The 137,662-nt window shown below is 43.7% G+C and overlaps 17 protein-coding genes and 1 pseudogene across 25 annotated transcripts; 10 read left to right on the top strand and 8 right to left on the bottom strand.

Moving 5' to 3' along the window:
• Positions 1-3,493: 3,493 nt before the first annotated feature.
• LOC133927834 (aspartyl protease family protein At5g10770-like) lies at positions 3,494-5,447 on the bottom strand. 2 transcript variants are annotated; one of them, XM_062374220.1, is made up of 3 exons: positions 5,221-5,447; positions 4,761-5,035; positions 3,494-4,672 (listed from the first exon to the last, which is right to left on the bottom strand). In XM_062374220.1, exons 1-3 carry the CDS (start codon positions 5,408-5,410, stop codon positions 3,629-3,631), a joined length of 1,509 nt encoding a protein of 502 aa, XP_062230204.1. In that variant the 5' UTR covers positions 5,411-5,447; the 3' UTR covers positions 3,494-3,628. The 2 variants fall into 2 exon arrangements, with proteins under 2 accessions (XP_062230204.1, XP_062230205.1); XM_062374221.1 differs by having other exon boundaries at positions 3,494-4,669.
• Positions 5,448-41,849: 36,402 nt separating this feature from the next.
• On the top strand, positions 41,850-44,585 carry LOC133926133 (uncharacterized). The gene has a single exon (XM_062371913.1). It carries the CDS (start codon positions 42,057-42,059, stop codon positions 44,361-44,363), a length of 2,307 nt encoding a protein of 768 aa, XP_062227897.1. The 5' UTR covers positions 41,850-42,056; the 3' UTR covers positions 44,364-44,585.
• A 1,027-nt stretch (positions 44,586-45,612) lies between these two features.
• LOC133927832 (FCS-Like Zinc finger 3-like) lies at positions 45,613-46,358 on the bottom strand. The gene is made up of 2 exons (XM_062374219.1): positions 45,992-46,358; positions 45,613-45,915 (listed from the first exon to the last, which is right to left on the bottom strand). The coding sequence occupies exons 1-2, from the start codon at positions 46,150-46,152 to the stop codon at positions 45,720-45,722; spliced, it is 357 nt and encodes a 118-aa protein (XP_062230203.1). The 5' UTR covers positions 46,153-46,358; the 3' UTR covers positions 45,613-45,719.
• Positions 46,359-47,126: 768 nt separating this feature from the next.
• On the bottom strand, positions 47,127-50,027 carry LOC133926132 (succinate dehydrogenase subunit 8A, mitochondrial-like). Its single transcript, XM_062371912.1, has 2 exons — positions 49,736-50,027; positions 47,127-47,545 (listed from the first exon to the last, which is right to left on the bottom strand). The coding sequence occupies exons 1-2, from the start codon at positions 49,991-49,993 to the stop codon at positions 47,468-47,470; spliced, it is 336 nt and encodes a 111-aa protein (XP_062227896.1). The 5' UTR covers positions 49,994-50,027; the 3' UTR covers positions 47,127-47,467.
• Positions 50,028-53,474: 3,447 nt separating this feature from the next.
• LOC133927831 (uncharacterized) lies at positions 53,475-54,404 on the bottom strand. Its single transcript, XM_062374218.1, has 2 exons — positions 54,030-54,404; positions 53,475-53,936 (listed from the first exon to the last, which is right to left on the bottom strand). Exons 1-2 carry the CDS (start codon positions 54,132-54,134, stop codon positions 53,637-53,639), a joined length of 405 nt encoding a protein of 134 aa, XP_062230202.1. The 5' UTR covers positions 54,135-54,404; the 3' UTR covers positions 53,475-53,636.
• A 3,051-nt stretch (positions 54,405-57,455) lies between these two features.
• LOC133926129 (chaperone protein dnaJ GFA2, mitochondrial-like) lies at positions 57,456-63,044 on the top strand. The gene is made up of 17 exons (XM_062371908.1): positions 57,456-57,630; positions 57,732-57,815; positions 57,915-58,006; positions 58,475-58,558; positions 58,664-58,702; positions 58,985-59,110; positions 59,748-59,798; positions 59,874-59,961; positions 60,056-60,120; positions 60,233-60,307; positions 60,765-60,837; positions 60,940-61,028; positions 61,131-61,202; positions 61,642-61,698; positions 61,790-61,838; positions 62,485-62,551; positions 62,627-63,044. Exons 1-17 carry the CDS (start codon positions 57,507-57,509, stop codon positions 62,724-62,726), a joined length of 1,335 nt encoding a protein of 444 aa, XP_062227892.1. The 5' UTR covers positions 57,456-57,506; the 3' UTR covers positions 62,727-63,044.
• Positions 63,045-63,159: 115 nt separating this feature from the next.
• Positions 63,160-64,898, top strand: LOC133926130 (uncharacterized). 2 transcript variants are annotated; one of them, XM_062371910.1, is made up of 3 exons: positions 63,160-63,739; positions 64,253-64,780; positions 64,860-64,898. In XM_062371910.1, exons 1-2 carry the CDS (start codon positions 63,229-63,231, stop codon positions 64,774-64,776), a joined length of 1,035 nt encoding a protein of 344 aa, XP_062227894.1. In that variant the 5' UTR covers positions 63,160-63,228; the 3' UTR covers positions 64,777-64,780; positions 64,860-64,898. The 2 variants fall into 2 exon arrangements, with proteins under 2 accessions (XP_062227894.1, XP_062227893.1); XM_062371909.1 differs by having other exon boundaries at positions 63,161-63,739; positions 64,253-64,898.
• On the bottom strand, positions 64,875-67,717 carry LOC133926131 (multiple organellar RNA editing factor 2, chloroplastic-like). The gene is made up of 4 exons (XM_062371911.1): positions 67,054-67,717; positions 66,863-66,960; positions 66,696-66,761; positions 64,875-65,306 (listed from the first exon to the last, which is right to left on the bottom strand). Exons 1-4 carry the CDS (start codon positions 67,554-67,556, stop codon positions 65,164-65,166), a joined length of 810 nt encoding a protein of 269 aa, XP_062227895.1. The 5' UTR covers positions 67,557-67,717; the 3' UTR covers positions 64,875-65,163.
• A 343-nt stretch (positions 67,718-68,060) lies between these two features.
• On the bottom strand, positions 68,061-76,623 carry LOC133926128 (protein ENHANCED DISEASE RESISTANCE 2-like). 3 transcript variants are annotated; one of them, XM_062371906.1, is made up of 23 exons: positions 76,159-76,623; positions 75,267-75,341; positions 74,229-74,282; positions 73,729-73,794; positions 73,250-73,350; positions 73,114-73,172; positions 72,892-73,008; positions 72,736-72,776; positions 72,531-72,631; positions 72,359-72,454; positions 71,662-71,726; positions 71,510-71,581; positions 71,258-71,413; positions 70,872-71,101; positions 70,720-70,759; positions 70,475-70,608; positions 70,280-70,381; positions 69,587-69,631; positions 69,041-69,181; positions 68,872-68,967; positions 68,568-68,669; positions 68,350-68,471; positions 68,061-68,179 (listed from the first exon to the last, which is right to left on the bottom strand). In XM_062371906.1, the coding sequence occupies exons 1-22, from the start codon at positions 76,402-76,404 to the stop codon at positions 68,367-68,369; spliced, it is 2,244 nt and encodes a 747-aa protein (XP_062227890.1). In that variant the 5' UTR covers positions 76,405-76,623; the 3' UTR covers positions 68,061-68,179; positions 68,350-68,366. The 3 variants fall into 3 exon arrangements, with proteins under 3 accessions (XP_062227890.1, XP_062227888.1, XP_062227891.1); XM_062371904.1 differs by having other exon boundaries at positions 68,061-68,471; XM_062371907.1 differs by lacking the exons at positions 75,267-75,341; positions 76,159-76,623 and having other exon boundaries at positions 68,061-68,471; positions 73,724-73,794.
• A 4,581-nt stretch (positions 76,624-81,204) lies between these two features.
• LOC133926127 (chloroplast protein FOR GROWTH AND FERTILITY 2-like) lies at positions 81,205-83,193 on the top strand. The gene is made up of 2 exons (XM_062371903.1): positions 81,205-81,550; positions 82,247-83,193. Exons 1-2 carry the CDS (start codon positions 81,275-81,277, stop codon positions 83,078-83,080), a joined length of 1,110 nt encoding a protein of 369 aa, XP_062227887.1. The 5' UTR covers positions 81,205-81,274; the 3' UTR covers positions 83,081-83,193.
• A 2,189-nt stretch (positions 83,194-85,382) lies between these two features.
• Positions 85,383-90,449, top strand: LOC133926126 (syntaxin-43-like). 2 transcript variants are annotated; one of them, XM_062371902.1, is made up of 8 exons: positions 85,383-85,802; positions 86,317-86,590; positions 86,696-86,785; positions 86,877-86,954; positions 88,845-88,922; positions 89,038-89,103; positions 89,191-89,271; positions 89,941-90,449. In XM_062371902.1, exons 1-8 carry the CDS (start codon positions 85,609-85,611, stop codon positions 90,046-90,048), a joined length of 969 nt encoding a protein of 322 aa, XP_062227886.1. In that variant the 5' UTR covers positions 85,383-85,608; the 3' UTR covers positions 90,049-90,449. The 2 variants fall into 2 exon arrangements, with proteins under 2 accessions (XP_062227886.1, XP_062227885.1); XM_062371901.1 differs by having other exon boundaries at positions 85,385-85,802; positions 86,314-86,590.
• Positions 90,450-92,819: 2,370 nt separating this feature from the next.
• LOC133926124 (growth-regulating factor 5-like) lies at positions 92,820-95,729 on the top strand. 2 transcript variants are annotated; one of them, XM_062371900.1, is made up of 4 exons: positions 92,828-93,425; positions 93,794-94,133; positions 94,921-95,363; positions 95,450-95,729. In XM_062371900.1, the coding sequence occupies exons 1-4, from the start codon at positions 93,164-93,166 to the stop codon at positions 95,455-95,457; spliced, it is 1,053 nt and encodes a 350-aa protein (XP_062227884.1). In that variant the 5' UTR covers positions 92,828-93,163; the 3' UTR covers positions 95,458-95,729. The 2 variants fall into 2 exon arrangements, with proteins under 2 accessions (XP_062227883.1, XP_062227884.1); XM_062371899.1 differs by lacking the exon at positions 95,450-95,729 and having other exon boundaries at positions 92,820-93,425; positions 94,921-95,395.
• Positions 95,730-97,111: 1,382 nt separating this feature from the next.
• Positions 97,112-102,976, bottom strand: LOC133926123 (cyclin-dependent kinase F-4-like). 2 transcript variants are annotated; one of them, XM_062371897.1, is made up of 19 exons: positions 102,769-102,976; positions 101,626-102,032; positions 101,407-101,541; positions 101,085-101,281; positions 100,912-100,990; positions 100,738-100,806; positions 100,564-100,653; positions 100,337-100,475; positions 99,560-99,662; positions 99,427-99,479; positions 99,276-99,342; positions 98,735-98,843; positions 98,580-98,645; positions 98,409-98,477; positions 98,258-98,324; positions 98,051-98,170; positions 97,933-97,970; positions 97,771-97,852; positions 97,112-97,673 (listed from the first exon to the last, which is right to left on the bottom strand). In XM_062371897.1, exons 4-19 carry the CDS (start codon positions 101,090-101,092, stop codon positions 97,408-97,410), a joined length of 1,425 nt encoding a protein of 474 aa, XP_062227881.1. In that variant the 5' UTR covers positions 101,093-101,281; positions 101,407-101,541; positions 101,626-102,032; positions 102,769-102,976; the 3' UTR covers positions 97,112-97,407. The 2 variants fall into 2 exon arrangements, with proteins under 2 accessions (XP_062227881.1, XP_062227882.1); XM_062371898.1 differs by having other exon boundaries at positions 97,933-97,967; positions 102,769-102,975.
• Positions 102,977-106,490: 3,514 nt separating this feature from the next.
• LOC133926121 (uncharacterized) lies at positions 106,491-107,444 on the top strand. Its single transcript, XM_062371895.1, has one exon. The coding sequence runs from the start codon at positions 106,571-106,573 to the stop codon at positions 107,288-107,290; it is 720 nt and encodes a 239-aa protein (XP_062227879.1). The 5' UTR covers positions 106,491-106,570; the 3' UTR covers positions 107,291-107,444.
• A 145-nt stretch (positions 107,445-107,589) lies between these two features.
• Positions 107,590-111,405, bottom strand: LOC133926122 (protein CYCLOPS-like). The gene is made up of 11 exons (XM_062371896.1): positions 110,875-111,405; positions 110,592-110,638; positions 110,027-110,167; positions 109,890-109,938; positions 109,745-109,797; positions 109,010-109,650; positions 108,791-108,837; positions 108,663-108,708; positions 108,371-108,419; positions 108,154-108,282; positions 107,590-108,048 (listed from the first exon to the last, which is right to left on the bottom strand). The coding sequence occupies exons 1-11, from the start codon at positions 111,067-111,069 to the stop codon at positions 107,928-107,930; spliced, it is 1,518 nt and encodes a 505-aa protein (XP_062227880.1). The 5' UTR covers positions 111,070-111,405; the 3' UTR covers positions 107,590-107,927.
• Positions 111,406-113,340: 1,935 nt separating this feature from the next.
• LOC133926120 (large ribosomal subunit protein eL13y-like) lies at positions 113,341-115,585 on the top strand. Its single transcript, XM_062371894.1, has 5 exons — positions 113,341-113,431; positions 113,852-113,972; positions 114,671-114,804; positions 114,927-115,085; positions 115,173-115,585. Exons 2-5 carry the CDS (start codon positions 113,864-113,866, stop codon positions 115,395-115,397), a joined length of 627 nt encoding a protein of 208 aa, XP_062227878.1. The 5' UTR covers positions 113,341-113,431; positions 113,852-113,863; the 3' UTR covers positions 115,398-115,585.
• Positions 115,586-116,434: 849 nt separating this feature from the next.
• LOC133926119 (superoxide dismutase [Fe] 1, chloroplastic-like) lies at positions 116,435-118,969 on the top strand. 2 transcript variants are annotated; one of them, XM_062371891.1, is made up of 8 exons: positions 116,435-116,671; positions 117,088-117,306; positions 117,408-117,602; positions 117,676-117,847; positions 117,934-118,052; positions 118,138-118,164; positions 118,256-118,279; positions 118,372-118,969. In XM_062371891.1, exons 1-8 carry the CDS (start codon positions 116,498-116,500, stop codon positions 118,615-118,617), a joined length of 1,176 nt encoding a protein of 391 aa, XP_062227875.1. In that variant the 5' UTR covers positions 116,435-116,497; the 3' UTR covers positions 118,618-118,969. The 2 variants fall into 2 exon arrangements, with proteins under 2 accessions (XP_062227875.1, XP_062227876.1); XM_062371892.1 differs by having other exon boundaries at positions 116,537-116,671; positions 117,069-117,306.
• A 958-nt stretch (positions 118,970-119,927) lies between these two features.
• Positions 119,928-121,849, top strand: LOC133927496 (acyl-CoA-binding domain-containing protein 2-like; annotated as a pseudogene).
• The last annotated feature ends 15,813 nt before the right edge of the window (positions 121,850-137,662 follow it).

The following is a 137,662-nucleotide window of genomic DNA, read 5'->3' as shown; positions in this document are numbered from 1 at the left end:
GTTTTTGGGCCAGCACTGATAGTTATTTCTTTAGTAGTGCATACTCAGGAACTCCGAGCGTAGCCTTCACAGATTGTATATCTTTCGGAGTTCAGAAAGATTCCCTCTTAATGTGAGGACGATTTCCATATAGAGCACAATGAATTGATCGATGAGAATATTGCATATGATTTATTTACTACTTGTTCGTTATAAAACATACTGTATTGGATTGAGGACACGAGTACAATATGGTGGGTACCCATTACAAGGATATACTATATTTATAATAAATATATAATTATTAATTACACAGTCATCATCAACATCAATCTTTCCTAATGTTGTTTATATGGATTAAGCCATGAACGACACCAAGGTCAAATCCTTATGCAATCAGGGAGAGTAGAATTTAGGGGAAGCATAATGAAACATACAAATATTATCCATCATGTGTGGCTTATACAAACCTGCATGCAACCGACTTGTTATATCTAGAAAGAATCAATGTCATTATCCCCAGACTTAGTGTGGAATAACGCACATTGGGCCAGTGGGGGGGGAGGGGTAAATTTTTCTTCATACTCTGAATATAATGCTTGAAGGATGAGTATTTTCGTAATAATTATAGTATGAATTTGGTGCCAACAATATAACTATAAATATTATTATCATAGGAAATATAAATAATTTATTATATATATTTTGTGTCAACCATATAATTATAAAAACTGATAGCAACACCAGACATCCGTAAGAGATGCGTCCCTATCTCGTAAGGGAAGGGACTAAAAGGCTGTGCACAACATGCAAATCTCGACATGGAATACTTCATAGAAATGCTGAACTGAACTCGATCGACTCCCCGGTCCGCTGAGAGCACAGCACCCTGGCGAACGCGGTCACGCTCAGCACGCGTTACGGCGGAATCCCACGGCCCCGTTGCCGACATCGTAGAGCACCTCCATCGTCTGCTGCTGCAAGTTGCCGAGGATCCCGGGCATGCGGTCGTCGCGGTTGGGGATGAAAGCGAGGCAGTCTCTCAATCCCTTGCGCACCTGCCGATTCCAGTGCCTTCCCGACACGACCGTCTTTAGAGCCTAGCTGTCTCCCCAACGCCACCATCCTTATCTCCGGAGCCCTGCCATCCTACTCCCTGGAACCCCATCGTCCTCGTCTCCAGAGCCCCGTCGTCTCCATCCTCATCCTCATCCCCATATACCTGTGGCTCAAAAAAAACCATGGTGACAGTGGTTTTGCAAGAGATTAAAGATCAAGTTAGATATATTTTACCTGACTACAGTTATTTCAAATTGAATGTGCTTGAGTAGAATGTGGAGGATATGGCTTCAATGACTTTCGGTCTGTCGCGGTTACGATTGGTGCCACGAATTTTAGTATATAATATTGTTTCATATATTATCAAATTTTCTTTTCATATTCATGCCTTTTGCATATAGGATTTTTATTGGAGCAACAGGATACATTTGTATGTTAGCTTAGGTTCACTCTTATGTTATGTCATGGAGCGGCTGGGTTTCATAATAATTGGCCAAAAAGTCAAGAGAGTTTAAGAAGGCATGTATCATGCTTATGTGGAGGAGGTTTCGCTATTTATAAAACTGTGATGGATCTGCCCTTTCTTGCTCAAGATAGTGCGCTTGTTTATGCACTATGCCATTTGGATGAGATATATGGAGTTGATATCATAGATGTCAACTATGAAGCCTATATGATTGGACGTGCACTGTAGAATTAGGAATGAGTGCATTTGCAATATATTTAACCTATGACGTGAACTATGATAATATACGTAGACATTCATAATAGGAAGATATATACATATGGATCACAAATAATTCATTCACATTCACACATAATTATGAGTTGAATACAAATTTGAAATCGGATTTTAAATATTGTATTATTGAATTCATAATTTATTTGTGCCTACAGAAAGCCTTGTCACACTAGCCGGCACCGATAGTCTGAGTGCCAGTTCGTTCTTATAGACCGACACTGATAATCTGAGCATCAGTACTGGTTTTTTTGTTATGGACCAGTGTTGATACTCTGTGATTATTAGTGCTGAGTAATCAGTGCCGGTTCAAAAATCATCACTGATGACGTTTTTAAGTCGACACTGATGACTATTTTTTAGTAGTGATCGTCACGCTAGCTGAACCAACGAACAAACGCACACAAGAGGGTCGCACCCGACGCAAAATTAATTTTCTTTTTAGCGCGTGGGCAAGTTTGCTTGAAACAATTAAAAATACCTCAATGAGTTCGGTTTCATTTATGATTTCCCCTAAAAAATAATATCCATTTATGATGAATTTTATGCGCGGGAGGCAAAACTCAAGTTGAAGTAGACAACGTGCCGAGCTGCCAACACTAGCAAAGCCAGCAAGAGAATTTGTTCCAAAATATTTGTCCGTTGAGGAAATCATGAATATAATTATTGCAATGTTTTTACTCTCTATCTTAATTAAATGTTTGAAAGAGAAAAAATAGTTGTTTCATGTCATTAAATAGGGATATGGATGATCATTTTTCACTGACTTTGTATCGAATTACTTTGGTTAGTGCCCACGGTTGGCTATAGACAAATATAATGAGTAGCAAACAATACATACCGAATCATTTTAATTCTTTATTTCAGTGCATTCACAAAGAAAAAAAGCCTTCCCAAAGGCAGCACGAACGAAGGAACAATGTACTCTTTTCTAAGACTTTAATAGTCATATGCATGAAACATGCGTATTGATTCTTAATTGGGTTGAAGGTCTTTATGGCCTTTTCTTTTCTTTTCTTTTTTTTGAAAGGGTCTTTATGGCCTTTTCGGTTGTGAGCACCTGTTGTTGCCGCTAGACATGGCACAGATAAAATTGAAAAATATACCACAAGCGCAGGATCAGTTATAGCCGCAAGGACTAGAACAATACTGCCAGTTATACATTAGTGACGAGTATAATTACAATTTATCATTAATGTTATCAGTGATGGGTAATTTTATGACTCGTCATTAATGATATGTCATCAGTGATGGTTCATGATTCAATCCCGGTTCAAGACTATATAAGTGACGGATCGTAGAAGGATCTGTTACTAAATCGTATCTTATTTGTTTGTTTTTCACGCAGTGAGCTTGAAAAGATAAGGTAGAGAGATAGAGAGAGCGGACACGAGCCTTATCTCTTCATACAGACTTAGAAAATTTCGGATTGAGCCGAGCGAACGCGAGAGAGCCAAAATCGCATTGAATGAAAATTTCGGATCTGGACTACGGTTCACTGCCGATTCATATTAAAAACCAACAGTGATACTGTTTTTCTTACGAACCGACGGTGAAAATCATAAAATCATATATTGTCGGTTTTAATTGATCCATTAGTGATACGACGGTAAATAAGATCATTTCTGTAACAGTGCATATAATTAAAAAACTGATACCAACAGCATACACCCGTAAGAGATGCGTCCCTATCTCGTAAGGGAGGGACTAAAAGGCTGTGCACAACATGAAAATCTCGGCTTTATTTAGTAAGTTTGTCGAGACAAGGAATACTTCATAGAAATGCTGAACTGAACTCGATCGACTCCCCGGTCCGCCGAGAGCACAGCACCCTGGCGAACGCGGTCACGCTCAGCACGCGTTACGGCGGAATCCCACGGCCCCGTTGCCGACATCGTAGAGCACCTCGATCGTCTGCTGCTGCAAGTTGCCGAGGATCCCGGGCATGCGGTCGTCGCGGTTGGGGATGAAAGCGAGGCAGTCGTTGAACAGGACCGCCGACGGGTCGATCTCCACGACGGCGTTCTTGTCAAAAACCAGCGAGATTCTTGGCAGCCTGACGTTGGCGACGCCTGTAAAGTCGTAGCAGGTGTCCAGGTTCCCCTTGGGGGGCGCCGCGCGGTACATGCTCATCTTGTTCATGAACGCGGCGCGCAGCGCCTGGTACGCGGTCGGCGGCAGGCGGGTGATGACCGTGCGGGAGTCCAGCACCGAGCCGGCGGCGAACACCGCACGGGGCACATTGAGCTGCTGCCCGGCGACAGTGATGGCCTGGAGGAGCACGCGGTAGAACGTGGGCACCTGCTTATACCTGAGCATGGGCGTGACCACGTACCTGGAGGCGGCGACGCGCGGCACGCCGAGCACGAAGAACCCCTTGTAGCTCTCCGTCGGCGGGAGGCAGTAGGAGAAAGCGTTGCCGTAGGTGGAGGCGGTCTGGGATACCAGCGACTCCGGGCCGCCACCCAGGGCCATGATCCCGGCTGTCCGGCTGTCGAAGCTACCCTGCACGGCGTGGCTGCACCCGAACTGGAAGTTGCTGATGGCGTTGGTGGGGTTGAACGTGAGCAGGTCGGAGCTGTAGGTTCCCGACGAGGACGAGCCGTCGGGGTACCTGACGCGGTACTGGCACTGGTTGTTGACGCAACCGTTGGCGTAGGGTCCGAGCCGTGTGCAGGCGGGGGAGTTGCACGGGAAGGCGGCGTACGTCCCGGACCTGCTTGGGTCGTAGAAGGTGTCCGTCTGGGGGTGGCACGGCGGAACGGGGCAGGGCACGCACTGCACCCACGGCACGTCGCTGGCCGTGTCCAGCACTACCGTCTGTACAACCCCCGGCAGGCTCGACCGCCGGCCGGTCGCCGCCGGATCAATGCTCACCTGAGAGCCCTGCTCCTGCTAGATATTGCAATGGAAAATAAATCTGAGATTTGGTGGTCAGATTAACTAAGAACAAATTAAGTAAGGTACTCAAATTAATTCGTACCATGGAGCTATTTGGTAATGATTCTGAGCCCACGATGACTTGCGCAGTGGCCTGGTGGTTAATCTGGTCGCTCGCGGTCATCATCGGTGGCTTGACCGAGCCCTTGTTGTCACGGACGTCGTCCGATAGCCTCCACTGGATGTCGTCGACGCGGAGCTGGTCCTGGCGGAGCAGGTCGGCCAAGGACAACGGCTTGGCGGCCCCCGACAAGGACGGCGAGCACGGGCCTCGCGGGCGATTCAACGGTACCCAGGTGCCGTTGTCCGGTGGAATCACTGTCACCAAACGTACCGTACGTGCATTAGTTTTTCAGTTCTGCTATGTATTGCTTAATTAACTTCTTCTCACATGCACGGTGATCATCAGCAGGTTGTTGGTGAAAATTGAATCAAATCGCGGCATGCAACGATATGATAGATAGATGCAGCACAAAGAGAGGTTGGCGCGCGTACGTACGTACCCCTGTGCCCGAAGCAGGCGGCTTTTGCTTTCAGCGAGCTCATGGCTACCATCATGTAGTCGTCGTCTCCATGATCTGCTGCTGCACGGACAACTGGGGAAGAAGAACCGCCAGACAAGAGGAGAAGTAACAGTGGCGCCAGAACGAAAACCATATGGCTGGCTAGCTTTGATTCAGTTACGGTATGCATTTTGCTTTCTCGATCTACGCATGCAAAGCCGGACTGCTCGATCATGCTTTGAAGTTCTCATGGTCTCTGGTCATATATATATAGGCGGCATACAGCCAATTAATTATTAAAGCATGACCAAGGTGCCTTAATCATTAGATCATCTTCAAGGGATTCTCAGAAGGAACTGACAGATTTTATTTCCATTCAGCGCTTCAACGATTTTTCTTCAAAATTTTCGTCACGAAGTGATTTTTAAAGTCATTTTCTTTAAGAAAGGATTCTTTACGAATCCCTTCGAAGCGAAGCTGTTACATATAAGAAAAAAAATAAAGGGAATAGAAACGGAGAGGGAATCGAGAAAGGAACGAAATGAAGAAAATATGGTTGGAGATGGTCTTAAGCTCGTAAATGTAGATTTTTTTCTGATTCTTATCATTCTACTAGGAATAGCTGGTTTTATAGAAATTTTGGAGGAATTTTAACATGAGTCGAGGTTCTACGTCATGAAAAAACTTCTCTTGTGATCTTGTCTCTTCTTATTCATATGTTTTTTCTATGTTCCATCTAAACAGTTGTTCCTATAGTTTCTTACGTTTTGCACTTGCATTATATTCTTGCTAAAATATGTTTTTTTTTCTACCTATGTTTGTTTAATCCAGGATTCCAAAGAGTCCCTAAGACTATCTTGTTCATGTATCTAGTAACGCAGAGAAGGTCACAGTGTTATCCTGATTTTGTGTTTTCATCCCAGGCCGTGTAAACTTGACATCAATATCCACTACAACAGAAATAGTTATCCAAGCTGGATCATCAGTGTCGACTAGGATAGAACCGATACTGATGAAGTATCAGTGCCGATTCATACCTTCCCATGCTCGATCATCGATTGAGAAGAGTTGAACTGGCACTGAATCTTTAGTACCAATTCGTATTACGAGCTGGCACTGATACTCGATCCATACATATATGAGGACTAAGTCATAGCCTCTCAATCCCTTGCGCGCCTGTCGATTCCACTGCCTCCCCGATGCCGCCGTCCTCGAAGCCTAGCTGTCTCCCCAAAGCCGCCATTCTTGTTCCTGGAGCCCCGCCATCTCCGTCCTCGTCTCCATCACCGACGCCACCTCCCCACCTCCCCATCCTCGTCACCGATGCTACCTCCCTACTGTCCTCGTCCCCGAAGCCCAGCCGTCCCCGTCCTCGTCGTTGACGCTGCCTCCCCATCCTCGTCACCGATGCTGCCTCCACGCTGTCCTCATCCCCGTCGCCAACGCCTCCTCCCCGTCGTCCCCGACGTCGGTGAGCGTTGTCGCTCCTTTCTCCCTCCCTGTGTGCCGCTGCTCTCCGCTTGGCCAACGCATGCTCAGTCGTAGCCGCACCGCCACGCCATGGTTGTGCTGCGCAGCCCGCTGCCGACTCAGGATTCCCACGACCCCGCCGCCGAGTCCAAAACACCCTCCCCCCAAGCTCCAGGCCCGCTCCGCCCCTCCTCGGTTAGGGCCACGGTCGAGGGCTGCCGGTAGCCCGTACCCCAGGGCTAGCCTCTAGAGAAGTAAAATTTGTTGGTTTACATATGTCTTACTTTTTGTAGATACTAGGTGGATCTAACAGGTATCGTGGATTCATCCGAAACAACGTCTACATCCCGCCGCGTGGTGCCCCCCCCCCTTCTCGGGTCCTCCCGGCATATTCCTCTATGAACTCGACGCCCCGCCCTCCCTGGCACCCTCAGGGATGATCAAAATAATATATCTCGCATCTATTTTTGTTGGACAACTGATAATTGAAAAATGTGTTGTTAAAGATATACATGTATTGATGTAGATGATTACTCCTCTAGTTTGGTTAAATAGAACGATTGCTCACATAGAAAGTTGTACACAACCTATTGTGACTACCACTATATATGATAGTGGTACAAGAAAGATATCAATTAGTTTTCAAATGTCGGCAAATGAAGAATCTATCAATATTGTTGTCTCTGGCATATAATCACCTAAGATCCCTGTGGCTCAAAAAAACATGGTGGCAGCTGTTTTGCAAGAAATTGAGGATCAAGTTGGGTATATTTTACCTAACTACAACTATTTCAAATTGAAAGCGCTTGAGTAGAATGTGGAGGATGTGGCTTCAATGACTTTCAGTATGTCGCGGTACATGCATTTGACACGGTTGGTGCCACGAATTTTAGTATATAGTATTGTTTCATATATTATCAAATTTTCTCTTCATATTCATGCTTTTTGCATGTAGGATTTTTATTGGAACAACAGGATGCATTTGGATGTTAGCTTGGGTTCACTGTTACGTTATGTCATGGAGCGGCTCGTTTATGCACTACGTTATTTGGATGAGATATATGGAGTTGATATCATAGATATCACCTATGAAGACTATATGATTGGACGTGCACCGTAGAATCAGGGATAAGTGCATTTGCAATGTGTTTAACCTATGTCGTGAACTATGATAATATTTATGTGTGTATATTGATGAACTCATGATTATGTGTGGATGTGAATAAATTATTTGTGATCCATGTGCATATATCTTCCTGTGATGAATGCCTACAGATATTTGAATACAAATTTGAAATTGGATTTTGAATGTTGTATTATTGAATTCATAATTTATTTGTGCCTACAGAAGTATCAGTGCCGGCTTGTCACACTAGCCGGCACTGATAGTCTGAGTGCCGGTTCGTTCTTATGGACCGGCATTGATAATCTGTGCATCAGTGCCGGTTCTTTGTTATAGACCGGTACTGATAGTATGTGACTATCGGTGTTGAGTAATCTGTACTGGTTCAAAAACAGTCACTGATAATGTTTTTGAGCCGATATTGATAACTATTTCTACAGTAGTGATCGTCACGCTAGCTAGAACCAACGAACGAACGCACACAAGAGGGTCGCACCTGAAGCAAAATTAATTTTCTTTTTAGCGCGTGGGCAAGTTTGCTTGAAACAATTAAAAATACCTCAATGAGTTCAGTTCATTTATGATTTTCCTTAAAAAATAATATCCATTTATGATGAATTTTATGCGCGGAAGGCAAAACTCAAGTTAAAGTAGACAACGTGCCAAGCTGCCAACACTAGCAAAGCCAGCAAGAGAATTTGTTCCAAAATATTTGTCCGTTGAGAAAATCATGAATATAATGATTGCAATGTTTTTACTCTCTATCTTAATTAAATGTTTGAAAGAGAAAACACGGTTGTTTCATGTCATTAAACAGGGGTATGGATGATCATTTCTCACTGACTTTGTATCGAATTACTTCTTTGATTAGTGCCCACGGTTGGCTATGGACAAACATAATGAAACGAATAGAGTAGGAAACAATACATACCGAATCATTTTAATTCTTTATTTCCGTGCATTCACAAAGAAAAAAAAAGCCTTCCCAAAGGCAGCACGAACGAAGGAACAAAGTACTCTTTTCTAAGATTTTAATAGTCATATGCATGAAACATGCGTATTGATTCTTAATAGGGTTGAAGGTCTTTATGGCCTTTTCTTTCTTTCTTTTTTGAAAGGGTCTTTATGGCCTTTTCGGTTGTGAGCACCTGCTGTTGCCGCTAGACATGGTACAGATCAAATTGAAAAATATACCACAAGCGCAGGGATCAGTAGTAGCCGCAAGGACTAGAACAACAGTAGTAGATCTTTGTTCTTTTTAAGGCTTAATTTGGTCGAGCCTCTTGCATATATTATTTGTGTCTTGCAACTCAATTTTTTTGGGCTACCTTGTATATGGAGGGTTTTTTTTTATATATCTCCTTCACTCTCTTTATTCTGTAGTTTGAGCTGTGAATGGTTACGAACTAAGAGTCTAATAGTTGAGTTTCCGTTTCCTATTTTGGTTGTGTGATATGCTGAGATTGTAAAGTGGTTTCCTCACTGCCCAGCTCTTGTGTAAAAGCAGGGCTCAAGGCGGTCTTTCGTCTAAAGCAAATACAAAATAAGATATATGTGGAATCAAAGTACTCGCCAACATCCTTTTGTTTTGCAAGGGGTTACTGAAAAGCTAATATACGCACCTCATCTTATATCTCTCCTTATACAGAGCCCTCTAATAGGCTTTCACGTTGATGGTTTATTAGAACTCTAATTTCTCATAGATTACAATTTAAACCTACTAATGGATCCATTCTAGTTCTAACCCATTAAGTGTGTGATCCGTTAGGTTCATGTATAAACGTTCATGAGTTGGAAACCTTTTTTCTGAACTGAAATCAGTAGCGGTCCCTAGCAGGACATATTAACTTCCGAATATACATAAAGATCATATCTACTGAACATTGATATATTTACACACGGATCCCTTTGTCATCTTTGTGCTAGCTCGACTGTTCACTCAATCTTATAATGGATTATTAAACTCATGATTAACTGTTTAATCACATTGGGACGGCTGTGCATTTTCTAATCCAACCACATTGAGGGGCCTATAGATATATCTCCTGTTATCTAAGAGAGAAAATTTTTATCTTGATCGCTCACACCCCACGACATGTTTCATGTTAAACCCGAAAACTACCTTTATAACTATCCAGTTATGGGGTAGAGTTTGACAGCCTCTAAGTGTGCCATTACATAGTCTGAAAATCAATAACAATCTCAGGTCTAAAGATGCTGCATGTGCATCATTTGAGATTCAAATGATGACACATCATACAACAATCCTATCATTATCTTAACGTGGATCTATCCAACATCTTGTTCTCTAAAATACATGTTCATATTATTGATTTGATATCTCCATACATATGATCCGTAAAATATGATCATCAATCAATACATGTGTTATTATATGAATCATCATAATGGTACGAGACCAAGGATTATTTAGAATAACATCACAATTCAAACCAAGAGTTTCACGAACAAACCACGTACTTACTAATTAATGTAATTGATAGTTATCCATAGAATAACGCATTATTCAAAAGTACATAAATATAGATATGATATAATCATCTCTATTATTGCTTCTAGGGCATATTACCAACATTCTAACTGCCTCGTGACCGCCACGTAGACACTCTTTATCTGACGTGGCATGCACTTCTCGCCAGTCCACCACCTAATCAGCAAGTTAGTCCATAGAGCCGGCTCACCATGGATCACACTCAATAGCTGATCCGATCAATGAGTCTGTAGACCGAGTCCATAACACAATACCTAACCTGGTCAGCAGTTGATAAGTCAACATTGATCATTGACCATGGGCCCCACATGATAGTGTCTTATCATTTTATAAATTTCTGAAAATAATTTGAATCCAAAAAATCCTTTTTCATAGGGAATATTCTTCCATTTTTCTTTATCTAGAAATTTTGAGGCCCGTTTCTCCTCTATTCCAACTCCGATTTTGATGATTCTTTTACCTAAATTCATCTAAATTTAAGATCTATCCAACCACATCAGCGTCATAAATTTTGAAGCTCATTTAAATTTTAGTAAAAAATATTTGAATTTGAGTTGTTTTTCTTGTAGCTTACTTATTCGGGGTTGATTTGCGTATTTTAGAGGAAGAAACATTTAAGGAGAAACTCAGGGACTCGGATTATGAGGAAGGAAGAACAAGACCTTGAAAAAGGCAAGTCCTACACCCTTTGACCGTATTTTACCCAGTTTTAAGGACACAACAAGATAGAGCCAAATTTTAAGCCCTATTATTTTGCATGATTATTTTAATTAAAATAAATGTTGGAATAGTTATGATCTAGCTTGAATATATCATACCTTGATATAGATTTAATTGCTTTCCGTTGAAACCCTAGAATATCCCAACATAACTATATTGATTGTTTGGATGATTGCTTGATTACCAGAAGGCTTAGGGGTTATACTGCTCTAGTAAATAATCAAATGAATTAGTCATAATAATCATGTCATTGTGAAAAGTGTGAAATGATGTGTTTGTGTGCTTGGTGGTGTGAGTAGATTAAGAATGGTGGTGTTAATGGAACAATAAAGCTTGATTTGATGGGGGTGAGTGAGTTTGTCTTTGTTGTGTTTTTGTTGGGAGATACTTACCTCGGTCATATAAGGATCGGTTCGTTGTGATATCCTACCTAGTGGTAAGTGTCGAATAACTGTAGGGTATATACGCATAAGGAGTACATCGTGTACTGACAGGGTACATCGTACACATGCTTAACAACTTCGGATATTATGCACCCGAATCTGCGGGACCCGGAATACTCGAGGATTTCAAAAACCTATACTAGGAAGGTCTCAATCGGGTTAACCGACTCAAGTACGACTAGTATCCAAGTTAGATTCGGTTGCCTTGCCTTGGTCATCAAGACATAGGACTCCCTATAGACTACGACTGGATCCAGGGAAGTGCCAGGACCCCTATATAAGGCGGGGATACTCGACGCAACTCGACGCAAGCAGCACCAAGATCATAGCCATTAGATATAATTGGCGACTTCAACCCTAGATTAGCCTAGACCCAATCTGCTCCATTGTAATAGGTCTACCCACATTGCTTATACTCAAGACAATCCATATATAATATCTTCCACACAGGACGTAAGGTATTATTCCAGTCGGGGGCCCGAATCTGTCTACACCGTGTGCCTTGTTTCCTACTCGATCCCTGATCTTGAAGGTACCCCTATTCGATTATGAATATATTATCGGGAACTAATCTTCGATAGTTGTCACGCCAGGTAGGGGTCTTCATCTATTTTCCAGGATCGATCATGTCTCAAGTGCGCATCTGTGTTGGATTCTACGACACCAGCTTCTACGACCACTTCAAGTCAGTGGCAATCATCTTCACGTCACCTCCTGCCGGCTCTGAGATCACCTTCAGAGCTATGGCATACCGGTGGGATGATCAGGGTGGATTGATCCACACCAGTATCATCAAGTCCAGCCCATTGGATGCATACCATGAGGTGGGGCACCTCGACTGGGATCCCAAGGAGTCTAATGTTCTTCAGTTAATGGATACCGACAGCAATGGTGAAAGTTACAAGAGTGACGACAATGGCTCCATCAACGACCAGAGCAACTGGATAGATCGATTCGTGTTTATGGTTGGAGCCAACGGCACACCCGTTGAGCAGAACGTGAAAGATCTGAATGTTGTGGTAAACGAGGGTGTAGGAATCTCTGAGGATCCAGCAGCAGCGGCTACTGCCCAAGGTACCGGTGCCTCCAGAAGGTTACCTCTAGGGACGGTCACAGGGTGAGCCTTGCCTATCCCTGACATTGCCAATCATCGACGGACAGCGGAGAGTTGGGTGAACCCTGATATTCGACGTCGAATTGTCGTGAGAACGCCTATTGGTCAGGTGATGAGATCAAGGAATGAACTCCCACAAAATAGCGATCATGGAGTAACATCGGCTCGACCACAACCGAGCCTGGGTAGTGGTATTTTCAGTACTCCAGAAGCCAACGTCCAGGGTGCTCATCTGATTGGAAGAACCTTCCTCGAATTGGATTCGATAAATCCCCTAACCCCAATGGTCAACCAGCTCAATACACTACTCGATGCAGCTCAGATCCAGGCTACTCGAGTAAATAACCCTAGCAACTCTAGGCACCCAGCCAGCAAGGTGCTAGTTCGAGGAGCCACGGACGCGGACATCCCCAAGTCGAGGGATCGCAAACGGGAAGCCCGGGTGGTCGAGCTCGAGCACAGTCCTGCGGGCTAAATTGTAATTGCCCTATCTATAGGCGTAGAAACAAGGATGATCTGAGGAACCGCATCCCTCACGACAGGCACAATCTACGAAAAGTGATAGACAACCGCTGTGAGGAACGTCGTGAAGACGATCGTCATTATAATGGCCGCAGATCTCTAGGATGAGACGGTCGACGTGACTCCCTTGTCCGAAGGAACAGGCATGACAGTCCACCCCCATCTCCTCCTAAATAATTCGACGGACGCTGCAAAGCCTTCGCACCTGAGCTCCGGTTGATATGATGGCCCGAGAAGTTCAAAGCGGGTCCGATCTAGAAGTACGATAGGAAGCTCAACCCTAAGAGTGGTTACAGATCTACACCGTTGTTATTCAAGTAGCTTGTGGAGACAATGAGGTAATGGCTAATTACCTACTAACCACCCTCAAAAGCTCTAGCAAAAGTTCGAAGGGCTGGAAGTCACGCACATTCAGAGAGGCGACAACTCCACCGTCAATGAACACGCTAGGCTCGCTTCGTCTCGATCTCCAACACCTGTGGGAGTCTTCGTCGAGAAACTTCTCAAACTATCTATCTCGACAGCCTCGAGTACAGATGCTGCCCAACTCGACCAGCAACCTAGTCGGGTTAGCGAGGCAGAATCCGCAGATACGGAAGCTGCACAACTCGAACGCGACTCGACTTAGATGACCCCATTCCGAGCATATGTCGAAGGTCTAGAGATCCCTGACGATGATGCGTCTGCAGAGAAAATTGCTTGTAAGTCCAAGCTATACGCTCTGATAGACGGTAAGCTTTACCGAAAGGGGAGTAACAGAATCTTAATAAAGTGCATCACTCAGGAAGAGGGTAATAAGATATTGTTTGATATCCATGGAGGCACGTGTGGTAATCATGCATCTTACCGCATCTTGGTTGGAAAGGTTTTTCGCCAAAGATTCTATTGGCCGAGTGCCCTCCAGGATGCTTTCGAGCTGGTCAAAATGTGTGAAAGCTGCTAATTTTTCGAAAGGCAGACCACTCGACCAGCCCAAGCTTTGCAAACAATTCCTCTTTCTTGGCCTTTCTCCGTATGGGTATTGGATCGAGGCCAAACTCGTAGGAAAGATAACCGTAGAAGCGGCTAAGAAGTTCAAGAGTACCAAAATTACTCGAGACACCATCTTGTATTGGATAATTACATACAACGGTAGCCAATTGATAAGTAGAACCTTTACAGTGTTCTGTGAAGAATTTGGCATAAAAACTTGTTTCGCTTCGGTAGCTCACCCTCAAAGTAACATCTAGGTTGAGCACACCAATGGTATAGTCTTGCAGGGTATAAAAACTCAGGTCTTTGATAGGCCAAAGGCTTACTCAAAACATTGGGTGAAGGAACTTCCCTCGGTACTATGGGCTATTCGTACATCGACTAACAGAGCCACGGGTGAAACTCCTTTCTTTTTAGTCTATGGAGCAGAGGTAGTGCTCCCGACTGAACTGCAACGGATGATGTTAATCTACTCGAGGAGTATCATGATCAAGTGCCCATATGAGCGGCTAAGTACCAACAAGCATTGTGTAGATATCACAGCCAGAAAATTTCACCCAGGAAACTCATTGCTGGGGATCTCGTCCTACGCAAGGTGCGGAAACAGGCTCAACGCCACAAGTTACCACCTAAGTGGGAAGGACCCTACATAGTAGTCGAAGTCACTCAAACTAGATCAGTGCGGTTATCTACTCCAAACGGTGAAGTACTCGAAAACTCGTGGAATATCAACCAACTCTGACAGTTTCATTCATAAGATAAGGTAACTTGAAGGTAAGTTGATTACATTCAGTCAAATTACTAGTCAATTACATACTTTTTCTGCTCCTTCCGACCTGTGTGGCTAGTGCAAAGTTGACAGAAAGGATTCACCTAGCTCTTACAAATAGCGAAGGTCCTACTTTCCCTTGAATGAGTCGAGGAACCTCTTTTGCTCCTCCTTGGGGCAGCAGCTGATTGCCTTGGGAATCAGTCACCAGCCAGCATAAGGGCCAGGGAGAGTGGTCGAGGTGAAAACCCTGCCCGCGCTGGAGTTCTTGACCGACGTCGGCGATGCCGCAAGACCCTCCACACGACTCGAAGATGATCTGGCAGTTGTCGACAAAGATGACGACCGCGCTTTCTTCACCACAGAAGGCTCGGGGGCTCCATCGCTGAAGACATCATCAGTGACTTGGTCAATGATCTCATCAAGATCACCACCGTCTACATCTCCCTCTCGCGCAGCTCACATCACTGGTTCCCGTGCCTCTCACTCTGCGGCAACGACATTGAGGAAGCCGGGTGAAGGGTCGATGGTCTTCGACGGACATTCTATTCCCTTTTCTCCTATGCCTCTCACTCGATTCCTCCTCATCAGCAGAGATGATGATGACTCTTGGCAGAACCATGGTGAGAGACTTTGGGGCGAGAGATTCTACTTCTTCAGTTTCTGGACATTGCTCGGGAGACTACGGTGGAGTGGAGGCTATGGTTTCAAGTTCCACGAGTACTAATGAGCAATGCACAGGGAAGAACGAAAGGATATTGGGGTGAAAACGAACGGCTTAGGGTCCCCCTATTTATAGTAGTTGGAACAGGTCGATGGAAAGGTTTGGAGCCGTCATGATCCGATAACGACGTTTGAAATTCCGAGGTCACCTCGTGTGCGTGGTGTTCGCAGGCTGACGCATCAGGCAGAAGCCGAGATGTCACCAAGGCATTATGGCGCGTCCAATCTCCATGTAGAGGGATGTTGTGTCGAATCAAAGGTTGCGGTGAAAATGAGCACAAATGGCAGTGAGTGTTTAATGTTCACCTACCCGACTGTTCAAAGTCGTTCGATGACCATGACAAATCACAGACATATGCTCGTAGGTTTACACCTTCGAGTATGTGGTCTCAATCGAGTTAACCGACTCAAGTACGACTAGTATCCAGGTTGGATTCGATTGACTTGCCTTGGCCTACAAGACAAAGGACTCCCTATTGACTACGGCTGGATCCAGGGCAGTGCCAGCACCCCTATATAAGGCGGGGACCCAGACCCTAGGAGGGGGAGAAAGGCAGATACGCAACTCGACACAAGAAGCACCATGGTCATAGCCATTAGAGATATTCAGCAACTTCAACCCTAGATTAGTCTAGACCCAATGTGCTCTATTGTAATAGGTCTAGCCACATTGCTTGTACTCGAGACAATCCATATATAACATCATCCACTCAGGACGTAGGACATTACTCCAGTCGAGGGTCCAAACCTATCTACATCGTGTGCCTTATTTCCTGCTCGATCCATGATCTCGAAGGTACCCCTAGTCAATTACGGATATATTATCGAGAACTAATCTTTGACAACAAGACTTGACCCAATCCCTCTAGCGTAGCTCGGAACCTACTCGTAGGCTAGTAATGGCAATGGGAGCTAGAAGAAGACTCGTGCAATCTATGTGAAGTCTCGTGATCTGGCTAGAGACTCTAAGTGAGCCATGTATACATGAGCCCCTGGTTGAGTGTCCTATGGATAGATATCATGGCAATGTTGGGAGGGTACAGTGTCTTGTTACGCCAGCTCTGCCAGTTGCTAAGTTTAGAATCTGTGCATAACTTTTGGGTCAAGTGGGCAATCTTTGTAGAATGTTCAAGATTGTGGTAATAGGTAGATCTAAGTAAGTGATAGAAAACACATTTACCCCAAGAAGATTGTGTTTTCACCATTCACTTAGATGTACTACTGTCACTCGGATAGCGCAATATTGTTGTACCAAGAACTCTTTAACGTATGGTGCAATACTACAAGCCTAGATCACAAGCCAAAGAGCTCCTAGTATAGCAGCTTTGCAACATCAGTTCCTATTTGTCATTGTGGTTTCAACAAGATTGTAGTTTCAAATTAGGATCAAGCTTGAGCATGTGGATGAGTGTGCCTTGCGGGAACATTTTGCCATTCATGCACATATAAAATACTCTACCACAAACATATCTCAAGTTTGAGGCAGATTCCCATGCAGAAAAGTTCTTGATAAAGTATTTTTGCACATGTGGGTGGATTATCACTGTCGGTTCAAGGCTAGAACTGGCATTGATACTTACTATCAATGACGCTAATTCACTGCAGACTCCAAAACTGGTATTGATACCAGTTTTGAACCGGTAGTGATAGCCTGTTCTATAGTAGTGGCCTACTAGTGGATAATACCACTGCATCCTATCTTGCCTTGATTAATCTCATGACCAGAGTTTACAACAAGGGGTGTGTATAGATCTAGTACTAATAAACTGGGCGGATTTCTCTGTGTTCCTACTACTAAACCCCTAGTCGGATGAGGGTTATTTCTGTCATGGATGTTTGATGGGTGTTGATGGTTCTACCAGACTGGATTTGCTCTGGGGTTTCGCGGCTTCATAGATCTAAAGGCATGAGGTTCTACGAGGCTTGTGGTCCTATGAAATGGTGTGTCTTTGTATGTACCCCCTCCCCTCCTTTTATTGTAGGAGTAACTTGAGCATAACCTACCCGAACTCCTCCGGACGCAATCCTTCCAAACTATCAATCTCCTGGATATCTAGGAGATATTTCCCGAATAGAGGATAGCTTCCCTATTCAATACGATTACCTTCCTTATATTTTATCTCCATACCTTTCTCTATGGTGGTTACGATTTACACCAGATCGAGTAAGATACACAGGCTCATCATATATCCCTTATATATATACGGTATTTATGGAATATATAAAAATAATTATATATCCTTGTGATATGTCATATGTGAGACTCTGTTCATGCTATTGTAAATATAATCAATGTATGACTATGATGCTATTCTGCTGGAAATGTGTGTGTCAGCTATTTATCCAGGGACTGATACGAGATGCACAGTAAAACCCTAAAATGGGGGAGGGGGGGGGGGGTCGATGTGTTGTTTGTACATTTCGCCTCCTATGGTGTGTGTGGTCTCTAGAGATTGTAGAAATTATGACCTCAAAAAACAACTCCCTAACTTTTTCCACAAAATTGTAGCTACGAGATGAAGTCGATATGTTTCCTTAATAAACTAACACACCACTTATCTAGTAGAGAAAAATTCTTGTATGCCATTGAAACTTAAACTTTTGCCTTATGTACATTCCAAAATTTACGCTTCCCTTCTCTGCCACTGGATCAAATATATTATCCCTTCTATGCCACTCCCGCCCTTCTATGCCATCCAAAATATGCATCCCTCCCTTTTATGCCATCCGAAATATGCCCCTCCCTCCCACTACGTAAGAATAGCTTATTAGTAGCGGGTGATAACCCTCATTAGTGACGGATAAAATTCCCGTCACTTGTAAGTAATATGGACACATTAGTGATAGATCTGGACCCGTCACTAATAACATATATTAGTGATGGATCCTGATCCAGTCCCGTCCCTGATATGTGTTTTAAAAAACAAAAAAAGGAAATATTTTTTGGTCTAAATTTTTTTTTACACCGACCAGGCACCCGACTAGTCACAAGTCACCCGACCACGCACCCGACTAGTCACAAGTCACGCGAAATACGCGTGTGTGCGGTTGTTGAGAATCAAACCCGGGACCTGCCCCCTTGCGTGAGGCTGTCTTACCATCCACCATAAAGTGTTTGCTAATGGCAATAGGATATGTTTTCATTTTATTCCTCATTTACTGAAAATTGTTATGATTAGTTGGGCATATATATATGGTTTTAATGAAAAGGTTTTCAACTATAAAGTTGTACATATCGTCGAGTTGTACAATGTTTATATAAAGTTTGTCTCTATCATGATTCCGTATGAAAAAATTTATGTCCAATTCGTGCAGTGTTTAGTAAGACAGCCATAACTTTGCCTACGGAGTCCGATTTCGACGTTCGGCCTCTACTTTCGAAGCTAATGAGGAGGCGCATTAAAAAAAATACAGGTTTGTATCTTTCTTGACCTCAAAAAAAGGCTCGAAAGATTCTCGACATGACCTCTGAATTTTTTGTCGAAAATTGACATTCTCTAATTTTCCTGGAAACTTATAGATGAAACGTTTCATCAATCTGAGATACCAAACTCACGATAAAAATATTTGAAGTTGCAGCTTTCAACTTTGTGGCCCTGTGTGTGGCTTTTTCAACCATTACTACTAGTTTTACAGCAGATCCAGGAATTTAGTTTGCGGTCAAGTGTGTGGTTTCCTTCAACAGTCTTTAAACATTATTTTCTGCATCTAGATGGTTTCAAATAAAAAAGTGATCAACTAAAAAGTTGTAGATCTCGTCAAGAGTTATAATTTTCATATAAAGCTTGTCTTCATCCAACCCTGTATGAAAAAGTTATAATTTTTTTAAATAAACTACATTTAATCTTCAGTGACAGATTATAGCTATGACCCGTCACTAATGACTTTCACATTAGTGACAGGTCATAGTTGTCACCTGTCACTAATAAGTGGCTCTGGCAATGAGCCATCTGAGAATATATTTAGTAACTCGAAATCTAATCAGTCATTAGTACCGGGTTATAGTTATGACCCATCACTAATGACTTTTACATTAGTGACGGGTCATAGTTGTCACCTGTCACTAATGAGTGGCTCCGGCAGTGAACCGTCTGAGACTATATTTAGTAACCTGTGTCTTCTCCACCTATCACTAATGACTAGATCATTAATGATGGGCTTCGAGGTAACCCGTCACTATTATATTTAGTGATGAGTCGTTTACTCACCGTCACTAATAACCCTGATGTAGTCCCAATCCAGACCATACATAAGTGACGGGTCGTCACTAGATACGTCACTAATAGTACATTAGTGACGTGTTTTTGTTCCGTTGTCACTAATACTGTGTCACTAAAGGTGTCTCTCCCTTCTATGGCACTCCAGTGGCAGAGCAAGGATGTCATATTTGATCCGGTGACAAAGAAAGAAAGCATAAAAATTTTAGCATATAAGGCAAAAGGTTTGAGTTCTAATGACATACAAGAAATTTTCTCTATCCAGTACTCGATGAAATGACGTTCTTAGTGGGCGTGAACAGCTGATAGATGAAGATTCAGCGCACCGTGGTCTGCAGAGTAAGATGTTGGAAAGTGAGAAACACAATAGTATGTATGATTGGGAAAAGGAAAGACTATAGGTTACCCGTTTATGATTGTAGATGAGATACTAGTGTATATGAAATGCGAGTGAGAAACACGAGTGTATGATTAAAAGAAAAGGCAAAATAAGATATAAGAGTGCATGATTTGTATATGAGATCGCCATAAAGCCAAATCCTTAAAGCAGGAAAGTTTCAGAAGGCTCAACCCAACCTTTGCAGTTTTCTACTCCCCAATAAAACGGAAGGAAAAGAAAAGACTCCCGCTGTTCTCCGGTACTGTCATATGTACGGCAATGCATCTGTGAAGATCACAATCGCAAACCAAATATCTGGGAACAATGATGAGTTCCAGCGCGTTTAAAGTAAGTCAACAAACTTAAGTTGCTAATTTACACATGCAATATTCTTCCACTCACATTTTTGTAATGGTCTCTCTTCATTGGGTTGTTCCTTCCAATCGTGACACTTCTTTTTTCTTCTCCCTTTAATTCTTCTCCATCCAAAGAATTATATATATTCTTAGCGTATAACGCTCTCATCTGATCAGAATCAGTTCCTTTCTCTTTTGTAATAAAATATACGCACCACATTTAATAACATGGCATTACATTGCTGATAACCGGCCCATTCCTGATGCCTCCTCTCTTTTAATTGCTTCCTGTTGGTGCTTAATATGATCTCCTTCTGTCCTCTCTTCCATCTCGGAACATTACAAGTACTACTTCCCCATGCTTCGAAATGTCTTTGAATTCGAATGGTCACTTTCTTCACTTGAGTTTAAATCTTGATATCCATCTTTCAGATATACATAAGTGCTTTCAGTAGTAAAATCCTATACAGGCTTATGATAGGAGATGAACCCATACATGCATGTGTGGTGTCCACACATAGTGGTGTGTATATGTCCGCGTGTGTGCATGTGTATATTCCATATGATCGATAAAAAAAAAAAGTGAAGGTAAGTCAGTGAAAGGTTTCAATGCTATCTTGACATTGTTTTGTTACTCGTGAGCTTGAGATCCGTCTGAATTGGACAATCACGCTACCAAGAAGCAACAAATAAATCTAGTTATACCCGGGGTCATAATGCATTAAGGCCCCGTTTGGCTGGCTGAAACAGTTCAGATTCTCTGTTGAATCACCGAATCAGCCAGCCAAACGGGGTTGGAAGAAACGTTTTATGGTGAAACAATTCCATGAATTGCCTCAGAGTCCCGAAACAGCTCGAAGGGTGTTTCACCTGTTTCTTTGCACTAGCGACATCAACTCCCCCATGTACTTGACCGGTATTACATGAAATTACCATCGGCCCGCCCGCCCGCCACGCCACGCCCGTCAGCCGTCGTGCCCGCCGCGCCAGCCAGCCCGCCCGCTGCTCCACGTGTCGAATAGGAATGGATAAAGGAGAGAGATAAGGGTGGTTGAATGAGAATGGATAAGGGAGACATAGATACGTGTGGAAACGGATCGAATACAAATTTGATAGTATATTTTTTATATTACTATTTATATTTTAATTTGAATATTGATATAGATCTGAATATCCTAATATGAATCGGATAGTTTAAATACAAATCCTCATTCGGATATATACTCGATCAAGTTGTATACAAATATCCTACACCTAGAATTTAGTGGAATTACTGAAGTTTTAGAAATTTTGTTCAAAATTCATGTCGGAAATTTAATTTTTTATCAAATTTGACTGAAATTTGTTCTAATTTGATTGGGCCGGAATATATCAATTTCATTCACCTCTGAAATTTCTAAAACTTTAGCAAAATTTGGTTCCTTGATTGACGGATACGGATATTATCCATTTTCACATCTAAATTCAAAGCAATTCGGATATCCACATTTGAATACGAATCTCGAAAACAAATTCGGATACATCTATTTTAGTATCTATTTTATAAACGAATACAGATACAGATATCCATATTCGTGTTTTGATGTATATGAATATCGGATAATTCAGATACCTACTATCAATTTTCCACCTGAGAGAGATAAGGGGGAGATGTCAAATAAAAAACAAAAAAAATATTATTTGTAATAAAAAACTAAAAACTAAAAATAGTATATCAGCAAAAGATAAAATAATCAATTGCACGACCATCATCTCTTTCAAGAAATTGAATCCAGACAGCTAGCTAAACGGTTTTTAAGATAATTTTGATTCGTTAGAGAAACGTTTATAAGGTGAATCTAGAATCGAAATATTTCTATAAAAATCTGAATCTCTACCAAATACACCTAAATTGCCAATAGCGTACGTGCTTGAAATTTCATATACAAGGGTAACACAGGATAATCACGATTTTCATACATGTGGCGTTGTTTTCATCCTACAAATTTTAGCACGTGCTACGGGATATCTCAGGGTTCAGCCGGCGGTCACGCCTCGGCTGCCCTGACGTTGGATCCGTCCCTGAGCTCGTCGCACTTCTGCAGACCACGGTGAGGACAGCGTGGCAAGGGAGAGTGCGGTCACTCGTCTGGTCCGATGGACATGCATGATGTGCATGGGAAACGACGTCTATGCAGGTGAGGCCACGGATCGAAAGAACTTGACTTGGCTATCTCCGAGAATTAAAGAAGCGATTGAGTATCATTATTGGAACATAAAAAGAGAGAGCAATAGCTGGTCTCCATCGAAAAAACAATAGAGTAGTCAGTATCAGCTTTGGGTTAGCACCATATTCTATTCTATTCTCTTATCATAATTTTATTAAAGGGCCTTTTTTCAAAAAAGAACAAGATTCCATAAGCTTTAGGCTAGTATTATTGTTAGGCATCCCCTTTCAAAAAATGTTGTCGCAAAAGTTACTCAAATGCTAGCTATCAAGCATCAACAACTGCATCATTTTACTTTATGCTTTTGTTTAAGGGTCCCGGCCGGGATTAGCATTGGAGCACCACAATTTAATAGTATGTGCATTCATAAATAAAATAAAAGAAAAAGAAAAGAAAATGTTATCCCAGGTAGAGGCTACAGGAAGGAAGGAACCTACAGTATCTGTAGGAACGTGAACGGCGGCTAGAGAGGGTGAATAGACGCTCAATAAATTTTTTTCGAAATAGATGATCTTTTCCTATTTCTCACCCAACGCACCTCAAAACGCTCCAGCGAAAGCAAAAGAATTAGAGAGACAAAACAATAAGACTAGTTCCATGGCAACATGACTCCACAGATGGAATATGAACCATATGTTCCATTCAAGAACATTTCATGTGTCTTTGTGCAAAAAAAACTCGTAACTTTCAAAGAAACTAGAGAAGATGGACACCGGATAAAATTATCCTCCAAGATGATAGTCTAGTGGCAAGGGGACTCAAGATCTGCTCAAATACATAAGTATGTGAGTGTTTAAGCCACTAGTATCAAGAAAAATAACCCTGCAAAGGTGAAAAACTGCAGCTCAAAGAAAAGATCTCCGAGCAAGGAACCTCTCCAAGTTGATGATCTAGAGCCAAGGGTACTCAAGACCCATGAGCATACATTCGTATATGAGTTTTTATGTCTCTAGCAACAAGAAAAATGATCTCACAAGGTGCTGAAATTTCAGCTCAAAAACCAAAACGAAAATCAAAACCGAAAATCGAAAAACTTGCAAACTTGCAAAGGAACCAATAAAGGGAAACTAGAAGGAGGGGAATTCAAACATATGCAAAAACATAAACTTAATTACTCAAAGAGGTCAGCTCTATTTTAGACGGATTACAAAATTTATCTCTCAAAACTCTCACTTATTACATAGGCTAAGCACTCATACTTCTCTCCTCTAAAACCCTAACTCTAAGGCTCTCAAATGGGTGGCACAAGGGGGCTCAAGTAGCTGGTTCAAAGCTCTCTCTAGCCCTACCCCTCTATTTATAGGCCTAGAAACTTGGCCCTTAAGTTTTCTAACTTTTCCCCAAAATACTCCACTCTTGTAATGCACTCCTACATACCACCGAGGGTATTTTGGTCCATTTTTTTCTCCATTCATCGGACGGACGCGGCGCCTTCACGACTTAGCTTCGCCTCGATGCAAGCTTCGCGATGGTACCACATACTCCTCCAGTCCTCCCACGGTTTTGAGGCCAATCCGTGAAACCGTCTGCACGCTTCTCAAAGCGTGACTCACCGCCTTGCTTACACCTTAAGCAAGCGCTTCGATGTCGATGCGTGTACTTCGTCATGCAATCCTGACCGCCGACAAGTCTCTCCCGCTCCCGATCCCACGGGCCGCCTTGTCACTTGCACCGGCATCCCCTTCGCTTGACTTTGTCAACACGCCGTCTCCATCCGCCTTCAATGCTTTGCTTGACCTCCACGTGTTCAGCTAGGATCACGCTTGACTCCGCCCGGCCTCCTTGATCGTCTGGCACCAAGCACTCCACTTGGCCCCGATCATCCCGCCATCGACCGTCAAGTTGCATCCATCACCTGCACACCATAAGACAAGCAAGCACAGATCTCCAACTCCAATTCCAATTGGTCCATAATCAATATGCTCAAATAAAATCTTAAATCAATTCGAATCACATCAAAGCTCATGCAAAACCGAAGATCATCAAACCAAATAAATGACAATATCAATCACTCATCACAAGAAAACTAATGCACATTACAACTTGGTTTCTCAATCTCCCCCTTGATGAGTGCATTGACAACCCGCAAAGCACAAAGATTTTGGTTTGAAGAAATTAAAACAAGATAAGATCATCCAAGTGACCAAAAACTCGAGAAAGAGCAAAATATGTCACTTGGCATAAGAAAGGTTGCAAAAGCCCTAAGAGAGGAAAAGACAAGCTAAAAACCTCAAAGAGCAAGAAAAACTCAAAAAATCAAAACACATCCCTTTGTTGAATATTTAAGTATAATATTTTTGGGTATATTTTCTCCCCCTTTGGTAATGCAAACATCAAGGATAACAGACTATGCAAAAGATGTGCAAATAAAATGCAAGCCTACATATAGATCACAAAGCACTTGCAAGAACTAGATATGTCAAAGCACTATAAGAAGTAAACAATATAACTCAAAGGCGCACAAAATCTCGAAGTGAGTTCATATCACAAGCACCGAAAGTGAAGCAAGTTTTGATCATGTTGTTCAATTATCCAAAAGATATCACCACAAAAGCATCCGCAGTTTCATTATCAGTGCAAAGATTAGAGAAACTAGTGTTATGTCAAGTTCAAACTAGGCAACCAAGTTCAACCTGACGGGCTATGCAAACACCCACATATCAATCTAAGTTTTAGTTTGCCAACATGAAAAAAAAACATTCTTAGCACATTAAAAAAGCACAAGTTAACTTTCTCATTTGATCATTTAACTATCCTCAAGTGAGTTTTAAGCAACTATGGGTTTACTTCTTTGGAAAACCGCGTGAAGCCTTAAGCCAGCTGTCGGAGGATTAACTCCTGTTGCAGGGATCCCGAGAGACCCCTTTTTAGAGATTCGGCCGGGGGGATGATCCTGAATAAGTTCGTCAGAGAAATAAATGGGAATGAATGCAACGACCGGTGGTGGGGCTGTCGACCTAGTGCAAGAAGAAGTAAATGCACCGGAATTTAGACAGGTTCGGGCCGCACGGGGGCGTAATACCCTACTCCTGTATGGATGCTATCACTGTCCTGAGGAAGTCCCTCAAGGATGTTGCTAGTTACAAGAATGTTAGCCTAACTAAGAGCTTGAGGCTCCTTGTTCTTCGGCTGGACTTGGGCTCTGTCTTGCTATTCTTCGTCGTCGATCGGTTGATCGGTCGAGGGTCCAGAGGAGATCGCTCGCCACTTCTGTGTTGCCGGCTGCTTTAAGTATCCACCGGCCGAGTCACGCCCCGAACGGAATGGAGGGGGCTCGAGTCCCGAGATGCCATAAATGGAAATGGCGTCATCATTTCTTCTGGGCGAAGTGACCGGGGGTGGAAAATGCGTCTCACGCCCGGTCGCCCGTCACCATAAATGCCCTAGCAACGGGCGCCGTGGGGAGGACCCACCGGGCAGCCGCAGAGCAACCCGGCGTGCCCGCCCTGTCTTTTTCCCCTGCCATAGCAGTGCGGCAGACAGAACGCCTTGATCCTTACGACGTTATCCCGAGACAAGCCGGATGGCACGGGACGGGACCCGTGCAATTAATGACCCCACGCCTCTCTGCCAAAGCATGGCAGGAACTGACGCTGAGCGCGGCGGGAGCAGTTGGAGGGGACAGGCCACGCACGCTCATTAAATGCGTCCTCGGGCCTTTAACTGGTTGACACCTCACCTGCATACTCAAAGGCAAAACTAGCACAAGGGGTTGATTCATCAAAGGACACATCATATGATTCCATGATGGTGTTAGTGTCAAGATTATAAACCCTGTAAGAATGACCATGAAGAGAATACCCCAAGAAAATACCATCAAAAGAACGCGACTCGAACTTGTCAAGATTGCCACGCTTTAGAATGAAGCAACGACAACCGAAAACTATCAAATGTGAAACCTTCGGCTTCCTCCCAAAGTGCAACTCATAAGAAGTCAAATTTAAGATCGAGCACAAGAAAATCCGATTAGAGATGTAGCATGATGTGCTAATGGCCTCAGCCCAAAACTTCCTAGGAGTCCTATGCTCATCGAGCATCGTCCTAGCCATCTCCACCAAAGTCCTATTCTTTCTCTCAACCACGTCATTCTACTGAGGAACGCGTGGGGCAAAAAATTAATGTTAAATACCATGTTCAGGGCAGAAAGCATCAAAGATATAGTTCTTGAACTCGATGCCATTATCACTGCGAATTGCTTTCAATGCACCAGGAAGTTCTGTGAACAATCTCAAAGCTAAGCTCCGAAAGTGTGAAACACTTCATCCTTGCTCATAAGAAAGAAGACCCAAGAGTAGCGAGAGAAATCATCAACAATGACAAGAACATACAACTTCCCTCCCACCGAACAAACCCGAGAAGGACCAACAATGTCCATATGGAGAAGTTCTCCCGGTCGTTCAGTCATCACCAGATTGACTGGTGGGTGAGGAGCGGCAACCATCTTGCCATGCCGACAAACAGCACACACAAGGTTCTTCTCAAACTTGAGCTTGGGCAATCCTCGGATCAAGCCTAGGGCACTCAAATGAGTAAGAAAATCAAAGCTCATATACCCTAGTCTCCTATGCCACATCCAAAGCTCAGAAGAAGGTTGAGCAAGTAAACACCGAGAAAAACTAGAAGACTCAGAAAAATCAGCTCCAAAAACTCTCCCAACTCGAGAAATCTTACAAATCAAAGCGCCAGAAATATCAAGAACTCGAGAAGTATTGCGTTTGAAACGCACTTCCAAGTCTTCATCTAGCAACTGAGATACAGAGAGAAGATTGGATCCCAAATGCTCCACCAAAGCCACATCTTTGAGAGTGAAACTCTCATTCACCCTTATCATACATTTGGCTTTCACCCTTCCTTTCCGATCATCCCCGAATGTGATGTACTCGTGTCGCTTCATAGGGGTGAAGCTGGAGAACCATGATGAATATCCGGTCATGTGGCACGAACAACCGAAGTCGATGAGCCACTTGTTCTCCAAGCCTCAGCCTGCCACCTACATATGAGAAGAACAGAAGGTGGATGACTCAGTACTGGGGTTAGTCAAAAACCTCCTAGGAATCCAGTACTGGGTCATCCGCCCTGAAGCAGAAACAGTAGGTAACTCAACACCAACACGCTGGGGGCGAGTACCACGATGAGGAAAACGTGGTCCGTCAAAGTGCTGGAACTCAAAGCCTCTTACACGTGGACCAAAACCATATGAGTCATGGTAAAATCCATGCTGGGCACCACCTCTAGGAAAAAACTAAAAAGCGCTAGGAACTCGTGAGTGGAAGCGAGGAAAAGACTCATGTACACCAAAAGAGGGGCGGTACATGTCCCGGGTGCTCTATTCCCACTCATGCCACTCATCTCTCCTACGACGAAAGCAAAACCCAACCAGGTGACCATCTCTCTGGAAGTAGGTGTAGTGGTAGAGTCTCTCGGAAACTCGATTGTCAGTCAATCGGGGCTCTCTTACAGGCTCTCTCATCTTAGGTTGTGGAGCTCTCTTGGGTTGTGGTGCGGGCTTCTTCTTTGTGGGTTGTAGAATTGGTTTCTTGATGGGTTGTGGTGTGGTATTGATTTTGGACTTCTCAGCATCTAGGGTAGTAGGTGTGGTGAACACAGTCTTACCCTCTCCATTGTAAGCTACTCTCTCAAAACTCAACCCAAGAGCTAAACCCGCCTTGTCAGCACACATATTGGTCTTGGCCAAGATCAAATTCATTTTCCCTTTGCCCTCTGAACACTTCTCCACCAGAGAAAGGAGATACTCATTCTCAGTCAGAAGCTTTTGAACTTACCCTCTAACCCAGCTGAGTTTATCCTGAAAGATGGTACAGGTAGAACAATTCGGTTGCACATCCTTAGAACTCCCAGCACTCTCCAATCTAGACTCTAGCTCTTTCAGGCGCTTGCCTTTCAGATCAACATCCTTTGCAAGCAAAGGACAATTTATACAAGCACCTAAGAGAGTAAACCTAGACTCCTCCTCAAGGAGCTTCTTCTTGGCACTCTCAAGCCGACTAGCAACTTGAGCATGCACATTACGAAGCTCAGCAAGTTTAGCCATGACAATCAGGCAACTCTCACACTCCTCAACATCGGGCCTAGACCTAAGCAATGCAAGTTCAGTAGAGCCAGACTCATACTTAGGCTTAAGATCCTTAACCTCACGCACAGCTTTCTTAAGTAACCTATCTTGGCTAACGAGAGCATCATTCAAGGTATTGACTTGGATGGAAAGCTGATCGTAGGAAGGCAATACCTCAGAGGGATCCAGCTCGGGGTCGCTGTCGTCATTGTGGTCGTCCGCCATGAAGCAGAGGCCGGTGAAGTCCTTGGACTTCTTCTTGTTCTTTGTTTGCGGTTCATCCTCCTCCGAGCTATCCTCCTCGCTAGAAGAAGTGTCGATGTCGCTGAGAGCCGCCACGAACGTCCTAGAAGCCGCCTTGGTCACCTTCTTGGTCATCTTGTCGCGGTTCTTCTTGAAAAAGGGCTTCTTGTTCGTCTTCTTGTGCTTGTTGTAGTCGTGGTTGTTGTCCTACCTCTTCTTGAGCTTGGGGCAGCTCGCTTTGAAGTGGGTAGTGTCACCACACTCAAAGCAGGCACGAGAACCACCCCTCCTCCAGTCTCGGCGGTTGTTGTAGAAGCGGGTGAACTTCTTCACAATCAGCGCAAGGTCCTCATCATCCAGCGTGTCCACCTGCTCCTCCGTAACAGAAACTAAGGAAGACAAAGCAAATCCACTCGATGAAGTGTTAGCACAAGAAAAGCCAGCTGTAGACTGATTGCCACCACTAGATCCGGAAACCAACGCCATGTTCTGGGACAGGGGGTTTCCGAGATCGATTCGAGCCGCCTTGGCTATCTCGGTGGACTTGAGCTTGCTAAAGAGCTCATCACAAGTCAACGTGTTATAACTTGGAGACTCTTCAATGCTCGAGATCTTCACTTCCTATATGCTACGGTCAAGAGCATAGAGAAGCTTGATCGTTCTCTCGTGGTCAGAATAGGGCAAAACACCAGTTGATCGAATATTGCTAACAATCCCATCAAAGTGAGCAAACATCGCATCCAAAGACTCTCGGAGCCTTGCACAAATATTTGGTATTCTTGGTTGTATGTGCTTTAGCGTCTGGCCTTAATCTGATTAGTGCTTTCATTAAAGACACTCAGAGTAGACCAGATCTCCCTGGTTGTATGGAGGTGCTGAACCCTATCAAACTCATTCCGACTCAGGCTTGTGAACAAAATATTTCTGACCTTATTATTGGCCTCATACTGTTCGATCTGAACCTGAGTCGTGCGAGCAGCAGGGATCTCATAATTGGAATCAACTATTTCTCATATTGCACTTCCTTGGCTTAGAAGATAAGCCTCCATACGCACCTTCCAGTACGAAAAATCACGGCCATCAAACAGGGGAATCTTCCCACTTCTCTCCATATCGCCTACGGATCACAAAGCCGGTTAAGGTCAACAAGTGATCAAACCGGCTCTGATACCAATTGTAGGAACGAGAACGGCGACTAGAGAGGGATTGAATAGGCGCCTCAATAAAATTCTTTCGAAATAGATGACATTTTGCTATTTCTCACCCAACGCACCTCAAAACGCTCAAGCAAAAGCAAAAGAATTAGAGAGACAAAGCAATAAGACTAGTTCCATGGCAACATGACTCCACAGATGGAATATGAACCATATGTTCAATTCAAGAACATTTCATGTGTCTTTGTGCACAAAAAACTCGTAACTTTCAAAGAAACTAGAGAAGATGGACACCGGACAAAGTTATCCTCTAAGATGATAGTCTAGTGGCACGGGGACTCAAGACCCGCTCAAATACATGAGTATGTGAGTGTTTAAGCCACTAGCATCAAGAAAAATAACTCTGCAAAGGTGAAAAACTGCAGCTCAAAGAAAAGATCTCCGGGCAAGGAACCTCTCCAAGTTGATGATCTAGAGCCAAGGGTACTCAAGACCCATGAGCATACACTCGTATGTGAGTTTTTATGCCTCTAGTAACAAGAAAAATGATCTCACAAGGTGCTGAAATTTCAGCTCAAAAACCAAAACGAAAATCAAAACCGAAAATCGAAAAACTTGCAAACTTGCAAGGGAACCAATAGAGGAAAACTAGAAGGAGGGGAATTCAAACATATGCAAAAACATAAACTTAATTACTCAAAGAGGTCAGCCCTATTTCAAACGGATTACAAAGATTTATCTCTCAAAACTCTCACCTATTACATAGACTAAGCACTCATACTTCTCTCCTCTAAAACCCTAACTCTAAATCTCTCAAGTGGGTGGCACAAGGGGGCTCAAGTGGCTAGTTCAAAGCTCTCTCTAGCCCTACCCCTCTATTTATAGGCCTAGGAAACTTGGCCCTTAAGTTTCCTAGCTTTTTCACAAAATACCTCTCTCTTGTAATGCACTACTACATACCACCGAGGGTATTTTGGTCTATTTTCTTCTACATTCATCGGACGGCCACGGCGTCTTCACAACTTAGCTTTGCCTCGACGCAAGCTTCGCGATGGTGCCACATACTCCTCCGATCCTCCCACGGTTTTGAGGCCAAACAGCGAAACTGCCTGCACGCTTCTCCAAGCGTGACTCACCGCCTTGCTTACACCTTAAGCAAGCGCTTCGATGTCGACGCGTGTACTCCGTCATGCGATCCTGATCGCCGGCAAGTCTCTCCCGCTCCCGATCCCTCAGACCACCTTGTCACTTGCACCGGCATCCCCTCGCTTAACTTTGTCAACACGCCGTCTTCATCCTCCTTCAATGCTTTGCTTGACCTCCACGTGTTCAGCTAGGATCACCCTTGACTCCGCCCGACCTCCTTGAACATTTGGCACCAAGCACTCCGCTTAGCCCCGATCATCCCGCCGTCGTTCGCCAAATTGCATCCATCACCTACACACCATGAGACAAGCAAACACATATCTCTAACTTCAATTCCAATTAGTCCATAATCAATATGCTCAAATGAAATCTCAAATCAATTCAAATCACATCAAAGCTCATGCAAAGCCGAAGATCATCAAACCAAATAAATGACAATATCAATCACTCATCACAAGAAAACTAATGCACGTTACTGAAAGTGCATCTAGCCCCTATGTGTGGTTTTGGTAATTAATGACAATACCTATAGACTAGCAATGGTGTTGAGTTTGTTAGTAGGTTGTTCCATAGGTGATGCATGGATGAGAGATATGCATGAGCTCTAGGTGAATGGGGAGAATGAAAATGCTTCAAAATGAATGAGCTCCAGGTGATGCTCAGGTAAGTGATGACAATGCTTATGAACTAACAATCATATTGAGAATTGCTATTAGGTTATTCTATAGGAGATGCATAAATGATGAAGCATGGATTCTTTGAGAAATGCCATGAGTCCAAAGAATTGCATCAAAAGTCATTGAGATTTTAGTGATGCTCATAAGAAGAAGAAGAAGCTCAATAAGACTGGCAATAAGCTTAAAGGCTAAGTTACTTGTGGAGATCAAGTAACTAAAGGTATGACTTGTCAATAGAGTTTTATGTACTAACCCGTGTGTTATGTGTTTAAGAATGAGTGGGATTAGGTTCTATATGAAGATTGACAATATGCATGAAGGCTAATAAGTTAATTGTGGAGATCAAGTAACTTAAGGTATAAATGTTTTCATTTAGGTTTTATGGACTAACCCATGTGTTTTGTGCTTGAGAGTGAGTTGGGGTTAGGATTCATAAGAAGGTATAAGTTGAATTGAAATCATATATGCTAAGGGTGAAGAACAAGAGTAGACTCCATATTTGATAAAATGAATTCCTGGAAGATGTCGAATACAAAGTGGTTTTCTATGGCAAGACGGTGAAGGGCAAGCAAGACTCGGCTGTGATGGACCATCAGTGGTGAAGGGCAAGCAAATGGCTTGGCACCGAAGGACTAAGGCGGTGGTGAAGAGCGAGTAAAGGCTTTGCGCCGATGGACCGTGCGAGGCCTTGGGAAGCTATGGATGATTCACATCAATCATATGAAGAATCAAGAAGAGATGGAGTGAAGAATATATGAAAGTTGGCAACTCTCAAGGTTTAAAAGAAAGAAGCGGTACTTGAAAGTTTTTTAAAAGCTCAAAGTGGTTCAAACGAGCTTTATCTTTGAATTTTAGTATAGGTACGCCGCACTATTAAGAGGGATGCAATGTGAGCTAATTGTCGCATCTCAGTGCTCAAGAGTTCCCAACCAAACCCAAAGTGAGAGTTTCTTCTTAAGAGTCCGAAACGGAAAGTGTGGAAGTGTCCAAAATGGTTTTTGGAGTGTTCTTAATTTGATCCTATATGTTTTAGGTCATGAATTCAGTTGGGATGTGTAGCCCTTTGAATAAGCTTTCCATAGAGCCCAAAATCGTTGAAATCGGACTCTAGGATCAAAAGTTATCGCCGTTTTTCGGAGGTCAGTTGTGCTGTACTCGGAGACTCCGATAAAGACCGGATTCTCCGGTACCTGGAGTGGCCGGAGACTCCCGTGTAGGCCGGATACTCCGGTAAAGTCCAGAAAAGAGCCTAACGGCTAGTTTTTTGAAGTGGACTATTTATACCCCACTCGCCCCATCCTTTGGGGCAGCTACAAGGGCACGAAAAGAACATCCTTTAGAGCCTAAATAACCTCTCCCACTCTATTCTAGTGTGTGATTTGAGAAGAAAAGTGAGTTGGGTTGAGAGATTGGAAGATTAAGTGCAAGTGAGCTAAAATCCAATCTTGAGCACTTAAGTTCTCGGCAAGAAGTTTGTCGTCGTGTTTGTTACTCTTAGAGGTGAAGCCTCCTAGGCGGCTAAGCGTCGCCGACGAGCACCCAAGGTTGTGGGTTGCCGCGGAAGTTTGTGAAGGGCTCGATTTCGTCTCCGCAAGAGAAGAAATCAAGAGTGGATCGAGAAAAGCGGTTGAAAGAGACCCGGCTCGTTGGAGCTTCCTCAACGGATACATAGGATTCACGGTGGTGAATCCGAACTTCGGGAAACAAATCTTGTGTCTCCTCTCTTATTTCTTTACTTTTGAGTTCTTGTTCAAATCTTTATGCATATTGCTCGATCTACTTGTTTGTATGTATTTGAGTGTAGGTTCTCCGTGGATCTACTTGGAATCATCTCCGGGAACATACGACATCACTTGGTTTGAGCTAGAACTCTCTACCCATCCTTTATATTCAGTTTCGAACTCAGTTCTGTACAGAATCCGGAGAATCCAGACTACCAGAGATTCTGGACCTGTACAACCCGGAGACTCCGGTCTTTACCGGAGTATCCGGATAAACAGTAATTTCAGTTATATGAATAGTATTTTCAGCATTTTTCACTTTAAGTTTTATTGCATATCTCTCGCTAGATTAGAGTAATTTTTGTCACCTTATGATTGTAATTTTTACACTTATTTAAGGTGATTATGCACTAGTTGAGCCTAGCATATTTAGGTTTTTTATTTGTGAAAAATCCGTTAATTTATATTCCGCTGCAAGTTTAAACCAACGGTAAAAGAGGACGAATTTTTGTAAAATAACTATTCATCCCCTCTAGACGACATCATTGTCCTTTTAGTTACAATTTCTCAGTATCTTTTTTCTAAGGCTTTAATAATGATCAGTAAAGTGCGTACTGATTCTTACTTGGGCTGAAGGGTTTAGGGCCTGTTTTTGTTTGGTAGCATTTCTCGGCTCAATTTCTTTTAATAATAGAAAGGAGTTTCTAGGCACTATGTACCCTGTCCTCGGCTCAATTTGCCTTGACGAAGGTGTGTTAGTTGCTATTGATCTTAGACATGTTTGGGCCTTGTTAATTTGGTGAAGCTGCTTGCATATGTTTTTGTGTCCGACAACCTGATTATTTCTTGGCTACATGCAAACGGAGATTTTTGTTAATTATATTCCTGTTTCGCTCTCCATATGCTGTTAGTTCGAGTCGCAAACGGTTAAGAACTTTCACTCTGGTAGTTGACTTTGTCTGTTTTAATTTGTTGGAACTACTAAAGAAGAGATGGAATCAAATTAAAGTAGTACGTACTTAACAGAACTATTCTTGTTTTGCTAAGAGTTATAAGGAATGAATATATACGTTTTTGAGGGCCGAGCTCCTGCAGGTCATCAAAGTGGCCGGGCGGCGGCTCCACGTGCCCCCGTCGGTTTTCACCGCCGGCGCTTCAACCCCAGTGGTGTCGTCGATCGGCGACGTCAAGGTGCCGAGCGGGGCGCCACCGTGGAGTTCGACCGGTCGGGGATCATTCTGGAGGGCTGCCTCGCGTTCGCTTCCACCGGCGACGACGAGTCCGTGGGGATCATCGACAACGTGCAGCAGAGGACGTTCGAGGTGCTGTACGACATCGGCTGCGGGGCCGTGGGATTCCGCCGTGGCGCGTGCTGAGCCGATTGAGGGCACTCGATCGACCGTGCAACCGTACATGCAGCCATGCACATCAATGACTTAGACTTTTGTTGCTTGGACCCATATGTCATGCATGTCAGTCTCAGTAATCTAAGGCAATACGCCTTACGGGTGTGTATATGTTGATAAATTTCATTGCATACAAATTTTCAATGTACTTCTTTTCCTTCTAGGTGGTCTGCTGCTCCTGTTTTGCAAGTCCCATTTCGGTGCAAATTTCAGCAGCTGATGGTTAATCTCAGCCTATGCGCATATTTCTTTGTCTTTCTTAGACATTCCTGATACTATCACTTCTCTTGCAGGTTGTGGCGCCCGAGATTCTTCTTGGCGCCACACACTACTCCACGACGGTTGACATGTGGTCCGTGGGCCTCATTTTTGGAACGATTATTTCGATGAACTCGAAGATCCTTGGTCAATGTAATCTGCTTCAGAATTCACACCGACACATACATATGCTGATCTGGTTGTAAATGGCAGCTGAGTTGGTCACTAACCTGCCACTTTTACTCGGGGACTCCAAGCTGCAGCAGCTCCTGCACATCTTCAAGTAACATCCCCAGTGCCTTATCGACTGCTCTTTGTTCTTACGCTGAAGTTCTTAGTGGGTATCAATATTGATGATGATCCAACTTGTTTTTTGACTGCTAGGTTGCTGGGCACCCCAACTGAGCAGGTGAGGCCAAGAGTAGACAATCTCTCAAACTGGCACGTGTATGCATTCTCCATAGTTTCTGTGCCTCAATGTATTTGAATCCAATGTAAAAAATGATTTCATTATGCACACAACGATGATAGGTTGGTACTAATTTGGTTTTGCTATTGCTGCAGGGTCTTGGAACCTGCTGTGTGCAGTTGGTGATTCACTAAAGGAGGGCAACTAATTTGGCCAACTTTAGGTTATGATGCTCAAGCCATTTCTTTCAACACTGCCCTGATTTTAGTTCTTGTCACCTGTCACCGCGGCCTTTTAAGTCCAATGATGGTAGTCCTCTGAATGTGTGCGATGGCTTGAGTCAGTCAGTAAAATAATTTGTAACCTATAATAGTAACTCCTAACCTCTCATAATTGAATAGAAAACAAATTCTAATTAGTGGTTTGCTGGACAATCTTTCGAGGATAAAGATGATTATGATTGCTTGCATTTACCGTTCAGAAAGATCTCTTGTTACTTGGAGTTTTGTACTAGAGGTAAATAGATCCACTAATACTGATGTGATGTTCTCATTAGAAATAGATTTTACATGCAGTACATGTTCACAAATGAGCTAACCTAAGAATGTATTTTACCTATTACAGAGGAAAGTTCCTACTGACCTACTAAATCATTTCTGTTCAGTGGCAAACAAGTTGTTATTCCTATGGTGCAGAGCTCTGCCGCACGATGCTTCATTAGGCAATAAGTGGTTTGCTACTGGTGCAGTTAGACTTGGAGCATCGGGACTCAATCTCGTCTTCCAACTGTGCTGCTATCTGATCTCTTCAAATGCAAAGAAGTATGAGCAATGTGGAGGGAAAAACAGACTTGGAGCAGCCAGCTAACTATTGTATGAGACTTCTTAGGGTAAAGATGTGTTGGAGAAATTTTGAGAAATGGAGCTGTCGACCCAGCTGAAATGTTCCGCTTTTGCTTTCGCGTTGGTGGTGTATTGAGGAACTAGGTAGACACTGATCGAAGTGAACTGTGAAGAAATTCTAGCCATGTAATGATCGAAGTAGTTAGGCCACCTTGTCCCCGTGGTCAATTTGATTGAATTGGTTTTTTGTTCACTACATTGTCTGTTGTTAAATTCAGATTATTATTTTCCTTGGCTACAAATTTTTTATTATGTTTTAGGACTAAATCTTGTTCTGCACATTGTCTGCTCGATAAGTCTGTTTCAGATTATTGGACTTGGACACAACTCCAAAATGTGGTTATTGCATAAGTGAAGTTGCCTCCTTGACCTGTAGAATATCAATACATGGTTGCGTCCATGATAGTAGATACAGTTTTGGAAAGGCTACTGGAAGAGATATTTGATTGTGAATGTCATATGGATTTTGTTTTTGTTCATATCGTAGAATGAGGTTCATAGTATTACTTTATTTCAAACACTAAACCACCTTAATCAATACTTACATCGTCTTTTGGTTAGTGGGGTGCTTGTTTCAAGAACCAAACATCATTCATTCATTCTTTAGGTGCGCTGACTTGATTTCGATGGGTTTTAACATGGGCTGATTCGTATAATTGTTCTTCGTAGATTCATTCCATCTTGATTAATGGTGCCATAGTACAGATTTCCCTGTCCAACATTTAAGAACCTTTGTAACGCACGGGCATTGTACTAAAAGGAGTAGAAGGGAAAATGATTTATTGAAAATATTACAAAATGCATAGCAAATTGAATAGTGGTCCAAAAATTGTGAACTATTTTTTTTTTAGATTCTTATGAACATGATCTACAAAATAAAAATGTGAACCTTCATGAAAAATGTGTATTAATTTCTGTAATTGCTTAATTGTGTTCATTATTGCTTAAATCACCATTAAATCATGGTTGATCCAAAAATAGGAAACCAACTCTATTAATATTTTAAAATGGAGTACTTTGCAGGAAAAATATGGGCCATCATGTTATGGCTATTTAGTTCACTGTTCTAGCAATTCCTTGCTTGCATTTTTATTAACTTGTGAAAGTTGTACATAAAATAATAAAATGATATGGGGGTGAATCCACTTCTAAAAATCTTATTTAGTACTACACAGGAAAAATAATGGTTGGCATATAAAGGCTTTCCCTGACGTAAGTTTGTTTTAGTGCGCTCTTTTATTTAGCGGTCCTTTTGGACAGCACCTCGGTATTTCGTTTATACCGTGAGCATGTGCATTCCATTAGCCATGATCCTTTTACCTCATGTTCATAATGCAGTATACCATCTCCTTGCACAATTTTATGTCATTTGGAGCATTCTTCATAGCATTGCATGCATTTTAATTGTGCTATGTCGTCTCTCTTTTAGTGAACGATGAACCAGAGTATGACGGGGCAATTGTCAAGGAGGTTGAACCTGAGCTTGTTATTGATTGTGAAACACCTGAGCAAGGCAAGCATCTTTGCATCTTTCACCTTACTTTTATACACATTGTGGATGGTTAATTTTTCTAGTTATCGCTATTATTGTATATGCATATTTTGCGAGTCAATGTCGGGTATCGGGTAGAATCTATCTTGTTGCATGTGATCCTACCTTGATACTTTGATATTCCCTATCCTTTTAACCTGAGCACATGATCACAAACTAATGATGAATTCGGGATGATGAGTTTGCGAGGATGAGATGAGATTTGGGCGGGCAATAGGGATGGCTCGGGAAAGGAGTCTCAGATGCTATTTGTCCACTTGAATCGTTTAAACACTGATCGTTGGTGCCATTGGCTTAAACACTTTTCCGTACTTCCACATATTCTATTATGGTATGAATGAGCCGATTATCTCATGGTATATATACCGGTTGTTTGGTCCATGATCTCATGATGTGAGTGTGTGACATGTGTGGGTGTGGACTTATGAATGGGACAGGAAGCCTAGGCATGCCTCGGGGAGGAGCTAAGTGGTCCTTGGTATCATGAGGATTGTACAACCGGCCGGGGATGGGTGAGAAGAAAGGTTGTCATGGGTGCCAAGAGATCGGACTCGTGTCATGTGGGTGAAGTACTCCCTGTAGGGTGTAAAATCAATTCGAATTGTCACGTTCTCGATCATGAGCATGTTTAATATCCATTGGACATCAATCATAGAGTTTCGATGATTTTGGCTATTGTGGTTGTATGTGGGGAGATGATGAGATGGTTCCTCTATGTTGTATGATGAGTATGTCATGGTTACTTGATGGCTACAGTTATGTGTTGATGTCATGTGTGGGTAGCTAAAGGAGGTGGTTATGTTAAATGCTTACATTCGTGTTGATTAAATTGTTTTTGAATAAACAATTTAATTTGTGGCCTAACCGTGCTACTTTCATCCAAATGCATAATCCTTCGAGTCGGGACTATATATATCCTATGTGTAAGTCTTGCGAGTTCCCATGTAACTCACGATGCTATTGTTGAGTTTTTGCAGGTGAGGAAGAGCTTTTTTACGGCTTTTTCATGCCCGTCGATGCCGACGAAGGGTAAGAGTAGTTCTATACTACTTGAGGCTAATCGGGTGGTGCCTTAGGACTATATTTACCGCTGCGAAGCCTGGTCAGACCGTGGGCAGGACCCACGTGCTGAAAGTCTCCTTTCTTCTCTCCGTTTCTTCCTATTCTTTAGCTCATCATTCCTAAATGGCTTTGGGGCTTCTTAACCATTTCTAAACAATTCCCACTCATAAGCATGTGGTGGAAAATTACGTTGATTAATGACGTAACATTTTTTCAAAATATTTTTGAACACTTAAAATAAATACCAAAAACATGAATTATGACATCATGATGTGTATACATGCTTAATGGCTAGATTAGGATTTTAGGGTGTGACACTATCTTACAACATTGAACATAGAGGTTGCAAGTTTGGGCTATCTAGATTTAACCGAAAGATATGACGATGCATCTTATGGCGCACCCTACTATGGAATAGAAAAGTTGGAACACAGTGCTTTGAAATCGCCAAGTCACCGAGTGGGGTCACTATACGATATTGTGAGGTATCTTACATTGCATCGTAACATGTTGGAGAAGGTTTTGATGTTTTTAGAGATCAAGTCAAGGGCAATCACAATATGATACCGTAAGTTGTGTAGAACAGTAAAGGCTAGTTTTCTTACCATTAGAGTCTGTATCCACCATATGATACAGTGGGGTCACCGGATCATACGATGACCTAGATTTTTGCAGCACATAACAACTAGGTTTTGCTAGAGGCTGTAAATATGCCCCCACTGCTCAATTACTCCTCGCTTGTCTGGTTATTGAGTTGGAATATTTCTTAGGGTTCAGGAAAGCCTAGAACGCTGATCAAATTCCATCGCTCGAGATGGTAAAACATGGCAAGAGCTCAAATATATCAAATTGTGAGATCATGTGCTGAAAAATTGGTAAATGAATAATTGGTATAATTGTGAAATTGGCAATAAGCGCAAAGTGATTTAACATTTCGTATGTTGATATTCATGTAACGATGATGCTCATGGTAGTATAATAGTTTTATGTTTTTTATATGTGCAACATGCTCGTGTGAGTGATGTTGTACGGATTAACGGTGAGTCAAGTTTGTGAAATTTGTGCTCGGAGTTATTAGTTTTGTTCATGTGCAGGTGTCGTTCTAAGGGAAGATGTGGTCGGTGACAAGACCGGGACTAGATTCAAAGAGGAACTGAGGTCAAAAGGACATCCGTCGTGGAGGTAGTCGTGCGTGACTTGGGCTCTTGTATCGAGCGGGATATAAAAGGAGATCCGTCGGTTGGCTACTGTAGTGTGTGAACAGAGAGACCGAGAGGTGACCGCTACTTCTAGGGTTTGATGGCCGGCAACCTCTAGGTTTTGTATGGTGCTTTTGGTAGACACTTGTGACATGATTTGATCAATAAAGCTAAATCAATTAGATAGCAATTGCGTTCTACGGCTGGTTTTCCGTTCAATGAGTTCGTGCAGTTTTTCATCATCCGTAGATTGCTTACAGTTTTTAACCTAGCCATTGGATTTGAATTTCGTTTCTTTGAATATATTTGCAGTGAAGTCTAGTTTCTATCTTCAAAATTTGATCGAGTCTAGTTGGCTAGATTTGAATTAATCTGTGTTTTAGTGCAGGTTGGTCAGGGTTCAGTCAGAAAAGCTTTCGTCATATTCTGTCAATTTCGTCCATTGTTTTTTGTGTTAATTGGCATAAATTGTAACCTACGGAAGGTCTAGATCATTGATACCAAGTTTCACATCAAACGGATTCGAATTTGAGAAGTCCTCGTGATTTTTGGTTGGGTCAGTACTGCTGAAATTACTGTGGCGCGAAATTCAGGTTCTGTAGCCTCAACTGTTGAACATTGTTTCGTTTCTGCACAAGGTTGGTTTAGCGTGAGGGTGATTACCCTTGAGTATTGATAGTATTTTAATAGTCTTAGAATTACTTATCATATTGTCCTCTGCGTATTCGCTTTTAATTGTTGAAAATAGTAGCCAATCATTCACCCGCTCTGATTAGGTATTTTATGCATATTCGATCCTACACATATGATGTAAATTGCACAATAAGAATTATTTAGATATTGTAATTTTATTACTTCTTAGGAAAATTAGCAAAAAAACCCTAATGCATATCCACCATACTTGCATCAAGGCTGGTGTCCAATCATTCCCTCTCCAGATGTGTGGTAGAAAAAGCAATGAGCTTGCTGAGCATTTAATAAATTCCAAAGCAGTTTGTAGTGCAAAAACGTAACTAAAGCAGCTTCCAAAGGAGATTGCATCGTGCTCTGCGTCCTTTAATGGTAAAGAAAAGATAGTGGAATTAATAATTACAAAAGACAAAGACAGGAAAATAAACTAGCTCACGTATTCTCATGTTGCTTTGCACCCTTTGGTAAAGAAAAGATACTGGAATTAATCATGCCAAGCACTTTGATAGTTGATATATATGAAATCAAAACTTGGCATGCAAGCGATGCCATTATTCGCGGTCGACCAGTACAGTGAGCTTGCACACTAGCCCAGTACAGTGAGCTTGCACACTAGCTCGATCCTGTAGTAACTTGATACCAAAGCAAAACTTGCCATGCACGCGATGCCATTCGCCGGCGTCGATCACCGTGAGCTTGCTTGCACACCGTACTAGCTTATATATATCATGCAATGCGCTAGAGGCCGACCAAACCAGCTACCTAGCTAGAGTCTATGAAGAACTCAAGCTTGTAACTACAGTAATAGTCTAGATCGATGGGTCACCTTCACCTCAACATTAACCAGGCAAGCTTCTGCCCACAAAAACTTGAGTCGTACATTGGCAACCTGACATCATACTACACCGACAAGAGCAATGAGCCCACCATGGTGTCCGCCTCCGTCATCATGTTCGTCCTCACCGGCCTCTTCTTCATCCTCAACCTCTTCAGCAGCTTTTCTGACGTCAGCGCCATCCTCAACCCCAAAGTCCGCCTCTTCCTCTCCTCGGCGCTCTCCCTCTTCCTCCCCGTCATGTCCTACCTCTTCTCCGAGGCCAAGAACGCGGGGTACTCCACCGCGAGCGCTCGCACGGCTGACCTGTCGCTTATGGCCGGGCTGATCCTGGCATGGATGCTTCTGGTGGAGCTCCTCCGCAAGAAGGTGGACGAGATCCGCATGCGCGGGTACTCGAGCACCATCCAGCGCGCCGGCCGCGTCGCTTGGCTGGGAAGCCTTGTCTTCTTCAACATCAAGAGCGCTGGTAGGAAGGCGGTGTTCAGCATCCTTTGGATCCTTTGTGCCACCAAAGTGGTGCAGAGAATCGCCTTCACCGAGGTCGGGAAGCGTTCGTACGCCCATGGCAAGAACGCCTCGGTGCTCACCTCCTACATGGCTCAAATGCTAGAACATGGTGAGCATCGTCAAGAGCGTCGTCTGGGTAGTGCTAACGATGTGCTGAAGAGGTGCAAGTACATTGTCATGGGAGAAAAGGAATTGGTGAAGGAGGCTACTGCAGATGGCTACGAGTTGAATGAGATCACCCCTGATGATAGCATCATCACTGTTGGTAAAGTCTGGGAGCTTGCCGAGACAGATCAACGCCTCAAGAGGCTCTGCCTCTCATTTGCTCTCTTCAAGTTGCTGCGTCGAAGGTTTGAGCATCTGCCGGCGATGACGGATGAAGAAGCCCACGACTGCCGGAACCTCATCTTGAATGGCTTGTACAACAATAATGGCCAAACCAAGGAGGCGGAGGCAGTGTTCCAAGTGATGAATGATGAGGTCAACTTCCTTAGTGAGTATTATCACTCTGTCATCCCTGTCGTCTTTGCGAGCCCCTTCTTCCTCTTAACAAACTACTTTCTTCTCCCCATAGTCGTAACCGTCTTGTGCTTCATGTCCATTATTCTGTGTGGCAACGGAGATGTTAGCTATGCATTCGGTAGCCTCAGTGCAGACAACTACACCTTGCGGTCTGGAGTAGCAAAAATAGCCATATGCCTTCTAGCCAGAGCCGCCCAATCTCCCCCGGCCTTCTTTTCCATAGTAGACCTTTCTACTACTGTTTTCTTATTCATCATCTTCTTCTACGAGGAAATATGGGAATTCCTTGTTTTCCTACTCTCCAATTGGTTCATGGTATCATTGCTATGTAACTACACGGCCAAACCTCACTGGCGTGAGAGCCCCACCGTTAGTGGAGCCTTCCGTCGTCTCCTGTGCATACGGAACAAGATGAGCCATGCCAGCCTTAACCTAAAGCAGTTCTCTGTGTTGAACCTCCGTTGGCCACTCAACCTGCCATTGTTTGGCATACTCTCCTTGGCGGTAGAAGCAAAGACGGTACCGGACAGTGTGAAGGAATCCATCATGGAATGCCTGGTGGAACATGACCGCCATTCAACGCCTCTTACCAATGGCAGGTCCGTATTGGACAAGCACCACCTCTCTCAGCAGCTCTCGTGGGCATGCATGGGCGATAGTGTTGCCGAGGTCATCCTCACGTGGCACATCGCCACCAGCATCTTGGAGGTGAAGCGACCTCCTCAGAGTAAGGAGGAAGCCTGGGGCAGAACGGCGACTAGGCTGTCCAAGTACTGTGCTTACTTGATGGCCTTCCACCCGGAGCTACTGCCTGACAACCAGGAAAAGGCGGAGCGCGTCTTCGAGGACATGAAGAAGGAGTTGAAGCGCGTGATCGGGTGTCAGGCGTACTACTTCTCATCGCAGCGCGCACGGGTGGAGAAGATCATGCAAAGCGCACCGGGTGTGAATGAGAATACCACGGAAACTGCTACAGGCCAGGGTGATCAAAGCAGAGTTGTACTCAATGGTGCGAAGCTAGGAAGGTCGCTAATGGCCGAAGCTAACAAGTGGAAGGTATTAGCGGATGTGTGGACGGAGCTCATCATCTTTGTGGCGCCGTCGAACGAGGAGGACCGTGTGAAGGGGCATGAGGATGTCCTGGTGCAAGGAGGCGAGTTCGTCACCGTGGTTTGGGCGCTGACCACCCACATCGGCGTATCTAGGCCGCCGCCGACCAAGGCATCGAGGACGACCGGTGCCCAGCCGGAAGCTTGATCGAGGAGAAAACTGGCTCGTTCTGTAGAATTGTGCTTCGCTCTGCGGCTACCTTTTGGCACAATTGTTTGCATGAGTGTGTGTTTGTGTTGGCGTGCTTTGTACTGCGTAGAGACTGCCTGTTTGGTTTCCTCAGCTCCTTCCAGTGAGATCGAGGAGATATGTATGTGGTGTCTAATATTACTGTTGGTTCATTGTTTTGTGCAAATTCAACAATATTTGAATGGATATTTTGATATGTATGTGTAAATTCAACAAGATGGCAAAAATACAAACAGATCCATCGATCATCGAGGCCAGCGATGGTCGGCCGTCCGCCGAGTCATCACCAGGCGGATGGCGGCGAGGCGCCGAAACCATAGGGAGGGAGCACGCCGCCGACGCGGCGATTGCGACGGCGCCCGTGGTTGCTAAGCTACAAGTGGGCTTGTTTGGGCTCGGGAAATGGAAAGGGTCCTTCCACTAGGCGAACAAGTGGGCTTATCTAACTGGGCCGCCTCTTGGCCCATCCACCATTTCGATCCAACGGTGCCTAAGTCCTACTCTGACTTGGAGATCCTCTCTGTTTTTTAAGGGAATTCTTGGATAATGGAAAACAGACAGCCTACTTCGTTATTAAAATCCGATTACTCAACTCAAGCATGTTTGAGATGGGCGAGGATGGCGATGGTTGGTTGCGTTATGGATTCCAAGAGGCTGATCAACCGGAATGATGCTTTGGGTCTGGCCATTCAACAATTGCATTTAAACTTGGTTGCTTTCACATATCCTTCCTTCACTCGTTAATCATTTGGGTCCAAGATAGAAGTAAAATAAAGTAGTTTAAATATTTATTTTTATTCAAAATAAAAAACAAATGACTCAATCAAATACCTTTAATCCATCCACAATTTCAGATTCTGAATTTTTTGAAACTGGATACGACGGGCTACCAAAAATCCAGGATCCTAAAATTGGTACAACCTAACGTATCTACTCATGCGAGCGATGCTACGGTATATCACATCATGCACAACTCTCACAAATTAAAGTAGGGTGGTGTTGAGGATTTCCAGAGACAGGACTTCGAACCTCCCTCACGATCGAGCACGCCCGGACAGCAGATCCACCATTGTTGTCTCCGGGAGGACCTCTTGAACAGGTAAATCTCTTATCTGTCAGATTTTCGTTGGACCATGCTCCATGTAAATCGAGGATCGATGATTCGTGTGCCATCATGCATGCATCTTCTTCCGGACGGACCATCAGATCACGAAACCATCCGAGATGGCAAAAATATACACAGACCGAGCCGGATACGTACATCCTTCTCCAAAAGCTAGCTTATCTTGCACTATGTCTATATCTAGCTAGCTGCTAGCCGGACACGACGGGGGCGTGGCCAGCGAAGGTCGGCCGCCGGGCCATCGCCACCGGCGGGCTCGCGGTCGACGACGCCGGCGAGGACGTGCTGCGCAGCAGCAGGCGGTGGCGGCGCGCCGCGGCCTTGAGCGCGGCGTCCATGTCCATCTGGTCCTGCCTGCAGTCGTCGCTGCAGAACGCGGCGTCGCCCCTGCGCGCGCGCACGGTTCGTAACACTAGAGAAGTAGAGATCGCATAACCAAAGGTCCCGACTCGTATGGACATACTTGTACATGAAGATGTGGCGGTTGGAGGTGATGTTTCTCTTGCACAGGAAGCAGGCATGGAGGAAGTGATGGCGATCACCATCGCGGCCGTCGCCGGCGTTCCCCTTCCCGACGAGGAAGAACCGGGACGCCACCTTCACGTACCTGGCCTCCATCCCCATACCTTCAAGCTAGTTAGCTAGAGAGTAGTGGAGCAGAGTGATATCCAGCTGCTTGCGCTGTGCTGGGGCCTGGGGTGAGGTCTGGGCCGGGTGGACGGCGACGTGCTCGCTGTTTTATAGGTAAAGCCGGTGTTTCTCCTCAGTGGGCGCGCGGGTGGGGTGGTTGCGTGTTCCGGCGGGCGGGGCAGCCGGCAGGGTCAGGCTTGCGGACAAACTGACGGCCGCGTCTCCCACCGGTTTGTTCAGTGCAGCGGGACAAGAGACCGGCCGTGCACCGGGGACATCACCGTGCGCCGCGTTCTATTCTACGGGCGCGCGGACGAGTACGGCAGACGACGGAAACCACGGGCTGCGCGTGCTATCTTGTCGGCCTTGCAAGCTGCAAGACACACAAGATTAGTTCCTGTGCTACAGCAAATGCAACAGTTTCACCAGCAATCAGTCTTTTCCACAGCATTGGATAAAGTTGAAAGGTAACATGGCTGCTTGTCTCGGCCTTAGTCGTCCGTACGAAATGATCATGGCCCACCAGATGTGTATAATATTAGGTAAATATGTTAGATTATTCACCTTCAACCTAATCTGATAGATATAAATATATATCTATAACCTGACTCGAGAGAAGCTTACCTCGATAGCTTGATCCAACAGATATAGACTTCTTAATAGCATAAAATTATTTTTACGTGAGCAACTAATTACAATCTCAACTCTTGCATTCGCTTATATGATCTCAAATTTAACCAATCAAATAAAAATCTAGCTAAACTCGTTTAGACAGATACAACTAACTAAACACTCCTAATTTTAACAGATATAACTTCACCCACTCTACCTATAGATTCCATACGGACAAGACGCAAGCAATCAGTAGCAGTAGGTGGAACATCAGATAAAATCGTCTCATGGAAGAACACACATTGTGAATGCTACGGCTCATCATGTATGACGCACCAAATAGCACAAGGCAGATATTTACGATGTCCCAGTCAGACGCATCAACCTTTTATCCAGAATATCAAAACAAGTTGCATATCATCCAGTCCCACAAGTTGTTGAAAAACAAGCAGAGAAGCTTTGACAAACCACAGGCCAAAAGGCTTAAAGCGCTGTTCTCAATGATTTATACAGGGTGCAGATAGCAGAACAAACAGAAACCAGTGTCAATTTATTATTATGGAGCACGCTTGGCTCTGGAAAGTGAAAAGGCATTCTGAGGGATTCCATTCTTTCTAGAAGGAAACTTGTTCGATCAGAGAGGCAGACTTGTAAAATTCAAATGTTTGCTTTGTTGATATTGAGCTAGGCTTCCTCTCTAGTTTCTGATCCTTGCGGCTCTGTCCTGCTGCCTAAGCCTCTCGCCTTCACAGCAAAGATAATCATTGAATTTCTCCTGCCAACATGTGTGAGAACACGGTTATATCACAATCAAGTGTAAGAATTCAGATGATTATGAAAGCTGTTAGCATGCAAACTAAACAAGTAAAAGCCAACTACAGGCATGCAAATCATTAATTGGACACGTACGAAGTAGATGAATTCTTTAGTAATCATAAAGATGTAATCGATACAGTAAACATTCATATTTCTCTGTCCACTTGGAATGGTATACACAAAAGAGTTCCTTGAAAACATGGCACAAAATTGAGTTCTGGTTCCTTAAGAAGAACAATGCACAGAAACACTTATTTGCTCTACAAGGCATCCAAAGAACAGTTGACTGTATCAGCATTCGACCAGTTGGTTGTCAAGGAAATTAGGAAACTGACCAAGTTATTAACATATTGACATACTTAGAATACAAACAAGATTAATATAAAGCTTCACAGTAACGGAGAGTTAAGTTAATATTTAATAGCCTACATGTCTATCAAATGTTGGGACAGATCTATCCCCTGTCATTTGAAAAAAGAGGAAGAACTCAATGACATCAGATATATAACTCAGTTATGTGGCCAACTACCAACTGAACCCTACAGCTACAAAACTATCAACGCAAAAACCGTACTAATATAACTTATACGGAAAGCAAGAAAAAAGAACCAAGTATGACACAAATTCATTATCAAGACCTGACAACCAAAATATGTGTGGTGACTTACCTGACGACCTCTACAGGTAAAGCGTCAAGATGTCTACTCTCATATGCATGTTCTGAACACTTCAATAATAGCAGGCAACTATTTGGCTCCAAAATGTTTCTAGCAAATCAGAACTATTTCTTAACAATAGAATAATTACAAATGGGTGAAATTGAACCTTTCAACTAGAAAGGTGGTTACAACAGAAACTCACAGCCTAAAAGAGCTAAAATAGTGGAGAATCAAATATGACAAACTAAATAGCAACCTTGTTAAGGCACGTTTTAACTGACTACCTATGTTACTATGGATGTTTCATAACATACCCACACAATCGCATTTCATGTCCAGTAACTTATCTACTGAAAATCTATGCCATAGACTCTAGCATATTAGGTTGCCTATTCAAGTAGTTGATGATCTCTAAATACTTCAAAAGTTCCACACAGATTGGTGACTACTCAATTCAAGAGCATAATAACTAGCTTTTGCATAGTTACAAACAGGAAAACTGAGCCTTTTCGCTGGAAATGAAGATGACGGAAACTTCGGAGACTCGCCAAAAGAAAAGAAAAAACTAAACTAAATAAGTAACTAGATGAGCAACTAATCTGACAAAATAACATATGCATAAGGATTATTTCTGATATTGCAGCTATTTGGTCCCAAAACTGAAACTGGATCTCCAATTAATTCATCAAACAAGTACAAACATCTAAAAGGGAACAAAACAGCTAACAATGTAGACAGACTGTCAAGCATTAACAAATCAAGTCATTGTTTGCGATTTAGCACACAATGTCCAAATACTCTAATATCCAGAACCTTGGCCAATCTCCAGTCAAATCACTGATAAGGCCATATTGCAACCCAGTGACCAGCATCAACAATATAAGCCACACAAAATAATCCAACCTTCCATGCTACAAGCCAAAAATGATCGATCAACGCCCAATGAGCTGCTAAACCTCCTGTCAGCTATCCACTAACAACAAGCTCAGTAAACCAAGGACTTGGAGATTAACTAACAAAAAACAACAATTTCTACTATACGAGTCAAAATGAATCAAAAAGTATACTCTCGGGGCCAGATTGTGTAACAAAAACTTGCCCCAAATCCACAAAACATTGACCCGACCTGTGCAGGTACACTAATCACCCGCATCAAAGCCCACAAGTATATTCCATCTGCCTCAAATTAACATTTTGCTTTCTCTGATAGTCCTAAACTCAAGAGAAAAATACAACCCCGCAGATAATAACGCTATCACAACCAAAATCTGCCCCGACTCTAGGGTTCTCAATGGCCTCGGAACTTCAACCCCCCACCGACCCATCAACCGGATCCATGCTTTCTACCACCAATCTAGCTAGTACGAACGCAGGAGCAACCAAAACATCATACACAGATGCGACGCAGATACGGGGAAATAAAGAAATAAGGAGGCAAGGGCGATTGGGGTTGGAGTATCTATCTATCCATAGGACGGGAGCGAGGGTACCTTGCCGCCGAGGAGGAAGATCCCGGCGAGTCCCGCGGTGGCGACGCTGCCCCAGATGACCACCGTCGACGAGAGCAGCGACCAGTTGCGGTAGATCATCTTCGCTGCGTCCTTCCCCGACTCCTGTGCTCGCCTTCGCTGCCGTGGTTGGAAGGAGGAGAGGAGGGCCGGACAGGTCCTTGTAGCGAGCGAATCTGCCGAACAAACGCACGAGGCCCGTGAAGAGAAACGAGCAATCCCCACCGCTCTCAGGCCCATGGCTCGGGCAAGGGCTCCGGGAATGTTAGAGATCGCCCCGGTGGAACTGCAAATATCAAAATCCATAATTGGAAACTGCAAATATCAAAATCCATAATTGGAAACTGCAAATATCAAAATCCATAGAAGCATCATACAGCCTTAACAAAGACCAAAGGTCCAGAACTCTCTTCTTCTTTGTACCACGCTTTGGACTTTGTGTGACATGCTCAGCCGATTCTGCTTTCAGTTTGCACCGATGGATCACAAACAGAAAGATTATCCTGCTTTCAGTTTGCACTGATGGCTGGTGAACAAATAGAGAAATAGTTAGTTCTATTGAATATCTTACTATAGGTATATATGTATAAGAAATACATATATATGGATAGGGTACACGATGTCTATACTTAACAATTTTTGATATTATAGAACTAATCTACGGTACCTAATATAACCGAAAATCTATAAGGTGTATACTAGTAAGATCTCAATTGGTTACCCAACTCAAGTACGACTAGTATATCGGTTGGATCTATCCGTTTTGTCTTGGCGGACAAGATAAATGGCTTCCTATCAATTATGTTTAGATAGAAGGCGGTACATCAGCCCTTTATAAGACGGGAACCCAGTCCCCCAGAGAGAAGAAGGATGGCAAAAAAAAAGACATAAACCTCTCGACGCGAGCACCAAGATCATATGAGATACTCCGTGACTTTATCTCTAGTTTAGTTTAGATTCTATTTGCTCCCTGTAATAGGTCTAGCTTCATTGCTTGTACTTGAGAGAATATATATACATCAACATCCATACAGGATGTAAGGTGTTACTCTAATCGGATGTTCAAACATGTCTACATCGTGTCTCTTGTTTCTTACTTGATCTTTGATCAACGAAGGCAACCCCGTTATTTACGGACATATTGTCATAAATGAATCTTCGACAGTTGGCGTGTCAGGTAGGAACCTTCTTCTGCTCTTCAGGATCGATTATGTCTCGAGTATACGTCTGCACCGGATTCTCCGACGCCGGCTTCTACGACCACTTCTTGTAGGAATTCACAACAGTGTACGGCATCCGAAGAGATGTCGCCCATTGAACCACAACATCCTTGATAGCCTCGCTGGTAGAGTATTTATCCCCCTGACACACCTCATTTCGAGTGTACTCCCACGACACTTGATTTCATTCACCACTAGGTTGGAAAACTTAGAATTGTTCCAGTCTGTAGCGACATAAACATCGCCCTCATCGTCCGAGATGTCATCTTCAGGAGCTTCCTCAGACTCCCGCTCCACTTGTTCAATTAAGGGTATATTTGGTTTCTTTGCCCACTCTTGCCTACTAGCCTTACTTGGCAATGTTAGGCAAGGTAAATCTTACTAGAGGAGGAGAGACAATTCAAACCAAGCAAAAGAACCAAACATATTTGCTTGTCCTCTAACCTTGCTAGGCAAGAGTGAGCAAAGAAACCAAACATACCCTAAACCAGTGACGAGTTCCCTGTCATCTACCTCACTAGTTGGTTCCATCGGGTCGACTGAGGATCGCCCAACATCTGACTTTTTACACCTCATGTACCACTATTTTAGCACCCTCCTCCTCGTTCACATGCCTTCACCCTACAACCGCTCAATTCCCTTGTTGTATCTTCATTGCACAAGCAACATAGATGATCAACCTCTACCAATTACATCATATTCAGGTACCTTCTCCAAACCTATATTTTATTTAGCGGGAACACCTCCTAGTAAACACCATAAGTTCTACAAGTGCCTACAATGCTAATGGTAATCTCTTGTTGCTTAGTATCTATTTTGAAATCCCACATTAACTAGTTGTACAACCTTTTTCGTAGGTCTAGTTATACCCTTATCCACTGAATCAAACATCAACAGATCTACCCCTTACGGACCATAAACAATATCCCCTTCTCCATATAAAATCCTGAACTACCACTTATACGGCATATCTACCCATGATAGACAAAAAATTGTAATATTATTTCAGCTAACACAACTATATTGCTAGACTAAAACAACGTAACATAATAAAACAAATATTTAATGCTAGTCTAAAAATCTAGGTCAAACATTTGCTATAAAAAAACTAGATGTAATAACAGTGCAACTATCTCTAAGAAATCTACGTCCAACAATTACTCTACAATGCTTAAAAAACTAAATCTAATAACGGTATAACTATCTATAAACATATAAGTATAACAATTACAACTATCCCTAAAAAACTTAGGTTTAATATCACTAAATCCTAAATCTAATAGCCAACTTATGTCTAAACCTAGATCTAATGGCTAACATAATTAGTTTGTTAAAAAATACAAAGATTACTCCAAAGATGGATTTTAGCAGGACTTCGTCACTTTCCTCTCCCTCCCCTCCCCTCTCCTTTCCTCTTCTCTTCCTCTCCCTCTCTTTGTTGGGTGTCTCTATTGGCTGTCGGCTGAATGAAAATGAGAGAGTCCACCTTCCAATGAGTGACAGGTCGACGTGGCCACCTCCATGGTATTTATAACCGTTGGAATTAATATTTTGACCGTTGAAAGGTGGGGGACATCACCTAGGGTGCCAATTGGTGACCTAAGAATACCCACCGACCCTCTTTAGTTTAACCAATAATACTAATTGAATCAAAATCCTACTAGTTTTGAAAAAAAAAATATTGTTATTTGTTGAACTAAGGAGAGTCAATAGATACTCTTAGATTCACCTATATGCACTTCTACCACCACATGTCGCCCTTCTAGCCGGTAACAAAAGTGTAGTTTACAATGTTTTTAAACTGACGTCTAGCTTTACAATTTTTGGAGTTTCAAAATAAAAAAAAATCATAAGATCTAGTCGACATGGGCTGGGTTGTGTGGCAGAGTTGGGCAGACGTGAGCTGTGTTGGGCCGAGGCAGGGTGTGCGATGTCGAGTCTGTGTTCGCACAGGGCGACCTATACATAACAGGCCCCCAAGGCCTGCGGCCTCCGGCTCCGCGGCTTAGCAACCGGCCGGCGAGTCTTTTCGCTCGTCTCATTGGCCTCAACCGGCGCCACGCCGTAGGATAACCGCGCTGAGGCGGCTGCCGGTGACGGCTCCACGCTGAGGCCGGGGACAGATCGGAAGCCAGGACCATCTACGCAGCCCGTAGATGCCTCGTCGTAGCAGGCGGCACGGCTGCATCCGCATGGCTGCATCCACATGGCGCCCGGCCGGATCACAATGGTTCGTCTTTCTCCCGCCTTGCCTTTCCATGAGATTTGTTGGACGTTGAATTTGGAACTGGATATTTGAATCAAAAGTGCGGATCAATCTCGATCTTATTGACGTGTTCATTCCGGGGGAATTAACGGAACTGCATGGACGGGAGTCACTCCAATGTGCTTAATTTCAAAGGTATGGCATTGAAAATTAGGGGAAGATTTCAGCGTATGATCTATAAAGTGGATCAAATTGAGGAATAGTGGAAGGCAATCAATTTGTTCGAGATGTTCAGTAAGCCCAATAATGATGTTTATTAGGACCCCGTGGAGGAAAAAACGGGAGACATCAAGGATTACACAGTGGATCTCTCTCCCGAGCTATATATATGCCAACTCTAGAGAATTGAAGTGCACGCAAGCACATTGATCAAGCAGGAGCCAATTGACATGGACGATCAGCTCTGCGTCGGCTTCTCCTTCTCCTCCTCCTCCTCGGCATCCTTCTCCACCTCCTTGGGCTCCTCCACCATCTTGGTGGCGAACTTCTCCTCGACAAGGGCTGAGGGCTTCTCCTCCTCGACGATCTTCTCCACGACGTCCTCCTCCTTGTGCTTGGGCTCGACGATCGCCTCCGGATCAGTCACCTCAGCCTTCTGCTCAAGCTCGACGTTAGCAGGCAACTCTGCTATTGCCACCGCCGCCGGCTCCTCCTTGGCCTCCTCCACCACCTTCTCAACAACCTGATTAGCCGCAACCTATATATGCATCACATGGTTCACATTTGGATCAGTTCAAGAAAAAAACATAGTGGGCAACAATGTATACAAGTTTATGAACGCGTCATCAACCTCGGTGGGGATGGTGGTCTCGGGTGCAACCTTGGGTGTGGAGATGGGGGCCTCCTGGGGGGCCTTCCCCTCAAGCGTCTTGGGCTTAGTTGCGCAGGCACCCATGGCTGTCCCGGCTGCTGTGGCGGTTGCGGCGGCCGGGTTATTGGTTGGCGAAGGAGGAGAGGAGGTGCTGAATGTGGAGGTGGTTTGGCAATGGTGGAGATGATCCGTTTTTATAAGAGAACTTGTGGTTCTATGGGCTGATTAAATATAGATAGAGAGATGTTATCAATGGTTGGGAGGGGGCATAGGAGCTAGCCATGCACGCATGGCGGCATGGGTCATGAATAGCTTGGTTCCAAAAATAGTACACAAAAGATACCTATGGTTCTGGTTGCGTCTTACTCCTCTTCCGATTATAAATACTTGATGTTTTGATAAGATCTAATTAAAATTTTAAAATTTTGATCGTTAATAGTTTTTAAAATATTTAATTTAAAAATATAAAAATTATATGTTTAGATTTATCTTAAAAAATACTTTTATAATATTATATTTTTATTAAATATTATAACTATATTTTAATAAAAAATAGTAATCAAAGTTGCTCGTGAAAGCCTGTAAAAAATAAAAAACATCATGTGTTTTTGACCGGAGAGAGTACTACTTCAAAGCTATTGTCTTGTTGATGGTAGGAAGGAGAACATAGAAAGTGACATATATAAGTGAACGATTGGGTAAGGGAGTTGTAATATGGTGGCCAATATTAATTATACTGGCCCATGAAACAAAACACTCTTAATTTTTTTATAAAAAGGCACAGTGCATATATCTTCTCAAGCATAATCGGCACAATTAGGCAAGCAAATTAAATTTCTAATTGGAAGGCATATGATCCAACTACAATTCGGACGATTTTTTTTTAAAAAAAATCATCAATTAGTTATACGTCTACACTGGAAACAGAATCAAACTCCAAAAGTGCTCGCAGAACCTTGCAAAGCAGATGAGCAATTAAATACATAAAATGCTCTGTAGTGTGATATATCGTTCGTATGAAAATTCAATGCCAATTACAAATCATCTTGCACCCATGCACAACGTAAGAAACCAACATTATATTAGACACTGCACACACATATCTCCTCCCTCTGGAAGGAGCTGAGGAAATCAAACAAGCAAAAACTCTCCATGAATGCACGCCAAGACAAGATTCACACACACGAAAGCAGAAGAATACTGTCAAAGGTAGCAGCAGCGCAAAGCACGTAAGGAAGCCCCATGCACACACAGGCCTGTGCTTTCTCAAGCTATTTCTATATGACCACCTGTCGTCGACGTCGTTGATTTGTTGGTCGGCGGCCTAGATACGCCGATGTGGGTGGCTAAAGCCCAGAGCACGGTGATGAACTCGCCTCCTTGCATGAGGGCATCCTCGTGCCCCATCACACGCTCCTCCTCGCTCGACGGCGCCACAAAGATGACGAGCTCCGTCCACACATCCGCTAATACCTTCCACTTGTTAGCTTCGGCCATTAGCGACGTTCCTAGCTCTACGCCGTCTTGTACAACTTTGCTTTGATCCCTCTGGCCTGCAGCTTCAGCTTGATTTTCTGATCTCCGGCCTGTGGTCTTCTCGTCCATCATCTTCTCCACCCGTGCGCGCTGCGATGAGAGGTAGTACCCTCGACACCCAATCATGCGCTTCAACTCCTCCTTCATGTCCTCGAAGACGAGCTCCGCCTTGTCCGGGTTGTCAGGCAGTAGCTCCGGGTGGAAGGCCACCAAGTAAGCACAGTACTTGGACAGCCTAGTCGCCGTTGTGCTCCAGGTTGCTTCCTCCTTATTCTGAGTCTGAGGAGGTCGCTTCACCTCCAAGATGCTGGTGGCGATGTGCCACGTGAGGATGACCTCGGCAACACTGTCGCTCTTGCATGCCCCCAAGAGACGATCGTCAAAAAGGTTGTTCCTCCGCAGTGCAGACTTGCCGTTGGTAAGAGGAGTATAATTGGCAGTACCACGTTCATGTTCCACCAACTCTGTTTGGTAGTCCATGATGCTTTCCTTCACACCGTTTGGCACCAACTCTGTCTTCACCGCCAAGCTGGAAACTTGGTTTTCTTGCATAGATAAATTAACAAGATAGCTCTACAAAGCATCCTTACAAGGATTTTCATAAAATATCAATTAGGTTTCTCTCTTCTACTCTCTCTCTCTAGATAGAATTCTCTAGATCAAAAGCCGCCTCTACCTCTCTAGATCAAAAGCTGCCTCTACAAGCGTATTTCTCTTTCTAAACCTAAACCTTATGCTCTCCTCTGGATCTTGATGCTTTCCCTGGCTGTGACCCCTTCTTTTTATAGCCTCTCAAGCCAACTATGGCTTAAAATCAAGAGATACAAGTTTAAACTAGCTCGGATCGTGCCCGGTAGTCAGACAACATCTCCTGGCAAATAGACCACCAGCCCTATGGTTAGGCCACCAACCTCTAACGGAGGCATCTCTAGCCTTGTTGTCTCCTGCAGTAAGAACGACCACTGGTGGTCAAACTACCCAGCGTGAACGTAACATTTTCTAGTCAGACCGCCTCCTACGATCCAACTAACTTTTTAATGATCAGATCACCTGTCTGGAGGTTAGACTCCTGATAGAGTTTGCCGACACCACTTTCAGCTACATGTTCCAATGGTCAGACCACCACTTGCGACCAGACCATCATGCATTCAGTCAAACCATTGACTCCACGCACACCTCCAACACATGTTGCCTCTGTATGCATTGTTCTCTATCCCAAACATCTTACATGACCTCCTTAATCATTAGAACCTCAGTTCATTCCTAAACATAGTTTAGGTCCCATCATAGACCATGTTTGTCATCAAGAAACACATGCATATGAACAAACAAGAAAAAACATATGAGCACAAGTTCTTTCCAAGTTGACTTAAGATCAGTCCACACAACATCACTCACATAAGTACATTGCATCCACGTGAAAACCACAACTACGCTTCCAAGCGTACCAAAACCACAACTACGCTGCCTGAAGCGTATCCAAACTACAACACATCACTATGCTACCATAAGCATATCCAATCAATATATTAGCAACGCATGCACATCAACCTATATCATCATCATAAATCACTTTGTTATGTCAATTTCATCACCAATCCAATTTTTCATCAAACATGATCTCACAATCTCCCTTTGATAAAAACATTGGCAACACCTTTTCAGGCATGGTTTTTTTTAATCAAGAAGCAATGTGAAAAACAAAATGATCAAAGACTTCTCCCCCTTTCTTCGAAAAAATAATTCTCCCTAAGAGAAATAAAAGAAGAAAAGAATAATTAACCTCCTTAAAAAAATAAAGACAAAGAAGAATATGCAAAATCTTCCAAATTCGGGCACAGACAGAAACTCCCAGGCCCACGTCCCAACGGCCCGAGAAGCGGCGTATTCCTTCCAGAACGTTCCTCCCTCGCCACAGCCATGCGGCTCTCCGGCGGCGCACGCCTCGCGCTCCTACTCGCCCGCCGCTCCCTCTCCTCCTCCTCCTACTCCGCCACCGCCGCCGCCGCCACCGCCGCCTCACACTACCCGCGCGCGCACAGAGGTGAGCCTCGCCGCTAGGTCCTTCTCCCGATTCCTCGTACCTAGCCCAGCCACCGCGCTGTCCCTCACGCGATCTCCCTCGGCTGCTCCCGTTTCGTGCAGGGATATGGACCGACGTGGCCCGCGCGGCGCAATTACGGAGTTCCCCCTTCTCATCGCCGAGCAGCGCCCACAGGTTCTTCCACGGTGAGTTGAGATAATGGGGAAAGGAGAAGGCTTGTTTGTTTCTGGTGTGGTGAGCTCGGCTGAGTCGAGTGGGTTGTTGTTGGATGCGTGGTTGCGCAGGGACCAGGCCCGTGGCGGCGAGGGACTACTATGATGTGCTCGGCGTCAGCAAGAACGCGAGCCAGGCAGAGATCAAGAAAGCGTATTATGCGGTATGGATTGGTTGGCTTGAATTGGACCTGTCATTTTGAGGGAATTAGTTGTGGTTATTGATTAATAATGATACTGCATGCTTAGGGTTTAAATTAGGTGCACCAAAGTTGTACTTATAATTCTAAGTTTAAGTACTATATCTTAAGAATGAACAAATGGTTTGTCAACTTCAGTCAGTAGATGTTCGAAGTTCCAAATGCAACATAATCGTGCTAAATGTCTGCAATGAGCACCATAAGAGTTGTGTTTACAAAGAACACCAGCATTCACCCATTTGTACCAACAATGTTGTTGATACGTGGTTAATATTTTGTTGTATCTACCTTTTGTGTACCATTGGTGTTTTCAGGGTAGGACATGCGGATATTCCATTTTCTCCATACACTACTTCATCGACAATTTCGTTTACATTCTCTGCAATCTACCTTACCATGCCATTTTTCTCTCTGTTTCCTTTCTCCTAAAAGCTTGCAAAAAAGCTTCATCCAGACACAAATAAAGGTGACGCTGATGCAGAACGAAAGTTTCAAGAGGTTCAGCGAGCTTATGAGGTACTTGAGATACTTTATTTTTATTCACTGTGGTATGGTTACCTAACTCAAGGTATACAAATAGCTTCTGTGGGTTCTGACACATAACCTCAATCTTCAATGTAGACTCTGAAGGATGAGCAAAAAAGATCACTCTATGATCAGGTAACAATTCAACCATCTTTGATGATCTACGTTTACATTTCTGCTGCCCATGTCTATCACAAATACGGTGATGAGTCGTAAGCAGCTGAACATTTGATACTTATTATTAGTTATTTTTTAACTCACGATAATTGCTGCCACTTAGAATTCAGTTTGTTGTCTGATTGACTCTTGTCCACGCTGTACATCAGGGTCGTTGTACTAACTTTTAGAGTAAGCTTAGCTGGAGTCTTGGGCAGTGATTGAATTGGCATTGGCCTCTCTTTGCTCTGATTCTTACAGGTTGGCCCGGATCAGTACGAGAAAGCTGCTGCTGGTGGAGGTGGAGCTGGCAATCCGTTTGAGGGTGGTTTTGGAAATCCGTTTGAGGATATTTTCAGTGGTGGCAGTGGTGGTGGAGTGAATGACGTATGTCATCCCTTTGTAATTGTTTTTCTTTGTATAGCCTATAGCTTCCGTGTTTTAGTTTGGTTGGTTTGCTTCTTTTTGACTTAGCATTCGTGTAAGCGGTTGGTTTGCTTCTTTAGACTTTGTTTTAGCCTATAGCTTTCGTGTCAGCACAAAATGTGTTCACCAGGAGCTACATACCATGGTTTCTATCTTCTTTTTATATGCTAGAATTTTGTCTACAATAACCAATTTGGCATCAATACTAGATGATTTGATTTGATATACATGATATATTTATATTATCTCCTAAAGCATCATGTACTGATGGGCTCTTATTTGGGAAGCGCTTTTGCATTTGTTTTGTTTCATTATTTATAGCTTGTGAAACAGACAATTTCCTGTTGGTTACATGGTTATTATATTTTTAGTTCTTGTTTCCATTGATTTATTTCATAGCTTAAGAACAGATTCTTTTATTGGGGCATTATATATTTATATTCATTGTTCTTATAAATATGTTGGTTGTTGTATTTCTACATTCTTGTTTCCATTCTTTATTCCATGCTCGATAACAGATGACTTTTAGTTGGTTCTTATATCTCAATCCACTTTCTAAGGAAACTAATTTGTTTTTTTATATATGTTTATTATGAAGTTCTTTAAGAACATTTTCAGGGACAGAGAATTTGGAGGACGCGATGTTAAGGTGTTTTCTACACTCAGTTTTATTGTACATTTAGTGCACTCCGTGAATTGCAGCTTCATGGAACCCATTTTGCAGGTTGCACTTGAAATATTGTTTATGGAAGCAGTTCAAGGATGCACCAAAACGATCAACTTTCAAACTTCTGTAACGTGTGAAACATGCAGTACGTAGATAGGATTTTATTTAATGACTGCATTTTGGTATCTAATGGTGTCTTTTGAAGTATCCTTTTGCTGACAAGAGGACTCTTTCTTCAGATGGAGCTGGTGTGCCTCCTGGAACAAAACCTGAAACATGTCTAGCTTGCAGGGGTTCAGGATTTGTTAGTTCTTCTGCCAGCACTTTGTTATCTATCTATTCAGTGGGAATGGGATATCTCTGTTTAAATATTACTAGTGCTCTTATTTGTGTACTTTTTTCTCTAACGTTGACAGATTCTCATGCAAACTGGTATCTTCAGGATGCAATCAACATGCACACAATGCGGCGGTTCTGGGAAAACTGTGAAGGTAGGATTTTCCTTTAAATATTAAATGTCAGCTGGAAGGATAAAAGCAAATTTAGTGTGGCACTGTTATAGTATCAGACCTCTTATAAATCATTATGAATGCTAACTAGTATTCTATGTTTCTAATTTGAATAATATGTCCAGGTAACCTAGAATTGCTCTTTATGATATAGTGTTGTGATCACAGAAATTGACTACCGTACAACTTCAGCACATATATTTCATTGAGGCTGATGATTCTGATGCCTGAACTACTTTTGAACTTTGCAACTTGTGATCCTATTACTCATAAATGATTAGCTACTAACTGCACCTAAAGCTAGTTCTCTCATGTCAGATAAGGAGGATAAATACTTGAGTTACCTTGTTCACTATGTACTTTCTGTATAGTGTATGTCTTCTGAATTCTGATTGATTGCAATGAGATGGTGGTAATGATTTTATTTTCATTCTTTCAGGAATTTTGCAAGACATGCAAAGGAAACAAAGTTGTGCCAGGAACGAAATCAGTTCGCCTCGATATACTGCCTGGTAGGTTTCAAGTTGTTGTAATTCCTTTTAATGGTAAGGTGGTGCCAGCATGCTCTGGTTCTGTGTCACAAAATGTACTTGCACATTATTCTGTTGGTGCAGGTTCGGATAACGACGATACCATAAAGGTGGCTAGATCAGGTGGAGCAGATCCAAGTGGCTGTCCTGGTGATCTTTATGTTACTGTCAAGGTCAGTCCTCTTCGGCTTTTCCCATTTAGTAGTTCAACTGATGATCATTGACCAATGAGTGAAGATATTTAGTTAACCTTCATAAGGCTAATCTTCTTCCAGGTTCGTGAGGATCCTGTATTCCGAAGAGAGAAAGGTGATATTCATGTTGATGCTGTCCTGAATGTGACTCAGGTAAATTGGAACATTTTCCTGCAATGGGTTATCTGCACCCTATGAATCAAGGGTACATGAGGTGCTAACCCCCTTTCTGCAGTGCTAAAATGTGAAGTCCATTTTGAGACATCTGATCAATGTGAGAACAGATTTTTGTTCATTGAAGGCAGTCCATTAGTTTCTTTATGTTCTCTCAGTTGGACAGCAAACAGTATCTCCTTACATTGATCTGACTGCCTCATGATGGAGCCCATGTGTTAGCACCAAGAAGGGACTTAGAACCTTATGTGTGTGCCCCTTAAATGAAATAACTGTGTACTAGTATCTCTGGTACAGGTTAGCCTATATCTGTGCACCAGCATCTCTACTACTGTGAAAGTTGTTGATTAAGCTACAATTATTCTCTTAGCATATTTTAGTAGCATACAGATTTTGATTACTCATATATACCTCATAGGCAATTTTGGGAGGGACAGTTCAAGTCCCAACTCTGAGCGGAGATGTTGTTCTAAAGGTATGTCTGGATCAGTTTACTTTCATTGTGCATTCTTTTAGTATGTTTACTAAGAGGTAACTTCTTCATTGGCCTGACTACCTTGTCACAGGTCAAGCCTGGTAGTCAACCTGGTCAAAAAGTAGTTCTGAGAGGAAAAGGTGATTTGCTGTATAGACTGTTTATTCTGTTCTGTAATCGTATTGTCTCTTTAATTACATTTCGTAACACAGATTGACGCTTACTTGTAATCTTTCTTTCTCATGCCTGATTTTCATAAGGTAACTGTTATTTAGTCAACTTGTCAAATGAAGTTTCAAACAGTTGGAAGCACTTGTAGGCATCCACAAAATAAAGCAATTAGGTTAAGTGAAACAGGAAAACTGAATAAGTAGCCAGGAAAGAGATAAGGGAACAGAATGTATACAAGATGAAGCATTTCGGCTAATGACTATCCGAAAGCACAAGGAAACATAATGTGATGTGACTTGTTCTTTTCTTTTGGTGAAGCAACCAAAAAAATGGACCATCACCTATCACCATTTGCAAATCTCTTTTAACTTATGCCGTAAGAAAGGAATAAACTTGAGGAAAATAACATTAGGAAAAATTAACTGGCATTCAGATGAACTCCCATTCAACTGCCATTCAAACGATGTACTAGTGCCACATCGGCTCTGTACGAACTAGTGACACTAATGGCTTTTTGGGAACTCGATACAACTGAGTCATTTCTATTTGCATATAAACCTAATATACTAAATCATTCCATTTGCATGTAAATCTAAATATTGATGTATCCTGCAGGAATCAAGACAAGAAACTCATCGTACTATGGAGATCAATATGTCCATTTCAGTGTCAACATCCCTGCGTATGCCCCCCCTCAAAATGAACTACATCTTGCACCGTTCTGTTACAGGTGAGTCTCACATACAGTTTGTTGCAGGAATTTGACACCGAGACAGCGGATGCTGATCGAGGAATTCGCAAAGGAAGAGCAAGGCGAAGACGAGAAGGATGCCAAGGCAGCTGGGGCATCAGGATAGCCGATTTTCAGAGCCATTCGTGTTCCATTAGTGCCTTAGTTGATCTTATATCAGGAGGTAGAATAGGCTGCTGCCTGAAATTCGCAGGTGCAAGAATATAGTTGGTTGCGATGGAATTTCCGTCTCAGCATATAGATCTTGGTTTCAGATTTTGTAAATGGAATAATACTACATCACCCTGACCAATGTGTGTAATCTCCTAAGCTCAATACTAGCAAGACGTGCAGGGACCCTTCTACAATTTTGTGGATCAGGGTGACATGTAAAACACACGGTACCGCTGTCAATTCATGATACACGTGGAGGTTTCGGTTTTCAGATGGACTAAAATTACAAAAGGAAGTTGCAAGTTCCTAACATGTGGGGTGTGCTGAGCAGACAGAAGGCCGGTAGATGCATTGCTGTGCTGTGCTATGCTGAGCTACAAGGATGGACAATTTCTGTGGCCCGGCACGCTTGTTTTGCAGTTTTACCTGGAAGGTCTCGTTGAGTGGTTAACATCATGGACGCTTGTTCTCCTCTCGTCTCCATAGAAAACGTAGCCTGCTCCGGCACCACCAAATGCTGTCATCGTCTCGGCAACAAAAATTTTGCCATCATCTCCAATTCCCCCAGAAAAATGTTGCTGAGGCCCGCGCTGGCGTGCTGCAAGCTCTACATCTCCGAGGCACGCAACGCGCCGGCCCTGCGGGCCATCGAGCGCGCGGCGGCGGGGCTCCGCCCGGCCGCGGTGCTCGTCAACGCGTTCGCCGACGACGCCTACAACAGGGTCGGATACACTCTCGTCTCGCGCCTCGCGGGCGCCGGTGCCGGCCCCCCTCCCCTGCAGCGCGCCGCGTTCGGCGTGGTCGCCGCCGCGCTCGAGGCCGTAGACCTGGGCTCCCACGCCGGCGCGCACCCGCGGCTCGGCGTCGTGGACCACGTCGCCTTCCACCCCTTGGCGGGGGCCCACCTCGAGGATGTCGCTGCGCTCGCCAGGGTGGTGGCGGCTGACATCGGAGACAAGCTTCGAGGTACTTGGTTCTTCTTCCCAATCATCCCAAATGTGATGCTCTTGTTTTGTGCAATGACTTAATTAGCACATTGATAAAATTCTCGGAGACATATTTCCCAAAAAAATATAGAAAAATCAAAGAACTAGAAGAATCATTCCCTCCAGTTTGTATTACTTTCCTTCAGGATTTTACCTATCATTTTGTTCATATCATTTCTGTGCGACAAACCACAAGTTTTAGTGATGAATTTGTTCATATCATCTATGTGCCATATATCTAATACTTCAATGTAATGTATACTGGTATAAAAAGTTTGGAAAATTTAAGTTCTTGCCACCGCTTCATTTACCGTTTCAGTCTTTGCCACTGATTCCGAAAACTTGTTCGGTTCTTACCACGAACCAAATAATTACAAATGCAATGGCAAAAGCCGAAACTGTAATTGAGGTTTTAGACAGGAGTAGAAGCACTACATTGCTTGGAAGAATTAGTAGATGCTTAGTGCTGATTGTGTGCATTCTGATGCTGCAGTGCCGACGTATCTGTACGGAGCAGCTCACAGCCAAGGGAGGACACTGGCCTCCATCAGGAGGCAGCTCGGGTACTTCACTCCCAACTCGCCAGGTGACCAATGGCGGGGCGCGCCGGACGCATCTTCCCTGCCCGTCGCCCCGGACGCAGGCCCCAGGACGCCGTCGAGGTCCAAGGGCGTGGTGGTCGTCGGCGCCACCGCCTGGGTGGACAACTACAACGTGCCCGTGCACACCTCCGACGTGGGTGCAGCAAAGCGGATCGCGCGGGCGGTCAGCGAGCGCGGCGGCGGGCTCGAGTCCGTGCAGGCGATGGGTCTCGCGCACGCCGAGGGCCTCACCGAGGTCGCCTGCAACCTGCTCGACCCGGCGAGGGTCGGCGCCGACCAGGTGCAGGAGAGGGTGCAGCAGCTCGCGGCCGCGCAGGGGCTCGCCGTCGGGAAGGGGTACTTCACCGACTTCTCACAGGAGAAGATCGTCGAGCTGTACCAGCAATCAGCTGAAGCTGAGGCCACCCAACTGTGACCAAGTAATTCTTGCACTGTGTTAATGTGGAATAAAAACAAGTGATGACCTGCATCATGCCGAAACTACAACACTGATTTCAGGAGCAAAAAGGAGAATTTAAGGAGCAAGGAACTATTCAAGTCTTCTTAGCCTGTAGAAAGTCGCAGTTTCGATCACGAAATGAATTTACAAGTGCAAATAGCTGTAGTAACCGTGCATTCCCAGGCCAGGTTCTTCCAATCTCTAGTAATTACAGAGCACAATACTTCCAAGTTGGGCGATCACCATTAACCAGCACCCACAAACGAAAGACTAGACTGCATAAAGTGAACATGCAACTGGAAGATTGTCCATTCAGTAGATGTTATTCTGTCCACGAAGTCCACGATCGATGGATCACCTTTCTCACCGTTGGTTGTCCCTCCTCCGTGCGTAGCGGGTCCTGTCATTGTACCTAGGCCTATCTGCTGCTCTCTGGGGCACAGGCTCGACCCTCCTTTGCCTCTCCGGAGGCCTCTGAACAATCTCCCCATTAACAAAGAGCTCAGCTGGAAAATAAAAAAGATCAAAACGCTAATATATTATTTTCAAAGAGTAACCACCCCATTGCAGACCAAATCAGAGTACAACAAGCAAACTCCAATATATTGTTAATCTATTTAAGATAATATGACACTTAAAATATCTAAATAAAGTAAATGGTCATGAATACATTGTTAATGTTTCATCTCCAATGATGCACTACTCCATTGTTGTGAAGAGCAGAACCGATAACGAGAATTGCTTGAAGTCCAATAGCATTCAAAACAAGACATTGCCAAATGACTCCCTTGCTTTGCCAAGATGGACTAAAGAATATCATGGCACAAACATATTCAAATAACTGGATTCCGTAGGATCAGAAACACAAGAGAAAAACAACAAGCCAGCAAATGAAGTGAAGCGCATGCTACAAGAGGCATAACAAGAGTCTCTTGAGACATCAAAGTAATGTTGGTTTTAATAATGATTTCACTTTTTCCATGATGAATGGAAAATGTTCATTAACAACGTATCATCCCTACTGATCTGTGCCCTATTCATTAAGGTGCAGAACCGTTAGAGAGACACTTGTTATTAGTCCATTAGCATTCATTGCAAGACATCGCCAACTAGGCTTCACCGCTTTGTCAAGATGGACTAGGAAGACGAGTTTGGTCAAGAATGGTCACCAGTTGAACTACTAAATACAAAACAGAAAAAATCTTTCAACCTGAGGTAAAAGTGTGTAGATAATGTCTCATCCCTACTGATCTGTGCCCCATTTCATTAAGGTGCAGAACCGTTAGAGAGAGACTTGTTATCAGTCCATTAGCATTCAAAGCAGAACATTGCCAACTAGGCTTCACCGCTTTGCCAAGATGGACTAGAAGCCGAATTTGGTCATAAATGGTCACCAGCTGAACTACTGAACACAAAACGGACAAAAGCCTCAAAATGATCAAGACCTTATGGGTAAAAGTGTGTAGCTAATGTCTCATCCCTACTGATCTGAACCTCATTTCATTGAGATGCAGAACCGTTAGAGAGACAATTTTATTAGTCCATTAGCATTCAAAGCAGGGCATTGCCTGAAAGGCTTCACAGCTTTGCCAAGATGGACTAGAATATCAATGTGATTAGGACCGGCCGGGCTTGAAGATACAACAGTGGAACAATGCCTCAACCCAGTGATATACACACTGTTCCATTTCATTGAGGTGGCTAACTGAGTCGGCATTCCATTCCATAGACATGGAAAGGAAACAATTCCATTGCAGGCTTCGTGGTGCTAAAAAGTGATATACTGTGAACAACGCTAAGGAAACATTCAGTGAACTAGATACTACACCCTTTTTTTTCATACAAACTAGTTGGTTCCCCATAGAAAAACCATATCGGTGGTGCAAGAAATCTACCTCCATAGTCCTTGTACTCAGGATCAACATACGAATCCGGGAGCACAAAGAGAACACCAGGGAGCCCTGCAGTACAACATAAACAACATTGCATCAGATACGTCTCAGGTGTTGAGCGGCAGGGTAAGAAACTAAGAACACATCATAACCCATAGGACAGAACAAACCTTCGAGTTTGTTGGATGTCTCCTCATCGATCTCGCACCCGAACCCGAAGTACCTCTCGCATGAGACGTTGTAGATCTTCCTCTTCGCCTCCTCCTCGCTGCAGCACAGCCAAAACGCCAGGTTGGAAAATATCACGAATCTGGAAAAGAAGGGATGCATTAATGAATCGGCGGTCGGAGAAGAGCTGTACCTTCCGAGGACCTTCGCAAGGGTTTGGATGTAGCAGTCGATCATCTGCTGCTTGCTGGCGCCCTCCCCGCCGGGCTTGTCCATCACGATGAGCCAGTGCTCGTAGTCGCAGCCCGGGAACAGCGGCGCCATCTCCGTCGGCGCGCGGTCCCCACCCCCGCCGGACCGCATCGGGGAGTACCCGTCCCCACCCGGCCGCCGCGCCATCCAGCGCGGGAAGCCGAGGCGAGAGGCCGCCACCGCGGCAGCGGCGGCCGGGCGCAGCAGCAGCTGCTGCTCAGGGGCAGCCGCCGCCGGCCCACGGCGGAGGAGCGTGGGGACCGAGAACGAGGAGGCGCGGCGGGAGAGAAGCCTCCGGGCGGCGGCGGCGGCGGCAGCGGCCATGGTGGTGCGGTAAAACCCTAGCGGGCGGCGGCAGCGGAGTGGAGCGGCGGAATGGATGCGACAAGTGTGGGAGGGTCTGGAGCGCGAATTTAAAGCTGCATGACGGGGGTTTAGGCCCATTGGGCTTTGGGCGGAGATGGGCTTGAGGTGGGCTTTTCATGGGCCTGGTTTGAAGAGTAATGAAGCCTAGTTAATTTGGCTTTTTCAGATGCAGACCACAATATCTATGTCGTTGATTGTTATTGAGATTATCTTTGCTGAAGATGTGAAATCCGAAGTGCTGCCACACTCACATATTGGGTGCACAGCGCAAACACCCTGATGCAATACAAACATCGTGCATGTTCGCTCATAAGCTCATCGAAAAGACTTCGGTACCAAAACTTAGATCATAAGCTCAATGGACAAACGAGCAACGAATACCCTCTCCAAAAAACAAAAACAAGAACAAAAAAACGAGCAACGAATGTATTGATGCTATGGTACACTGGTGAACGCACCAAATGAATCGTCTCACTGAGGTATCGTTCAAACATTAGGCTACAACACCGCTGTATCATCATTCCCTTACCAGAGAGGAGCAAAAACGAACGGAAAATCGAGCTACTGACGTCTGTGCATGAATTGTCTTCCAAACCATGTTTTATAGTCACTTTCATATCCTCATTCCCTTACCTGATATATTAATATCTACTGGATGGCAACAACTAATTGACCTTGATCTAAAAGATGGGCCAACAAGGCTGTAAAAAAGAGAAAAGAAAATGGCAAAACTGTATGAGGGCAAGGTATATGCGCTTGAAGACTGCTGCAGTATCTATCTGAACTTCACTGGTGATGCTACCAAACTGCAAAATGTTGCAGTGACCGGACAAATGGAGAGAGTATGAGGAAAGAATAAAAGAATCCGCACCACTTGATTCATTCCGCTCAGGAAGTATTATCAAGTTCAGGAACTACAGCTGTGGAGGCTTCGATGTGTGATAGCCGCGCAGCTCCTAGAAGTTGCTCCGGGAGCTCATCGTAGGTGTTTGCCTGCACGTGTAACAGTCACAAAAACGTGTATTTGGCTGAGAGATTATTTAAACTTAATGCTGTAGCCTTGAAATCAAAGATTTCAGAGGGGTTTACCTGTATAAGAAAAGCCATGTCAACTACCAATGTGGTAACAACACCAAACACCAAGCCTAGAACTCCATTTGCAACTGCTGATGAACCAATATCTACATCTACCTGCAGAAGAGTGGCTCGTGTGTTCATACGAAGCCAAAACTTTCACAAAGGATCAATTGTTCTAATGCTATAATCATAACCTCTAGAAGGATTTATTCACACACGATCAATAGAATGCTCCTTTGTGGTAAAAAAAAATAGAATCGCTTTGTTGTTCATCAACAAAAAAGAATTTGAGTTGCAACTATATTTAGTGCCTTACTTCCAAGTACTCAGGACCACGCAAATAGCTGCAATCGACAGCCTTCCCCAGTAAGCAAGGGGTGCTTCCAACGCTTTGCCGCACTATCCAAGACCCCTGAACAATTCAAGTATGCTAAAGTGTCAACGGCTAACATAAGTACTCTATATGACTTTGCACTGGAACAGACCTTTGGAACAGATGGGATAAGCTTCAATCTGCTGTTTCGAAAATCATCATCACCATCAGCAAAACGCTGCAATAGTGATCCTTTCTTCAAGGAGCTTGTGACAAAATAGAGGACCAAGCTGTAATGGCTTGATCCAGGAATCTGCAAAAGCATAGTGACTTAACCAGCATAACCTAAGTACAGAAGAAAAGCACTGATAGGATGAAAAACATGTAATTAAAGAAAAGCCAAACAGATTAATCTTTTTTCCCTGAGGGCACACGAAGATTATATTATTTAGTTATAAAAATACAACTGGCTAAAGCTACAAACCAACAACCATGCAAACAGTATGTTAATCATATGAAACTTGCACAGCAGTATACTGCACCTGCTCGTATTTCTAATGTTTATGAAACAAACCCCAATAGGCCTTCTACAAGAACAGATGCAGATTGCTGAGCAAGGAACCAACATATTTATATATCGTGGTTGCTTTGTGAGAAAAGGTGCGGCCAGGACAGAAAGAAATGGACAATGGGGGAGGAGTGTGAAAAACAAACTTACTTGTATGTTTACAAGAAAAGTGAACATCCCCTTCTCGGCAGCAACCTACATATTTTAAGGCTCGGTTAAAATCATCATGTAGCAATAGCACCGGATAAGTTAGGACAGTCCTAACCAAAGGCAAGAAATCTTCACTGCTATTCACATGCATGGTCTCTCTTCTTCTCTCCAACCTATACCTTCCATGGTAAATGACAATGTGCCATAAACGTTCAATTTCAAACTTTGCCTGATGTAATCTAACCCAGAGCCAGCTAAAAGTCTGAACGATAATTATTCAAATACAGACCCAGTATTTGTTTGTATATTGTCCAGAATTCACATGATTGGTCGGTCGTATGTAAATCATATTACATATTATCTTTTCACATGATAGAGATATTTACACATCTCATGTACTCACTACTATGCAGATTGCAGAGTACAACTAAATGAGGCACCTAAAATATATATGAAAGAAAAAGCATTAGCACAAGGTTTACTAAAACAGGGAACAGCTACATCGATGTATTTAAAGTATAATTTTGGTTGAACCAACTGTTCTCCAAGACAGAAGTATTCTATCATTCCAAGTTCTGCTTTGCAGGTTAGAGACTGGCGTCTCATGTGTCAATGTAACCATGCAAAGAAAATTACAGAAAAGGTGCACGGAAATATGAATGAACCATTAAGCAAACATAATACATTTCTTACCTGAGCTGCGCATCCTTTCCGCCTGGCAACATGATCCATACGCTTGGTATCCTTAAGCCAGTCAATCGCTACAAGCTCCATAAGGTACTTCCCTGCTGGTACCTGTAAGTCAAATGAGAACATACTAAGTCATTGATTACATGTGCTATTCTTCAAAAAGAAAAGAAACCTATTGCGTTACTTGAACGTTTAGACCTTGGATTTGTCATGTGGAAAGTTCTTGCTACGAACTTTAAAGATCTTGCTATCAGGTACTGTCCAACAGTTACGACTTTTCTCATTTGCATCCTGACGAATAATGCCCGAAAACCCAGACAAATCTATTGGATCTGAAGGATCACCAAATATGATGGCAAAGGGGTCAGGTTAAAAAATGGCCAATCACTTGGTAACTAATATGGATATCAGAATACAAGCATGGAGTTAGAAAAGAAAAGAACCTGAGCACTTAGCATCGCTGTCAGATTTGGTAGGTTCTTCCTGTGCATGAATTGCAATGAAACTTTATTGTAAAGCGAACCAACAGTAAAACTCTTTGCAAACTACAGTAGTACGAATGTTCTAAGGCATAGCTGTATAATAGGCCATTCACCTCCAAGCTAGCTTCAGGAAGTTGATAATCATCATCTTCATCTGACTCTTCATCTATCATATCTAAACCCTTGTTATCAGCTTGTCCTGAATCTGCTTGTTTGGTCTTCGAGTCAACATCTTGAAGCTTCTTATCCTTTTTCACTGAGACCGCATTGACCATATTATCCATCACCGGAATCCTTGGAACTATATGAATTTCATCCGTTTGGGAAAAGTATTCACGCAATCCTGGACATAAATGTAATTGTCAAACCATAACAGCCACGAACCCTCAGGAAAAGGGACAATGAGAGCCTTCACCATACTTTATTTGCACTTCTATCATGAATGGATAATCAAGACATCATGTAATTACAGGTTAAAATAGTTGTGTGTACTTTGTACCAGCAACACAGTTCTGCATCTGCAACAAAGAGTGGTACTGGAATGATGGAAAGTAGTTCACGCCCCATCCCTTAAGATCAATTTGCATAAGGTGTTGAACTTGAGTGCGCGGTCTCCCGTTGAGACATTTGAGAGGAGAAATCTTGAAACCTCCACCTGAAATAGTAGGATGTTAAGGAAAAAAACAAAGTTGACAAAACTTAACAAAACAAAACAAAAGGGTGGATTCCTGACAAGCAAAAGGCAAATTACTTTCGATAAAAGCCCTCACAAATCCTGGTTGGGGGCCACAGTTCTGATGTTCAGTAGATCGAAACAGCACAACTGTAAGTTCAAGCACAAAGCATCAAACAGGGCACTCTCGATGGATGAGTAACCAGAAAGGAAATCATTTTAAAAATTACCATAGCTTCCATCATCGTTGCGCCGCCAGTATCGTACATAACAAAGATCTCGGGGCCAGACCAACCTGCATGTTCACATAAGATGGAAGCATGTAACTCCAAATCTGAGGTAGTGCGGTCTGCAGTGTAATATATCAATATGACTTTTGGAATCCAATGCCTCATGGTGCTGCCACATAACAGTAGCAGGTTTCCATCCTGCCCTTTTCAATGGTAAAACTCTGACTAGAGATACCAAAGTATGCCTTCCAGGTGCCAGCATTCCAGAGCTAATCTAGAAAGTTGATTTTACATGGTACATCATAGATTTAAACTTTTTGAGAGTAATGCAAGAGGCTTAAGCAAGGATATAAACACCCACTATATGATTTCACAAGATATACCAGATACTGTAAAACATACTGAATTGTTGCATACTGCCTGGTACTGGTGCATTCAGTCACCCAGGCAGTACAAAGAATACTGGATTTGGTACTGGGTGCAGGCAATGCCAATCTGCATGTACTACAGTATACGTCTCATTCCAAAATTCTGAACTCAAATCTAAATAAATCAAAGTTTGTGTTCATAGTTATTGAGCTATCAGGGTATTCTTTCATCATCATTCTAAGAGGATGTGCAATGCAAACATCATGCGAGTTGTTAGAAAGAAGCAACAGGTGATAACTGATAGGTAACACAACAAAAATGTAGTTACATTGAACACCAGTTCAGCTGCAGTCGATGATATAGTATTGCAGTATGACCATCAACCTCTTCAACTAAACTCCCATATTGGAAGCTACAATCCCACCTACAGTGAAGAATAAAGAACACTGGGGTCAATATCCATTGAAGGACGATGAGAAAGTAAAACAGCAAACACTTACTCATATCGTGTTACATCCATACTCATTACAAGCCCAAAAATGGCTTCGCATGTGGCTTCCACAACTCCGACAGCCCTCATTGCTCGGCTACAGCTTCTTGCCTGCACATAACAAGAAACAAGTGTGGTCATTCTGTCAACATAAGCAGAGAGTTTCATCCACTGTACAACAATATATAGGCAAGACCGCAAGAGGAGCTACATACAAGGTATTCAACCTCCACAAGTTCTTCAAAGATGCGTAATCCTGCCAATGATAAAACAGGATACCCTCAGTCCCAGTATAACACCATTTTACTTGATTTCAAAGTCTCCTCTAATAGGAAGGATCAATAATTTATGTAAATGAACTGCAAACTTGCCATTCTGGCATCTAAGTAGCCGCCAGTTCTTTCTGGAGTAAGCCTGATTGGTGTCATTCTGATTTGACAGCCCAATATCAGGCTCTTTGGTCCAGTCATGTACTGAATCAGGAGGGCCTAGCAGAATAAATGACAAAGCAAGTTCCGTGGAATAGCCGTAGGTCAATATAAACTATCAAATAAGATTTATGACAATAGAAGAACTATGTAATAGAACTGTACCATTCCCTATAGTTGTCCTGCGAAGCAAGGTGGGCCGGGGCTGTTCTTCATCTTCAGGTCTGCAGTAGAATAAATAACCAGTTAACAAAAAGAAAGGACTAATATGCAATTATAAAACAAGATAAACTTCACATGCCCACTGTCATGATCAGAGAACGAAAATGGTCCTCCAAGATCCATGTCAAAGTCCAATGAAGCGAAAGCTTTACGGTTTTTAGCTGTCGTAGTATCTTGTTGCTGCACAATGAAGATCACTGACATTTAGCATAAGGGCATGTGGCATTTACAAAATACTTTGCAGTTAAACACAATTTCCTGACAATTGGATGTTCTGACAATAATTCTGGTCAATGATCAACCAGGTGCCTGATTATATATAGTTAATGCATTGATAGACCTCTTATGGAACTTAACAAGCACATAGCAGAATGTTCGCAACTCTCTTTTTCAATACTGTCTAGAAATAATTATATTCACTGGCATGCCATTACCACCAAGTAAGAAAATAATGAAAAAAATGCTGTAGCATCTAATCCTTGTTTCTGTTCAGAAATGCCATATATACATAGATAATTGTTTAGAGGGCTCTATTCAAGTTAGTCGGACTTACTACACCTGATCAATGAGAAGCTCTATCTTCCTTTTCCAGGCCAGGGCATCCTCAATATCATTTGCACCCATCTGGTTGAACACAGAGTATTCATATCAATGATGGACAATATAGCAAAAGTTACCTTATCACAAAGAAAAAGTGACTAACAAGTAACAACACAAGCTGGCAGACTGAAAAAAAGAGGAAAAAGTACACGCAGCAGTAATCTAGTTTTCATCCTGAACTGCAAAGGTGGCTGACATTTGCTAACTATACCTTCAACTTTAAAAAATGAAGCAAATGGGAATCTTAGACGGTTTTGTAATTGAGGGTCAAAAAATCTGACAACATGTCATAGCATTTGCTTTTGCTGCATATTTGCAGTAGTACAAAATAATTACGAAGAAATTTCTCTGTCAAATGTAGGTAAAAGAACATCATAAAATCCAAATTTAAAACTAGTTATTACGACATATAGTCAGATAGCTCTGAAAGCATTGAAGGGCTCAGTGTTATAACAAACCGTGATTTGAGTCTCCTTTTGTTTCTTGTTGTAAATGCATAGCACATAGATCATCTGCAAAATTTAACAGGACTAATGATGAGAAGAAGAAAAAGAAAATTACCTTAAATTTTCAAGCAAATGACAGAAATAAGTTTAGAGTGTGCACAACATTCATGAATAAGATACAGAAAGTCAGAAACCGCAGAAAATCCTTACAATACAGCCATTGAAGATGATTTGTCTATTGCTGGTCGAGGCAAGTATACAAATTTTAGCCTTTGAAAAGATATTTTTGCAAAATATTTCTAACACCCCTACGGCCTACCTGGTAGTAGGGGCCCGAGTGGGCCACATGGTATGTTGTGGTGATGGGTTAGTCCGACATTGAAAGTTTGAAGCAAATTGTACTAGCATATAATACCTTTTGGCCCAAACATAGTACTTCTTGGTTTACCCTTTTACATGGAGTAAGCTGGCATGCATCTATAGACCTATCCCACATAGGGTACTGATTTTGATCATATGTTGGGCCCTAGGGTGTTGCGGATAGTATCAGAGCATCAACCCAAGTTGCACATGTACATGCTAACCCTCATGGGTGCCCATGGTACGAAGGTTGCACAAAGTGATGGTTTTGGGCACCTACCACATGTGGTGTGATGTCAGGTCATTATCCCTTAAAGGAAGGTGTGTAACACCCCCACCCACCAATCCAAGCACCCGTTAGTAGGGGCCTGAGTGGCTGATGTGGTGTGTCATGGTGATGGGTTACTGGGTCCCACGTTAGAAGGTTCGAGTGAATACAGTTTGACAAGTTTTTTCCCCAATACTTCTATATTTTACTAGTTGATAGAATAACTGGGGTAAATGATGGAACATCAACAGTAGCTTTTGTAGGTGAAATATTTGTGAATTTATTCAAGAAAAAACTACCACCAAGTATTTGTTGTATAAGGAATTAATGTGCATGTGCCCTGTAACTGAAAATGCAACATGCACATGCCACACTCATTGCTTATGCTAGATGATGCAAACAAACGGGAAGAGCAAACGTACTTGCCCATGATGTGTTTTAAGCCCTCTATCCTCAACTCTGCAATTTCCATCAATAAGAATTGACTTGAGTGGCATCTGCAAACCCAAAAACATCGAGTAAAAAATCAAATACAACAGTAACCATCCACCTTTTGCGGAATGCTCGCATTAAACCATGCACTGCAATGACACTGGAATGCTTTATATTAGTTTGCAATACTCTCGTTAAGGCACAGCACAGGATGAATAAAGCTCATAAACTTTAAAAAAGGATCATTGTAATTGCTTACGAACTAGAAATATTCTTAATCTCAAAAATATGCTTTGGATCCATGAAAGCAGCAACTTTACAGCTAATCATTATTTTGAATGATTGGAGCACTAAAAAAGTCCAGGCAGGCCAAACAAGTTGCTTACATGATTAACAGAGGACGAAAACTCCACTTATTAACAAGTGTGTCATTAATCAGCACTTCCCGGACTCTATTAATAAATAAAGCATCTAATTACCCAAATGGTCAACAGCTCCAGCATCAATAAAGCATCTGCTATTTAAAATAAAAATCCTGAAGCTTCACAGTTCACAATTGGCATCAGCTCGCATGATTCCTACATTAAACAACAATTATTCCATGAACTGCTCCAGAGTCCAGACCCAGTTCCATGCATCTCAATCTGGTCAAACCCTCAAAATTCAAAAATTACGAGAGGGAAAACCCAAAGTCTATGCATCACATCAGGACTCATGCAAACAAACTCCCACAGCAATCTGACCGCCACAGTTAATTGAAGTAACTAGAACTGCAGCCAAATTTCACAACAGAGCAACGCAGATTTCCTCAACAGATGGATCACAACTCTAAGGACCCCTGCGGCAAAATTCAGAGAATACACTGCACGATGCATCGCCTACCATGTTGTCCTTGGGCTCCTTCTTGTAGTAGGCGAGCAGCTTGTTGTCGAGGATGAAGTAGCGCGTATGGAAGAACGACCTCCCGATCTTCCTCCGCCCGTACCGCACCATCCACCCCTCGTGTCGTACCGGCGCCGCGGCGCCCTTCGGCAGCTCCCCGCTCCGCGCCATCGCCGCCGCCGCCGAGGGTCGCGGGAGCTCGCCGCTCCTCGCGGCCTCCCGCCTCGACGCCGACGAGTTCAGCATCTTCAGCGCCACTCCCGAGCCGTCGCAATTCCTCCAGGCCCCTCGCCCTCGTCACGGAGCCATCCCTCGAGACGGGGTTGCGAGTGGTGTGAACAGGGGAACCCTAGGTGAGGTGGGGCCCGCGAATTGCGGGCTCCGGCCGGAGTCCGGCAAGAGGCGGAGGCGGAGGAGGGGAGGGATTCGAGGCGGGGGAAGCGGGGAGAGGAGGCCAGGTTTGAGGCGGACGTTAATTATTATGATTATGAAGTCGCTATATCATTAATTAATTCTATTTGTGTCCCGTTTTCTTGTTGAGTCCTTGTGTTTGACTCAAATTACTATTTCGTCACGACTGGAGTCTTTTGCAGGTCCCTGGATTTATTTGCACTTCGTCAAAGAAAGTAGCAAATCATCAGTGCGTGTCTCGACATGCACCTGTTCAGAATCCGACCAGGATTTGGTGTCTGGTTTGTTAATCTTTTGGCACAGAAAATATTACTCGGACATAAACGCATAGGTATCCAAATTCAACTCGAATTCATGAGACCGATTTGGTAAAAGAGAAAAATAGACATGGTACTAAAAGAAATGCAATCTTAAAAAAATTTCACTACGTCAAAGTGCAAAGCTCATCCAATGACAACCCTCACAACAACCAAAACAGTTCACACAAGCAATGCTTCAAAAGTACTACATAGCCAGCCAAGAACACATGTGACTCCTTTAAGTATTGTTATTTTTTTCATATAGCAACATGTACTTGAATGTTAGAACAGCTTGGACCATCTACCTTAGACTATTTAGGTCCATCTTAATGTCGCTTTGGTCCACATATGTAATAAACCACGTGGACATCTCAACTACCATCTTAGTACCTATGCGCTAACTTTTGAAACACCAACTATTAGCATGACTAACTTTTGGATTTATTTGCTATCCTAAGTTTTTCACATTACAGAACCTGTGTGCTACTTTTAACCATGTGACATTTACAGATAAACTAAAGTGTGTTTTCATAAGCGTCTGACCAAGATAAACCAATTAATCCTAACAAGTAAAGAAAAAGGTCAAGCCTTTTCATGAAAAATTAGCACCACGTGAGCATCTTTCCGAAGACATATAAGTCGATGCCAAATGGCCAGTAGCTTAGTGCCTTTTTTTAAGCTTTTGCTTCAACTCATAGGTGATTAAACATAGTAACATACCATGCGCTAAAAGGCCCATTTTGTTAATTAGCCTATTCGAAAGGGGCGCTTCGCAAAAAAAAATCGCCAGGGAGCGGCGGGAAAAGAATGGCGCCCCACGTCGCGCTTCCCCGCACGGAAGCCGTTTCAAAGAGCCTGCCGGCCGTCCGTGCCTCGCCGCGTGGACACGTGGACGGCTGCGATGGGGTCGGAGTGGGTGACCAGGGGTTAATTGCGTGGTCAAATCCGCAATTAATGATGTCTACTTGGCTGAAGTTAATTAATCAGTCTGTGCGTGTTTTGGTCGACATGTGGTTGTTGTGGGTTGGAAGGAAGGATTACCGTGACGATCAAGGAAAAAATCTACTCTCAAATAGGTATTATTTTAAAATTTTATTTTATTTTTAAATAGATGTTGTTTTAGGTTTTTAAGATGATGTTTTATTAGAGTGTTCATATTAAATACTATTAGAAAGTGGAGTTTCAATTCAATAAGTGTGGTGGATTAGTGGTTTATGTAATATTAATTGATAAATGTTGAAGAAAAATTGAGAAGGATAAATATATTATATATGAAAAAATTTATTGCAATATTGTTATATGTGCTGAAGATTAAAACGGCATTAAAAAAACAAAAGTAGTATGTCATTGATATCTCCTCTATAGCAGTGTCTGAACGACGATTACATGTTTCTAATATAGATTTTAAAACAGTGGAGATTGATGTGTTTCAAACCTATCTTGGATTTCAAAGATGTCTGTAGCAATGCTCACTCGTCAGCTACTTTAAAATCCGCGTTGAGAACATACAACAATCATCCAGAGAACGACAGGTCATTTCTTTTGTTTGCTCAGTGTGCTTTTCATAAGATTATGGGTTTATCGTCATCATACACCATTCTAAGTGCGTGGTAGTCCGCACACTTGCGGTCTACCTCCAAAGTTTTTTTTTCCTTATTTTCGTTTCTTTTTGCTTTTTAGAATAATGACAACCTTGTAACAATTTTTTGGCTAGCACTCGTCACAAAAGAGGCCCGTGGATTTAAATTAAGGGTATGTTTAGTTCCTGACATTAGGTAGTCCGACCAAATTTTGATTATGTTCTTGTGATTTAGCTGGAGTTTGGTTCCAAGTCAAAATTTGATTGTGTCTATTTTTTTTTTTGTCATGCCCGTCTCTAGTCAACTAGCAGTGAGGACGAGTTTTAGTGGCCGATTTAACCGCCTGTGTTTTGCTTAGGTTACCAAAATTTGGTTTGAGCATGAACCAAACGACTATTTTTTAATCAAATTTTATTATTGTTTTGGCTTTAACCATGATCGATATTTGGCTTGCCACCTCCAAGCCCGTAACCAAATACCCCTAAAGCATCCTGAATGACAACCACCCAACAAAAGGGAAAAGTCAATATTACCTTCCTCAACTATTGCTCAAATCTATTTGTCCCCCTGAACTGTAAAACCAGATATCTCATCTCCTCCAACTATTCAAACCGGTGCAATTTAACTTCTTAGTTGGTTTTGATGATGATTTCATTCTACGTGGTGACAACTCAGCCTATCCTGTTACTGAGGTGGCTAGGGTCCGACTGAGTCAGCATAGCAGGTCTCACACATCAGTTAAACATACATAGAGAGGATAGAATGTCACCGACATAGTGCATCACGCGGCCACATGGTCGTCGAAGTTCGATCGGAATGATGCTACGAGCAGGGAGGTGGGAAGAGGGCTACCTAGGGGTGGTCCTCGTGCGACCGTTGATATGTGGTGGGATCCATGTCGATGGAGGTTGGCTAGAGCTGTGGCTAGGTCTTGCCAGAGTTGGCAGAGACGATGGCGCAAAATGGAAATGTCCGAGGTAGGGTTCTGGAGGGGGGTTTTGAGGTTGGGGAGCTGCTGCTAGATGCGGTGAAGGTGGCTAGGGATTCAGTTGGGCCGGAGCAGCGCTGCTGGCAATCAATGACGATGAGGGAAAGCTGGTGGCCATGGCGGCTCGATGCTAGGCTCGCACAGGCACAGAGAGGGATGAGGGAGTGGCCAAGGAAGTAGAGGGAGGTCGGGAAGTGCTTACCGTCGGCTAGCTGGGCTGAAGCTAGTCTAGTGGTCAAGATTAGTGGTGGGCGCCGGATATGTGGACGAAAGCAAAGGAGGTGAGTCGATCGTCCCTGCTGTTGCACACCCGATCGCGCACCACGACCGTGACGGCGCGGAAGAGTCTCATTCTTCTCCTCCCTCCCCTCTTCTAAATCGAGCAAGAATTCCTCTGATCTCTCCACCAACTGGCTCGGAATGAGCCGGCAAACCCCGAGTGTCCAATTGCATATTGGAGCCCATCGACCACTAGAACATGATCCACATGTCCCACTAGTCCCATTTTAAAGCTTGATGGTGCATATGGAGTGGGTTGAACCTGTCGCCTGTCATCTTCGTCGTTGTTGACATGCACACCCAAAGCCTTCACCATTGTTCACACCGTCTCAGCGATCTCCCACCTTGCCAAAGTGCGTTACCACGTGTCCCTTACTTCCAAGAGTAAAACCCCTCAAGTTACAGTGTGAATTGTGCAGCAGCTGAGCAACTCAGAGTCATCTTCCTCTTTTCCGGCCATAGCGCCATTGCCACTCGATCTCCTTCTCTGATGAGCCTCTGTCCAATTCCTTGTTATTGGACCATCTATAGGATCCCAGGAATTTGACCCTTACCCTCGTTTTCTCTCTGGTGAACGGTGTGAAGCTGCCAACATTGCCATGCTTCCGTCTCTACCGTCTGACATCACCCGGTCGCCTCAAGTAACCATCGGCTAAGCAGCACCCTCCATGGCCTGCACGATGCCACAAGGGGCATGTGCCTCTACTGGGCTCGCCCCTCTTCGCCACTGCATGAGTCATTGCCAGGAGGCCCTCTTGCACCGTCACCACCTTGGTGCACGAAGCCATCGAGCTAGAGCTTGTCGTGTAAGGGCAGCTGGCGAGCGAGGGCGTTGGAGCATCCAGTGAACAACGACGAAGCTCTGGGGTGACTTGATAGCGGCAATGCGGTGTGAAATGCCGGAGCGCAGTCGTCGTTGAAGTCCCAAGGTTGCCACCACTCTCAATCATCGACAGCTACCTCGCCCCCTCTCCGACTTCCCTATTGCTCGAGGTGAAATCCATGTCCAGCCCTAATGCTCCTCCGCCACTCGTTGTTGAGTTTTGAGGCTAGCGACTAGGTCTCCGCCCAACTTTGACGACGTCGCCACCATACTGAACCCCTCTCGGTCAGTCGGTTGCTCAGTTAGCATCCACCTCGATCTCACGTGGCTGTTGCATGTCAGCCACCTCAGCCCCAAAACCCAGTTAGTATTATACAGTTGTTGCCACGTATGACAAAACCACCATCAAAACTAGTTAAAGAGATAAATTACACCGATTTAAATAATTGAAATAGGTAAGATATCCGATTTTGCGATTTAAGAGGATAAACATATTCGAGCAATACTTGATGAGGTAATATAGACTTTTTTGCAACAAAAAGGTCAACCTTTGCTCTGTCGTTGGGCTTTACTTTTCGGCCCAGGTGTCGCAAATCTCGAGGCAGGCAGGCAGCTCATCGACGGACGCGATGGCCTCCGCGCGGCCATAGCATGGGCCTCTCCTCTCTCTCGGGTCCCGACTCCCGAGCCCCGCGAATCAAATCCTCGTCCTCCTCCTCGGACGGAACCGCAGGCCATGGAGAGGCTTATCTCTTCCTCGCCGCTCCTCCGCCGCGCGCCCGTCGCCGCCTCCTCCAAACCCCGCGCGCCGCCATCCTTCCTCGCCACCCCGCCCTGCCGCTGCGGCGGGCTAGGTCTCAGGCCGCCCCTCGCGTCTCTCCTCTCCAGGCACCGGCCCCCGTCTCCGGTCCCCGCGGCCTCCGGCGGCCCCGTCCTCACGCCCGCGGCAGCTTCCGCAGCGGAAGGCGAGGGTGATGTCACGTCCGCCACGAGGCGCCGCTTCTTCCAGAAGGTGAGCAGCTCGCTTGCATATCGAGCACTCCATTTCGTCGTAGAATCCCTTGTGTTTGTGCTTCTCGTGCCGATCAAGCAGGCAGGAACAATGAGTAAAATCACAGGAATACACCACCTTTTCTTTTTCCAGATTACATAGCAAACACAGACGCTCGTACACCGCCATGCAAAAACACAAACTGGAGTGCATAGGAATACACGACCTTACAGAGCGTGGCACACGCTTACTAGCTGAGCCAAACTAGATATTCAAGGACAACTTCCAATCTCTACACCAACAACACGTCAAGATATTCAGAATGCACACAGACATCAAGTATCACATATGGCCTCTGCACACGCTTACTAGCTGAACCACACTAGGGACACCAGTCAGCTACCACGCCATAAGCCTGCAATTTAGCACCATTAGAGTTGGGAAGAAAAAGAAGAATGGATAACAAGCACCATGCCATGATAACAATGAACAAGCGCGTGCAAAAGAAATAATACTATGGTTAAGCTAGTAGTTTTGCCACTCCGATCCTCAAATATCGATGAGTAGTGGAGTGAAAAATCCTCCGGCAAATCCTCGGAGCTCAAACGTCGATCGATGGAGTGGTGAATTATCGATTTTCCTGTAGATTTATATCTTAGTTTACATGTGCATCTTCTTGTCTATGCTCACATGTTTGTTTTCTTTACACTCTAACAGGTCACTTGTGCTGCAGCTGTCACTCTGCTATCAGCAACCATTCTGACGCTAATCCAGCCAGCAGCCTTGGTGCCTCCGGCCTTAGCACATTTCCACCCTGCCCCCAAGGCTGGCACGACACTCTTCAAGTCCGAGCTGCTCGGCAGCGCATGGACCGGCTTCCTCGCCGGCTGTCTGCACACGCTCTCCGGCCCGGACCACCTCGCCGCGCTGGCTCCGCTCTCCATCGGGCGGTCCAGAGTGGAGAGCGCCTTCGTGGGCGCGCTCTGGGGCTGCGGCCACGACGCAGGCCAGGTGATCTTCGGCCTTCTGTTCCTCAGCCTCAAGGACCGCCTCCACATCGAGGTCATCCGCACGTGGAGCACCAGGGTCGTCGCCCTCACGCTGCTCATCATCGGCGCGCTCGGGATCCGGGAGGCCACCGAGGTGCCCACGCCGTGCGTCGCGCTGGAGAACGGCGAGTGCGACGTCAGCATGATGGATCACCACCACCATCACCCTGTAGAGGCGCTGCCGAGCGGCAAGAAGAAGATCAACTTCGCAACGTTCGCCACCGGGATCGTCCACGGCCTGCAGCCGGACGCGCTCATGATGGTACTGCCGGCACTGGCTCTCCCTTCGCGCTTGGCCGGTGCCGCTTTTCTTGGCATGTTTCTTGTCGGAACGGTGGTCTCCATGGGCAGCTACACCGTCCTGATCGGCTCGTGCACGGAGGCATTGAAGGAGAGGGTTCCTAGGATCACGGAGAAGTTGACATGGGCTGCTTCGCTTGTGGCGATATCAATGGGGCTTGCCATCCTCATCAGTCAGTCCTTCGGTTTCACCTTGTACTGATTTACCTTCACTTGCAACAATGTCCTCTTCTTACTCCCTTTGTTTCAACCTCCCGGAGATTTGCTGTTATAGTAGGAAACTGCTATGAGAATTTTCCCTGTCATGTGAGATAATTCAGCGCGCCTTCCTCTCTAAAGGCAATGCTCTAGGATTGATCATCAGTTGAGTGAATTGCATAAGGTGATCATCAGATGAGTGGCATGTGTTATTGTTCTCCCAACGATTGGTTAAGAAGACTTGAATGCAATTCAGTGCCCTTAGGAGATTTGCTATTGCTTCTGCTTATGCCATGTTGCCAATTGACACTTTTTGTCACTTTATTTAAGTTTCCCATGCACCTGCAAACTTGGCAACAACTTTGTACTACTCTTCAAATTTTGTGCTGCGGTACTGCATATTCCGGTGCATTTCTCTTTCGTTGTTCATGCACAAAGAACAATTGAAGAGAGTAAGAGACATGACAAATTGACAATGTTGCCAATCTGGACAGAAAAGAAACTAAATAATAAATTTAAGAGCCTGGAGAATTCTTGTGGAGCAAACTGAAGACTGATTTGAATATGCGATGCAACCTTTTTCCCTTTTTGTATAGAGATAAGGTTTTTTTTTTTCATGAGGGAAGAATGGAGAGAGAAGTATGAGATGCAAGTAATACTTTGTTTGGTAGGACTTTAGCTCCCAGTTTTATCTTAGATCTGGTGTATCTATTTTTAGTCTAAAATGTAAACAAAATAACTTATTTAAACATCTTAAGTGTATCTTCAACTCTAGCTTCATGAATTTCTAAGCTAGAAATAGTGCATGTTCAAGATTCAAAAATTCTTGAAACTGATCATCCTTAGCTCCAGAATTTTTTTAAGTTGAATCTGCAGGCAGATTGATGGTTTCTTTATTGATTTGTCATGTTCTTATTTTAAACTAAAAGTACATGTTTAAACTATTTTTATTTTATGGGAAATTTGTCTATGAGACACTGTATTTGTGTGGCTTTGTCTAAAGGACATCGCTGAAGTCGATTTTGGCTACCGAACACTATGAAAACCTTGGTCTATAGGATGCCTGAGCAGGGCTTCAACCAAACACCACCGATCTCACCTAAGGTTTACGATACCGACCGGAGCTCGGTTACCGCCGGTCGGTAACCGAAAATGTGCGATAACCGCGGTTACCGGTCAAAAATTCAAAAAAATTCGGAGAAAATTCATTTGGCAAAATTTAAATTTTGGAAAAAAAATCGCGATTTTAGCTGTTCGGTAACCGCTCGGTTTTGGTCGGTTACCGAGCGGTTTGGGTCGGTTACCGAGCGATTTTCTCGCATTTTTGAATTGGTCGGTTACCGAGCGGTTTGGGTCGGTAACCGCTCGGTTTCTTGATTTATCGAGCGGTTTTATCGAATTTCAGCGCAGTTCAACAAAAAACCTAAAAAAGGGCTCAACCTTGTAAAATCAATAACTAATTCATCTGAGCTTCAAATCAAGTGAAATAAATTTTGTTGGCTTCCTTGTAACATGATCTACATGATAAAAGTATTTATACTCATAAAAAAGTTCAAAATTTTCTGTGAGAAATTTTATTTGTTAAACCAAGTTAAATGCATAGTTTACTCTTTGCTAATCCAAAAATCATGAAACTAATTTTGTTAGTCTTCTTACATGATCCTATGTCTTTTAAAAATACATGAACTCATAAATTAGTTATTGTAACATGCAAGATTATGTAAATGTGTTGCGACTAGATTAATTCATAACTGACCCATCACACCTCAAAAATTAGTGAAACCACTTTCATTAGCTTATTTATACTATGATTTACGTAGAAAAAAATAATAGTAGACATGAAAAAGTTAATTACAGTACTGTTTTTTAACATATTCACTTTATGCTTGTGAACTTTGTAAAAATCATAGAGAATTTAATAAAACTCTAAATAAAGAGAAATCAATTTTAAAGATTCTCTTAAAATATTTTTTATACAAGAAAAATATGTGTTTGCATGTTACACTTTTTCTTAATGTGAGTTAATAACTGAGCCGCACGTTTTAATTTTTTTCATTTTTTTTTCAAACTTTATCCCTATAGAATATGATGCAAACGATATTATTTTTGAAAAATGTTTTCACAGAAGATCTTAGAATTGTGTCTAGTGTTTTTTAAGATCTTTTTGATTTTTTTTTCGAATTTTTTGAATTTAAATTTCAGTTACCGTTCGGTTTCTGAAACCGGACCGAACCGAGAAGGTCGGTAACCACGATTTTTGAGCGGTTACCGACGGTTGTTTGAACCTGATGTCACCTCAGGCAGCACTACGGTCAGGCAAATTGCTCTCAGGCGGCAACCAAACACCCCCTGTACTGCGTGAGTTGTGTGCGCCCTCTCAAAAAAGAAAAAAAAAGTCCCTACTCCCACCGTCCCGTCCTTCCACCTGGCCCCGTCTCGGGTCGGGCCGGGCCGCGCAACGACTCCAATTCCTCCACCTCGCCGTCGAGATCTCGCCGTCCCGCGCGCTCGAGCTCGGCCTCACAGCGCGCCATGGCGACGCGGAACCGGACGCCGCTCTACCGCAAGTACCGCGACGCGCTGCGCCACGTCCGCGCGCCGTCCGGGGCGCCGTCGTCGTCAGGCGGAGGGGGAGGCGGCGGCGGACCGGTGATCGAGATGGCCTCGATGCTGCGCTCCGACCGCACCTACGCGCCCCTCAGCACCGACGACTCCTCCGCCTCCAGGTGCCACGACCCTCCACCACCCTCTCGCATCTCGTCTGGTCTGCTGCCCCTTGATTAGTAATTAGTTAGATAGCTAAATAGCTAATTGCGACGCGGAGTTGCGAGATGGGAATTGCTCAATTAGATCGAGTAGTATGATGCGCAACAACCATGTGAAACACCGGGGCACTCCATTTGACCGGTAACTAGTCGGAGGAGGTAGTTGAATTGCAGATCACTAGACTCGCCCATTTGCTAGTCTGATCTAATCTACCCTTGTTTATTAGCTAATTAAGTGGCAACTAGCGACCAGTATAGAGGAGATATGCGAAACTGGTGAACTGGAATTTATATTTGTTAGATCAAGTGCTCAAATAGAAACTAGCATGCTGATCTCTGAGTCAGACAGCTAGGTGGAATGGTGGGTATTGACGCTTAACTGCTTCTGTTTGCGACAAAAAGTCGCTGGTTGGACACCTCACAAGTGATGAAATGGATGATGTTGCTCTGACATTTGATGTCTGCGTTGCAGTAGAGGTGCCGTGATGGTCGGACTGCCCCCTGCCTGGGTGGATGTTTCCGAAGAGATATCTGCGAACATGCAGCGGGCGAGGACGAAAATGACGGAGCTGGCTAAGGCGCATGCCAAAGCCTTGATGCCTTCCTTTGGCGATGGCAGAGATGACCAGCGAGCAATTGAGCTTCTCACACATGAGATAACAGACTTGCTGAAGAGATCGGAGAAGAGGCTCCAGAAGCTGTCCATGAAAGATTCATCAGAGGATTCAAATGTCCGAAAGAATGTCCAGGTGATGAAAGAACCTTATTTATTATTGACAGTTGCAGCTTATGGAGTGATGATTTATTGATGCTTTTGTTTGACGGTTAAAATGTCTTTTGACTGCTATCTGCAGCGTTCTCTTGCTACAGACCTGCAACACCTTTCGATGGAGTTCCGTAAAAAGCAGTCGTCTTATTTAAAGCAGCTTCGCCAACAGAAAGAGGTTCACTTGTTTTGTGGTCAGATACATTAAGTAATGATATGCTGCTTATCTAACCCTAACTGGGATGCTTCGTTGTTGAATACATTTGCAGGGTCAAGATGGTGTTGACTTGGAAATGAGTATAAATGGGACAAAGTCTACATTTGAAGATGACAAGTTTGAGGATGTGGTATGTTCTGTTTTTGTCTTTACATCTTGCATACTTGACTTTTGTAATGCCTTTTTATCTCTGAAACATTGGATATTAACATGAGTACCTATAGTAACTTATGTCCATTCTAATGCATTCTGAATCGTTCTTTATGCATCACTTGCTCACTCTCTTTGACTCCTTGCAACTTCTGTATTAGTGAATTCAAGGATTGCTTGATATGCTTCACTTTAGATTCATAAGCAAACCTAAAATTGAATGATAAAATGCAAAAAGATTAATGAAAGAGTTATGTGCAATGGTGATTGTGTTTATTTGGGTTAGTCATACAGGTTCAGAGGTTAGGACTAGGCAATCTGAATCACCGTTGAAACCAGGTAGTGGATATGGGTTAGGATTCTTGCTTACTAAGAAAACTCATTCTCTAGTTGCATAGTTGGCATCTTATTACATTCTATCCCTGGCATTGGAACTTGCTTTTGATGCTCTGGCTGAATGCTGATAGCAATTTATAGGAGGTGGAAATGAATAACTCTCTACCCCCAAATCTTATTTTGGCACTGATGATGTCTGCATCTGTATCTAGAGAACTCATGCTTTGTGCTGCAAACAACATAAAAGAGAGTTGCAAATGGGAAATAAGCTTGGATACTAAGCTATATGCTAGGACCACACTATACATGCATTTTCTAGAGTCTCTCCAGTCCATTTAGTCAGGAACTCCTGGACTGATTAAGAGGCGCATGATCCATTTGGTTTCATTTAAACTTTGAAACGAGTCATTTCAACTATAGTTCTCATTGCAGCTGGTTTCCCGTGAGAAAATGATATTTCTCAGTTCAGCTGGTTTTCCCTGTGAGAAACAAGAAATTTCAAATAAAGTTCCTTATTGCAGCAGGTTTTGCACTCCGCCTTCACTTATTAAACTCCAAAGTTTTCTACCCCTCTCAGATGACAGGTGGAAAACACCCTAGTCCACGCTGCTTTACTTAGTATGAAATTTCTTTGCTACTATAAAGATTGAGTTGGTGGTGGTTATGGTGAAGGATGTGATGATTTGAGCATAAGTGTTTGCATGTCCTTGTGATACAGTCCATCGTGGCTTGCTCATTGTATGTGTACTTTGCATGCAATTTCAAAATTCAAGGTCAGTATAATAAAGAGCGACCAACTAGATGTATACATGCATCTAAAAACAGTGTTACTTGACACCCATGTCCAAATTTTTTTGCCGAATCGGACACCCGAATCCGAGTCGGTTGTATTTCGCGTGTCCAAATTTTCTTTGCCGAATCGGACATCCGAATCTGAGTCGGATTCCGACACCCGTGTCAGTGTCCAGGTAACATTGTCTACAAAAAGATGTATACAAGGAAAATCACGTTATTTGTATTTTTAAGTTTAGAAATTGTGGTATCATCTTTGAGATCCATTGCAAGAGATGGGTATTTGACTAGTAATATATATAATATATAATATATAATAATATGTGAGTAAAATCAAAGAAGTTCCTGATACTTCTTGGTCTTGTCGTGGCAAACTGCATTAGTCCAATCAAAGGAACACCATGCCCCTGCATTCACTCATCCAGAATATAGTCCAGCATTTAAATGAAGGACTGAATCACTGAAGGTGTTAGATGGTCGATTCAAGTAACTAAACTGCTGCTTTCAGATCACTTAAAAGAGAGACGCTTTAAGAAATTTCTCGACATAACCTATCCTTCTATTGCGTCTGTTTTCATTCTTCTTTGTTCTGGAATATTTGATTATTCATGCAGAGTATATTTGTCTGGATTGTAATTTAGTATGTTAGGAATACTTGTTAGGATCCGGACCAGTAGATGATGAGACGTCCAGCAAGTTCTTTAAATTTAAGTTATTGTTGATACTAGGATTTTGTTACCAGGGTTTCACTGAGGTTCAGATGTCAAAACTAAAAAAAAGCGAAGCATTCACTAGAGAAAGGGAGAGAGAAATCGAGCAGGTGAGTTCTTTATTTCTTTGCTGGTTCCGCCAATCAATTCGATGCTATATATATTTTCCTATTGACAGTACATGTTGTGACTGAAGTCTGTTTATTATTGTCTTGTGGTGTGAAGGTTGTCGAATCAGTCAACGAGCTTGCACAGATCATGAAGGATCTTTCGGTTCTCGTGATTGATCAGGTATATGAAATCCCGATTAATTGTGTTATCAATGATTGGTGTTGATAATTAGTTGGGATCAGACTGTTGATTTCTTCCTTTGAACAGGGAACTATCATCGATCGGATAGACTACAACATACAGAATGTTGCCGCTTCAGTTGAGGAGGGTTACAAACAATTGCAAAAGGTACCATCCTCAAACAACCTTTACCCTGCTAGTAGTACTGTCTTCCCTCTGCAGAATTCTGTAGAACGGACCTTTAGTAAAGATGAAATAAACATTTATGCCACATCACGCATGCCAGGACTTTTAAGCTGCTAGATGATAGTATGAACTGACTATGCTTACATAGTAGCATGGTAGGTGTGTAGAATCTATTATATGCCTTCCGGGTACCCGCAAAAACTTGTCATCGTGGGAAGCGTGCATTCAAATATTTGACCTTTTTTTGCCAATATTTTCTCTAAATATCTAGATTTGTTTTGTAGAATCATCATAAAAATATTTTCATAGTGCTATACTTATATAACTTAACAAGATGAATTGTGATTAAAAAATAGCATCCTATGTTGTATTTTCCTGACTGTAAATAAAACTAAAAAATGGCACGTTTCCCGCGACCAGAGGTAGTCAATTTTTAACCAACCCTTCAGCTTACCGCTTACCGCAGGCACTGTCGTGTGCCTTTATGACCTCTCTCTCTCTCTCTCTTCATTCATCGCTATATATTATTTTAAAGGTTCCACTTGCAGCACCTTATGGTCATAGCGTTTCTTCAAATAAAGAAAAATACTCAGTTGGCAGCATCATTATTTGAAGTTTACAGTTTAATATCTTGGTCTATCTGTTCTGCAGGCTGAGAGGACGCAGAAGAAAGGGGGCATGGTGATGTGTGCCACTGTCCTTGTCATTCTGATCTTCATCATGGTAATCCTCCTGGTTTTGAAGAAGATCATTTTCTGACATTGTCGCTATCTTTTTTACGGTTGATGGACGGCATTCAAGTTAACTCCACGCTCATCTACTCTTATGTGAGTGATTATTCAATGCCTGTGTATTGGGAAGGCCGCAGTTCGTTCGAATAGTGGAATACAACTTACTGATATGGAGATGGTTCTTCTGCCCATATTCATAATGGCTGGGCCAGCAACTGTGTTCAGTCTTCGCCACAATTTTTTGCAGCACTGCAGATGTAGAGATGTCATATTCATACATGCCTAATTTTTAAAAAATGAAGAGTTGTGTTGACACATTTCACCTTCCTGTTTGTCTTGGAGCAACCAGGTTAGGTTGTGTATGCCTCTGTATAGAGTTGTATCATCCAATTCTCGCAAAATCGAAAAGTAGCTTCAGTTTCTGTGTCATCACCATCTTCATGCATGTTTTGTGCCCTCCATTTTGAGGTAGTTTTGAAGTGGCATTTCATTGTACCAGAGAATACCATTATTTGTGCGATATTTTTTCTTTCTTTTGTAATCATGCTGTATCATCTTTTCTACTCCTTGACCTGCTAAGATGTACCTGACTAACCATGTTTCCCTGGTAAAATGCCACGGTCTCCACATTATGGACATCTGAAGAACCGCAAGTTGCAACTTTATCATCGGTTCTCTTATATAGGTGGAAAATACGTTGGGGATTTTCTTTTCAGGTGTCGGCAATTGTCATCCTGATGCTGTCAGTTGATCACACAAGTTTATCTGATGATTTCTGAGATTGATGCTGCAAGTAGCCTGTGCTGCTGGGTGAGTCATAAGGTTTTGTTTGGAGCTGTAGGTCAATCAGTCAAGAACCAAGGTTATCATCTACACCCTCAACCTCTTCCATTAATCAGAGAAGATGGAATGGCAGGCCGTGATGTGTTCTTGCTCCTCCCATTGCCTCATTTTGACCAGCTGGTCCCAAGCCATGCATGCATTGCAGCATGTACTGTTATTGGTGATGTAAGATCTCTGTGCCCCACCATTGTCATTCAATTCAGCCTTGTGTTGTCCTTTTGTCCCCATTTATAGTGGCTCTGGCTGCCTCAGCTGTTGCTGTAACTTGGACAGCAGCTATGTTTCTCTCGTACTAGCCACCTATTTAGGTTTGGTTTTCTATTGGGGTGGTGCATCACCCTCCCTCCCTCTAGGCCTCTACCAGGGAGGGACAACCCTACAGAATGCCTATCTAACAGATGGAGAGCATTTGTTTTTGTCCTAGCATCAGATACTACTACTCAGTATTCATTTTTTTTTGGGGGTTTAGCATCAGATACTAGTACTCAGTAATTTTTTTTGTGTGTGCGTGTTGTGGGTGTGTGTGGGGTGGGGGGGGGGGCGTTTCTAGCATCAGATATTGACATGTGATAGGATAATAGTAGTGAGGAATAGCGGCAATGGCCCTACTGGATTCAGCATCTTGAATGCTCTAAATAGTGTCCATCACTTCCTTTCTCCAGCTCTCATGTTCATCCTTCCGGGAGAGGTGAATATTTGAGGCTTGCTTTTCGTACAATGATTTACTAGGATCTGTGAAATGTTTTCCACTGTAGGAGCTTGTATGGTACACCCATCAAGTCCAAGCAAAATGTGTACGGGTCTAGTAAAAGCATGGATTTGGGTTTTTGATGCCTGCGTTTGTTAGTGTTGCAGGCTGTTCTTGTATTGTACGACGAGTTTCGTGCGCACTGGATTGCGCAACTAGTTTGGGACATGGTTGCCTGTGTCGTATGCTTGTGTCGTTGAATGGGTTGACAATGGACTGGTGATGATACTTTGGTGATTTCTTTTGGTTGAGTGACGGATGTTTGATGTTGCCACGGCTCGACGATGCTCACTTGTATTGTGCACACACGCTTCAGTGGTACCTATTTTCTCGTATGTATTGAATGTGGTAAATATTTGTTTAGTAGTACTGCAGCGTGTAGAATGAAATATTATAGCAACATTTATGACCGGGTGAACACTTAGTGTCTATCCTAAGCAGTATTTTGGCTGAAATCAGTTATGCTCTGTCAAACAGCAGCTTTAAGCTCTCTGAGTGGAATCCGTGAGAATGTTTCTTTAAAATAAACTAAAAGCTAGGAGCTTAAAAAATAGTTTCTCTTGATTCATTTCCTAGAGAATTATTATAGAATTATTTTTAATCATAGGATCACTCTCCGTAAAAAATTTAAATCAGAGTGAATTCTACTAAACAGGCTATTAATCTACTGTTGTCTGCTCCAAGTGTGCAATCAAAAAAAATCCCTCATAGCTCGAGAGGCTTGAAGAGCCATTTTCAAGACGGCCTAGTAGAGCTCGAGCGACATTTTCAAGAAATCTTGGAATGAATAATATGTCACTAGAGTCGGATGGAAAATTATTTATTTATTTATAGAACATTTAGAGCTCGAGCGACATAGCCTAGTACAAAGGAAACCATCCATGCTTGCAATGAACCGAACAACCAAAACCCTAACCCATAAATGAAAAAAAATAGTGAATTGCTAATTTTCAATTGAGTGAAAATAAAGATATATTTCATTTGGCAACAATAATTGTTGGATGAAGACCTAATAACTGATAAAAAAATTAATTCACAAATAAATAATATTTTTTTATAATAGAGATATATTTAATTTTCTGTGTATATTAGATAAAAATCTCTGACGGAGTATATATCAAAATGAATGTACGATCAGACGGATAGACAATATGTCAAATTAAAAAAAAGTCTACTTTCAGTTGATTGAAATACAGTAAATCCGAAAAGGATAAGGATGATAGCAAGAGGAAAACCCTACTGTGCCCGCCCTTGAAGGGCAGCCCAGCCCCCGGCCGGTACAAGTAAAGACGGACAGGGCAAGGAGTGTGGGAGGGAGGGGAGCAAAGCAGCATCCGAATCCAAGCCAAAGCGGCGGCAGCGACATCTCACTGCAGATCCCCCACCGACTCCTCTCTCCCTCTCCTCCTCCTCCTCCTCCTCCTCCTCCTCCATTAATGGCCGCCACCAAGAACCCTCCGACTCCCACCTGACTTACAACTACGCTCTCCGCGCCTCTGTCCGTCCTGTTCTTTGCTTGGGAAGGAAGGGCGGTGGAAGCAGTGCGGCATCGATGCTGAGCTCGGCGTCCTCGGGGGCGGCGCTGGGGATGGGAGGGTACCCGCACCACCACCAGCAGCGGGGGCCGGCGGCGTTCACGGCGGCGCAGTGGGCGGAGCTGGAGCAGCAGGCGCTAATATACAAGTACCTCATGGCCGGCGTGCCCGTCCCGCCTGATCTCCTCCTGCCCATCCGGCCCCACTCCGCCGCCACCTTCTCCTTCGCCAGCCCCGCCGCATCGCCCTTCTATCCCCACCACCACCACCACCCGTCCCGTGAGCCCCCTGATCTCGTATCCTACTCTTCCTAGCTTATGCTCATCTCCTATCAAGGATCTTGCTGAAATGGATGCGTCCTTGCTGGGATAGGAAGAAAAAAAAATGTTCTTGGATTTTGATTTCTCCGATTTATTAATACTTAAACATGTACTGTCTAGTTATATGGATCTTTGGTATTTTTCTGCTTGCTCAAGTCATCAGATTCTTTATTCAAACTTTTAAGCAAAGGAAAGCATCTTTGCATTGGGTTGGTGAAATGTTAATGTGCTTTTGATCTAACCTAGTACCTCTCCATTTGGATGAATGAATGAACAGTGAATGGTGATGGTTGTTTGGATTAAATGTGCTCATCTATGGTGCTGCAGTGAGTTACTACGCGTACTATGGGAAGAAGCTTGACCCGGAGCCGTGGCGGTGCCGCCGCACCGACGGCAAGAAGTGGCGGTGCTCCAAGGAGGCGCACCCCGACTCCAAGTACTGCGAGCGCCACATGCACCGTGGCCGCAACCGTTCAAGAAAGCCTGTGGAATCCAAGACCGCTTCGCCTGCTCATCAGTCGCAGCCCCAGTTGTCCACAGTGACAACTACAGCTCGCGAGACCGCGCCTCTTCAGTCCCTCACCGTGGGCGCTAAAACACATGGCCTGTCTCTTGGTGGGGCTGGCTCGTCTCAGCTTCATGCCGATGCGTCGTCGTATGGCAGCAAGTATGGTTATGTTTGTCATCCCCTTCGTTCTCATTATCGCTATCTGATGCTCATTGGATAGGTTTGCCAACATTGCTTGGTTTGGTTGCATATTATACTGGAATACAGCTGCTAAGCTACCATGTTATTTGAGCTAGGCCAATTATTGATGATACCATGATCTTCCTTGGTTCTCTATTGCAAAAGGTAGAATCACACCAACTTAGACTGTGGTGTATTGATTCAAGGACAAAAGTGTATCTGCTACTCAGCTTCATGCTTGCCCTTGTTATATATATCAGTCTTTTGTAGTTTTATTGTGAGATGAACTTCCTTGCCTGCTATGCCCTGGTTGGTTCCACTATCTTAGATGCCTATAAATTATGTGTTCTCAAGAGGTAAGTTTTTCTTACATATTGTTTTTGCATGTTCTTAACGATGTCATTTAAGTTTGTATGAACTAGGCAATTGGCATATGCAGTAACTGGATGAGATAAGCAACACACCATGCCACGTTTGCTCTTTTAAACTGTTTCTGTTTGTCAAAACTAGATAGTAGTAAGATGTGTGTTTGTGTGTGAAATTCATGTGTCAAATTTAGGTGCTTCGTGAGCTTGATGTTCTGTCGAACTGTGGTATTCCAACTCATCGCCAGTTATTTCATCTCGTACCACGCAAATCCACATATAGCTGATTCTTTTTGGTCTATCGTACTAGAGTCCTAACAATAGTGCTGATTGGACAAGTTTCTTTCAGTTCGTAAATGTTTTATTTAGCAAGTTGCTGTTGTCATGTATTGATTATGCAGGTACTCTCTTGGTGCTAAAGCTGATGTCAGCGAACTGAGCTTCTTTTCCGGAGCATCAGGAAACACCAAGGGCTTCACCATTGACTCTCCAACAGATAGCTCATGGCACTCGCTGCCGTCCAATGTGCCCCCATATACATTGTCAAAGACCAGAGATTCTGGCCTCCTGCCTGGTGCCTACTCGTATTCCCACCTCGAGCCGTCGCCGGAACTTGGCCAGGTCACCATTGCCGCTCTGTCCCAAGAGCAGGAGCGCCACTCCTTCAGTGGCGGAGGAGCAGGGGGGTTGCTGGGAAATGCGAAGCAGGAGAACCAGCCGCTGAGGCCTTTCTTCGACGAGTGGCCTGCGACACGGGATTCGTGGTCGGAGATGGACGATGCGAGGTCCAATAGGACCTCTTTCTCGACGACTCAGCTCTCGATCTCCATCCCAATGCCCAGATGTGAGTCTGTTATCAGTCCGCTGTTACCTTAAGCATCTCAGGAGTTTTTTTACCTTAAGCTGATGGCAGTCGCACTGTTTTTGCAGGTGATTGAGAAGCTCGCTGCCTCTAATGTGGCCGTGTAGGGCGTGGCACCGCTGTTATCGAGTAATTCAGAGATTGATAAGCCATGGCTTGCCCTAGTTGTTTCTTTGAGTGTATCGCACTAAAAACTCTCTGTAAGAGCTGGATCCACATCTGTATCTGTGGAGGCATAGAACTCCATCCCGTTTTATGATTCTACCATGCTTTGTATTGTACCAAGACCTGTGGGAAAGTTGACTGTCAGTCTTTGTTGCATGTAGTAGATGATGCATCTTGCAAGTATTGCCTGCTCCCCAGTTTTTGCAATCAGATGGCCAATCTGATATGTAGCATCTGGTACCGTGCCGAAGTCCTCATGCAAGGCCATTTTGTTCTGGTAAATGGATGCAGATCTATTCTGCCATTCTCTCTCATTCAACTTCGGAGTTTGTAGGGCCACATTTATTTTTTATTTTGATTATATATTCTAGCACAAAAGCAAAACAAATCGTCACAATCTAACTGAAAGCTGATTATCACATCTAAGAGTATCTCTAACTGACTTCTTAAATTTCGCTGTTAGACTTCTTAAATTTTGCTCTTTATATCTTCATATAGAGCTTTTTCAAAAGATTCTCTCTATTTCTCTAAACGTTCCAATCGACTCTATAAATCTCGTTACCTAAATTTTACTCGTCTATATTTTATTAGTATTATATAAATAAAAAAAATATTTACAATAGCTATATTTTTAACGGCTGAATTTTGTGTATGTTTTTAATTTTGTTTGAATTCAAATTAAATTAAAAAAATATCATATAAAATGATTTAAAAAATACATATAAATAGAGTATTTTGAACAGAGAAGATGAAAAAAGAAATTGGAACTGAATTGTACTATTCACCTGCGGGTCCGCAGTCAGCGTCGGTTCCTTTGCGTTTTGTCCGAGCCTCTCTACCGCTCTCTGGAGGTGGCGAGCCAGCCGGAGTGGATAGCGAGCGGGCAAAAATAACGAGCGTGACTGCGTGATAGCAAGTCAGTTGGAGCGATTTTTTTGTCGAACTCGCTAAATCTGATGATGCCAAGACGCATAGTGAGTTCGTTGGAGTTGCTCAAATACTATAAATTTCATAATCCATTAATCTGTCGAGTAGTAGTAGAATTAGAATCTAACATGGATGTGACGTTGTGATGCATTATTTCGCCTATTTAATAATAAACAAAAATGAGGAGGACAGAGGAAAGAGGGAGGGAGGAATGGGCAGCAGCTTTTGAGCTGAAATCAAAATATTGCACGCAGTTGGGTCGGAAAAAAGTCTGTGCCCCTGCCGCCTGCAGCTGCCGGTGTTGTTGGCAAGTCTTTGGCAGATGTCGCTTCGGTCTGACAGGAGGGTGTAGCCAAACAACATGATGCCCAAAAGGAAGGAAAATGCAACACCGCAGCGGCGTCGCGTTGGCACTCACAAAAACGTCATGTCACGCAGGAAAGCTTGCAGCGGCGGCCATGCCTCCTTCCTGACTTGTTGAGACATCGTCCTGTGTCAAAGACCTATACGACATATGGCTAGGCTCCTCGGTACGGCCGTATCATCATAAGAGAAAAGAACCTAACTGAATGCACAGGAACAACTGAACAAGCAATAATACACCACAACAAAATATCTGCCAGGAAGCAACACCACAATAAAACAAAATAGGAGAGCTGCATGCGGGAACGGCCCAACAAGCGTCGCTGTCACAGGGTATGGCGCACAGCAATATAACAAGTGTACACAATGTCCCATGGAAGTGCATCCGGCAATGCTCGCATCCAAGGAACATCGCAGTGAACCGGGACACCTTTTATTCATCTCAAGCAAGCATGGTAATAGACACTAACGGGCAATATCACAGTGAAGGAGATCGGTGGTTTATTTTGCGCAAGTAGTGGTAGCAGCACCGAAGCTTGCACGGAGGAGCGTGGAATCTGTTTCTTGAGCTTCAGCTAACGAGCTTCCTCGGAAGGAGAGCCCTATCACCTGGCATCTCGAATGGGCGCCGGAAGGGGTCGCCAGATGGGCCACCATGCCACGCCCTGGATCCGACGGGCAAATGGCGCTTCATAGTATTCCCATGGGTTCTACCCTTAAGATCTGTAAACTTCTCGGAACCCAAGCCTGACACCCTGTTGGGGCCCATTGACAGCTGAGACAGCTTCTCGGCAAGCCCAGGTGCACGGGGGCTCTGGTCCTTGGCGAGGTAATTTCCTACAGAGAGATCAAAGTTTGAACGAGTAAAATCCAGGGTGACTAAACAAGATCGTTTCAGGTATACAACCACAGAATGTTCAGTAACAGTACTCACCATTGCTCCTTGCTGCTGGTGGTCTGGACCAAGGCTGGTTCATTGTGTTGCCCTTTGTCACTTTATGATTACTCTCTGGGGCCTGCGGCAGAGAATGGATATTCTTGAGTTAACTGAATTGGTAGCGAATAACTGAATGAACAGAATAGGGTCTATATTCACCTGATGATCTAAATCCAGCTTCCTTTGCACACCAACTGCTAATCAAAAAGACAAGTATAAACTCAATAGACATAATTCCTCATATGAAATGAATGTCATGACATCTTAGATGGGTTACCTGCTCTTGTTGGAGTGTTAGCGCTCAAGTATGAACAATTAACTGTTGGCTTCCCACTGTATACAGGTCCCATGGAAAATCTCCTTCCATTCTTCTGATCCACTGCTCCTTTAGCCCCAACTACAGATCCATTATGTGAACTGATTCAACAATGATGTCCTAATAAAAAGGAACATGAATATGCAGGTCTCAAGTGTATTGACATACCCGATGGAGGTGTTGATGCATATCCGGTTGATCTGAAGCGAAGTGAAGGAGGGACATAGAAGCATGGCTGTGGCATACAATGATGGTAAGGTCATGAGGTGAATTAATTGAACATCTATTGCAGTATTTGGAAATCCATCTGAAATATAACCTGAAAGAAGGGATGTTGCAAGACCTCCACTGCCGTTGGCCTTCTTCGTGGGTCCCATGAGCAAAGCCACTGTGACACATAGTAATTGGTTATTCATCATTTATACTGGATATTGCCGCCTTTACACTACTTTAAAAAAAAAGGTAGTGGCTATTGAATGTTGATATTTACCGAGATAAGGTTGATTGCATCTTCACTTGCTGAGGGAACCGCTTCTGAAAGGTGTATGTTTTTACACTGTAAGAATATGATATAGCTGTTAGATACTTAGATCCATTATCAATCACTCTAATCTTGACCACACACACACAGAGATTCATCTCCACCTGAGGAAACTGAAAACGGATAGATGCCGCAAGCTGCAGTCCTTCAGGCCAAGTTCGCTGATTTGGAGTGCCAAGAATGCTACAGATTTTGTAAAGCTCATCTGCCTCACTGAGATCATAGAACATGAAGTTATTAAATAACCTCTCTACAGAGTAACTTGGACAAACATAGGGCCATACCAGGACCAGAGCTTGAATTTTTTTAAATAAAAAATGTTTGCAGAAAATTGAAAAATAATAGTCAGTTGCCCCTGAGAAAAGGGGCCTACTCAAAATCGCCTTTTCATAAAGCAAATTATTACTATTTCTGCAAAGAAAAATGCGCTGACTATTGTCTCTACAATTTCTACTGTAAATATTAAAAAGGACAGCTATAAATTGTAGGGTGATATTATCTATTTAGATCAACTATAACCTTTTCACCTATACGGCATGCTTTTCTAGCACCAGTTTACTAAGGAGTGAATTTATATGTTCAATTGATTTGGCACACATCTACCACGTGCAGACCAAAATGGGTTTGGTGGAGGACCATGTGTACCTTGAGCCAGGAAAGAGAGGTCGCAGTGAAAATAGCTCCGCTATAATGGCACCCATTGCCCACATGTCTGGAAATGTGATGGGGGAATAAGCATATTGAAAAAATAATAGTGATTTGCTTTCTGGTAAAGGCATAAATATTCTTCACTCACCAACTGCAGCATTATAAACAGTAGCTTGAAGAAGAACTTCAGGGGCACGATACCTAAAAATAATAGTAAACATTAAAATATTTGTTCTGTGTTATTTTGTACAAGTAAATATAAGACTTGAGATATAGCCTACCAACGGGTGGACACATATTCCGTATATGGTGGTTCAGAAGAAATCTCACGAGCAAGCCCAAAATCTGCTATCTTGATGAGCTCCTTTGTAACCAGTAAATTTTCTGAAATAGCATGATGTTACAAGGTCATCAGTGATGGTTGGTATTTACTAATAACATTGAACAGTCCCAAATAGAACACATTACAGGCAAATTGAACAAGAATTGGTGCCCCGATATTACATTCTCTCTTCATTTATGCTTTTTTATACCTTTTTTTTTGGCTTTTATGTCCACTCATCTCCTATGGAAGGACTAGTATTCATTACCAACTACCATGTTTGCATTTCCTGGTTCTGCGCTACAAGCGCTATACATGCATTACAGAAGCAATGAACTAGAAGACATACCATATACTACAGCTGCAAGCTTCATTGGTGAAAAATATCTAGGTGAAACTACTCAAAATAATTTAAAAAACTGACCAGAGTTCAACAACAGTATGAATACTTAGTTGCATACCCACCTACATCAATTCTATGCTGAAGCTCCCAAAAGGTTTCTTGAGCTTAACAGATTCTTGTATATCGAAAAGACATGGCTCATAAAGAAAGAGGATAACAGCAGCTGTTCTTGAGCTGATAATTTTGTTTAACCATACATAGGAGAAATGTTCTAATGTGGTAATGCCATTAGTTCTTTTCATTATAAACAAGTAACATGTTGTCTTGATCCTAGCACAACACAACAAACATAGCTCAACTATTGCAAAATTAAATGTAAAAGGCAATGCATACCAGGCTTAAGGTCACGGTGAAAATATCCACGTTGGTGCATGTGATTCAGAGCTTGAAATATTTGAAAGCACCAATTTCGGACTTCAGTCTCTGAGAAGGGCTTCCCCCTATTTTTCATCAGCTGATAGAGATTGCACTCCTAATATCGCAAAGAACACAAACTTCAGTCACCTTACAGATTACAGCACTGGAACAACTTGTGAACAAGGGCTATGAATGGTCCATACCATGTACTCAAAAACAAAGAACAATGTATCGTTCTCTCTTATGACTTCCTTGAGCTTCACGATGTTTGGATGGTTCATCCTTCGCAGGGACTGGCAGAAAAATATTAAGCAACTCAAATAATGCCATGGAAAATGTGGTAAAAAAAATAGATATGTTACAAAACAACAATGCACCTTCACTTCGCGAAGATTGATGCACTCCTCCCAGGAATAATATTTTTTCTTCATTTTCTTGATCGCAACCTATCAAACCCACATATGTTAATAAGGTAGCAAAACAGAATGAACGTGCAGCCGTGTATAGCTACTGAAAACAAAAGCACACACCAGGCAAGCAAAATGACATACCACTTCACCACTTTCTTTATTGATTGCCCGCCACACACTCCCAAATGTACCATCACCTACTTCCTTGATAATCGCATACCTAGAACACCATGCACAAACAAAGTTAGCAGACATACAAATCAGGTTGGACAGAATTCCAAGTTCTTAATCATCTGATGATGGAAGTTCTTTACCTCTCCATTTTTATTAGCTGGTGTCCAAAACTGCCCTTACTGTAGAACAGTCTTATAGCCACGAACAAGAATCATGTATGTATTGCAGCAATGTCTTTGGATGCTAGAACACCAAAGTCACTGAAGACTCTTTTTGAAGCTCCGTAGGCAATACCCATGCTCTGTGGCAACAAAATTTTGAACACCTCACCTCTGCACTGAAATTAGCACAAAAAGGGAAACATTATGGAAGCCACAATTCCCTTTTATTTTACATTTTTCAATTTTGTTTTACAACTGAATCATGAATGAACTCTGTCTACATTAGAGATAGCACGCTTACCTAAGGCTATGCCATCCAGAGTGAAGTTTGATGAAGAACAGCGTAACCAATACACACCAAACTTTGGACTGATAAAACAGAAAACTCACGGTGATAGGGTAGAAGAGAGCTAGCGGAAACAAAGAAAATCACAACCTGTTGATAGAAAAAGACGCATAAGACGATGAATAAGCATGGCATGAAAATATAATGCTACTAGTGCATCAACCAAAAGCATACCTAGAGCTTATATGCGACACCAAAGCTAAGCGCTAGATCCGAGTGTCCAAAGATGTTCTGACGGTAACTTTTGCTGGCTGGTCGGTGCCAAGACAAAGATTACCAAAATGTTCACAGAGAAACAGACCCACCATGATCAAATAGATGTGCTACAGCTGCACTGTAATCACTAGTAGACTCTAATGTCCAACAGCATGGGACAAGGCAAGGCAGTCGGTAAATGTGGTGTGATCCTCAGGTGCAGTTGACAAAAGAGATGACAAGGAAGTCTCCGTAAAGACAAAATCTCCAGCCAAGAACTTCCTCGAGCAGTGAGATGTGGGATCCAGAGGAACTTGTTGTGTAAGGGGTGTGCTCCATATCCTTACTGAGAATGGTAGAACTCCAGCAACGCACAGTGTTGAAACCTGCGTAAGTATAGAAAGTGGTAATTAGCAACAAACCTAGAGCTAGCTAGAAGTATGTAACAATGAAGTAACACAGGACCACAGAATCTAGCTAGGCATATCACGCTATCAAAATCAAAGCATAGAGCACCAGCGCGCATGGGTGCATAAAAAACAGTTCATCGCAAGAAACGCTTCTACAATGATCAATGTTTTCCCATATGAACAATAATAGCTCAACAGCATCAGCAATTCACCTCCCAATTATATACAGTGCAACCACATCTATTACATGCTATAAACCCCCAAGCACAAAACCAATTAGGCATCGCATCAGTGATACACAATTGAGCATGATACATCAGTGACACGTAATTGAGCATGTAATCAGTACGATAATGCGCCAGAACCGGGATGAAACCCTAACCCAACCAAACCACCAGGAACACGGCGAATCCCTGCAGAATTCAACCAATCAAACACCCGCATGACCCCCACGCAACTCGATTCCCCCGTCAACCTCCCGCAAATTCGAATCCAAACAACCATCCGCCTGGATCCGATCACACTAACCCCCCTCCCCTCCCCTCCCCGGATCCCCTCGACGCACCGCGCCGATCAGACCACCGCCGCACGATCCCAATCGATCTCGACGAACCCATCCAACCTCAACCACGCGAGCGTCCCTCGACCACCCCACGTCGATTCGACCAAATCAGACACGGATTCGACCGAATCGGGCTCGAGCCGCACGGACCTGGGAGCCTCTCGGCATAACCGCGTGCCCCCGCCGCCGGAGGGTCCAGGGGACGCCGCCGCCGCCTCCAGCGCTGATGGGGTAGGGATGGAGGAAGGGAGGGTAGGGGGGTCAACACCGCCGCGCGCGGTGTGGAGGAGGAGCCGACGAGGACGAGGGGAACGAGGGCGGAGCACGTTGTGGGTTGCTTTTGCTTCCGAGATTTTTTCCGCCGCCCCCTCAATTTATCACACCGCGCGTTTTTTGCGTCAGACGTGGCGCGTTTTTTGCGCCCCGGTCCTTGTACGACTCTGCTATCACAAAATCGGCCTCCCCGCGGGTTCAAAGCGACCACGGCCCACGGGACACTATTTAAAAGAATTTTCTCTTCTATTATATAAAATATGAGTTTATTCTTGTGTTAACTTTTCTCCTATCAATAAAATCTTTAAATTTAAATAATTTATCTACTTTTGTTATTTACTCCTATCTTCTAACTTTCTCGTCTGGTTACCCAACTATGAATATAGAACTAATTTTACTAATAAAAATACCAGGTAGGAAATTGTCGAATAATCTGTTTTTTTTATCTCATTTAAAATCAAACTATGGTTCCATTCTCGATGTATTCGTTCAGCGATACTTTTATGTACATCTATATCTACCATCTTAACTTTGTGCTTTATGTTGCTATGTCTAATATTTATATTTTCGTTACAACTAACGAGCAAAGTATTTAAAGATATGTGTGTCGGATTAGTCTTCTGAGTCGTCTACATCAGAGTTTTGTTCAACTTTAAAAAAGAAACTCATTGCTTTTATTTTCTTTTCTTTTTCTCATGCGGCATTGAACATGATAAAAATTTACGAGTACGAGAGTTCTTTCTCGGGCGGACAAACTTGACAATTGATACGTTTGCTTTGAAGAGCGGGATAATGATGGATTATCTCACCCCTAATTTCTTGTGTTGGTTTCAAGGAATGAGATGAGTTGATCCATAGCTATCCCATTCACCGTGAGCATGTGCCTGATGTAACACATGAGGAATAAAGTAATCCCACAAAAATAATCTCACTAGTGTTTTTTTTTCATGATGATGGATCATATCATCCAATAATTCGACTTCTCAAAGCAGACACAAATATGGCATAATATAGATTCTGATTATTAATTTTAGTCCTAAAAGTAAAAAATAAATAATCATAATATAAAAATTGAGTATCATAACTCACAAGCTAAGTTATACTATAAAATCTTATAATTCACAATTTTCTAGAAAGAAGTTTCTATAAATTACTATAAAATCTTATAATTCACAATTTTCTAGAAAGAAGTTTCTATAAATTCTACAAACTAGATTAAATTATCATAATTTAAAGCTAAAACAAACGTGAGTGATACGTCTTCATTATATATTCTGATTTTCAAGGGCTGTACTTGCAAAAAAAATTAGGTCAGAACTTGGAAAAAATATTTATCAACAGCAACTTTAGTGGTCGGCTTGCGAATAAATGATGGGTAGTTGATCAATGGAAAGTGATGGATTAATAATGGTGGTGCAAACACGAATGATCTGTTTAGCTGGCATGATTAGTGTATACTGCCACTTTACAGTCAGAAACGTGCAATCTTTTGCATTTTTTGAATAATTTTATTTTATTAAAAAATATAAAAATATTATTTAAAATAAGATATTTGCAAAATAGATGTTAGTGGCACTTTAATTATCGACTAGCCATTTATTGACAATATCTCATTTGGCACATCCTAAAGACCTATCCCCGCTCTGATTATCGATAGGTCATACGTACCATATATGGTATTCAAAGAAAATTTATAATTTTTCATATTATTTCAATGGTGATTATCTTTATATAAAAATGTATATATCAATAATATCTACAACTTTGTAGTTAAATATTCTTCTATTTAAATCCGTTTAGATGCACAAAAAGTGGTTATAAAATTCAGATTAAAAAACTAGATATAGAATTTCTAGCTAGTTTTTTGGTATCAAAACAAAATAAAATAGAAAATTATTAAACTACAAAGATGTATATATCATCGGTAGATACAATTTTCATATAAAAATCATTTTCATATAGTATTATATGAAAAAATTATTAAATTCTTCTTTAAATATCATATGCGGGACACAGTACCTGTCGCTAAGTAATTACACGTCAACTATCCGGTTGCCGGTAAGTGATTAGTCGGCATTTCGATTGTCGATAGGTGGCTAGTCTGCATCTATTTATATGTCTTTCCTATTTTAAATATTATTCTTACAATTTTCAATAAAATAATATTATTTTCAAAAAAATTCCAATTTTTTTCTTTGACACATTTCCTCTTTGATCTTGTCACTTTGAACCAATGCAACGGGCATGTTTGAATTAACAAACTTAGGTTGAATTTGAAACCTGCACGAGCCTATATGAGAGTTTTATTTTCGTGTTAGTGTGCAAACTATCCTAAAAATACTCTGACGATTCGGATATGACACGTTTCACCCGTGTATATTTTTGACTACTCTTTTCTGTTATAACGTATTTGTAAAATCCAATAAAATTATAAGATTATAAAAATAGTTTTTAAGATAAATATACACATATATTTTTCACATTTTCAAACTAAATACTTAAAAATTATTGGTAGTCAAAGTTTTATAAATTGACTCAATCTTGTCTAAAATGTCGAGTATTTATGACTGGAGATAGTAGTTTAAAGCTTATGGGTTGGTAAATATCTCGACACCATGTATTTAGTTATTTTCTATATTTCCATAAAATATACTAGTTGTGTCGGATCCAATCGGTCTTCACTGTCAACCTATGTTGATTAAACTATTACTGTGTAAATTTAGACCTTATTCATCTTTTAAAAAATACATTTAATCTCCTATTATATGTCTTTTCGTACATAAATATTAAATATTTATCTTTCATACATTCATCGTTAGATTTATCTAAAAAGTACGCAACATCTCACACTTTACCTACAATACCAACTTTTTGGAAAGTCTGCGCCTCCACTGTATGTCACCTCCACTATCGTCTACCACAGAGATCACCTCCACCGTGTTATATTTATACTAATATACTACGCGATAATTGTTTTGTTCCACTCACAAATTGATCATCATCTTGATACTTCTCGCAACATTGCTACGGATAAATAACTCTAGACAATACAGTTTCCTCTACTCTTATCTAAGATACTTGTTATTCTTCTTCATTATAAAATTATATGATCATATTGTAAATTTTATGGATGTAAGTTTTTCTTTGTTATACTATATTATTTTACTGCTTTAGATTGATATATCGTAAATTAATTTTATGTGCCGTTGCTGGGAGTTGCAAAAAGATCCGTTTCGTTTTCCACAAAAGCTGCACGTGAAAAGCAACCAAAAAAAGGCCCAGTTTGTTGCAGGTGCTGGGGAGGCCCAAGTTGCCACGGACGCGGTCGTCATCGCTAACGCTGGGCTAGTGGGCCGGGCCAAAGCCCGTGACTAGCACGCCACGGATGACCAGTGGGCCGGGCCTGCAGGAGACCGGCCCAGTTGAAAGCAAGTGGGCTCCCGCCATTTCCATTCGGAGGACGTGGCGCCTTCCCGCGCAGAAATTCCTTTTACCGCCAGTTTCTTGGCGCCAAACTCCTCTCGCCTTTCCCGCCACGCGCTCCCTCATCCTATAAATCCTCGTCGATTCCTCTCTCCTCTCCACACCGCGCCGAGCTTACAGAGATCTAGAGAGAGACGGATCTAGAGAGTGAGTGAGAGAGAGAGAGAGAGAGAGAGAGGTTTAGAGAGAGATCAGCATGGTGGTGGCGCTGGGACCCGGGCGGTTCTACGGCAGCAGCCTCCCGCGGCCGCGCTTCTTCCCTGGCGGCGACCGCGTCGACCCGCCGGAGTCCGTCACCGACCCGCTCCTCGCCTGGGCGCGCGAGGCGCACTGGTCCATGGGCGGCCTCGGCTCCAAGCGCCTCCGCCTCCAGGGCAGGATCGAGGGATCCATCGACAAGCTCCGCCGCCGCGCACGCCGCGATGCCAGGGTCAAGGCCCGCGCTGCCGGCCAGAAGCCCGCCTCGCTCGCTGCGCTCGGCTCTGACGACGACGTCGCCAGCGACGGAGACTCCGACGAGGAGGCGGCGGCGGCCCAGCAGCGGATCCTGAACCGGGAGGTCGTCGACGATGACGAGGATTCCGACGGGTCCGATGAGTCGGATGACGAGCCCCTCGCAACCATCGCCACGGCGGCCAAGAAGAAGCGCGCGAGGAAGCTCGGCGACGAGTTCGACCGCATTGCTGCCGTGGAGAAGAAGCAGAAGCCGCCGGCCGCGATGCCGGCGAGGACGTCGCCGAGGAGGAAGGCCACAGCGGAGGCTTTCGCACCAGCGCCGGCTAGCGCGTCGATGAAGAGGAAGGCTTCCGCTCCAGCGGCTGGGGCGACTGCGAGGGCCTCACCGAGGAGGAAGGCTGCCGCGACCTTCCCGCCGGTGGCTAGGGCAAGGAGGACCTCGCCGAGGAACAAGTACTGAGCCGTGGTAGCTGTATGTGCAGCTCTAGTTCCTTGTTCTGTTATATCTCTAGCTCTAGGTCTTTGAAGTCGTAGTCCTGAAGATGTAATCTGTGCCAAGTGTTGGAATGATTAAATGAAATGGAAATATGGAATGAATGCTTATCTCTGAACTATACCTGAAATGAGAAATGCAACCACATCGGTAACATTTGATGCCAAGTGTTGCATTTCTCATTTCTGTTTTATTGGTTGAAGCCATCATGCCTATCATTGTCATCAAATGTTACCGATGTGGTGCTCCTGTCTCTGAATCAACCATGGAATCGCCATTGTTCCATTTGATGATACTAGTGTCTACAATTAATCTTAACATTTCAAATCTGTAAGGAAAATACACCATTGTTCCATTTGATGACACTAGTGTCTACAGTTAGTCTTAACATTGCAAATCTGTCAAGGAAGTAAACATGTAATCTCCTGTCACTTGCCGGGTACCGGTATATGTTAACCTTGAGATAGTAACATGGAAAGAATGGTACATTCAGGCCAGCACTGTAATCCTGCTGCCCTTCTGGATTGTGTGTGCATTTGTATCTAGGACTCTTTCGAGTCTACTGCTATTAGTACAGGGAAACGAGTAAGTGTTCATTGGGTGATCATGTGTTGGTGTCGGAGATGATTCGTTCTATCTCGTCTAGCAGCCGCTCCTTCTCTTCGGTCAAGTCCTCGTTCTGCTTCTGAAGCTCCTCAATCTGTTTGGTCTGTTCTGAATCTTTCCTGTAGTTGCATTAGGGTAAGTAAGGATTACAAAGGTGGCTCATGATTGCTTGACAAAACTTTGCCTTATATAAACATGTGATGCGCCTGAAGCAGTGCACTCACCTGTTCATGAAAGACAGGTTAAGCTTTAGTGACCGGACTTCCTTCTCCAGGTTTTCGCAGCGCTTCAGTACAGCTTGCATGTCGGATGGTATTATTGGTGTTGAACTTCTTTCCTTCGCTTCTGCCATTCTGAACCAGAAAAATACAATCCGTATGCCAGTGAGAACTCATTGTTCAAGAACCATTTCAATGTTTTTTAAGGAGAGCCATCACATACTTGCGTGAGCGCTCAACCCTGCGCTTCTTCGTAGGATCTCCTTTGTCATCTGCAAAAGCTAACTAGTTAGGTCTTTTGGTGATAACTTTAAATGTCCAGTGAGCAATTATTTGGAGAAGTCACCATGTGCCAAATATTTGGTTTTTTTTTGATAAAGGAAGTTTTATTGACTCTCATCGTTCCATCAAAGTGATATAAACACATAAGAGCACACTCCCAGCTTCTGCATAGCCCGGAGGCACACAACCACAAATATTTGGTGACTGAAAAGTAAGTTGTCTGTTGGATATACCTGCTTGTTCTGATGAAATGGATCCCATTCGAGGTAGAGTGCCTTTCTGTCAATGAATAAAATGATCATATCAAAACATCTCACTAGAGGAAATTTTTCGCGCTCCAGAAGTATGAATCGGAGCTTACCTTCCTGTCATCCTTCAAATTATCTTTTAGTACCCTCTCCCTGTATTCTGCGCATTTGAGGAAATGCACCAAAATGTTATTCACCCATGGCATCATTGGAGTAGAGGAGTGCTCAAAACAATCTCTCACATGCAGTTATGATGACTAATAGACTTTGGCATAAGCAACCAAGTAAAATTTTGCTATAACTTGGGGCTTAATGCATTGATAGAACTATACCTTTGCCTTTTGATCCGCAGTCAGCTGTCCCATTTGCAGCATTTTTTCTAGTGCTCTCACAAACAGACATTGCTTGCCCCATAGGAGGTAGCTCATCACACACTTCAAATCCAGCTGAATGAGCAGTCACTGCAGTAGACGACCCACTGTGGGAAGGCTCTCGAGATGCTGCACGGAGCCAAATTTGGTTCGCAGGAGCAACAAAGTTACCATTATTTGGTTCCATGGGCCTGTGGACTTTGGGCAGCATCAGGGAATCCTGAACTTGGGCAGTTGTCACTAGGGAAAAAATATCTGCTCCTCCAAGAATGTTCTGTTGAAACTGCAGAGTGTCATAAAATCCAAAAGAATTGCCTACTGAGGCGTCTTTGTTAGAATGGCTACCGAGCTTCTTGCGCTCGAGCGTGTCCTTGAGCATGCTCACCACTGAGGTAACAGTATCTTGTGCTACCATATGTGGATTATCCAGAGGGGATGTTGATGAACTTGAAGGAGATACAAATTTCGGAGTCTGAACAGGTGTGTTGCTCATCGGCGTGCTGTTTGCTGTGTTTGTAAAATCTTGTTTTAATTGGTTAGTTGCTCCATTGCTTCCCGTTGTTATTGGTGCCATATGAAATTGCATTGCAGCATACCTCCTCCTGCAAATATGACCAAATTTTGGTGAAATTTGAGGCAAGAACCATATATTTCATCTGTAAAGTAATAGTGCAAAAGGAAATCGAAAATTCATGCCTTAATTCTGACGAACGACTTCTAGTCATTGGTTGAGTGCTGTGGAACCAGGCCTACAAATAAATAAAATGAGAAAAATTACTGCCTTTTACCCATTATATAAATTTGTGCATATAGTAGTAAGTGGATAGTGAAAATGGCTAACCTTTGCTAGAAGTAGGTCACTGGCTTGCATTCCTTTCTCTGCTGCATTCCTGTTGTATGGGGAACAACAAGATTAATATGGCTTAGACTACATAGATCATAGAGTAAAAGGTGATGTTGGCGCATATAGTACAGTACTTGAGTGATTGCTGGTTGTGGTTGTTTGGATATTCAACAGAAGGTATTGCTGCATTCTGTGGAATCAAGTTGTCAGTGAGAAAATTTCGTTGAGCGTTGTCAAGCTGTTGATTCGGAAGGCCTGCAGCTTCTGATGACAACCTGCATAGTTTTCACAATACATTATGAGTTAGCAGTTGTAATCAACCAAAAAAATACCTAGTACTCATAATAACAGCTCAATTTAATGTGAATTTCCGCATTAAGTTCAGTTAGCTGTGTAAAGTCCAGCACCATTTTCTCGAAAAAAAGGCCAGTGCCATTTATATGCTCGATAAAATAATGGTCCCGTGCAGAACGAAGTTTTCTGGAAATGCATGATTACAATAGGAGTTGCTATTTCATGCTTTCTGACCTTTAATTGGGTAGTATGATCTATTAAGTATCTCGAGGCATATGATGCTTGGAAAGCCTTTTCTGAGGTTAGTATCAATTCACTCCATCCAATGACACAATTTCATTCATCAGTGCAAACTTACAGACCTAACCAATATAGTTAATTCTGCACCCTTTACCAGTATCTTACCTAGATGGTTGTCGAGGGCGATTGTTCACTGAACCAAATCCTGGGATCTGCAAATAAGCAGCCACTAATTTAGGGGATAGATTTAGAGTGACAGATTAGCCAACATAGTAACTAGTACTTCAGTATTCATGTTCATGTAGCTTACAAATATATCTGTTATGCACTCTCTCAAATGATAGAAGAAGTGATCCTCAGCACAGGGGACCTTTTCTTCTAAAACATGAATTATCACCTTTCATGCGCAGAGAGAAAAGAAATGACAAGAAAGTGTCGGAATTCTTGCCTCTCCATTCGTAAGCCAGCTGTTGAACAACTCCTCGCTGTCTTCTCTGAAACTTTGTGACATATTCCTGAACCCCAGCATCTCCATACTCGGCGCTGCCATCACTCCCATCGAGTTCTCCATCACCGCCTTCAGGAAGATCTCCTCGCTGGTGTTCCTGAACAAGTCAGACAGGCCCCTGCCCTCCATCTCCATGAACCCCTCTCAGCTCAACCTCACCTCTCCTGATGAAACACCTGACCAGATTGACAACAGGAGTCCCTAAAAGCTGTCTTTAGTAGTACTGCACTAGTAGGGTTACTAAGCGCAATCACTAGAATTCAAGCAACCATAGCGATGAAACAAAGGAGATGATATAAAATTACATCCCACCTAAAACACTCATTAAACTAATAAAATGGAACTTGGCAGAAGACTTCAAGCACAGAAGACATGTACTAGTTGAGTGTTGCACTAGTTGGGACTAAACAAACTAATGTGGCAGGTATCTTCCCTTCAGTGGAGGCAAAGATTCCATTCTTCTCATTTTGTCTCATTAGTGGAAAAATCGGCCTCTCAATAACTCGTCTGCTTTCACGTCGATGAACAAATGTGCAAAAACGGTATATAACAGGTATGTATGAACAGAAGAGATGTACATTGCTTGAACTACATATATCATCATCCTGACATCTTGTGTACATGGTGTTCAAGTTGCAACACCAAGACCAGACAAATCTTTTCACAGCTGCTCCAGAATTATCTTGTTATGCTCTATATTTACTCAGAAAATCAAATGTTTAGACGATTTACGTCCTTTTGTTTATGCTTCATGGGCTCCTGTATAGCAATTTCTAGTAGCTTGGCCCATGGTGATGACAACATCAATGATGCATATTGACATAGTATAATGCAGCAGTTGTAGGAAGTGGATGGCCAGTCTAAGTGTTCATAGGCCTACACGGCATTATAACGACATATTTGAATGATATAACTTACGTAAGGCTCAAAAGTGCCCGTCTGGAGTCGCCCTGATATGAACTTGTTACCAGATCATTTTTTCTACTACTTACCGGCCAGGTAAACTGGCACTCTCGTCTTGTTTAATTGTCGATATGCCGACGGCAAAAGCATTTCTTTGGAAGCCTCTCCTGACACTGGCAACGCTCTTGTCTAATTTTCTTCTCTAACTGAAACACAGAGCTGTAAAATCTCTACATGAAATTTTTGAAAAAAAAACAAAACAAAATTTCTTCATGCTCCTTTCTCTGCATCAGTCAAAGCACCATTTTACTGGTTGGCAACAGCAAAAACTGTATTTTCTATGTTTCTTGAATCCATTGCAAGAGTACTGATCATCAAATTCACTGGAAAGCACATATGATTGCAGTGACACTGACCTTAATCTTTACTACTCATTTTCCATTTAGAGAAACAAGACTCCGAGAGCTCTGACCAGGACAATCAACCAAGATCCCAGGTGAGTAGGTGGTCTGTCAGCATCAGCTACGAACATACGACCAATACAATACAGCCGGGTATTTCTGTATTCTACAGAGCTGTATCTTGCTTCCATTGTGCAGTTAGTTAGTTATCTTGCTTGCATCGTGCTCATAACTGTTGTCCATTGCTGCAGGCCGTATCTAACGAGCAGCACAACGACGGATTCTGCCGCCGGCACGCGACGCGCATCGCCGCCGGCGACCGTATCGTCTGACCTCACAGATTGCATTTCTTAATCTCCTCCTGATGTAGCCGGAGTGCCAAACTTCAACATGTTTTTTCTGAGTTTTGAATGCGTCTTTAGGTGGCGATGCAAGGAGCAGGTTCAGGGTGTGCGTGTGCCTGCCTGCACAATCCCGGACAAATTTTTTTAATAAGAAATATTGTATTTTTGCCACGCAGTTTATGATTAGACCTGGATTTGAATATTTGATAGAAGGATCCAGAGATGATTACAATATTTGCAGTTCCCTGCTGTTTTGACACATGCTTCGGGTTCAGACTTCAGAGTCGTTCAGTATTTTAGTTTACGCTTCTGACACCGACTACGCCTTCATGCCGCGATGAACTCTGTGTCTAGCACTCGGCCAAGTGCCCAAGTAGAAACTAGCTACTTGTGTATCGTAACAAAAATATAAATATTAGATATTTAATATTAAGTTAAAATTTAAGGTATGAAGATGTTAATATACTATAAAATTATTATCGAACGAATACGTAGAGAATGATATTATAGTATGATTTCAAATGAAATCTGATAAAGGAAGAGAAAATTATTTGCTAATTTTTCTATTAATTTCTTCATTTATACGTAGTCTGTAAAAAGGCATAAAGTCTGGAGGACAAGAATGAATGGGCAAAATAGATAAATTATTTGATTTTTAAAAGTTTTTATTAAATGCTTTACGTGAAAATGGGCTGACGACATGGCCACCGAATCTTTATAAATGGGCCGGACTTCAAAAGGCCCAATAACGGAGCGAAGCCTCGTCTCTTCTAAAACCCCACCCACCTCCCGAACCCTAGCGCGCCGCCACTTCGCTCCGGCACCCTCTCCTCCGGCTCGCCACCTAAGGTACCTACCCTCCCAGTCCATCTCAACTCCTAGTCTCTCGCCCAGCATCGATCGATAGCAGTAATCTTGGCTAGCTGACTAGTTCGATCTAACCTTTCGTCCATTCATTCGGATCTCGGTTCTAGTATAAACCTTGGTTTTATTCTCTGTTGTTTTGTGATGAGATTGATATCTGTGAGCGGGTAGATCTTATTGGTGCCCATTGGAATCAACGCAGTAGGGAAAATTTTACTTGGTAGTCTTGGATGATTCTTGCGCGTAGTTTCCAGGCGGTCTTGAGATCTAGGTTCATAAGATATATTAATTTTGGTGTGAATTGGTGTACTTGTGGCACTATTAGTTATTGTTGTGCTGCGAAGGAATCGCAACGTCATGGAGTTGATGCTTATGTGTTCTTTTTGTTCGTTTGATTTGATGTAGGTAGGGTAAGCAATGGTGAAGCACAACAACGTCATCCCCAATGGGCACTTCAAGAAGCACTGGCAAGACTATGTCAAGACCTGGTTCAACCAGCCTGCCCGCAAGCAAAGGCGCCGCATCGGTAATGTCTATCACCTGCCATTTCTTTTCTGCACCAATGCTGGCATTGTACGAGTAACTGGCTAGCCTATGTAACCATTGATGCTTGTGTCTGTGGAGAGATCGATCTGTTTCTTGGGGACTGTTGTGCATGAATTCCCGTGATATTGTTGAAGTTCCATACTTGTAGTTACATAGGCCCGAGGACGTGGATTAACTGAATTGCTGAGGTAAAACTATGTTGTACTTGTGAATTCTACTTGTTAGTTGTGTAATGGGACCTTCGTTTTTCTTGTGTGTATGTCTTCTCAGTTCATGGTCAACAGATGAGAGTGATTCTGTGAAATTGTAAAAGTGAATGTTTAGTGACATACTTATAGAAGTGTGCTATCTTAGACCCACAATTAGTGAATGCCTGATACTCTCTGTTTGGTTCTTTACTTCTGGATTAGGTGCACTATGCAATGTGCAAATCAGGCTAGAAGATGTCCTAACATCATGTTTATGGAGGCTGATTTGGTTCTTTCTAGTGTTCAATGTGCATGCCATGCTTTGAGGTTGTTGTGAACAACATTTACTTGTTGTTTTGTATATTTGCAGAAGGAAGTTAGATTTTCCTGGTTCATTCTAGTCTTTCACGAGTTACAATTTGTTAATTTTTGGCATCAAGATGTTCAGTTTCTTTAATGAGCTAATGCTTCTTTGGTGTTGGATTTTCAGCTAGGCAAAAGAAGGCTGTGAAGATCTTTCCACGCCCCACTGCTGGACCACTTCGCCCCATTGTTCAGTGCCAGACACTTAAGTACAACATGAAGTCTAGGGCTGGGAGGGGCTTCACCCTTGAAGAGTTGAAGGTAAACCTGATTGCTCATTTGAGTAGCAATTTAAGCAAAACTGCAGCTCTGTTATCCTGTTATGAAGACTTGCCTATTATACTTGTTGGACTGGTATTCCATTGACTTGTTTCACATTTCAGGCAGCTGGGATTCCCAAGAAGCTTGCCCCAACCATTGGTATTTCAGTGGATCACCGCCGCAAGAATCGCTCACTTGAGGGTCTGCAGTCCAATGTTCAGAGGCTGAAGACCTACAAGGCCAAGCTTGTGATCTTCCCAAGACGTGCACGCAAGGTCAAGGTGAGGAAGTTTTTCCACCTTGTATGGTCAAATCTTGATGATTGGATCCGCCATGTCAAAGATGTCTTACAATCTTCCCTTTCGCAGGCTGGTGACTCCACCCCTGAGGAACTTGCCACAGCCACCCAGGTCCAGGGCGAGTACATGCCTATTACACGTGGCGAGAAGCGCTCGATTGAGGTTGTCAAGGTGACAGATGAGATGAAGGCAGTCAAGGCCTATGGCAAGCTCCGTATGGAGCGTACCAACAAACGCCACATGGGTATCCGGCAGAAGAGGGCTGCCGAGGCTGAGAAGGAAGAGAAGAAGTAAACGGTTGATCTGTGGCACCAAAAATAGATGTTCTGTCCAAGAGTTTATCATTAGCTTCTGTTGTGGGACTGGCGTTTTGATGTTGCTATTTATATACTGTTTTGAGATCGTTGAAGTGAACCAAACTAAGTGAATACTATCTTAAGATGAATTCAGTATTTGGCTGCATGTACATGTGGTTCTGCACATCTCATTTGGCCCCTTGTGAGTTACCGGCATGATATTTTGCATCTGGAATTTGCATGTTCTACTTGCTGCTGGAGTGCTGGTGTGACAATTCGAGTCCCAACATAAAACTTATACCGCTTGACAACTACCAGTATAACGGTCTGTTTGATATAACCAGTATAATGATCATTTAGCTTTTTAAAGTATTTGATTGGAGGATAAATTGAATGGGATGATCATGTAGAGAAAATATTCTTTTTAGATGCTATATGAACTTATCCCCAAAAAAATTGCCGGACGGAGCAATTCATATTTTGAATGATGTGATATATTCTGTTTGGTTAGGGTAAATATATTTTTAGCACGTTTTTAATGATATTACCTTCTAAATTGTTTACATGATTTATGATTTGATTATATTATTATATTCATTGTAATTAAAATAATAAAATAAAATCTCGTATGATTATATTTTAATGAAAAAATATATATGAAAAGTGAGTTCTAAAAAATTTAGCTAATCTTATTCAAGTTCTATTCGTACCAAAAAAAAATTTGATTACTCTATTGCATACTACTAAACAATAAATTAGATTGTCTATTCAGTATATATATATATATATCATCCAACCTTATCATTCAACCAAACACATTCTACCTAAGTTCCGATTGGAACGTCGGAATTCTAAAGTGATTGAACTTTTTTTTGATGAAATTTCCTCAAAATTTCTCTTGCAAAGCTTTGTCGAAGATTTGTAACTAGTTGGTGGAATTGGCAGTGGCAGGCAGGCCCACAAAATAACACGCAGCCCAATGGGCTCAAAGCCCGCCATTAGTATGAGCCCAGAAAGCTAATCCCCCGCGCGCGGTCGCTTATCTCCTTCGCCTCATCTCCTCTCGCCTCCCTCTCAGCTCAAGAAGGCTTCGCGTCCATGGCGTCCACCGCGCTGGTGGGAGTGGGAGTGGGAGTGGGAGCCGGCCTCTTTCCCTGCCTCGTCGCCGCCTCCAGATGCAGCTCCACCTCCGTATCCTTCGCGCTCCGCGCCTGCGGCGACTTCCGACGGCTTCGCCGCCGCCTCGTCGTCCCACGGAGAGGAGGCGCCGGGGTGAGTGTTCCCAGCCGCCGTCCGCTTCTTTCCCTTCCCCATCGTCTCTGTGGCGTTCGAAAGTTCGTAGTTGGACTCGGGTGGTAGTTCGTGCTTGGTTATCTGTGGATTCTTGCGTGTTGTGGGATCAGTGTAGGTGGTTCTTGCATTCAAATTGTGCGCAACTGGAATTTACTTCACATTTCTGTTGATTAATTTGTGTAAAATACGAATCAGGGTATGCGTTATGACCTCTTGTTGAGTTCATTTCAATTCTCAAGTATCAAGCAATTAGATCAACTACACCATTTTTGGGTTGGAGGACTACTGCAACCTTTCACTGTGAAAAATTAGGACTTGCGACACCTTCTTTTCATGGAAACTGTATCATTGTTGGATGTTTGATTTGATGTGGTAGAGTGAATGCATGTGGTCAGGGAGAGAGGACGACGAGATGGGATATGCTTCATTGTGTCAATGAGGTGAATGTGGCGACCGAGGATGGCACTGTGGATGATGAAGCTACTGACGATGAAACGGACCCTGATGCTGCTGCTGATGAAACTAGTGATGCCGATGGTGATACTGAAGATGCACTCCCTGACGATGTTGCTTCTGCTGAATGGATAAAACAGCAGCCTCTCCCTTACCCTTCGGTAAGTACAGCAGAAGAATAATTTTGCTAAGCACAAATGGAATGGTGGATATAATTTCCAAGGAAAAAAAAATGGAATGATGGATAAGGATGGTAATGTAGGATGCTCTGGAGCCATACATAAGCAAGGAGACGGTGGAGCAGCACTGGGGAGTTCATCAACAGATGCATGTGGAGAGGCTCAACGGCATGATCGGTGGCAGTGAGTGGGAGGCAATGTCACTGGGGCAGATGATGCTCGCCTCCTTCAACGAGGGCAGGGAGCAGCCCCATCCTCCCTTCTTCCATGCTGCACAGGTACCATTGCATACATTGCATCTTTGCCGACTTGTGTATACTTCAAGTGCCTAATTCTTGGCCATGTTTTCAGATATGGAACCATGATTTCTATTGGCGATCAATGAAACCCGGCGGTGGGGGCAAGCCCCCGGAGCGGCTTCTGAAGTTTATTAACAGGGACTTTGGTTCCTACGATGGCATGGTCCAACAATTCATGGATGCTGCACTAACTCAATTTGGTTCTGGATGGGTTTGGCTTTCTTGTAAGTGACGCTAACAACCATGCCTTCAAGTTTACTAAACCTGCACATGTTGGTGTCATGAACTCTTTTTCTGTAACTGCTTGTAGACAAAGGAAGCAAGCTGCCTTATGTGAATTCAAGAAGCCCAATCCCATCTGACAATTACGGTAGGCTGGTCATCTCAAAAACTCCAAATGCCATCAATCCTCTTGTCTGGGGTCACTCTGTGAGTATCAAGCCTGCAACTTTTTCCCCCTTACATTATCATGACTATCTTCCACAGGGGTCTCATGAATCTATTTCTTTGGCAGCCACTCCTTGCAATTGATGTTTGGGAGGTATGTATGCAATCAAGTTCATTTTCCTTTCCTTTGCATTTTCCTGAAAAAATATCTTAACTAACAATTCTCTTCACTTTGGGGAACACAGCATGCGTACTACCTGGATTACGAGGTTAGATGGCAAATGATGCTTAAACTTTCCTCAGTAGTTTAATAATTCATAATTTTTTTTGACTTACTTTGTCTTTCGTTATGTCCTTGCAGAATCGAAGGGCTGATTACGTCTCCGCATTTCTGGAGAAGCTTGTGTCATGGGAAATGGTTGAGTCCAGGCTCAAGAAAGCAGTTGTGCAAGCGGTGGAAAGAGATGGGTGTATCAGCAGGAGGCATCTAAGGAAGCAAATTTTAGCTCGGGCGAAAAGCCAGAGTAGAGCTAGGCCTCGGCAGGGCAGACAAACAGCGAGGCGAGGAGACCAAGAAGTCGCCAGCATCAGTCCCGTGGAGGAATGACAAACGCAGCTGGTAAATGAGGTGCATCAGGTGGCTTGTGTAGCTGAATTGAGCCACGAAGACGGACAGCCATGGTAGCCGATCAAATCTTTTGGATGCCAGCCTTCAAAGTTATGTGCGCATGATGGTTTTGCAGAGGCTGCATACCCACAATACTGCGTGGGGTAAGTTTTGGTAACTAGTTTTAGGGTAGAGGAAGGAGTAGCTAGACAGATTTTCGCCTGCAGGGCTCAATTCAACCAGAAGTAGCAGGATTGATACCATGTTTTGTCCAAGCGAAAATAATGGTACGTTTTGCTTGCTATTCTGAATGACAAACCGAAAGTAACATAGGGAGGGCATGCATGTTCTTCTTAAGAGATACTATGGTGTTGGTACCACGGATTTCAATTTCGTTTTATAATTTTTTTTATTCACCGGTGAAAAGACCGAAATTCGCAAATTTTCGGTCATTTTTTGTCTTCTGATATGTGGGTCTCAGGTGTCAGTGTAATTTTGTTCCCCTCCGAAATTACATATTTTGTTCTCCTCCGAAATTCTCGGAATTTACGAATTTTCACCGAAATTTTGACAAAATTTTAATCCCTGGCTGGCACGATGGAACCGTCTGTCTTAGTTTGCTTCGGACATCTTCAAGCTCTAGAACAAGTTCATCAGGCTTGGCAAATTTAGCTGGAAATCCGTATGCCACCAGCATCACGTGGCTACGACAAGTAGCAAGCGATTTCTACTGTAGTTGCTTAAATTAGGCCAACTGCGAAGTCTGTGATCTCTAATCTACTCGTGCATGCTTGGAATATCCATATGGAACTTCGAAAATGATTACGTTCCAAAAAAAAAAAAAAAAACCTTCGAATTGATCTTCTTTGTGACACTGCTCGTCACTGTGAATGTAACGATATTGTCAAGATATTTGTATATCCCAGGATCTTGTATATTAGGAATACTTGGTCTGGTGTATCCCATTATTATAAGGATTGTTTCCATAACTTGTGATGTACTCAAATTATACTGATTGCTTTGTATAAATAGAGAGAGGCCGGCTCTAGTTTGAGGTCAGGCAAATCAGTCTATCTTTAGCCACTTTATCAGTCACGAACTCCTAGCCTGCGTGATAAAATCTAAGCAGAAACAAAACAGGTCGCATAAAATCTATCTATTTTTTTGTTATTGGAAATTGATAAGTATATATGTTATTGGAAATTTAACGCATCGAGGAGGGGAGGCTTGGAGAACACCTCCCGTCCCGTCCCGTCCCGACCTCCTCTTGAAGCATTCGACTCGAAAGAATCGAGGCGAGCAGCGTCGGCATGGGTTCGCAGGTAGGAATTCTCCGTCTAAACTCCTTGTGCTTCCCCCATCTCGTAGCGCGCTGCTCCTGTTGCTTCCAAGAACGATGCGTTTGTCGGTTCGTGTTGGCGAAATTCGTGGTGCTTTCAGAAGGGTTTCTTGGAATCGAGCTGTATACTTGTTAGATTTGGTGTTAGATTTGCAACTGTCTGATTTGTCGCAGTGGCATGTCTGTACTTTATGATTCTTATTTACCTGCGGTTGGCTAGTGGGAAGATCTGGATTGCGTGATGATGTTATACAGCACTGAATTACTGACCAATTTTGTGGTTCAGATTTCAGAGGAGCCTTGCAGCAAAAATTGCAACGGCCTTGCTGTCTCAAGCCTAACCTATTATTAATCTATCATAGTAGTATATGCTTGTGTTATGTGGCTATGGTGTGCAAGTTAGTAACACTCAAGTTCTGAGAATTGTAGTTTGTTCAGAAATTGTAGCATCTACGTGCAGAGAAATCTTCTCAAAAGATTGACTCTTTTTCCCCTTATGAACACTAGAACAGTACTAAATACTACTTGCAAGATCATCCATGGTGACGAAAGCTTGGCTGATCAATTATCTCCGTGTTTCTTTCGCAGGAGTTTGAGGAGTACGCCGAGAAGGCCAAGACCTTGCCAGACACAACTACAAATGAGAACAAGCTGATCCTCTACGGGCTCTAGAAGCAGGCAACTGTTGGCGACGTCAACACCGGTATGTATGCCTTTCCATCTTCGTGAATACTTTCTTACTGCTCAAATGCTACAACTTTTCACGTATTCTCAAGTTTAGCCACATGTTGTTTTGCTAAAGCCAACAACAGACGTCCAAGGTTTTTCATGGTGATTGGGCATGCTTGTCTCTCTTTCCTGAACACCAAAAATACCTTTTTAATGGTAGCAGGCTTATCTGTCTTATGGTTTGCTTAATTTTATCATGGATTTCATGCTAGATGTGTGTAAACCCATATGTACTTGATACTTGTGGATTTAAGGGGCCTCAATATTTTCATGGAACACCTTGTGAGTATAGATGAAGACTACCGTGTAGAATTACAGACTGTTACTTATGGCATGTCATGTAAAAACCAGTTAGCACTTCAAAGTTGCAGGAACCTTTTTTATTTTCTTGAGTTCTGGAGTAGCTAGCATTCTAAGTAACCTTTTGATTTTGTTAATGTGTAATACTTCAATCTCCTAGGTACGAAGCGAGATTCCTGATGTTTACAATTCCCCAATGCAGGGGACTTTGTGTGCAAGGTGTTCTACATCTTTCTCTTTTTTCAAGCTTCCTGAAAGTACCGCAATTCATCAGATTACTTTTTTGGGAAAAAAAAACAATTTGTCAGATTATTGGTAGCCTTTGATACTATTGCTACGAGCGATATGAACGTAGAAACACGCATTTGTATTCTAAATCATTCAGAAGCAAGCTGAATTAGATTTTGGCTGGTATCAATTTGTCATGCCTAACATTCCTATTTCATCTGTCAGGGCGGCCTGGCATTTTCAACCTGAAAGACAAGAGCCAAATAGGATGCTTGGAAGGCTGTTGAAGGTCTATTGACAAGTTTCAAATTCTTTTTGACAATGTTTCTTCCTCCTCTCCAAACTCCCCATTTCTTCTTACAGATCCTTGGAAATTTGGTGTGAGCAGGCAAATCCAAGGAGGAGGCGATGACCGATTACATCACCAAGGTGAAGCAGCTGCTGGAGGAGGCTGCTGCATCCACTTCTTAGGCTATGAAAACACCATCCATAACACTGTGTGTATAGTTATACATCAAGAAATAGTATCATTGTTATTTGTCAGATGGCATCTGATGTTATGTACACATGTAATAGTTTATCGTCATGGATATTTATCGTCGTTTAAGGCTATAAGCTTTTGTCAAACAAAACAAATAGATGTGATCTCATCTCATGCCTGTATGTGCCATCTCTGTTAAGTCTGAATCCATCTCTCTTCATCTCCCCCCCCCCCCCCTTATGCCCATCGGTAGAGTATGAGTTTGCAGCCACATTTCTCAGGTCCCATTGATATATGCTGCGACGTTCAGGATCGTCTTTCTTATGTTGTTTTCTTTAGCATCCCATTGATCTTTAATGCAAAGTTCAGGATATGTCCTCCTTTACTTTTACACGCTTCCTAAGTTCTGGGCCCTGAAAACTCAGATTTGAGTTCAAGCAATGGGTGTGCACGCTCATCTTCTTCACCGACGGGTTTTCTCTGGTGAGATTCTCCATCTCCGAGCTTAAAGGGAGGTCGGCAGGCTGGCCCGGCAGAGGAAGCGGGTATGGGGGCAGCGAGGCGGTGGGGATGCCGTCGGCTGCACGCAACGGAGGACTGCCGGATGGGCTAGTGCCGGAGCAAGGAGAGGTGTCGGTGTATCGAATAAAGGGGTACCTCGGCTAACAGGCCCCACAAAGGGTGTAAACAGCCAGGAGAACATGCCTCCTAAAAAGCTGATTGTCATGCAATCAGGGTAGGGTTATCACGACCAGCATAAAGGCCTCCAGCGACTAGTCTCGCTACGCCTTCACACAAGCCCCCTGGTCGCATGACCGGATTGGACGCAACCCATCCGAAGCGTCTTTATTGGGCAGTCGCTCGAACGCTTCTCTTCACCAGGCATCAGCTCCGATGGATAAAGTCGTGGACGGTGTAGGGGGCCGTTGTCTCATCCCGTAGCATAAAAGGCTATGAAGTGAGATTCTACAGGCCGGCGCAACGCCGCACGACAGATGTGATGTTATCAGCCACCTGACAGGGCAAGTGGACGGAGATGGCACAGAGAGGCAAGTGGACGGGGACGACACGGAGAGGCAAGCAGACGGGAACGGTGCAGAAGGGCATCATTCCGTCCCGTCGCATTAAATGCAGCAAGATAACGCTCTATGGGCTAAGCAAAGACGGCGCGTGGCAGCACGATATACAATCCGTCAAAGCAAGTTGGCATGCCTGGTACTTCGTAATGATGATTTTAGTTAGATATTAGAATGAGCAGATGTCATCTGTGTAGGGACCACATGTAAGTTCTCCCTCTCCCTACTATATAAAGGGATGAAGATCCCATCTGTAACCAAGGGAGATCAATTCTGATAAATTGTTAGAACACCGTCTGTAACCGAGTGGGATCTACTATAACACAAACACAGAACGTAGGATTGTTATCCTCCAAGAGACCCGAACCTGTATAACCCCAAGTGTCCCTGAATCCATCATCTACACACAGACACACCTAGTCCCTGAAACACCGTTCACGCACCCACTGTCCAACATACCGCAGAATCACTATCAGGGATTTACCCTCGACAGGAGGCAAGTCGATGGTCCTAGTAGAGCTGGGTTAGCATGGTGGAGGCGGCGAGTGTGGATCCGACGGTGGGCACACCACCGGAGATAGCCGAAGGTGGGCGGGGCAGGGGTGAGAGCATAGAGAAATCAGTAGTGACATGAGGAAGAAGATAAACAACGCTGCTTCAATCAGAGGAAGAAGAAATAACGACGAACGTCAGATGGCAATCTAACGGATGAGATGCGTCAATTAAAAACTTTCTTAATTTCAGACACCTAGAATTTAGCAACACCTTTACTTTTATGTAATAAGACGTATCAATTCGAAGAATAAACATGATATGTCATATTTTTCCAAGCCCCTTGGCAAAATATAATACCCTCTTCGATAAAAAAATACATGAGTATTTCAGTGCAACTTTGTAGCATCTAGGCCCCTAGGTAAGAGGTAAGAATTTCGGTGATTAATGACAACCGTATCATTATGACTAACATATGTGCTTTGAACAGTATAAAAGAAAAAGAAAAACTTATTCGACAATGATACCTTGATACTCTTGCCTGTTAAAGAGCTTATATGGACGATCAAAGGACCGGTACATGAAGGATAATGATCTTCTAGTTCTAAGTGTCACAAGGAGATGAAGTACACTTAGAGTAGTATATGTTCTATTTCTTTTTAGTCTTTTGACCATTCTATAAAGAGGGGTTAAGAGTTGTAGCTTGACCTAGGTGAGTCTAGACATAGTCGATGCACACTTGTGACTTTCTATTGCTAGGTTGGCCATAAAAGCTTTTGGTTCAGTATCCAAGAAGTTAGAACTCAAGACGGCTTTGAAATAGATACATTCAGTGAAAATTCAACTCACCGGATGATCCTCTGTATAAAGATTGATTTCACCGGAGCAAATTCCTAAGAGTTCTGACTTGAAAATTTGTTGAAGACCACGCTGGATAGTCTGGCGTTCGAGTGGTGAAATCACCGGAGAAATATTCGTAGTGAAGTCTCGGATTGAGTCTACACACCGGATGGTCCGGCGTAGCAAAGAGTAATCACCGGATGATTTTATACAGAGAGGTTGCAAACTATCATCTGGCCGGTTTCAATGCGCCGGATGGTCCGGCGTAGAATAGAGTAATCACCGGATGAATTTACACAGAGAGGTTGCAAACTATCATCTGGCCCGTTTCAATGCGCCGGATGATTCGGCGTAAGTCCTGATTAAACACCGGAGCTTTAACGACTAATGGAACAGTTAACGGCTATTTTGTCAGGGGTATTATCACCGGATATTCCTGTACGATAAGATTTTGTAACAGTTTAAACAAGCAGGACGACATGAATACACTCTACATGAGGCTGCCAATATTTCTCGTATAGCTTTGGGTAATGGATCGGCGAAGAACACGATGCCCAAAACGGCACGTATATTTGACGGTATTTTGTTCATGTCCATCGTGCATGTTCACTAGTATTTTATATGTATACTTATGTGCTATTCAAGAAACAAAATGGCACACCCAGTGGGACATGGTTCTCCTCCCATCTTTGCTCCGCTGCGCTGGTCGTCAAGATGGTCTCCCGAGTCTACAAGTGCTGCTTGCAAAAAAAAATCATCGGGAAAATACTAACCAAGAGACGCTGTGGCTGCAGGTGGATTCACCCCTGCCCGCAACTCGGTTCCCACGATCCTGCAGTTCGGAACACTCCCGCCGGTGATCATCATCCAACACGAGGGTACCATCTACTCCAAAATGACGAAGGAGCCAGCTCAAGCTCCCGTAACAAACAGGGCTCAAAAGAGAGCCTTTTCACATATGAAGGATGAGTGCCATAACGTTATCGCTAAGGCCAAAGCTATGCTGGAGGGTTTACCCCTCGTCGAGAAAACAGAAGCTGAGTTGGTCGTGGCACTAGACGCGGTCTGTGAGAACTTGCGTCGCAGCGTCACCCTTGCCCGTCTAGATAGGAAGGAACATGCACGTCGGAATTCCCGGCGTAAGATCATTAAAGCTCAGAGGCTCCGACAACGGATCGCCTCCCGTTTTACTTCAAACTGCATCACAGATGAAGAAGCGGCTTCGAGTGAGCTCATGCCTCGCTCATGGATTCATCATGCGACACGAGCCAGACTCCCCGCTCGAGAGGCCATAGTAGAGGAGTTTTTGTCTCATCGCCTTGGAAGGAGGCGCAGGCTCTACAACCCCAGTCTTGCTGGCTGCCAGCACTGGGTGCCTTGTTTTCACGTCAGTGTGACGACTGACCCTTCTTCATCTAAAGACACAAACCAGTTCGCTGTGCTTCCAAGTGAAGTGCCGGCGCCTCGACCTGATGAGCTACAACGACAACTACAGCAACTTAGAGACCAAATGAACGGTCTTGAAAGACAGCTTCGCAGTACAATTGCGTTAGAAACTCCACGGACTGGGGGCAATCCCCGTCCTACAAATCATCATGAACATCAAGATCGCCGCGCCGAGGTTCCTCAAAAAAGAGGCCCTCCGCCTACAACATATCGGCCACGTCAAATGCGGCCACCCACTCGTTGGGATCAAGAGTCACATCATCAAGACTACGCATATCCAAGAAGGCCCTTTGGGCGCGATCGAAGGCCTCCCTATGAGGTGGCTTCCTCCAGTCACGAAGCCCCGAGGCACGAGGCTCCTACACAACCGGCACGTCATCCCGCTTCATCGGCTAGATACTCAGCCCTGTATATTCTCAATGAGAACCAACGTAGGCGCGAGCGAAGAAAGAGAAACCGGCAAGCCTGGTTCTGTGAATTACAGGACCTCGTTCTACGTCATGTACAAGTCCGCGTTCGGACAGATGGCCAAGTCCACCCGGAGGATGGAAGAGTTAGCGTTCGGGTAACGCCGAATCTCGAACAAAACCCGAGATACAATTTCCTCTTAGAGCGCTTGGCTCCAAAGCCGCGTCAAACACAAGACAATGGCACTATCCCTGTTTCAATAGGATCTGCCATGCACCAGCAAAGGGTTGAGCCACTTCAACCCTCCCAAATCCTCGCTACCAAAGAAAATGAAAAGCCAGTAATGGAGGACAAACCTGCAACTGTCCCCGAGGAAACGACACCGCCATCTACTATTAAAGGGTCCCAACATCCTGTAGAACCAAGCTCGGATGCTTCGACAAACTATGATACTACGTCCGAGAGCTCTAAAAAGTCCAATGACGGAGACGTCATGATGTGCGGCACCATCGGGGTCTTGAACCCCGAAGAATCAGACTCCGACTGGGAACCCCTTCCTATCACACACGAGCTAGCATACTCCTCCGAGGAGGAAATTTTGCCAAACCCAAAGGCTTGCTTCGGCAGGTCCTCACAAACTGCTGCAAGACTACAGAAGGAGGCCGTAGTCGCCCCTTGTTTCCCCGTGTCTGGGAAATACAAATCATTTGAAGGAGGGTCTTCTTCGTATGACCACCCTGATACCTACAGAAGTATTTCTTCGCGTTTACCGTGAGATCAAGATCAGTTACACACGGTGGCTACGCGTCCTGGCCCCGACACACGCTTGAAGATGACTGCTCGACATCGAATAGAAAGTGGCCCCGTCACATCCGAGGATGAGGGACAATACAGTCACGGGGCTCATACATCAGACTCGCTTGAAGCACGCTCTCAGTCGCCACATTACTCCCGGCTGGCACCTTCGGCATTGTCCGGAGACGAAAAAGATCCAGAAGGCCTAAACGTTGCGCCTGTAAATATGGCCAACGAAAATGAAGGCATTCGCAAAGAACCACCCCCAGACGCGGGTACAATACCATCTACAGTACCCCCGAGGGGGTACAGGCAGTCAACATCAGCAAGTACCTCTACTATATCTGGGCACTCAAAATGAGCATAATAGCGCTCTTGGAAGACAAGTAAGCGAGTTGTCCGCGAGAGTGGACCAGCTCTGCTCCATGATGTTACACTTTACATCAGGAGGTGCACCGCCACCACCACCTAACGTACTACGGATCCCTCAAGTTGATCCGCAGTTTACTGAGTTCAAAGCTGCGTCTCAGTTGCGCAATCCTCCTCCGATAGGGGCAGGGGGCACGCATACTCATCAAACGGGCGTCACTCCTCCACATGTCATGGCCGTGCCGGCAAATTCAGCCACACATGTTGCGCCGGCTGTGACGCTAAGAGACTACCACAGTATCGCAGAAGACGTAGTCAACAGAAGAATGCGTCAATTGGCGGCCGAGCAGGCTCCAAGACCATTAGAGAGTGAGCTCGACAAGCCATATGAAGCATGGCATGATCGAGTCGCATTCCCTGCAGGTTGGCATCCGCCGAAGTTCCGTTTGTTTGACGGGACCGGTGATGCCACTGAACATCTTGTTTACTTCGAGTCGGTGTGTGGAGACACTGCAAATAACCCATCACTACTACTGCGCCAATTCTCAGCTTCCTTGACGGGAGCTGCCTTCCACTGGTATAGCCGTCTGCCTGCGGGTTCGGTGCCCAGTTGGGTTGCTATGAAAGAGCTATTCAAGTCACATTTCATCACTATGAGAAAGGACATCTCGATTCTAGAGTTGTCCCAAATTAAACAAAGACGGGATGAGAGGATCGAAGATTACATTGTCCGTTTTAGAAACAACTACGTTCGTCTCGCAAGAGAGATGCATCCAGAAGATGCTGTACAAATGTGCATCCACGGCATGTTACAACACTGGTTGGTCGGAGTTTCAAGACGTGATCCCAAGACATTCAGTTCACTTGGAGATGCCGTTGCAGCTACCAAGCTTGAGTTCGAGAAGGTACCACACATCATGGAGATGTACAAGAACGCAGGCTCCACCGACAACACTAGACGGATCGGGTCTTCGAGTAAGCCGGCCGGAAATGGCAACAAGGCGAAGGCATCCGTTGAGGCCAATGCTACAAGTGCCGTTCCAGTCTTCGGCCCGAAGAATGAACGACCAAGACCAACTGTGCGTCCTAATGTCCGGGAGATGCTGAATAAGCAATATGTCTTCCGACGAGACCTCATCAAAAGTCTCTTCGAACAGATGAACGAACAAAAGCTTGTGAATTTACCTACTCCGGCAAGACCTGAGCAGGTCGCCATGATTGAAAATCCTTTGTATTGCCCGTATCATCGGTACGTAGGGCATGTCATTGAAGATTGCATCGCTTTCAAAGAGTGGTTGCAAAGAGCAGTCGACGAGAAGAGGTTGGCCCTAAAGCCTGAAGCCATGAACCCAGATTACCATACCGCTAATGTGGTAACAGTAAGACATAATGACTCATCATCTATTCATATAAATGAAGAAGAAGAGTATTGGGTGCCATTCGCCCAAGTAGAAGATCAGTTCGAGAGGCTTCGGCTCACGCCCGTCACTCATTGTGTGAAGGAGCAACAGTGGCAGCAGGTACCGCAAAGGCGCCCTCCAAGAGCTCGAAGATCAAGCTATCAAGTTAATCCTCCTGCAGCGCTGGTGCAAATTGCACGGCGTGATCCAAGTCAACGACGGATGCCTCCTCGATTCATTCCCGAGTCGGAGGGAGATGAGGCTTTCCCACGGAGAATCACCATGTTGCCTACACTAGGTCAATTCTTCCCTAGGACCTGGGGGCAGCCAACGACGTCAAGAGATGAACACGTTCTTGATACTACTCTGTCCTCCGAGGTGGCGCAATGTAATGCCATCGCCGCAAGTGAAGATGACGACGACTTAAATTCAGGAGTCGCTATTACTCCCGAGGAATGTAAAGCCCTCGAGGCGGAAGCTACATCCGCTGAAGAGGGAGAGATTGAAGAAGTAAATATGAATCTGAGAAATGGTAGAGAACTTCCCGAGCCAGTGAAGCCTCGACAGCCTCGCGCTGACAAAACCGATGGGTTACAACGCTCAAAGCTCCTCATTCAGGAATCCAAGCCATCATCGTCAAAGGTGCAGGCTAAAGAAGACGACATAGAATATAACGTCATTGCTCATTTAAAGCGCATTCCAGCGCTATTGAGCGTCTATGACGCACTGATGCTAATGCCAGACTTGCGAGAGGCCTTAATCAAGGCTCTACAGACTCCTCACATATACGAGACGGCTATGGCCAAACACCGGCTCCTTAGCACTCTTGCTGAAGCCAACGAAATTTCATTCTCCGAGGAAGACAAGATGGTTGAGACGAGTAATCATAATCGACCACTATACATTGAAGGCAACATTGGGAGCGCACATCTTCGTCGTGTGCTCATAGACCCTGGCTCGGCAGTCAATCTTCTGCCTATTCGCAGTTTGACACGAGCCGGGTATACAATGGATGATCTCGAGCCAACCAGCGTGGTCATATGTGGCTATGACAGCAATGGGAGCAAGGCGTTGGGCTCCATCACTGTGAGGTTACAAATGTCCACCTTCAGCTTTAAGGTGAAGTTCTTCGTCATCGAGTTTGTGACATCATACTCGGCGCTATTGGGTAGACCTTGGATACACAAATACCAGGTTGTTCCCTCTACGTTGCACCAATGCTTCAAGTTCGTGGATAATAAAGGAGAACAACATCGAATCATCGGTAATTTGTCCCCATACACGGTGCAAGAAGTGCACCATGCAGATGCTAAGTACTTCTTCCCTAGCGCCGGTGGAGAAGAGCGTTTGGGTCGCTCGACCCTAGCAGTGGATGTCATGGTCACACCCGACCCAACATCCTCCAGTTCCGAGATGGAGTTCCTAATCACACCATGCTCAAGACAACGAGGCTCTTTCCCCCGCGTTCGTGGCAGTAGGGACCGAGGAAAGCCTCGATCGTATGCTCCCGTGTCTCGACGACAACAAGGATCGGGGGCAATCAAAGAGGACAATTCAGGCATATTCTAGAGTTGGAACTCCGCATCTCCCACCTCCACGACGCCATTAATCTTGGGGAACTTGGAGGCCTCTTCGTCAGCATCATCAATGACTACTACCTTGACAAGGTCAGAAGCAAGGCTCTGGATAGAGGTGCCTTCCGTTAAAGTTGAAGGGAATACACCTTCCCCGATACTTTTTGAGTATAATGCTAATATAGAAAAACCTCTTATAACAGCGCATGAGGGCTCAATAGATGCCCCTCCGGCCGCTGCGCAAACACTTCAGGTGACTAATAAAGTAGCCACCTCTACATCCCCTGAGCATAAAGAGGGGAGAGTGAAGAAGATAGTCGCTAAAATAGAGAAGGTGGCCTCGAGCTCCCCTCTTCTTCCGCTTCCATCACTTTACACTTCAGTTGCTACACCATTAGAAGTCTGGGCTGTTCCTGATCCTCAGGGATACACAAGCCCGACCCTCTTCTATAAGGTTCCACATACTCAGTGCTGTAATCTTGTGTTGAATTTTCCAGATACTGAATCGGATAAGGAGGAGATCATCGGGACTTTGAGGGTGGAACCAAGCATGGTCCCCTTACTCGAGAGGTCCGAAATAAAGCTTCGAAGGAATCAGCGATTACCATCTCCGCCCAACGTGTGTGAAGAATGGTGGAGCCAGTCAGAACGACTCGTGAAAAAGGGCCGTCTCCCTCGTACTAGGTACGGACTCAGCTACCGTCCCTTCACCTCGTGTGAGAGCGATGCAGAGTATGAAGATGTTTCCGAATTTGTTATGTGTAATACTACTTGTGCAGGTGAAGACCGGGGGCACAAGGATGATGAAGAAATGCCATCCGATGAAGAGGACTTGATCGAGATATATGAAGTCCCTCATCAGCCTCGATAATTCTGCGCTGCTGCAAACGCGCGACATGGCTTGAGAGATGAGCAATACCTCTTGGCCAAGATACATGAAGCGACGCCAATTCATCATGGAGAAATCCTCAATGCTGCCCTGGCTCCTTACCAGTTGGAGGACGGCGGGCAGCAAACTGTAGATGAGCTTGTAGAGATTAATCTCGGGAGTGAGAATGATCCTCGCCCCACTTTTGTAAGTGCTACGCTCTCACCCAAAGAGCGCGAAGATTATAAGCAATTTTTAATGAAATATCGAGACTGTTTCGCATGGTCGTATAAAGAAATGCCGGGTCTTGACCCGTGTGTTGCTACTCATAAACTAGCGATAGATCCACAATTTCGTCCCATTAAACAGCATCCGCGGCGTTTCCGCCCGGAATTACAAGATGACATTATTGCCGAAGTCGATAAGTTGATTAAAGCGGGATTCATCAAAGAGGTGCAATATCCTCGATGGCTCGCTAATATCGTTCCGGTAATGAAGAAAAACGGGCAAGTTCGGGTTTGCGTAGACTTCCGTGACCTGAATCGTACTTGTCCGAAAGACGACTTCCCTATTCCGATCACCGAGTTAGTGATCGATTCTACTACAGGTTTCGGAGCCCTCTCTTTCATGGACGGGTTCTCCGGCTATAACCAAGTCAAGATGGATCCGCACGACGCCATCGACACAGCATTCAGGACCCCGAAGGGTAATTTTCACTATACAGTAATGCCCTTTGGTTTGAAAAATGCAGGTGCTACATACCAGCGCGCTATGACAGTCATCTTTGATGAACTCATCCACCAGTCCGTAGAATGCTACATCGATGACTTGGTGGTCAAGACCCGAGAGCGTGAGCGTCATCAAGAAGATTTGCGCGTCGTATTCGAGCGACTGCGTAAGTACCAACTCAAGATGAACCCGCTCAAATGTGCCTTCGCCGTGCAATCTGGCGTTTTCCTAGGCTTCATCGTCCGCTACCGAGGCATTGAAATCGAGCCTAAGAAGATAACGGCGATCCTCAAGATGCCTCCACCGAAAAATTTAAAAGAACTCAAGTCCTTGCAAGGAAAATTAGCGTACATAAGACGCTTTATCTCTAATTTGTCCGGGCGAATTCAGCCCTTTTCCAAACTCATGAAGAAAGGTGCGCCGTTCATTTGGAACGAGCAATGCCAAAACGCCTTTGACAGCATTAAGCAATATTTGCTTCATCCACCGGTGCTGATGGCCCCCATCAAAGGGCGGCCTCTCATTTTATACATCGCAGCACAACATGCTTCCGTCGGTGCCCTTCTTGGGCAGATTAACGACGAAGGAAAAGAAGTTGCATGCTACTACTTGAGTAGAACCATGGTGGGAGCTGAATGTAATTACTCCCCCATTGAAAAACTTTGCTTAGCACTAATCTTTGCACTCAAGAAGCTACGGCATTACCTGCTAGCACATGAGGTCCAGCTTATTGCGAGAGCGGACCCTGTGAGGTACATCCTCAGTCAACCCGCCCTTATAGGCAGGGTCGGAAAATGGGCATTATTGATGATGGAGTACGACATCACGTACGTTCCTCAGAAAGCCGTTAAAGGACAAGCTTTGGCTGACTTCCTAGCGGCGCATCCCGTTCCGGATGATTCGCCCTTAGTCACAGAATTGCCCGACGAGGAAGTATTCACAATTGACATGGAGGCTCCATGGGAACTCTACTTCGACGGCGCTTCACGCACGGAGTCCGACCCCGACGGGACTCCTCGTAGGAGAGCCGGTGCAGGAATAGTGTTCAAAAGCCCCAAAGGAGAAACTTTATACCATTCTTTTTCCTTGCTTAAGGAGGAATGTTCCAATAATGAAGCCGAGTACGAGGCCCTCATCTTTGGGCTTCTTCTCGCATTATCTATGGAGATACATATTCTTCACGCGTACAGAGATTCTCAGCTCATTGTGAGACAGGTTAATGGAGTCTATGAAGTGCGCAAACCCGAGTTGGTCCCATATTGTGAAGCCATTCACAAACTCATGGAGAAATTTGAACTCATACAAATTAGACACGTCCCTCGAAGCAAGAACGCCTCAGCGGACGCTCTTGCAAAGCTAGCCGCAGCCCTCGTATTACCTGATGGGCAAGCAGAAGTGAAAATTGAAGAAAGATGGCTTCTACCAGCCGTACTCGAGCTCATTCCCGAAGACCACGAAGTGAACACCGTGGTAACTACCGAAGTTGATAAACAAGATTGGCGCAAGCCTTTCTTAGATTATTTTAAGCACGGCAGTCTGCCAAGTGACCCCGTCGCAAGACGTCAATTGCAAAGGCGACTCCCCTCATACATATACAAAGCGGGAGTCCTGTATCGACGCTCTTATGGGCATGAGATGCCTCTTCGATGCCTGTCCCGAAGCGAGGCAGATAAAGCCCTGAAAGAGGTACACACAGGTGTTTGTGGTGGACATCAAAGCGGGCCAAAGATGTACCATAGCCTAAAGCTTTCAGGAGGCTATTGGCCCGGTATGATGACCGATTGCATTCAAGTGGCACGATCTTGCTATGATTGCCAGATACACGGGGACTTCAAGCATCGTCCCCCAGTTCCGTTACACCCGACTATACCCTCTTGGCCTTTTGACGCTTGGGGTATCGACATAATTGGAAAAATTGAGCCGCCCTCTTCTAAAGGGCAGCAATTCATTCTTGCTGCCACTGATTACTTCTCCAGGTGGGCGGAAGCAGTTCCTTTGAGGGAGGTGAAATCCGACAACGTCATCAACTTTCTCGAGCGTAACATCATATACCGTTTCGGAGTTCCTCATCGCATCACCTCTGACAATGGACTGTCTTTCAAGTCAAGTAAGATCTATAAGTTTGCTGAAAAATACAAGATTCAATGGAACTATTCCACAGGGTATTACCCTCAGGCCAATGGCTTGGCTGAAGCTTTTAATAAGACCCTCGTGGGCATTCTGAAAAAGACAGTCACAAAACACAAGAGGGATTGGCATGACCGTCTCTTCGAAGCATTATGGGCGTATCGGGTCACCGTTCGTACCCCCACACAATCGACGCCCTACTCACTTGTCTTTGGTACGGAGGCTGTTTTACCCCTAGAGCTGGAGCTTCCCGCGCTCCGAATTGCCATACACAATGAAATCACACAAGATGAAAGAATTCACCTTCGACTCCAAGAACTGGATGCCCTTGAAGAAGAGCGCCTCAACGCTCTCCAAAATTTACAATTCTATCGACAAAATATGATTCGAGCGTATGACAAGCTTGTCAGACCTCGCGTATTCAGGAAGGGCGAGCTAGTACTCGTTTTGAGGCGCCCGATTATACTCACCGGCAAAAGCAAAGGCAAATTTGAGCCAAAATGGGAAGGGCCTTATGTTGTAGAACAAGTCTACGACGGAGGTGCCTACCAACTCATCGACTAGGAGGGCGTTCGTCCAATGCCCCCTATTAATGGTCGCTTTCTTAAAAAGTATTTCGCTTAAAACCGTCTTCCATTCCCCTTGGATTAACATTGAAAAGGGAGAAATCCGAGGATCGTTGGGTATTTTCATAAAATAAAGGGTGTTGATTCACCCAACAATAATCTTTGCCTTTCTACCTGTCGCCGAGTTGCGATCCCAGGGTATGGCTACTTGCAGGAATAACCTCCAGAGATGTATGAAGTGTCGTGACAGCTTTAAGCTATGATAATAAAAACACACTGCACAAAAGACACATGTTCCTCTGTCTACGCTTGGGTGTCAAGGCTGACTCATTCTGCCTCCGAAGCGACCAGCCGTTGTTAATCCCGTACTCTTCCACCCCAGCATAAGTTCACCCGGGGACGATCATAGGAAAAGAGCAAGAGAGGGCTACCTTCCCGACATAAGTCGTGGGTATGTGTGCAGCTTCTTGCCACCCCGGCGTAATAGAAACAAGGGTCTTGTTACACAAAAGTTGCCCACGAGGTTTAGTACCACAAAACGTGGATGGTGGAATCTCAAAGGCATTCGCAATCCCAAGATCAAGCTCAAGTTCAAGCAAATTCAAAGACCCAATGAAGGCCAATTATAGTTCAAAACACCCAACGAAGGTGTCATCAAATCAAAGCCTTCCCGACGTCAAGGGAGAAGAATTAACAAATGTGCAAGTAAAGTTACCATCGATATGTGGTATGAAAATTGCGAATGCCGGAGAGTGACCATCGTCCACCACCCTCGCAGAAAATGGAGGCAACAATGCTAAAGCTCACTTCCTACCCACCTTTGATCTATGCCACTCACAAATACAGCCCCCAGGGAGTACAGGATTGTCAGCATGCTCTAGCCGAGGAGGCAGCTTTGGGAAAACCCCCACTGTTTTCATAAGTACTTTCAGATATGTGTTCTTCACACACGTACACCCAAGTGCTAATTAAATGCAACTGTCACGACTCTTTATCGTCTTCGAAGGAGGAGTCTCTTGTGACCATATCTTAGGGTCACCTTATAGCTCGGTGACATAAGAAAAGCCTATATTTCAAAACATCAAATGCATCAAACAGGGCTATTAGTATGCATTTCCCCTTAATTATTAGTTAACCATTTTTTTTCATAGCTATTGCAGCTTGATGAAGCAGAGAAGTATGCTAGTTTTGCGTTTATGGATCTGCAAAGTCTTTGTCTCCACTAACTGGCACCTCCCAAGGTAGCAGTGGAGTCTTTACTCATTTTATACCTTCACTGGCTGGCACCTCCCAAGGTCGCAGTGGAGTCTTTAATCATTCTCTGCCTTCACTGGCTAGCACCTCCCACGATCGCAGTGGAGTCTTTAATCATTCTACGCCTTCACTGGCTGGCACCTCCCAAGGTCGCAGTGGAATCGAGGATCCCCTCAGGAGTGGCGCCGAGTTTCGCCGCAACTAAGGATTATCGTGAGCAGTGAAGCATGCCAGTGCGGTTCACGCGGAACTGTGAAACCCTTCAACCCTATTGGCTAACACCGTGGCTGCTACTTGGTCGCAATAGAGTTGATAAAATCTCCCTTGAGAGGTCCTTCACTGGCTGGCACCTCCCAAGGTCGCAGTGGAGTCTTTCGTCCTTCATGACAACGCCGTCTGGCACCTCCCAAGGTCGCAGCGGAGTCAAATCCTTCTCAACGATACTGGTTGACGCCTCCCAAGGCCGCAGTAGAGTTGATATATTTTCTTTGAGGAGTGGTGCATTTGTCCGCCACAAGTAAAAAAAAATGATCATTGCTGGCTGGCTCTGCAAAGCGAACGCAGCGAAAGGCTCCGGGGTGATACTCGGCAGTTGTTTTCTTTCTTCTGGTTTATGGGCACCAAGTCGAGCCCTCGTGCACTTTTCTCTCGCGCGAGCTCAACTTGGTGGGGGGCATTTGTACGATAAGATTTTGTAACAGTTTAAACAAGCAGGACGACATGAATACACTCTACATGAGGTTGCCAATATTTCTCGTATAGCTTTGGGTAATGGATCGGCGAAGAACACGATGCCCAAAACGGCACGTATATTTGACGGTATTTTGTTCATGTCCATCGTGCATGTTCACTAGTATTTTATATGTATACTTATGTGCTATTCAAGAAACAATTCCGATGTGAAGTGAGTTATCCACACCGGAACTTCCGGCGTTAAGAAAAATTCTGGGTTGTTAGGCAACGGCTAATTCTTGATCCTTAGCCTATAAATACCCACCCATTTGGACCTCTCAGCATCTCTTGCGACCCTGTAGCAGCTCATACACTTGGTGTGTCATTTAGAAGCAAGAGAGAGCACTTGTGTCAATTCTAAGTTCTTAGTTGAAGATTAGGGACTTCTTTAAGTGCTTGAAGAGTAACAAGTGTGCATCTAGCTGTTGTCTAGGCTTGATCTTTGTCAAGTGAAGCTTGAGGCTTGTTACTCTTGGTGGTTGGCAACACCTAGACGATCTTGGTGATCGGAGGTTTTCTCGGTGAGCTCTTGAAGGACTTGTGGGAGCCCCGGGAAGAGATGATGTACTTGGTTTGATGCCCGTCAATCTGAAGATGGAGAAGGGGCAATCAAGAGGGAACACTTGAGTCTTGGTGACTCAAGGGAGAGCTACATCCTTGGTGGATGCTCCAACGAGGACTAATGGGAAGTGCCAACTTCTCGAAACCTCGAAAAAAAATCGGTGTTCTCTTCTCCAACTATTTACTTTCCCGTATTTTACTTTGAGTATCTTTGCTATTGCGAGTCCTTCTTTAAAATCCTCTCTCTTGGTTATCTTGCTTATTTAGTTGCCTTGTCCTAATTTAAATCATGTAATTGTATTCTCTTTTATCTAGGTTAAGGTTTTATTTGTTTAAGCGGTAGAAGTTTTAATTAGCGCCCAATTCACGTCCCCTCTTGGACCATTCGATCCTTTCAAACTTCGATCACTATTTTTAATTAGAATATATTTATAATATGTCATAAGAATATAATATTATAAAAATATTTTAAAGACAAATCTACACGAATAATTTTTATATTTCCAAACTAAATATTTTGAAAGCTATTGATAGTCAAAGTTTTAAAAGTTTGATTAGATCTCAATCAAAACGTTAAGTATTTATAACCAAAGGAAGTATCTGTCTAATTAGTTACTGTTTAGTTTACAACAATATAAAAATTAGACTGCTATTTCATGTGGAATTTCGACGTCCTATTTTCCAGTAATTCACCTTAGGAAGGCTGGATGCCTGATATCTGAAAAAGAGTT

This window comes from Phragmites australis, chromosome 8, assembly GCF_958298935.1.
Source record: "Phragmites australis chromosome 8, lpPhrAust1.1, whole genome shotgun sequence".
In the NCBI taxonomy this organism is placed as follows: domain Eukaryota; kingdom Viridiplantae; phylum Streptophyta; class Magnoliopsida; order Poales; family Poaceae; genus Phragmites; species Phragmites australis.
Note: the sequence above shows the minus strand (reverse complement) of the source record. Positions and strands in the feature narration are given on the sequence as shown.

Coding starts and splice junctions, on each gene's coding strand:
- LOC133927834 (XM_062374220.1), bottom strand. CDS start 5,410: ATGCATACCGTAACTGAATCAAAGCTAGCCAGCCATATGGTTTTCGTT. Junction 5,036..5,220: donor CGCCTGCTTCGGGCACAGGG/GTACGTACGTAC, acceptor GTTTGGTGACAG/TGATTCCACCGGACAACGGC. Junction 4,673..4,760: donor CATTACCAAATAGCTCCATG/GTACGAATTAAT, acceptor TGCAATATCTAG/CAGGAGCAGGGCTCTCAGGT.
- LOC133926133 (XM_062371913.1), top strand. CDS start 42,057: ATGGGTCACCTTCACCTCAACATTAACCAGGCAAGCTTCTGCCCACAA.
- LOC133927832 (XM_062374219.1), bottom strand. CDS start 46,152: ATGGGGATGGAGGCCAGGTACGTGAAGGTGGCGTCCCGGTTCTTCCTC. Junction 45,916..45,991: donor CGCCACATCTTCATGTACAA/GTATGTCCATAC, acceptor GCGCGCGCGCAG/GGGCGACGCCGCGTTCTGCA.
- LOC133926132 (XM_062371912.1), bottom strand. CDS start 49,993: ATGGGCCTGAGAGCGGTGGGGATTGCTCGTTTCTCTTCACGGGCCTCG. Junction 47,546..49,735: donor TCTTCCTCCTCGGCGGCAAG/GTACCCTCGCTC, acceptor ACATGTTGGCAG/GAGAAATTCAATGATTATCT.
- LOC133927831 (XM_062374218.1), bottom strand. CDS start 54,134: ATGGGTGCCTGCGCAACTAAGCCCAAGACGCTTGAGGGGAAGGCCCCC. Junction 53,937..54,029: donor AGACCACCATCCCCACCGAG/GTTGATGACGCG, acceptor ATGCATATATAG/GTTGCGGCTAATCAGGTTGT.
- LOC133926129 (XM_062371908.1), top strand. CDS start 57,507: ATGCGGCTCTCCGGCGGCGCACGCCTCGCGCTCCTACTCGCCCGCCGC. Junction 57,631..57,731: donor CTACCCGCGCGCGCACAGAG/GTGAGCCTCGCC, acceptor CGTTTCGTGCAG/GGATATGGACCGACGTGGCC. Junction 60,308..60,764: donor GTTCTGGGAAAACTGTGAAG/GTAGGATTTTCC, acceptor TCATTCTTTCAG/GAATTTTGCAAGACATGCAA.
- LOC133926130 (XM_062371910.1), top strand. CDS start 63,229: ATGGACGCTTGTTCTCCTCTCGTCTCCATAGAAAACGTAGCCTGCTCC. Junction 63,740..64,252: donor CATCGGAGACAAGCTTCGAG/GTACTTGGTTCT, acceptor CTGATGCTGCAG/TGCCGACGTATCTGTACGGA.
- LOC133926131 (XM_062371911.1), bottom strand. CDS start 67,556: ATGGGCCTAAACCCCCGTCATGCAGCTTTAAATTCGCGCTCCAGACCC. Junction 66,762..66,862: donor GACATCCAACAAACTCGAAG/GTTTGTTCTGTC, acceptor GTTGTACTGCAG/GGCTCCCTGGTGTTCTCTTT. Junction 65,307..66,695: donor TGAGTACAAGGACTATGGAG/GTAGATTTCTTG, acceptor TTTATTTTCCAG/CTGAGCTCTTTGTTAATGGG.
- LOC133926128 (XM_062371904.1), bottom strand. CDS start 76,404: ATGCTGAACTCGTCGGCGTCGAGGCGGGAGGCCGCGAGGAGCGGCGAG. Junction 75,342..76,158: donor AGGAGCCCAAGGACAACATG/GTAGGCGATGCA, acceptor TTGGGTTTGCAG/ATGCCACTCAAGTCAATTCT. Junction 72,455..72,530: donor ATGGATGTAACACGATATGA/GTAAGTGTTTGC, acceptor TCTTCACTGTAG/GTGGGATTGTAGCTTCCAAT.
- LOC133926127 (XM_062371903.1), top strand. CDS start 81,275: ATGGAGAGGCTTATCTCTTCCTCGCCGCTCCTCCGCCGCGCGCCCGTC. Junction 81,551..82,246: donor GGCGCCGCTTCTTCCAGAAG/GTGAGCAGCTCG, acceptor ACACTCTAACAG/GTCACTTGTGCTGCAGCTGT.
- LOC133926126 (XM_062371901.1), top strand. CDS start 85,609: ATGGCGACGCGGAACCGGACGCCGCTCTACCGCAAGTACCGCGACGCG. Junction 86,591..86,695: donor ATGTCCGAAAGAATGTCCAG/GTGATGAAAGAA, acceptor TGCTATCTGCAG/CGTTCTCTTGCTACAGACCT. Junction 88,923..89,037: donor GGGAGAGAGAAATCGAGCAG/GTGAGTTCTTTA, acceptor TGTGGTGTGAAG/GTTGTCGAATCAGTCAACGA.
- LOC133926124 (XM_062371899.1), top strand. CDS start 93,164: ATGCTGAGCTCGGCGTCCTCGGGGGCGGCGCTGGGGATGGGAGGGTAC. Junction 93,426..93,793: donor CCACCACCACCACCCGTCCC/GTGAGCCCCCTG, acceptor ATGGTGCTGCAG/TGAGTTACTACGCGTACTAT. Junction 94,134..94,920: donor GCGTCGTCGTATGGCAGCAA/GTATGGTTATGT, acceptor TTGATTATGCAG/GTACTCTCTTGGTGCTAAAG.
- LOC133926123 (XM_062371897.1), bottom strand. Junction 99,343..99,426: donor TGTTTATAATGCTGCAGTTG/GTGAGTGAAGAA, acceptor TCACATTTCCAG/ACATGTGGGCAATGGGTGCC. Junction 98,171..98,257: donor TGCATCAACACCTCCATCGG/GTATGTCAATAC, acceptor ATGGATCTGTAG/TTGGGGCTAAAGGAGCAGTG.
- LOC133926121 (XM_062371895.1), top strand. CDS start 106,571: ATGGTGGTGGCGCTGGGACCCGGGCGGTTCTACGGCAGCAGCCTCCCG.
- LOC133926122 (XM_062371896.1), bottom strand. CDS start 111,069: ATGGAGATGGAGGGCAGGGGCCTGTCTGACTTGTTCAGGAACACCAGC. Junction 108,838..109,009: donor CTGCGGATCAAAAGGCAAAG/GTATAGTTCTAT, acceptor TCAAATGCGCAG/AATACAGGGAGAGGGTACTA. Junction 108,049..108,153: donor AACCTGTCTTTCATGAACAG/GTGAGTGCACTG, acceptor ATGCAACTACAG/GAAAGATTCAGAACAGACCA.
- LOC133926120 (XM_062371894.1), top strand. CDS start 113,864: ATGGTGAAGCACAACAACGTCATCCCCAATGGGCACTTCAAGAAGCAC. Junction 114,805..114,926: donor TCACCCTTGAAGAGTTGAAG/GTAAACCTGATT, acceptor TTCACATTTCAG/GCAGCTGGGATTCCCAAGAA. Junction 115,086..115,172: donor GACGTGCACGCAAGGTCAAG/GTGAGGAAGTTT, acceptor TCCCTTTCGCAG/GCTGGTGACTCCACCCCTGA.
- LOC133926119 (XM_062371891.1), top strand. CDS start 116,498: ATGGCGTCCACCGCGCTGGTGGGAGTGGGAGTGGGAGTGGGAGCCGGC. Junction 116,672..117,087: donor CACGGAGAGGAGGCGCCGGG/GTGAGTGTTCCC, acceptor GCATGTGGTCAG/GGAGAGAGGACGACGAGATG. Junction 117,848..117,933: donor TGGATGGGTTTGGCTTTCTT/GTAAGTGACGCT, acceptor AACTGCTTGTAG/ACAAAGGAAGCAAGCTGCCT.